This window comes from Carassius carassius, chromosome 35 (genome assembly GCF_963082965.1).
Source record: "Carassius carassius chromosome 35, fCarCar2.1, whole genome shotgun sequence".
NCBI lineage: Eukaryota > Metazoa > Chordata > Actinopteri > Cypriniformes > Cyprinidae > Carassius > Carassius carassius.
This window is the reverse complement of record NC_081789.1, coordinates 19,739,100-19,868,078: the sequence shown is the minus strand read 5'-3', so window position 1 is coordinate 19,868,078 and position 128,979 is coordinate 19,739,100. Positions and strand designations below refer to the sequence as shown.

At 36.6% G+C, this 128,979-nt stretch overlaps 4 protein-coding genes across 10 annotated transcripts; 1 reads left to right on the top strand and 3 right to left on the bottom strand.

The window, feature by feature from the left end:
* Positions 1 to 1,581: 1,581 nt before the first annotated feature.
* Positions 1,582 to 4,476, bottom strand: LOC132115740 (C-C motif chemokine 20-like). 2 transcript variants are annotated; one of them, XM_059524152.1, is made up of 4 exons: positions 4,306 to 4,476; positions 3,768 to 3,870; positions 2,146 to 2,233; positions 1,582 to 2,041 (listed from the first exon to the last, which is right to left on the bottom strand). In XM_059524152.1, exons 1-4 carry the CDS (start codon positions 4,370 to 4,372, stop codon positions 2,012 to 2,014), a joined length of 288 nt encoding a protein of 95 aa, XP_059380135.1. In that variant the 5' UTR covers positions 4,373 to 4,476; the 3' UTR covers positions 1,582 to 2,011. The 2 variants fall into 2 exon arrangements, with proteins under 2 accessions (XP_059380135.1, XP_059380136.1); XM_059524153.1 differs by having other exon boundaries at positions 1,583 to 2,048; positions 2,156 to 2,233; positions 4,306 to 4,471.
* Positions 4,477 to 7,987: 3,511 nt separating this feature from the next.
* Positions 7,988 to 37,113, bottom strand: LOC132116174 (mitogen-activated protein kinase kinase kinase 15-like). Of its 2 annotated transcripts, XM_059524834.1 has the most exons (30): positions 36,225 to 37,113; positions 34,688 to 34,827; positions 32,724 to 32,747; positions 31,073 to 31,150; positions 30,194 to 30,387; positions 29,329 to 29,497; positions 29,134 to 29,240; positions 28,839 to 29,009; positions 27,993 to 28,105; positions 27,745 to 27,904; positions 27,503 to 27,653; positions 27,299 to 27,406; positions 27,165 to 27,214; positions 25,601 to 25,696; positions 25,424 to 25,511; positions 25,206 to 25,339; positions 24,308 to 24,435; positions 24,084 to 24,214; positions 23,896 to 24,001; positions 19,924 to 20,081; positions 19,172 to 19,355; positions 16,647 to 16,824; positions 15,438 to 15,612; positions 15,167 to 15,352; positions 14,298 to 14,403; positions 13,983 to 14,214; positions 13,341 to 13,456; positions 12,857 to 12,966; positions 12,651 to 12,727; positions 7,988 to 9,624 (listed from the first exon to the last, which is right to left on the bottom strand). In XM_059524834.1, exons 1-30 carry the CDS (start codon positions 36,529 to 36,531, stop codon positions 9,528 to 9,530), a joined length of 4,074 nt encoding a protein of 1,357 aa, XP_059380817.1. In that variant the 5' UTR covers positions 36,532 to 37,113; the 3' UTR covers positions 7,988 to 9,527. The 2 variants fall into 2 exon arrangements, with proteins under 2 accessions (XP_059380817.1, XP_059380818.1); XM_059524835.1 differs by lacking the exon at positions 31,073 to 31,150 and having other exon boundaries at positions 36,225 to 37,112.
* A 7,158-nt stretch (positions 37,114 to 44,271) lies between these two features.
* On the bottom strand, positions 44,272 to 101,596 carry LOC132116172 (SH3 domain-containing kinase-binding protein 1-like). Of its 4 annotated transcripts, none has more exons than XM_059524828.1 (18): positions 101,298 to 101,596; positions 89,592 to 89,749; positions 60,273 to 60,396; positions 59,510 to 59,616; positions 59,268 to 59,397; positions 57,675 to 57,868; positions 54,081 to 54,156; positions 53,857 to 53,951; positions 53,510 to 53,611; positions 51,994 to 52,045; positions 50,149 to 50,220; positions 49,706 to 49,865; positions 48,740 to 48,813; positions 48,385 to 48,494; positions 46,678 to 46,827; positions 45,682 to 45,902; positions 45,471 to 45,534; positions 44,272 to 44,731 (listed from the first exon to the last, which is right to left on the bottom strand). In XM_059524828.1, exons 1-18 carry the CDS (start codon positions 101,299 to 101,301, stop codon positions 44,693 to 44,695), a joined length of 1,932 nt encoding a protein of 643 aa, XP_059380811.1. In that variant the 5' UTR covers positions 101,302 to 101,596; the 3' UTR covers positions 44,272 to 44,692. The 4 variants fall into 4 exon arrangements, with proteins under 4 accessions (XP_059380811.1, XP_059380813.1, XP_059380814.1 ...); XM_059524830.1 differs by having other exon boundaries at positions 48,385 to 48,488; XM_059524831.1 differs by having other exon boundaries at positions 48,385 to 48,458.
* A 123-nt stretch (positions 101,597 to 101,719) lies between these two features.
* On the top strand, positions 101,720 to 122,826 carry LOC132116173 (kelch-like protein 24). 2 transcript variants are annotated; one of them, XM_059524833.1, is made up of 7 exons: positions 101,720 to 101,741; positions 107,478 to 108,459; positions 110,148 to 110,332; positions 112,402 to 112,520; positions 115,882 to 116,070; positions 119,964 to 120,152; positions 121,040 to 122,826. In XM_059524833.1, the coding sequence occupies exons 2-7, from the start codon at positions 107,540 to 107,542 to the stop codon at positions 121,238 to 121,240; spliced, it is 1,803 nt and encodes a 600-aa protein (XP_059380816.1). In that variant the 5' UTR covers positions 101,720 to 101,741; positions 107,478 to 107,539; the 3' UTR covers positions 121,241 to 122,826. The 2 variants fall into 2 exon arrangements, with proteins under 2 accessions (XP_059380816.1, XP_059380815.1); XM_059524832.1 differs by lacking the exon at positions 101,720 to 101,741 and adding an exon at positions 105,339 to 105,531.
* The last annotated feature ends 6,153 nt before the right edge of the window (positions 122,827 to 128,979 follow it).

Below are 128,979 nucleotides of genomic sequence, written 5' to 3'. Positions count from 1 at the left end.
GAACGAAAATTTCCTAGCTGTATTCGTTCCTTTTTACCCTTGGAGTATTTGTGTTATACAAGCACTTGCAGGACCTGTTTTTGGTTCTTTTAGGATTCTCATAAACCCTGTCCACGCATTTATTTTCTTATGTGATATGTGGTAAGATTTGGAAAATTCTTCAAAATTCTATAACTGAAAAAATAGCAAATACAAAAATGAAAATGACTTTTAATTACTTCGCACTTGTGTTTATATCCTAAATCAGGGTTATTCAAATCTTGTCCTGGAGGGCCAGTGCGCTGCAGAGTTTAGCTCCAACCTTGATCAAACTCACCTACCTGTGATTTTCTAATGATCCTGAAGACACTGATTAGCATGCTCAGGTGTGTTTGATTAGGGTTGGAGCTAAGCTCTGCAGCGTATTGGCCCTCCAGGACAAGATTTGAATAACCCTGTCCTACATAAAGAGCACACATATTGTCTTAAGGTAAACAGGAGATCAGTTAAGTTTTGCTTTTATGAAATCCACTGAAATGAAAACTTTTGGCTTAGAGACAAAACCAGTGGAGAAGAAGGAAGTACTGAATAAAACCCCCTTTTATTCTTTCTCTGTTTTTACTCATGTGCCAGTTAGATTCAGTGCATTAGTGCATGTGTTAGATTCTTAAGTGCACATTAAAGAGTGCAGGTTTCGTCTGAATGAAATAGCAGATCAGAGAAGATTTGCTGTTGTGCAGGTCACTATAACAATCATGGCACTTCTTTGACAAGGATGTGCTACAGTATTACCAAATCAAAATAAGCAGCTGGATAATTGTAAGAGAAGTGACTAACAGTACACTTTCATTAGCTCATTGGTTTAAATAAGAGAAGATCTGTAGAAAATTAAGAGCAGCTCAGCAATTCAACACCATCAGTAGCAAAATGGCTTGAAAAGGTTACAATTCTGGACCGGACTAGAGCCCAGTCATCCTTTTTTTTTTATCAATATGTTATCTCTTGAAAATGTGCTGGTTTTATGTTTTCATGTATGCTCCTGCTTGTTGACACATTATGTTTTAGATTTCATGGAAAGCTATAGATTAAGAGTTTTTTTTTATTATTCAAAGACTGTTCTGATGGTTACACCAGCTTTGAATGTAAAGGAATAGTTCACCCAAAGCTTAAAAACCTCTAACAGATGTATTTATTTATTACAGACACATCTTTTTGCTTCTTAAGACATCAATTGATGGTCAGTTAACCAATATATATATATATGTGTGTGTGTGTGTGTGTGTGTATACACACACTCACATATATATTCACACTTTCAAAGTTAACCAATAATTTATCTCAATAAACAGAGTTCTGAAATGTTTTGCCTCATAAAAAAGTTAAAAACACCGCCCAGAGGCCAGAAAATCCATGGTTAGTTTGTGTTTTCATTTAATTTCAAATGTTATGGACCACAATTCAGAAACACAAAGGACAATGACATTGTAATGCTGAGTTGTAGTTCATCACAAAAAATGCAGAGTGAAATTAAGGACCTTTATTTAAAAAATAAATATAAGAGAACTGTAATATAAAACAAAAAACAATTTATCTACATAACAATAAAATGTTTATTACGTTTTTTAAAGATGGAAAAACATTTCCTACTTTATTATATTGGCATAGCTTTAACAGTAGAGGGCATCAATGACTAACCAAAGGGTTAGGCAAATCATTCCCCAAAATAAAGACAAAAATACATGCTCCCTTAAGACCATTTGTGAACAATATCACATATATAATTCCTGTGAATACATTACAATACAAGTAACATTTAAATAGTATTTGAATTAGTAAAATAATAATAATAATTGTGAACTGACTTAGTGAGTTAACAGCTCAATACAAAGAGTTACCAACACTCTGTACAAGAAAGTGCAATTAAGTGATGCCAATATATAGAATATAAGATCTCTTTAACAAAGAGGGACACAGTCCAACAAAACAAAAACCATCTCCAGAACAGCCTCTCCATTTATGCATTCTTAAAGCATTAAAAACCACCTGTCTTCACTTCTGCAGCCTTCATTCTAAAGGGCACAGAAACCATTTTTTTCCATCAGTTAATTTTCTTAAGGGTATAATATTTGGTAAGACTGCATTTTATGTTAGTGATTGATAAGAAACATTCTCATACCTTAGACACTCAACTCTGTCCTGCGTCCAATGTTGTTTCGGGTCAGCACAAACGAATTTTCCACTCTTTGTATGGAAGCTGCAATATCATAAAAGACGATTAACTCTTTAGCACCAGAGACAATATTATCTGCACATTAACATTGCTATGTATATTATCATGTTAAACTCTCCGAGACAGAACATGACAGAAATATAAATAATTGATCTATTTAAAATTCAGTTAATTATAAACATAACCGAATAATATATTATATAATAATATATGATCAATATTAATAAAGCTTGGCAATTGAAATAATTGAAATTTTAAATAAATCACATTTATTTAAATACATGCTTATAAACATTTAATGACATCTCTGATTATTTAAATGTGATTATTTGAAAGGGCACTGCCCCAGTTAAATCTTTTTTTTGTGTGTGCACACATGTATTCTTTATTTTTCTGTAATAATACAGATTTATTCGTTTTTAAAATAATATTTAAATCATTAAAATAACACTGATGTATAGGAATTTGGTAAAAAATTGTAAATTAATTAAATTAGTTAACAACAAAAATATTTAGATTTTTTAAATATATTTTCCTCACAATTTGACATACGTCAATTTTGCAAAATTAAAAAAAATTAGATAGATTTGTTAAAACTGTCATACAGGTTTAAATATATTTAAAAGTTCTAACTTATATAAAGTGTGTGCAAATTGTTTTTAAATTTATTATACTAAATTATCATTTATTTCTGTGATGCAAAGCTGAATTTTTAGGATCATTATCACATGATCCTTTAGAAATCATTCTAATATGATGATTCATTATCAAAGTTGGAAACAGTTCTGCTGCTTAATATTTTTTCAGAACGTGATACTTTTTTAGGATACTTTGATGAATAAAAAGTAAAAAAAAGAAAATGTTTATGTTTTTAAATATAAATATTTTGTAATAACAATATACACTACTGGTCAGTAATTTGGGGTCAGTAATTTTTTTTTCTTTATTTTTTTCTTTAAATCAATACTTTTATTCAGCAAGGATGTTTTAAATTTATAAAAAGTGATAGTAAAGAAAATATATTATTAGAATATATATTATTAGAAATTCTTTTTTTTTAATAAATGCAGTTCTTTTTAACCTTTTATTCATCAAATATATTAGACAGCAGAACTGTTTCCAACACTCATAATAAATCAGAATATTAGAATGATTTCTAATATATATATATATATATATATATATATATATATGGGTGTGTGTGTGTGTATACACACGCTCACATATATATTCACACTTTCAAAAACGCCATGTCTTTACAATTTTTACTTATATAAATAGATTTCAATCAAGGTATATATTTTTATATATGAAGAGCATAATATAAATATCTTTATTTTGGATAGGTAATTTAGAGGGTTTAATATAACGTTTTGCTTATTATTATGGCTCCATCGGCTCCTGATAGATAGATAGATAGATAGATAGATAGATAGATAGATAGATAGATAGATAGATAGATAGATAGATAGATAGATAGTTGCCATGTCTATATGTACACATGGATAGATGCCATGTCTACAGTTTCATCAAACATGTATGCAAAAATATGTCTTACATGATCGCTGGAAGATCACAGCTGCCAGTCATTTTCTGGATATCGAAGCCTTTCAGATGTCGACAGTCTAGATGCCGTCTACGGTATCTGAGGCAGCAACGCACTGTGAAACAGGAAGAAAAGAGATGATCACATATTTACAGGCAATGTCAGACTTTCCACTAATGTCTAAAATAAAAACAATAGTGAACTGTATTGTATCTGCTGTAACAGTAACTGGATCAGGACTTTTACATGCATTGGTTTATCTGACTGCTAATACAAAGCTTTCCAGTATCATTTCAGCTAGGAAAGGCCCAAAGAACGGGTAACGAGATCCATCTTTCATCATACTAAATTTGTGCCCTTGAGCACAAAACACAATGTTCAATTTTTTAATTGAAAGTACTGCTGCATGCAATCAATGTATTATATTATAGAAATTGCATTTTCAACAACACGTTTTAACCGAATGTCCAAATAACAGCATGCTGGTGAATCATTAACATATTCAGCAGAATGGTGTTTTAAACAATCTATTCAGTTCACATTCACTCACCTGCATCGGTCTCCATGACAAAGGCGATGAGTATGAGGACACTCAAGCAGGTTTTAAGGTGAGCCATCTCCAGTAGTCTACCTCAGAAAGTGTTTGTGTTGTTAAGTGATGGGTATCCACACAGAGAAACTTCTGAAGAGCTTTGGCTGGACTTCACTGATGAGCACTCGATTTAAACCCTTCATTTGGGATTTCCCCCACCTTAGGAATGTATGTTCACGCCCCATTGAAATTCTTCGCATGTGAACTTGATATCTACGCTCGGAGCAGGTGTGTAAAACAGTTGAACATTCATCTACTTCCTGCTTCCATAAAGACATGATTGATGTGTACGATGTTAAACCAGAGAAGGGTCAAATATTGTTCATGTGCTGGATAAAACTAATTTATCCAGAGAAGAAGAGAAAAGTAAAGGATTGAAGTGATGGTGCTGAAGAAGCAAACTCGATAGCTTTCTGTTACTAAATGGATGGATATCATCTTTCTCCAGTGTGGGTAAAATGTGTAGAAATTAATGAGAATTAGCCTGTGCTATTTATAACCCTCACTGTAGTAAGGGTTAAAAATAGCACTGGCTAATTTTGGATGTGACCTTTAGATATTTTGAATAAAGGTAAAATGTGAACAATGTTGCATCTGAATGGGCTCAAAATAGCTCCCCCTCCCAATAATTCTATGTATTTTGTTTATGCAGGAGTCTAAAATTAGCAAAGTGCTAAATCTAGATGTCATTCAGAGCTATAAATAGCATCCAGGAAAACATTTCAATAATGTTCTGCAAATGAAAACGATGATACGGTCAGGAGTTACGTAGACACCACAGGATGTTGACGTACTGTAGAAATAGAATGCAGTTCCACATTTACATTTAGAACAAGATGATATAACATTCAAAATATTTGTTTTCGTGCATAAGGTCATTTCAAGTTTGCCTGCTTTTTACTTGTGAAATATATTTATATTGTATATATTTATACTGCATTTATTTTAACATAATACATTTTAATATGCATAATATATAAAACATATTTTGTGCCATTAAATGTATTTTAACATTTAAAAAAAGCACAGACTGCATGATTCATGTAATCAGTTGAACACTTAAAATGAATAAATGTGTTATCTTGATGCGAGTCTTGAATAACCTTTTTTGTGGCTGAGCGGGAATGTTTTTAAACATTTGTTAAAAGCACACTCTTCGCAAAAAAAGGCTTTTCATCATCATCTGTGGTTTTCAGAAGCTTTCAACATTTGCCTCATCTTTATAGCAGAAAAGGCCTTTTCTTGAAAGGTTCTTTGAGGAACACAAATTAGTTCTTCAGTGCCATCTCTGTGAAAAGCCCCCTTTTTGGATGAACTATTTTATTGTAAGAGCAAGAAGCCAGCAACATTGTGATACAGGCATTTGCAGCACACTTCTTGCATGGTTAATGTTTATCTTTTGAGGAAATAGCTTGAATACCAACTATATTTCAATGACAGTTTTTTGAATGCCACACATTTTTGCAACATGGATATGACGAGTGGGGCGGGGCCGAGAGCCGTGGGACAGGAGCGAGGCCGGTGGAGTGATTGGAAATGAGCGACACCTGTTCGACCCACCGGTCTCGAGTCCCACGGAGGAGATGGAAGGATATAAAAGAGGAGTGACGACAGTGAAGGACGAGAGAGGACCAGGCCTGGGTTTTAGTTTGTGTTTGCTTTTTATTTGTGCGCGACAGTCGTCCGCGAGGGGCTGTTGCGCTGTTTTGTGTTTATTTTTTTATTAAAGTCTTTATTTGATTGTCCGCCGGTTCCCGCCTCCTTCTTCCCGATGATTATGGAGTTTAATTTGTTACAATGGATAACTCTTATGGATAACAACTTCTCATAAAATGGTTTGAGTCACACAGATGACTTGCACGGTCTTTTAACTTTAACTTGGGTATAACTGATGAATCTGATCAACAATTTGCTTGCATCCTTTTTAAAGTGACGTAGGAGGCCAGCACTATGCATTTAGTTAGCCTATCTATTATATATTTTGGTCATAATACGTATAGATACACAATGGCACCGTTCCAAGTTATAGTCAATTTGAATGCAACAGTCCACATAATTGGATGCTTGTGTATATTCTTTCATGAAATGACTTGCATGTTTTTCTGTCTGATGTAGGCACCCTGATGTTTTCATACAGATAGGCTATCATTTATTTGCTATGCATGAAATTCCACGCATGTTTGAACTGGGGCTGTATTATCTGTGCATAAATCAAAGTGTGAGTTAATTCTCTTTCAGTCCTTTATGTTGCAACTATGAGCCACTGCGATGATAGCTACACTTGCCCCCGCGCTTTGAGGAGGGTCTGTGCTCTCTTTGAATGGGCATGACGCCTCTGGCTGTCCATAATCAAACTTCTGTTCAAAGCGAGAGTAAAATTCCCTCCTACGTAAATTAAAAAAAAAACTCTCCGCTATAACCACTTAATTTGGATAGCTGAAAAACAAACATTACATCATGCACAAAAACAATAAGACGATTTCTTTTTTAAATTAGATTCGCTGAAAAGAAAGTATGCATTGGTTAACGTTGTTTTATATTGCAAACATAAATTTAGGCTAATGAGCGCACAATGAGACCTAACAACAGAACCAAACTTTGTGCATTTCTCACTCATTTTTAATTTGATCCGGAAAGACAAGAATTGAAACATACATTTAACCATTTACGTCAGTCAGTGTGTCTGTAGTTTATCCAAAGCATCACTTTCCAACTATGTTAAATATGTTACTTCAACACCATACTATTGAAATATCTGTTGCCTGGCACGTGCACTTTCTTCTGAGGCCCAAGCCCAAGCATTTTTTCCTGTCCATATCGCGTGTTGTTAAATCAAGAACCGCTGTGACCTGTCGGATGAGTGAAGCACATAGATTCATGACCGAATCGCTTAAAGGAGCTATGTGGAGGTTTTTACTTAAAAAAAATCTTTAAGATAGAGTTTTCATTTGTACATGTATGAGCCAACCATGATGTAAAAAAAGAATGACACCTCGACTGTCCACCACGGTTGCCTCTATCAGCCTGTAGGCTCAATTGTGTGTGGAGGAGTCGGGCCTGAATTGGCGCGAAAATTCACAAAATGTGAAGTCATGCGCGTTCTTGTCTACTTGGGCTTACAACCGTACGGCCCGCCAGCCATTATAGTAAGCAGTGGCAATAGTGTTTTCAAATGGACTCTGCGGATGGAAAGAAGCGACAAGCCTCCAGCACAATTCAGACACCCACAGACACTCCTCGTAAGTAAAAAAAAAAAAAAAAGAGTGTGCGCACTGAGAACGAGCATGAGACTGGCTGCAGTTCCTCTAACGGCCACTGGTGTCAGTAACGGTTAGAAATTTCAGAACCTACGCAATGCTCCTTTAATCGCAATGTTTTATTATTATCTAACATCTCACGGTTTTATCTCAGCTTTATCTAAAATCAACATCGTCATGTTTTGATTGAAAACTAAGATGTATTCCATAACATGACGTGTTTCCAGAGAACAGTTGAGGTTAAATGTATTTGCACAAATGTGCATATGTAACCTTGAAATCATATCACACTGTGTCACCAGCAGAAAGCATTATATTAATAAGCTACTGGATCTAAAACAGTAAACTCAGTCACACACCCACACACACACACACACACACACACACACACACACACACACACACAAAAACCTCATAGAGACACATTTGAAAATTTACAGAAAACGCCTTTACATGATACAGAACAGGAAATGTTACAGTAACAATATTTAAGTCCTTATAAAATATTACATTTCCATTTCATTCACAATCGTTACTGATTTCAAACGTAAGTTTTTTCATCTTGACAACGTTCCCAGCGATTGCAACATTTTCCATAGCTTAAACTATGTCAGATATTTTGGAGGCAGATGACTTGTTTTAATGAATAACTGCCATGTGAAGTTTTATGGGAAAACAAATTGTTTCAGCCATTACAGAAGCTCAGGAGTGAGAGTCTTTTGCATGTCTGAACTTCATTCACCTGAAGTGTTTTGCAATTCAGAGAAACAAGTTGGCAATTTGTCTAAAACGCAGCTTGAAAATCCAGTTTACAAATCATTTAAGTCAAAAGTCAGAGAAAGACATCTTTCATCGTCCCATCACTTTTGGTGCAGACAGCAGATAAATAATTTAAATGTCTCAGAGACGGATCATTGGTGCCTAGAATGCTATCTTTCCCATAATAGATCAACTCGTACAATGCATAAACATTCAAACAAGGGGTCTGAAATGTTAGACAAAAAACAACAAACATATATATACTGTAAGAATCTATGAACGTGGGACAAGCACTTCCGGTGCTTTGATCCATTCTATCTTCCACTCATAATGTAGATCTGTAACAGACTGTAGAAATGCAACATGAACCTGAATTTGAACTGCTTCTAACACAATAGGCCACTGCATTCTTAAGAAAGAGGATACATGTTTGTGGAATGTGGCTGGCAGTTTAAGAAAAACACATAGTTTGCTTTTAGCAAGACTAGTCTTGCACATCTTTATAAAAAAAATGATAGTCGAGCAACTCTTGAAGTACATGTATTCAGTGCTACTCAAGTAGCAACTGTTATGACTAGTTTATGTTTATTTATCTACATACTGGGGTAAATACATCTAAACTTATCAAAATACATCTAAAGAGGCTTCTTAGCCCTGGTCCAAAAGGTCTGAGGTCATTTCGTCCAGACTGTCCCTCAAAAAACGTAATATGAATAACACATTTTCAAGATTTGTTAAGATTAAACAAACAGAAACTTAGATACTGTAGACTTTCTATAATTTAAAATGGCATGATCTGAAGTCTACCTACAGTACATTAAGCAGGTAATACCATTTGCTCTGCCGTCTTAGGCCCATTCCCAAGGTACTACCATTGCTACCTGGCAATGCAAACAGTGGAAAGTGCAGAATTTCCCAAACAGAGCCGTTTACATCCTCATGGCTTTCCCTTTTGAAATCAAATGGAAATGAGATGTAAAACTTGGAGAGGTTGAAAACATACACTAAAATTAGCACAAAAACATTACATCATAGCAGAAGGACAAGTAAACATGTTCAACTGGGGCAGAGCGTGACATAATTACAAGGTTCGGGCCAGTAAGGGTCTCTCATTATAGGGATGTATTATGCTGGCTCAGGTGTCGGTCAACTTCCTGCTGCTTTTCATCCTTCTGAATTTCCCTCGTCATTTTTTTCCTTTCTAAGCCCTTTGTTACGGTGTCTCTGAATGGCTTTCCAGATGCGACATAGCGATCCTCCCCTATAGTGGGAAATAAATTAAATATTTTCATTAATTGCAGACTTTTTCCTAAGAGACAACGAGTAACTACAAGGGTTCAATCCTGGGAAAATGTGCCTAGCCCATAATGTCTGAACACTAAGCTTCTAATGGTCTTAACACAAAATACTTTTAAGGAAGTCAGCAAGAATTAATCAAATGCATTCCTTAAAAAGCCATTGCAGTCTATCAAAGATGGAACAAAGTTTTCATCAGAATACAGGAAGTTTGATTCAGAGTAGCTCGGTGGATTTAGGTTATGCAATGCAGCAGAGCGGTGTCTGAAGATCTGGTGAGAAATACAATAGTGAATTTATTTAGTGAAGCATGGAGGATGATGCTTTGGAGTATGAAAGAATATTGCAGAATGGTGTGCTTCCCACTAATGAAAAGTTGTCTAAAGTAGAGCTGTAACAACGAATCGATTTAATCGATAAAAATCGATTATTAAAATAGTTGTCAACTAATTTAGTCATCGATTCGTTGCTAAATAACTTTTATTTGCCGTAAGCGGCTCATTTCGTGCATATTTCAAATCTGCGGTGACCAAAGTGTGGCAGTAATGAGCCACCGGAGGTTTTACTCAGCCAGTAAAGCAGGAGAAGTAGCGAATAGCCAATAGCTGGCCTCGTTTTATGTCACGTGCTTCCCGAACAGCGTCTCTGCAGCATTTAGCGGGATGTGGGAGACTGGGAGTACTTTACTTTGAGCCTTCAAAACAGAAGAGTAACCTGTAAACTCTGCACTACTGAACTGTTTAAGGGGACGTTCACATATCGCGTCTTTTGCGCGCTCAAGTTCGTTATTTCCAACACCGCACCGCATCGAGTTAAAAACATCTCAACTTTTCAGAATGCTGCAAGCGCATCGCGGGTCATGTGACAAGAACTAACCAATCAGCTTCATCCTTTCCCGTAACAACGTTAAAAGCTCAGTCAAGATGAAAGGAACAGCTGATCATAGTTGTATATGGATTTCCATTTTGAAATAAATTTAGTAGCAGAGCTACTGCAAGCGATTTTTGAGCTGCAAATCCATTTATCCTTTGCTGAAATTTCCGCGTCTTCAAGGAGAGAGCACGTCATGGTTGCTTATCAAAGGCAGACGCCTCAGGGGCGCAACTGCACGAGCGCTTTGGAAAGAAGGAGAAAGCGGTGCACCTAGCGTTTTCCACGCGTTTTTAGGCGCGATATGTGAACGGCCCCTAAGACTTTTATTTGTGCAGATTCTCCACTACAATGTTGTTTGCAAATGTTTAGTCGTAAAAGCTGATAACATTGCTTTTTAACAGTTAACATTTAAAGCTTTACAAACATGTTCTGTGATCAGTTTGTCGTTTACCAGTTCAAAATTCAGTCGTGCAGCCTAATTATGACTGAATGAGAGAGGTAAATGTTTAAAGATATTTGAAATGCACTTTTTTTCTAAGTATTCACTCCTCTTTTTCACACAGCAGGTTTTTTTGTGTGTGACTGTCCAATTTTTTTTTCTGGACAACCTTCTGATGGATTTTACTTTAAATTGTGAGTTCCATTCAGGTTTCATGCCACTGGCACTTTATTCGAAGGATTGTTTACAATTTCACAGCAAAAGCTATAAAGGTGTTTCCCAGTAAATAATAAAATACAATACACTGCAATTTTATTCTGTTTTATCCTTATTCTTCGTGAAAATATGTTCTGAAAGATTCCTTAATAAGCTTTGTTCGGGATGTTAAACTACTTTAGGAGCTCTAAGGACTGCCATGGTGAAAACATTATTTTAAATCTCCTTGTGAAATTTGTGAGTATGGGTCAGTGTTCTGATTGCAGAAGAGTTCGACAAAGGATTACTAACACAATAAAACAACTCCAGGTATATTTTTGATTAGGATATGACAGTGCAAAATGGTTAAAATCTCTTAAAAATCTATGCTGAAGGATAAAGACCATTTATTAATAATTTACTTGGGGAAAAAATGAAAAAAAACTAAAATATAAGTACATAAACTGATTAATCGATTAATCGTAAAAATAATCGACAGATTAATCGAGTATCAAAATAATCGTTAGTTGCAGCCCTAGTCTAAAGATAAACGATCAGATGTTATTTTTCAAAAAGAAAATGCTCCTGTCTACACTGAGAAGACAACCATAAGTGGTTTGAGAAGGCCTTTGGGATCATGTTTTGGCTTGGCTGGAATCCAGATTTGGACCTTATAAAGAATATTTGGTCTCACATTAAACTCCAACTAACTGGGAGACAGTTTTCAACTACTCATTAACTAAAGCCATCAATTTTGAGTCTTAAATGTCTAAAAAGTAGAGGGCATGTTTACCCACACAGCGTAATCATTTAAAGAAAAACAAATGGAAAAGCTGCTTAGTAATATAATTCTTGCAAATTTCCCGACTAATGATTTGTGGTTAAAATCGTATAATGTGCACTAATAAACGTTTTAAATAAATAAAAATCAAAAAGTTTGGGGTCTGTAAGATTTTCTTTTTAAGGAAATTAAAACTTTTATTCAGCAAGGATGCATTAAACTGATTAAAAGTCCCAGTAAAGGATTGTATAATGTTAAGAAAGTTCGAATAAATGTTGTTTTTTAAACGTTCTATTCATTAAATAATCATGGTTTTCACAAAATTTAAAATTTATACATTTAGCAGATGCATTTATCCAAAGCGATTTATAGTGCATTCAGGCTATCAAATTTTTCCTATCATGTGTTCCCGGGGAATCGAACCCCCAACCTTGCGCTTAATAGCGCAATGCTCTACCAATTGAGCTACAGGAACACTAAAATATTAAGCAATATCACAGTTGTCAACGTATAAATAAATATTTCTGTGGGGCTTTCAAAAACACATCTTACTCATCCCAAACCTATGAGCTGTAATGTATAGTCATTTATTATATTTTAATATTATTATACTTATTACATTTTAAGTTTGGCTTAGGTGACTAAATAATTAGCTCTGCTTTATGCAAAGGATAAACATTTACAGTACAAATAAAATCCTCACCTTAGCCTAAGGCAGCGCAGGTCTTCTTGAGTAACATCGCAAAGAACATTGCTGAGCGTAAAATCTTCTTCAACAAACTGTCAAACACAGACAGAAACCACAAGAAGTTGGCATGAAGCCTCCATTTTTTATTTATGGAACTTTCAAATGGTGAGTCATCTTGTAAGACAATACGGGCAGTGTTTATGGGGATTGATATGTTTCACCTTATCTATGGTCTCAGAGTCGGCACCCTGCTCCTTCAGCCAGTCAGTCAGCTTCTTGTCAGGTTCTGGATGGGTGGCAATGTGAAATATAGAGGGGATTGATGTTGTCTCTGTTGAGTGCAAAGGGAAAGATGTATAAACATTAATGCACAGATGTCAAGATCTGCATTTTAAGACTCACATTCACATTTGAAATCAGTCACTTATTGGGTTCTGTATTATTTAGAAAGTTGCCTGTGTAGGCAGCAGACAGTACGGCGACTCACTAGTTTTCTTTTAACAGAACTTGTATTTGCTTTGTACTTTAAACTGGTTGTAAACAACTCTAGAGGTCAGAAAAGGATACTGGAAATCAGGTGAGTTGACACATTCCCTATTACCTTAGCACATGCATACTATGATTTCATTGTAAATAAAGAGAGAGTAAATGGCTTATAACCGAGTCTAAATCAATCCATGTGTGTGATTCAGTTGCACAACTAACCTGCAGCAGGCTGCTGTCTGATCTTGATAAGCTCAATGTCGTGTACCCGCTGTTGGAGAGTCTGTCTCAGTACCTGCTGATATTCTCTCTCCTTCTGTACCAGTTCTTCAAGCAGCCTGAAGTGGCAACATTAACACTGAGAGACTCTCCCTCAAACTATTCAAGCATTATGAACATATTCTAGTTATCTAAGATCACATTTCACTGTCTAAATCCAACAAGAAATGACAGAACACATTTAAAAAACATCATTAAACTCCATATTGAAACTAGTTCAAAATTCAGCTTTGCCATCACAGGAATAAAATAGAAAAAGGTTATAATAAATCCTAATAATATTTCAGAACAATACTAATGTTTTTCTTGCATTGTTGATTAAGTAAATGCAACCTTGGTGAGCTTTCCGAGACTTCGTTCGAAAACATAAAATTGAGCTGTTGTGTATATTAGTAGGAAATTATGTTAAGTACAGATCTACAATGGGAACAAATATTTACAAGTGTGTCAATATTTTGAGTACTTTTCCCCATTCACTCACCATTGGAGGGGGTGGCAGAAGCGTATGTTGTATACTGTTTATATTTAACTGTCTTAAACAGAATAACGTGAGTGTTTTTTTTTTTTTAAGGAATCAGTGTGTACCTGCTGGTTTCCTGTTTGAGGTGGCCAAGCTGGGCTCCCAGCGGGTGCTGTGGCCGCTGAGCCTCATGGGATATGACTGAACTGAGGGTGCTGACTCCAGACGTGAGGGCTTGATCTTCCTGCGTCGTACGCGCAACTGATCCAAAGTCCCCATCATCCTCTTCATCTACTTCATCTGCATCCTTATCTGCACCTTCACTTTCCGATGCAGGCCCGAAATGTGTCTGGAGCTCTAGAAGAGAGACAGGTGCAAAAGCATCAGAACAACAAGTTTTCTGTTTTCTCTATTTTTGTCCCACTTTCCCACATACAAACCTGGAATTAAAATGGTAACAGCTGCTTGTACAGCCCGTCGGATGATGTTGTCCATAGCAAACATCCAGTGTGGTTTAATGTGGTGGTTCCTCAACACTTTATTTACCTGCAAAAATCAGTGATGAAAGAAGAAAACTAATCTCATCACTCTCAAACTGAACCACAGGAGGAATACAATGAGACACTGAGACAGCACAAGAAAGAGGCACTAATAAAATGTACAATCATGTATCTTCTTGAATCAGATTTCTTCAATATTTGACTATAAAATAAACTGAAGATACAATATAATATAATAAATAAAAGCCAAATATGTCAGGATGCAGAAAAATAAATAGCTGTAAAATAAAAACTGAATAAATCAGATGTAAAAAAATGTAATAAGTTGAATAAATAATATAAAAGTTTTTCTTAATGGATCTGTGCACGGTTCATTAAAAATCATTCTATAAAAATCATTTAATTAATTAGATTAATTAAAAAGGGGGAAGTAACATAGATTTTAAAATGTTTTTAAAATACTTTTCTTACATTTACAAAGACATCTTTTTTTTTATCGAAATATAGTGAAAAATATCCTAATTTTGTAAAATAACATTTAAATGGGAAATAACAGTTTTCCATTGGAATATATTTTTAAATGAATATATTTAAAAATTCATGTGATAGCTGAATTTCACAAATCATACTGAACCCAAACTTTTGAAAGGTACTATATGTGTAACATTTGTCTTTAAGAATCTACAAATATATACTGCAGCCTAAATAGGATTTTATGAATAGTGTCTCATGCCTGGGTAGGAAAATGTCATGCTGTTCAAAGTGGCATTTGAAAACAATATATTTATACTGCACTGCACTCCACTCACAGAGTCCTGGAAACCAAACAGAACCAGCTGGATTTGGTTGATTGATGTGCTGTCGAAGTCTAGGTCCAGTTTGAGTTTGGAGATGGTTGTTGCCATGACACGTCGCTCAGGGCATCGTATAAAGTCCCGTAAGATGCAGATGATCTGTTTGATGTGGTCCACTGACAACTTCAGCTCCTCCTGACCCTAAAAGACAAGAACAGAGTCCTCATTGTGTTATTCAGACATACCATATACACACACACACAGTCAAACACACAGGGATACACACCTGGATGTGGTTCTCCATGAGGTTGGAGGTCACTTTATCCTGGTCCTCATTGAGGACCTTATAGAGTATGGCACGTCTTTCACTGTCTTTCTTCAGCAGGAAGAGTCCAGAGTCGCTGTTCTCAGAGGAGGCTGGAGAGCTGCGGTCTTCTGCTGTAGGACTCTCATCTGGAACACTGAATCGCACATTTTATATGAATCTAACAGCTGTAACATTATGCACAGTACAATACTGTTCAAAAGTTTAGATTCGGTAGGATTTTTAGGATAAGGCTGCATTTATTTAATCAATAATACAATAAATATAATTAATATATAATAACACTTCAATATAAAATGAAGAAAAAGAAATAAAACATATAATATATTAAGTAATAATATTACATTTTATTCCTGATGCCATTATTCCGGCACTATCGATAATAAAAAATAAATAAAATCACAATTAATCTCTCTCTGTCTACGAAAATGAATCTCAAGTAAAATAAAAGTAAAAAAAAAAAAAAAAATTGTTAAAACGTAAAGGTGGTTTTATTAACAGTGTGTTTCACTCAATGGTGATTTCTCTCAGCTTTAAATGTCAGTTTAGACAAATTAACGAACTGAATTTAACCATGTTAAACATTTAATTCATCTTAAATGTCAATGTTAACTTTAGAAGCCAAAGTATGAATACATCTGGAGTGGTGATTAAAAATCATGATTTCGTTAGAGGAAAGAGGAAACGTGGTTAATGTGTAACAGCTCTGTGATTTGTTGTGTGCGCATTGAAACCGAGGTGAAGAAGTGGTCCATAAAGTGTTCATGAGATTATTTTATGAGCAACCAGAGAGTACCTGCTGTAAAAGGCATTATCTCATTACATACACCTGCCCAGAAACCACGGCGCTGCACACCTGTCTCCTCATTCCAGTGCGTTAATTAAACAGTGTTTCCAAGGAGTCTGCTAGCTGTCAGGACAGACCTCAGCACTTCATTGCCAGGAAGTTGGTTTACTGTTGGTCTGAGAGCTGAAGCGGCCGCGGATACTCGAGTTCCGTAAACACAGTCACATCATTAACATTCCAGACGCTAATCCAACGCTCACATAGGCCCATACATATACACACTTACAGCTTTCGCTGACCAGCGCATAACCTAAACTCGTCTGGACCGGTTTAAGGACGCCTGTGGCTCTGTATTCACCTTGGTGCTCATCTTCTGAGCTCACCTGAGGAAGTTGGAGTTGGGTGGTTTGATGAAGTTCTCTGAACTACAGCGTTTTCTCTTCTCGAAGAACACGTCTTGTTTGGAGTCGCAGTCTGGAGACACGGATCCCGGTTCACTGCTGCTGCTCCCTGTGGCCTCCGTCTGCAGCTGTACTGGCAATGAAACACTGCGAATGTAGTCTAAAGGGAGGAAAACACAAACAATGCATGGTCACATGTGTTTAAACACATATGCACTCAAAGACATTCATTCAGACAGATTTTGGCTTTTATTTTCCCCTCATTAAGTTCGAGCCTATTAAAAAATAAGAATGAATACGATATAATAAAGGGTTAATTTTTTTTGAATGCAAGAGTCAAGTGTTATATTTTATTAATAATAAATAAATCATGCCCCCTACAGGCCAATGACTTGCGCTCAATGCTATGGAATTAAAACCAACAACATATTCACTTCTAAAGTCACATTGTGTGATGCTAAGAAAAAATAAATGCAACAATACATGTCTTTTAAATCAGATAATATTGATATATTTTTGATATGAGATTAACTGATTAAGTGGATTCGTTAAAAGAATAAAACCTTATAACTGACAGCTCCAATTACATTTAATACACTAGATGTTTCCATCGCAATATATACTAGCACAATAATATTAACACAATATGGTAACATTTTACAATAAGATTTGATTTGTTAATATTTGTCAACTACATTAGTAAATATGAAACAAACAATGAAAAAGACTTTTATAGCAGTTAATGTTAATATCAGCATTCTAATACATAAATATAATATATATATAATGCTAATACATCATTATAATCAAAAGCTGTATCTGTTAATATTTTGGACCTGAGCTAACAAGAACTAACAATGAACAGTTTTATTAACTAACAAAGATGAAAAGATATTGCAACTTCAGTTAATGGATTAACTATCATTATCTAATGGTACCTTAATGTAAAATGTTACCCACTAACAAAGTAATTACTTAGACTCTTGCAAAAAGCTTCCAAGATAAGTTAAAACACTGTAACTGAATTAATATTAAACCACAGAGAAGAGAAAGCAAAACAGAAGAGAAGAGAATAAATAAAAATATGACATGATGAACCAATCAGAGTGCACAAAGAGCATACAGTAAACTCAACACAATCACCAGTAACCAGCAAAACACCAATGATACATAAAAACACATAGACCTAAAATATAGATGAGGGATACAAACCTTGCCATACTGTTACACAGAGAATCCAAGCCAAAGCAGCCGATTGGGTGGCATTAAGGGAGAAGGAGATATTGAGTTATTAATATTTGGCCAAAACTGGAAAGACACCAGGCCTACAAAGTTCTTTCTTTGCTCCAAAGCCTCCTCCAAAGAGGAAACTTAACCAAATTTAAAAGCAGAATTACATGCATCCTTTGCAGAAATTCAATTTTCTGTGAAAGAAAGCATTGCAATAACCTGAAAAAAGAAATTCAAAATGAATGTTAATTATACACTACTGTTCAAAAGTTTAGGGTCAGTAATTATTATTATTACTTTTTTAAATAAATGTATACTTTTATTCAGCGAGGAGGCATTAAATCGGTCAAAAGTTACAGTAAACGCATTTAAAATGTTACCAAAGATTTATAATAAAAAAAATTCTGTTCTTTTGAAATTTCTATTCATCAAAGAATCCTGTAATATATATATATACATATATATATATATATATATATATATATATATATATACATATATCACAGCACAACTATTTGAGCAGCAAATCAGCAAGATTTCTGAAGGATCACGTGACACTGAAAACCGGAAGGCACTTTTGCCATCACATGGAAAAATTACAAGATTAAATATACAGAAATAAAATAAATATTAAATTCACAATATTAGGCCTTTTTAGCCTTGCTGAGCATAAGAGGGTTCTTTCAGAAACATAAAAAAAGTCTTACTATGACCATACGTTTAACTTGTATTTAATTTAAAACCAAAAAAGGTTTTTAAATCAGTCACTTATGAGGTTAAATGAGGGTTTGGATAGCAGTAGGCAGCTAACTAGCTCACTTCTGTGTCAGTGTCAAAGAGAAACACTGAGCATTTTCTGAGAAAGCAGAACACATGTTTGTGTGAAACACCACACCCTGAGAATGCTTTTCATGGGCAGCGGGATATAGCTGATATGTTCGGCTGGATGGAAACCATTTGTGAAGGTGGTGTGAGCCCATATTGTCCTTTGTCTCCTCCCCTTTCCCAAGTCCTGTTGTTCCTACCCATCTCTTGTGTAAATTCAATCTGGTCTGCGAGAGGCCGGCTGAGGGCAGTTCGGGCCTGTTATGAGTATCCCAGACAGCGGCGAGATGCAGGCATGCTGGACTATGGGGGGTTTGGCAGCTCTGCATGTTTGCCTGCGAAAAAATGTTCTATGTGCTCTTTCACAATGCCTTACACACCATGGATGTGACCAGAAGGGTCACCCCGGGTCGCAGTATTATCACAGCTGCAGAAAGCATGTTAGACATTACCTGAGGGTTTGAAAGCGATCTTGTTCTTTTTGCCTTTGATGTTTTGACGCAGGAATGGATCCTTGAGCAGGTCCCCGGCCATCGCTCGTTTACTTGGGTCAGGCTCAAAGCAGGAAAGGATGAAGGATTTGGCCTCTGACGAAAGAGACTCTGGGATCTCCGGATGGATCTTAAACATGCCCACCTGGTACAAAGAAAACAGAGACCAATGGAGGAGATGATTTTGATTAATAGTCTATCAAAAATATGAAAAATACAATATTTTACAATCAATCAAAAACCATTGAATCTGTATTTTAAAAACATACTGTGATGTTAATATTAATAATATGCAATTTTTATTAATATTGTTTTGTTATTCTCTTGGTTGATTATCTTCTGTATTTGCACAAAATATACATTTTCTGCAAAAAACTAGATTATAAAGCAAAATGATCTCCATGAGCTCATGAGTCAAATACATATACTTATGTAAAGACCTAAATAAAAAGATAACATTTATTAAGTTGATTATATCAATTTTTTGATTTGTTATTTTCCATATTTGAAACAAACCCAAATTTTTCTGTCTTATTTTCCTTTGTAAATATACATTTTAATTTACATAAAATTAATAAATAAATAAATTACACACACACACACACACACACATTTTTGTTCTAATTATTATTTACAAATCTTTTTTTATTTTTAATCAAATCAAAATCTATGTTAACAGACTACTTCATATTTTTAAGTACAAATATTTATACCTTAAACATGGCAGCCTGTGGTTCTCCCAGCTCATGGAAAGGAGGTTTGCCTGTTGCCATCTCTATAATAGTACAACCCAGGGACCAGATATCAGCAGGTGCCCCGTAACCTCGAGGCCCTTTATCGATGATCTCAGGGGCCATATACTGTAACGTGCCTGGACAGAGATTTACAGGGGAAAAGCAGAACTTCATGAGATAAGAATGTGCTGTGACAAGATGTTAAACAAAATAAAATAAAAAATGAAGGAGAGAAGTGCAGAAGTGATTATGATGACAGTGGAAGGCGAGGAGGAGGATAGATGAGCGCACCTGCTCTGACGCTCCAGCAGTCGCTAATGAAACACAAACACACTCCTGTCTCAGACGCTATGCTAATCTAATTACTCCCCCACAGAAGACATTATCATGTTACCAGTGACCAGGACCCATAATCGCTCACTGCACTGGAAGGAACGTGGTCTATTTTGTGTCAGGAAATAAGAGTTATCCAAGCCCTGGAGAGGTGAACCAGTTCACACTAATGTACGGCCAATTTTGTCATTTTGAAAAGGTTTTTAAAATTCTTCAAATATAAAGGCTGCTATATATATACACATATATATATATATATTTATATACTACGTCAAAAGTTTTTGATCAGTAAGATTTTTTTCCAACACAAAAAAATATGCATTTAATAGCTTCGTGGTTAGTGCGTTGATGTATAGCACAACCAAGCTTATGGTGTCATGAGTTCAAGGTCCGTATATCTTTTGGTCATTTGACTTTCTACTTAAAAAGAAATAAAGATAAATGAGAAACGGATAGATTTTCGTTTTTCTGTTTTGTTTAAAAAACGTAAAACGAAAATTTAGCTGGATTTTTCGTATTTTTGTTTATGGGTATGAAATGAGATTGTGCTTTAATATTTGTTTGAATGTGTGGGCGGCGCTGAAATGCCCCTTTCAACTCTTCTGTATTCTGCGAGCTCAGTTCATCTTCAACAGCAGAGAAGCGGCAGACAGCAGAGCTTATTAATCCTGCCTATTCTTTCCTAGTGGTGCTTGCAAGATAAAATAATAATAATAATAATAATAATCATAAAAATATTATATTTTCAGGCTGCTGCATGTTATTGACAAAGCAGACTTGACAACTTTATTCATAAAACGCCATTTGAATTTTACTTTAGCCTGTGATCTACAACGACATGGAATAAAATATACTACAATTTTTTTGCCTACTTAATTTATTCTAGGCCATTCAGAAAAAAAATAATGGGAAAAATCCAACCCACATTTTTATAATAAAATTTATAATAAAATAAGTTCAGTTTTCCCCATAATTAGTCTGCTTTAAATAGACTATAGCCTACTTAGAATTATGAACTGAATTCACTAATTCCATAGATGACAGTATGAATATAGTGATGGTGTGACATCATTACAGATAATGAGTTCAGACGGGAAACACTGCACCTCTCTTGGTTTCATATGAATTACATAGGCCTAAACATAACATTATTATTATTACTTTTCTATTTAAATGGCTTATTTTAAAAGTAGACATGTCCAGCTAGACATGGTTCGTCTGATGCATAAACATGGTTAATTTCTGACGTTTCAGAAAGAAGTTCATGTAGACTGAGATGGCAGAAAGCACATCGTATTGAGTTTTGTAAGGTTTTCATGTTATTTAGGGTGTCTTATGACCAAAACTGACGGAGCTGAAGCTCTTTCCTCTGTTATCGGGATGGAGAGTGTGGAGAAGTGCAGCAGACTACACTCTACAAGATAAAGCTTCAGTTGCTGTATGTAATAGTGAATGAAAACATGTTAGGCTACCTGTGAGGTTTTACTTAAATAGGCATAGAATAAAATTAGTAGGCTAAAAATCAGCATATTTCATGTCGTTGTAGATCATATAGGCCTACAGTAAAATTCAAATGTCATAGAATAAAGTAATTTCTGTTTTGTCAATAAAAAAAAAAAAAATAAAAAAAATATATATATATATATATATATATCTTGCAAGCACCACTAGCAAAGAATCTGCAGTCAATAACTTGCTGACGTGCAAGAAAAACAGCTATATGTATTGGACCTGAAAATCATGTCTCTCTCTCTATATATATTTATAATAATAATAATAATAATTATTATTATTATAATTATTATTATGTAAAGTATAATATTATAGACTATACCATACTAATATAATATAATATAATATAATATAATATAATATAATATAATATAATATAATATAATATAATATAATATAATATAATATAATATAATATAATATAATATAATATAATATAATATAATTGTTATTATATCCGAGTTATCTGGAACGCAAAATTATTAGGTAAACATTTCAATAAACAATTGTGTAGGCCTACAACAATTCCGAGCCATTGATGACATTTCATCACTAGGATTTTTTGAGAATGTAAAAGTCTGACCAGTTATACAGCAACAAGACAGACGAGTCTGAAGATCTGAGCTGAATTTGGTGAAACATTAAAGTTTTAGTCGGTTTCAGTTACTCTCATAATAAATAATAATAATGTTCAAATATATGTTGGTTTTCTCAAGCCCAACAGTGATGACTAAGAAGAGATCATCATTCAATTTAGTATGTAATAAAACTAATATTACAAATTTATTTCATAAATTTAACTTGATTAATTTTTACAATTAATTATTAATGTCACACACACCTAAGTAGTTGCTTTTGATTTAAAAGACAAGAGTTGTAAATGTTACAGACATGGAACTGTTCAGTCTATTATTAATTTTTATTTCCACTTCACTTTTATCCAAGGAGACAGAACTATTTGCACTGTTTTTATCAGTGGGACAATATTCACACAATACTATAAACTAGAAATAATTTAAAGGGGTCACTTGTGAGTCTCAGCAACATCTGATTCAAATATTATGCTAATTAACAGTGAGTGGTGGTTCCAGACATTACAGTGCTTCACTCGCACTGACTTTTATTCTGCCTGAAAGAATGAAAAGGACATGCTGAAGGCGGAGTGATTCGACCAATCAGATGAAAGCAGCGTTTCAGCGCCGCCCACAAGTGCGCAAGAAATATTGAAGCCATAAACCGATTTGTAAACCCCAAACAACAAAATGAGAAATCGAGCCAAAAACTAATTTTCCGTTTGTTAAACTAAACGGAAAAAACGAATGAACGAGCCATTTTTACATTTGTCGTTATTGAATTCTAAATAGGAAATTAAATGATCAAAACGTACATGGACCAACTGTCTTGTCCATGTTCTCTCACTTCGTTTTCAGTTTTTTTAATTGAAAACGGATTTGGAATGGACGGAAGATACCCTGATTGTGAACAATAAGAAACTTCTTTCAAAAATAGTTGTGTAATAAGAATGTTTCTTAAAAATTCAGCTTTGCTATCAAAGGAATGAATCACAATTTAAAATATATTAAAATAGCAAACAGCAATAGTTATTTTAAACTGTAATAATATTTGACAATATTACACTTCTTACTGTATTTTGAATAAATTCAGCCATGAGATTTCTTTCCAAAACATTAAAAGCTCTTGCCAACCCTAGACTTTTGAAAAGTAGTGTATAGATAATTAAATGAATTATTTTTAAATAACCGTTGAATTTTTTTTTTTTTAAGAAAACAATTGTAGTCATTATTATTTTACACAATTTTTCTCTGAACTTTTTTCCATTAACCTCTTTGTAAAGCCCTAATTTAGAGCATTACACACTTTATAAAGGAGGTGCCTTAGTAAACACTAAATAAAGAGGAATGAAGCTCCCTTAGATCCTGTTGGGGGGGCTAATGATAGATTGAACTTTAACTAAGCCTAAAACCCTGACCAAGCAAGAGCACCAGAATGTATGATGCATGACACACAGCACGGGTCAAATGGAAAAGAGGGCGCATTTTGCAATTAACAAATCACAACAAGAAAAACAAAAAGTGAAGCAAATACCAGTGAACGTCTCTGTGCAGGGATTGACTCCAGCCAGCCTCTTGGACGTGCCAAAGTCAGAGATTTTCAACACTCCACTGTAGGTGTTGACTAAGACGTTGTCTCCCTGTGAAAAGATGAGCGGTCAATGAACATCCACATTTTTTGAGGGTGCCCAAATATAGAAGCAAAGGATTTGTCATAGTTACCTTGATGTCCCGATGAACAATTTGGTTCTCATGCAAATAACGAAGTCCTTCTAAGATCTGCCGAGTATAGAATATTATTGTGGCTTCTTTCAGAGGACCCCACTTTGAACGTAACAATGCAGATAGACTCCCTGTAGAGGAAATACGATGAATATGAAGAACAAATCAAATTTATAGTAGAAAATTTGTACTTGATGTTCGTCTTTCAGAAACCACACATGTACCTCCAGGGACTTGTTCCATGAAGATCTTAATATATCCATCCTCAGACACCGAGCCCAGGTACTGAACAATGTTCCTGTGTTTCAGGTATTTGTGGAGGGCTATTTCCTCATGCAGTGGTTGGGAATACCTGAATAAATCAGAATTATTTGAGTATTTTTATAAATACTATTATAGTATTTTAGTCATATTTCGAATTAGCTTTAATTTTTATGCGATCATATTTTAGTTTACATTTTAGTAATTGGTCTAAGTAATTTGGAATAGTTTTAATAGTTCAATTAAGCTTTCATTTATTTAAATTTTTATAATACTTTCTCATTTAGTGTCAGTTATCTGGCAAGGCAACAGTTAAAATTTTCTTTTTCATCTCACATTTATATTTTATTTAAGCTCTTTCCCCCATATATATATATATATATATATAACATTAAGTCCCACACAATTTTTTTTTTAATTTATTTATTCATTTATTTAAATGGTCAAATATCCCATTTCAGATGGAATCAGCTTGCTCCAAAAAATGTCACAATCTAATATAATTGCAATATATATTTTAAAAAGATTAATTTAACTGTATACAGTTCACACAAAAACGAACATTCTCAGTCTCACTCAATCTCATGTTGCAAATAAAATAATTTTGACAAACAGCATTGTAGCACAATTATCTTCATTGTACGGACAAAAATAAAAAACAAGCATTTCTAAAAATATCTTTTATGTTTCACTGAAGAAAAACATTATACCGTTTAGGCACGACAGGAGGGTCAGTAAAAGAACTTTCAACTTTGTTTGAACTATCCCTTTATGAAGCCTTACAAATAAAAACACCTGCATCCAAATTACAACATATGCTGGTGAACATCCATGCCTGTCTGCTTTTCAGATGAATCTCACCTGCTGTCTCTCTCTGGGATCTCTTTGATTGCAATGCGCACCTGATTACTCAGGTCTCTCCCTGCATAGACCACTCCATAAGTTCCCCTACCCAGAACCACCCTGTCGCCATTCTCATTGTAGTCGTACTCGTACTGCAAAACAATTCAGGAATTAAGTACACCAAGCCTCACAAATCCAATGAAAACAAACTATAGGCGAGTTTCTAAAGCTCTTACCTCCAGGGTATCTCCTTCTCCCTCCCCCTCCAGCTCGACAGCATTTCCTGATCCGTCCGTGATCAACTCCTTCACCATGGAGCAGAACCTTCAGATAAGTGACAACCATCCAGACATCGGTTACCTACATGAGCACCACAGCTTGAAAGCTAACCGATTAACTTCAAGAAAACTAACCTGCCACACTGGTCCTCAGTGGAGAAGTAGATCTGGAAGTCGTCGGAGTTGTCATGGACATAAAGGAAGCAGCAGCGCTCATCGAATTTTGAGATGCTAGAGAGTATAAAAGATCTCTGAGATCATGAATCATTTACATTTAAATGGAAAGCACCAGAGTTTCAACTTGTATTTAAATCATGTAGGACAGTCAGAGATCTGCTAGTTTTCAGACACTATTTGAAGATGACTGGATAAACACTAAAGATGCACTAATAATAAAACTCATTTTCATTTTATGGGTGATTTTTTCTAGCCAATATAGAAAAAAAAACCACCACATACACTACAAATAAAACACACACACACACACACACACATACATACATATATATATGTATGTATGTTGCAAATATATATATATATATATATATATATATATATATATATATATATATATATAATGCTATTGTAAACTGAACCATCATCATATTATAATCAACAATATGAAAATTTAATAAATAATTAAAATAGTTAGTGCTTTTACAGATACACATTAAGAGGTCCTATGTTATTTTACTTTTATTAGTAAATTAAATGATTAAATTTTTGTATTTTTGTATATGCTTTTGTCTTTTTTTTATTAGTTCTGTAAATATTTGTATTTTTCCATTTTTCAGTGTTAGTGTTAGTTCATTTCAATAATTTCAGTACTTCAGCTTTATTTCACTTACAGTAGTTGCAAAGGCATGTTTTTTAAATAGATGTTTTTCATCCAGTATTCCTATTTTAATTCAGCTTTTTTTAATTAGAAAATGTAAAAAATATTGTTAAAAGATTAATTAACTGTAACGACACTACAGTGAGCATTAAATACAATTCTCCAAAACTGGTCGCCAAGCTTACGATTAAATCTCATATTTGAAATCACAAATGAAATCTGACAACAACTGTATTATAAATGTTGCATATTTTGCTCAAAAGCGTTATAAAAAGCTTATTTTTCAGGTGAGAAATAATTCTCAGTCCTAGACGTACATCTCAGATTTTTGACTGTTTCTATAGCAAACAAGACTTCCAACAGCAGTGGCAATGGCGTGCTGACTTTACTGATTAGCGATTGGCTCTTTTGCTTAGAAGGCGGGACTTCATACAATATAGAGGCCATATTGAGCGTTGCACTTTCCCCCATTCAAAACTATACGAGTAAAACTTCTTGGGTATTCTATAGTCTTTGGTATCGACCAATATGAAAAAAACAACCCCCCCCCCCCCCAAAAAAAAAACGGATAACCAGTGATACCAATATTGTGCATCTCTATTGTTTTTGCCAAGTAACTGCCAAGTAAAACAAGTAGAACTAGTTCCTACTTAAGCACTGTTTGTTTATCCTTGAGCAACATTCCTGTCTAACAGACAGAACTAACTCTCCAAAATCTTTAACATTTAATTACCCATAAATCAGTGAGAAAGCCCTTGACCTAACCCTAAAATAAGGATAATTTAAATATTGTTTCCGGACTATAAAAAAGAAAAGAAAAAGAAACTGAAAGGTAGAGACAGAGAGAATGAATCTCAATCTCACCTAATGCCTTTGATGGATGAGGCAGTGAAGTTCCACTCATGTATTCCCTTCTGCAACCATGTCAGTTAGGAAAATGATATTATCTACACAAAACAACATTTTACAGCAAACATGGCTTCAAATAAACCACTGACCGTCTCAGCAGGTGACACATGCCATATAGAAACATTCTTCTCCTCAGCTTCACTGTTAATGGACACATACGAGGGCTGGTACACTTTTGTTGGCTCCAGAATCAACACCTGTGTAGTGGAAGAAAGTAATAAGGTTCATGAAATGCTGTTCAGTCAATACAGGTGTGTTCCTAGATGAGATACTCATGTGAGGTGGTGAACTACCGGAAAACGCAGGCCGTTGGTGGTTCCTTGTGTAGCCTCCACAATAATGTCCATCCAGAAGTTGAGTCTCTCTCTTTGAGGAGAATGCTCAGTGTTCTGCTTCTTAAAATGCTGAATCAGCTGAAGGTTTTGGACGACTGATCGCAGGTACCTGAAAGATTAAATGAATGTGAGCTGCTACAACTCTATTTCTTATAGTTAACATGTACAGTATATCTGTAAATGATTTATTGTATATGTACCATATGGGGGGTTTGAGTTTGAAGAGTTTCTCTGCAGCCTGCACAGCTTTGGGGATGTCATTGGCCAGCATGCTGACAGTAAAGAACTGCCCCACGTCCCAGTAGTTATTCATCTTCTCCAGACTGCCTTTACGGCCAAGCAGACTGTTCAACCTCACACCTGAGAGAGAATGATAGCGTGAGAAGGTGGAACATGACGTTAATGAAGTGAATGTTCTGAGAGAAACAGGAAGTGTATTCCTCCTCACCGATCTTCCGGAGTTCTATGGAAGTCTCAAACTGCTGTCCGGCCACTATAAGCAGCACTGCCAGATTAATGCCTGAATAGAGAGTGGGCTGCAACTCAAAGCCTTTTCTATACCTACAACATACATGCATAAATACAAAATTACGTTTTTAATGTGATGCTAGTATGCTCTGGGTGTTATAACACATTTAAGTTGGTAAATAGTGTGTTTTAAGCACATGTAATGCATCTACTAGAGTGTTCTGGGTGACTTTAGTGCATTATTGCAACTGCTTGTTTGTTTTGGGTGTTTCAGCATAACACATTTAATGTTGTTGATAGGGTGTTCTGGGTGTTTTGTGCACATGTAATGTTGCTCCTACTCGGGTGTTCTGGGTTATTTTAGCACTTTTAATGCGGCAGTGTTGTTCTGGGTATTTTATCACATTAAATGTGGCTTCTAGAGTATTTGGTGTATTTTTTTTTAAGGAGATGCAAGGGTATTCTGGGTTCACCTACTTTGGTGTTCTTGTTACATTTTATACACTTACTTGATGAACACAAATTAAGATATTTTTGATGTGATATGGACTATTTTAATGATGTCCTTACTACCTTTCTGGGCCTTAAACATGTCAGTTGCGTAGCTGTCTATGCAGGGTCAGAAAGCTTTTGGATTCCATAAAAAATATCTTAATTTGTGTTCTGAAAATGAACAAAGGTCTTATGGGTTTGGAACGACATGAGGGTGAGTAATTAATGACAGAATTATCATTTTTGGGTGAACTATCCCTTTAATTGAAAAACAGATATCACCTTTAAACATATTGAAATCGTGAGCTTCAAGAAGCTCATTTAACTCACTCACCACTGGATGGCGTTGTCCCTATTCTTGGTGTCCTTGCAGTCAGAGTCGAGGAAGATGTCCTTATAGATGCGGCCACACAAGCAGAACATGTCAGGTGCAGGGTGCTCACATGACTGAAGAACCTGCAACATCACGCGCAACGCCTGCTCTCGATCTCCAGGGCTGTTTCGCCTGTGTTCACACATGCAAACAGAAAAGCATTTGTTCCTGAGATCAAAGGGCTGGAAAGGATGAATGTCTGTTTGCCAATCATATGAATAGGAAAATATACCACACAATGCAGATTTGTGGTCACCTATTGAGCGCAAAAGCATAGTGGAACTGAATCATGGGCTGGTCGGCCAAGTCACAGGTGGGCAACATCTCAATCGTCTGTACCAATTTAACCATAGCATCATAGTCCTGAAAACACACACCATAGATTATTAAAGCCAACAACAACAAAGTCTTTAATTTTTAGACACGCTCTGTTTCATACAGTAGTATGTACCTGTATATCTCTGTAGGAGAAGAGCAGGTTAATAACAATGTCCTGAGTCAGAACCTCAGTGTTGTCGATGCGGAGTTTGATACGCGAAAGCTCCTTGGCCAGCTCCTCACCCTGGTATTTATCTCGAGCTTTTCGGATGTCGTTCAGTAGAGTGTCTTTATATGAAGCACTGTCAGGGAAGATGGGATTTAGTGTTCGTGGATAAATTTGTAGGTAGTATCAACTTCAAACGGGATTCTCTTCAGACCTCTGAAATTCACTGACCATGTGATGCATCGAAACAGCATGCAACAACAAAACAAACTGTGGCTGGTCACTTTACATGTTCTTGGCCAGCGGCAAAGTGGGTCAGACTTCATACTAATAGTCAAAATCAGAAACTAGTTTGTACTGTTACAGGATGTGAAAATCTTGGCATTAGTTTCTAAAAGGATGTTCTAGACTTCTGATATCTGAGCTCCAGGTGAAAGGACACCCTGACACTTGTTAGAAGTTATTGAAGTTCCTAATAAATCTTACATGCACTTGTGCATGTTTGTCTTGATGATATAATATGAGCACTATATCCTATTTGGATTAAGTCACATTTCATTACTCCAGGGATGACGAGGATCATTGCACACCTATTTTAGATCTATGATGCAATGTTCTACAAAAGATACAGAATTCCACTGCATTATTGTTGTTATGTAAAAAAAGTAGTTTATATTAATCATTCATATAATATTGTTTATTAGTCAAAAACTGGAAGACGGTTGCTTGATATGTTAAGCTAAATATGGCGTGACACCGTTACGCAACTCTGTAAAGGATCGTCTGAGAATGGGCATCCTGTCAAAAGTTATCATAAAGCTAGCAGTCATACCAAGACGTGACATGAATGTCTTTGAGCAAGTTGACAAAGCGGTCCACCAATGGGACGCACAGAGGTCCTAGAAGGTTGTCCCAGTTGGGTTGCATGTACTCTGATGCTCTCCGCTGGGCCACGTTCTCACAGCACAAGTACTCGTTGCTGGGTGTCATCAAGTACGGGATGAAATAGTAATTCCCGCTGGAAGCCTATGAAAGATAAACAGATTCTTAGTCATGTCATATAATACATGACTGTCTGCAACACTGTGTAAAAGTACAGACTGTCTATGTGTTAGTGATCGTGTATTCAGCAGCTGGCGTCCAAGGAATTCAAAGTGCCAAGGAAATCTTGTTAACACCTTTGTGACCATGTACTATCCCAGAATTCCAGAGTGAAATTGAGGAGGTGGCCAAAGGACATCTTAGCACTATGCCACATCAACGCCTCAAATGTAAGGGGTCACCTAAAGCCTCTTTCAAGTCAAACGGTCATCATACACTATTTAAAATGCTAGGCACCTAGTCTAATCAGCTAAAGCAGGATGGTTTATATGTATAAAGTATATCTTATTTAATCTATTCTACTGTTATTTTACATAAACACATACAGAGGATATGCAAGATCCTCCAAAAAGAAAAAAAATAGATCATAACAAATCTGTGATTTAACTATGCAGGCACCTAAAGTCTTTGGATTCACGTATGGTAATGATTAATCATTTAAAATAACCACATTTCTTTGGTTCAAATCTTTTAATTCCTCAACATGTCAGCCAGACTGAAAGGAAGTGAGTCAGACAATAACAGACATCAGTGGTCAGTCACTCTCATTCCAGTACATGCATTTTGGATTTTCCCAGCATGCACTAGCATGCCTGCTATATCTACATACTTTGTTTCTTAGGCCGGAGCCCCTGTACTCGGGAGGCAACTGGACCCATGGGAACCCTATTTCAACTGGCCTTGCGGCCTACTCCAGGTAACAGACAAAATAAGAGAGAAAGAATGGAAAAGAGAAAAAGAGGACTATAGAAAAAGAATATACTATATACTATAGAATATACTAAAATTCTAAAACAAAAGCTAATTCAAAATATTAAACTAGTATATATATATATATATATATTTATATATATATATATATAAAGTACTGGTGCGTGGAACTGATATACACTACCAGTATGCAATATGCTGACTTGCTGTTCAAGAAACATTTTTTTAATTATTATTATTATTATCATTATTTAAAACAGTTGAGTATAAGAATAAAAGAGATGAAAAAGTCATTTATAATGTTATTATCTATTAACACATTAATAATTCTAAAAATGTTTCTTCAACAACAAATCAGAATATTATAATTATTTCTCAAGGATCTGGAGTAATGATGCTTTGGAATCGCAGGAATAAATTACATATTTAAATATATTCAAATAGTAAATCAAATATATTTAAATAGTACATATTTTTCAAAATATTACTGTTTTTGCTGTACTTTGTATCAAATAAATGCAGGCTTGGTGAGCGGAAGAGACTTCTTTAAAAACTTACTGTTCAAAAACTTTTGACTGGTACTGTATACTTAAGCAATAATGAATAATAATTTAATGAAAATTTTCCTAGCTTTCCTTGATGTTCATGTAATCCAGTTCATTTGTCTGAATGATTCACTCATGAACTGAAGTGGTCAACAGTTGAAAGTTAATATTATGACAGATACAGATTTCGATTTCACCCTGTTCCTCACACAAAGCTATCATATGACCCCAGAAGACTTTGAAAATAGCGCTCAATGGTTCTTTAACATGCTTTCTGAAGCTCTAAAAATATTCAGTACCCATTGTAACTGGATAGAAAACAGTGACCTGCAGAACAAAGAAAGTTGTATCAAGTTTGATATATGAGATTGAGTGAACAATGACAGAAGTTTTGGGTAACTATTCCTTAAGGCTGAGAAAAATGTAAAGAATTAGGAGAAAAGCCTGAATATTTCCAAAAGAATAAAGGCAAACATAGAATTTCCTTTCTGTTCATATAACCGATGATATAGAAGTTAACACAGATCCATCTTTTGCTTGTTTCTGGGCCATTTCAATGAATCACACAGTTATAAAATGCCATCAAGGTCAGCTTTTTCTCAGCAGCCGTTCAATTTAAGAGGTTTATTTAAAGACTAGCACTCAACGACCCCCTCCTTTATCAAGACAAATAACACCCACTAACTCAAAGTACCACGACACCTTGACAAACCCTTATGAGTTCATCAGAATCAGCAACACATATGGGACTGGGATACGGTGAGCCACCAGAACCTTGAGTCCACTCACAGGTTAGTGTATGTGCATGAAGGAGAGTTCAGGAAATGATCTGCTCACTATGTAAGTGTTGTATATATTTTAAGGCACAGAAGGGCATGTAAACATATATCATAAAAATTGTCAAAAATAGTCTCATATATACAGTTTTTGGCACACCAACAACAGATGCCAACCTGTCCTCAAACTTCATCTTGCAAGTCTTGCAAGTAGTGTTCTGATACTTACTGTGTTTTTCTGTGTCACCATGTCCTATGCAAGAAAAAAGAAAACAAATAATTATTCAACTCCCCCCAAAAAACAAATACACGCATATGACTTTATTACACAGTATTATAGAAGTACCAAACCACCTGGAAAAGTTTTGCCATCATGCCATTTATTACATTCATTCCATGATTGATGGCCATGAGATGCAGTGAATGAGACCTGACTAAATAAGTTGGACACAGCAACATCCCAGAACATTTACAAATACACAAGCAGATCGCGTGACACTCCTCCCAGTGCGTTATTGTCATCATCTCAGTATGCTAGAACACATGCCTTGCAATGTCTCTGTGGAAACGTGGCCATGTGCAGCTGTTCTGGGACTGACAGCATGCCTTAGCTCGAATTCAGACTGTGTTGTTCTGGCAGCTCTACTGTCCAGTGCCCAGAAAAGATAAACTCCCTACTAAACTGAGAATAGCAGATCAGGACCTGGCAGCGGGCGGCCTCTTTGTTCAGATGACAGAAATACCAAATGTGAGTGTAACAGCCTATAGGGAAAGTATAACCTTCCACCAACCCTTGCTAGCATTTGTGTGATGGCACTTACAAAAAGTTATGAGAAGAATATGCAATTCATAAGCTATATTTGATTAAGTCTCATTTTATGGACATCTTTATATATAAAAAAATGTAATGTTTTTATTATTATTATTTTATAAATTAATTAAAAGACTTCATAGATGTATTTAGACAGGAAAAGTAGTTAAGTAATTTTTATTTTAAATAATTAAAAAGATATTTGCCTAGAAATGAGTTAAATAAGACTAAAGCTGCATTCTAAAGCTGACTTTTGTTGCTGCATGTTGCCAGGGGCTGGCGATGAGGTCACTAGTGGGCATTCTCAAGTTAACAGTGAATCAGTTTTGTTGCTGCTAAATACAAACATTTTGGAGGCAAAAGACTAAATAATATAAATATTCTATACATAAAACCAGAAATTAATGATGATTGCAAGAATCAACCTCATTTCCGTCACTGCTGAGGAGAACAATAACAAGAGCTCTGTCTTCTTTTTCTATTGGCTGTCGCTCACAAAAGTCACTCTTCATTTGTCTAAAGTTAAAGGATTTAAATAGAAAAGACCTAATACTTTAACTTTAAAAAGACATTTGTTGTGTCGTTGGACACACACCATTTGTCGCCAATGGCCGCTGTCGCACATGTCGCCGGAAAAAGCCAGCTTTCCATTTAAATTAATGGAATTGTGTCGCTTTGTTGTTGCGTGCTACTTGTAGTGAGAATGTGGCTTAAGCCTCTTTTAGTTTGTCTTGTAGTAACTTTTTTTTTTAATTTTAAGTTTTGTAAGTTTTTTTTTTTTTAGCTAGAATTTATTTAAATTAGACAAAGCTTATTTTTGTAGTTGTCTTTAATGAAGGTACGTTTCGTGTTCCTGTGGCTCAGTGGTAAAGCATTTTGTTAGAAGCACAAAAGGTCATGGGTTCAGTTCCCAGGGAAAACACATACTGGTAAAAAAATGTGTAGTCTGAATGCACTGTAAGTCTTTTTGGATAAAAACATCTGCTAAATTCATAAATTAATTAAATTAATATATATTTTTTAATTCCTATTTATTTATTATATTTAAATGTACAGCACTACTTGTACTTTCATCAATGGCACTAAACAAAACTGCATGAATATTATTACCAAACAGGTTTCCCTTTCCCAAACACACTCTCAATCTTCCATTGTTTGATTAAATCAATATTATTTCTCATTATCACGCTCAAAAAAAAAAAAAGGGTGACAGAGCTATTTATTTTTGAGGGAAGTCAACCTACAAATGGCCTTCTCAAAACCACTGAACATCTGGAAAACTACACAAACCCTCTTTATAAACAAAAGAAGCCAATGATATGTCCTTCTTTAGATAGCTAGGTAAACAAATGTGTGTGTGTGTTTTAGACTGTAACTCTCACCTTAAGTGACTGTGCTGTGTCAGGGTCCATGTCGTGGTAGAGGATGACATTGTTGGCCATGTCAAAGCTTTCACGTACACCGAGGTGATAAAATAAGGAGGGCTGTCTAAACACATCGCTCATGTCCACAACTGCAATGTCTGCAATTAATCAGAGACATAGTAAGCATGAGAGACAACTATTGCAGTGCAGTGTGCACTGTAGTGTTGCACACTGCATCAGTCTCAGGGCCTGTTCTTTTAGAAATAACAATTCATTTTCTATTCTATACGTTTTTATTATTATTATGACTTTCCATTTAATCATATAATATAAAACCTTAATAGCCATTTGTCTGTTTAAAGTAGTCATAAGGCCATGTTTGTTCTACTGCATATGGCCATATTTGTTCTTTTCCAGTTAAACACAATCTTTGCTTATTCTATGGAAACTATGCAAACATCTGAAAATGGGTTAGAAAGCCATGCAAGAGTGTAAGCCGCAAAATACAAGACCAGACTTGATGCAATCATGAGCTGATGCATGACTCACAGTCCTATTAGGAAAAGGTGTGTGGGGGGTGTTAATGCAATAAGAAACTGATCTGTGTAATGCTACTGTAGAGGGGATATTTCAATGGTTTTGTTCACTTCTGCTTTGAAAAAGAGACTGCTCTAAAATGCACTTTTTCTGGTCCTCTAGAGTTCCTTCTCCAGCAAAAGTGCTGCACATGAACTACATTCTGCATGCACAAAAATGCACAGGATCAAACTTTTAAAAAGTTGCCCTTTTCACCCAAAGCTCAGATGTAAGAGTGTTTTGATCACTCAGAATAACATGTGCAGCCACACCCGTGAGAGAGAGAGAGATAGAGAATCTTCATACTAGACCTGGCAAATAAATTCCAGGAAAGGAATGTGCTGGAGGCAGAATATCCTTTTTTGCACTCCTAACATTCCTATACTGAGAGAGACTGTCGTAACCCTATGGAAACACCTTCCCATGGGAAAGCCCAATGACCCTAAGCCTGTCAAGATGTATCTTGCATAATAACTTTAGATAAACATTAGTTTTCTGATCTGCTATACTGTTTAATGTACGTATTAATTTACACACACATTACGCACACACACACACACACACACACACATTATTTAACAATATTATTTATAATGTTGCTTTTTGCATTGTTTTGTTTATTATGATTGTTTCATCCTCTATCTTTTTGCCCACTATCATTTACATTTCTTACATGTTTCTCTTTGGAAGCAAAGTATTTCAATTTTTTATTATTATTTCAATAACAGGCACAACTTCTAAATCTATAATGTCATGTCAGATTAGTTTCTATTCTTCTACATCCTGTACCATCCTTGGCCCATTAGTGGAAACCCCTCAAACTTTTCATTTTGGACGCTCCCTTAATCCAACACACCTGATTCAACTCATCAGTCAGTCCAGTCTGAAAACTAGAATAGGAGACATCCCGCATGCAGAATTGTGGGGCTGCAGGAATGATTCTCGCGCATCAAAGCCTTGCAGTGCCACGTGAACTCACCTGCATCATAAAATGTATCGAGCACTGTTGTCTCCCCAAAGTCTAATCGTCCGAAAGTCACTGTGGTTAATATGGCACTCTCCGCGTCGCAGGCGCGCTGGAGACACTGGAGCGCCCCGGATTCCGGGCTGTTCGCAGCCACTGCCTTCAGTCCATCATTCAGCACATAAACCGCTCTCAGGGACCTCTGTTTGGTCACCGGACTCGGGCTGGTCAGATCAGCCCTCTCTACGCCTGTAGACATGGAAGCCGCAGCGGTGTGGTCGCCACCAGTCTCTGCTGTCGGTTGATTGGACATGATCTCCATAGTGCGAGTAATTGTCCCTCTGCGCGGTCCTCCTTTTCTTTCCGCAGTTAATCAATAATGAATAACCAAAGTTTAGTGCGCACCTGTGGCACGGAGAGGCGCGAGGCTGTGACGTCCAGCGTCTTGCGATTCATTAAAGCAGCGCGCATCACTACATATTACAATGTGGTCCAGTTTTATCTCGATTGCGCCAGCGGTTATGCAATTATACAAAACGGTTTGTGAATTCAGTGCAGAAAGTCAGGAGACCTTGAGGCGCACTACGCGCGCTGTGTCTCCAGAGACACACATAACCATCCTATTTGAGGAAGTCGTTCCTCCTGCCTTTTCTACAAAATAAACGATCCGTTCATTTCCTGTGTCCTTCCGTTCAGGCGTGAGTATATTTCACAAGCGACGCAAAACTGCGCAAATCTAGAGCGCGAGGATCGGCTCGCTGCTGTAACTGCATGCACAGTCACTATTAAATCATCTGAAGCAGATGTCTAAATATAACACTTGTCCGTGTTGATACGATACGCGCATGACAAACAGAGCTATGGCAGGTCCAGGATTCCAGCTGGCCAAACTTGCTTAACTTTCAACTGTTATTTCCCTTTCGTTTCAGATCAGGGGCGTGTTTCATAAAACAAGTTTACCAAATAAGCCAGCCTTATTTCAGTTAGTCTGATTTATTTTGAACCAAATCTGCTGACAATAAATCAGACTAACTGAAACAAACCTGGCTTATTTGGAAAACTTGTTTTATGAAACAGGCCCCAGATAATAATCGTGAAACTGGATGAGCCTAGTACACAAAATACCTCGCGAGGCTTCGTGGAGGTCTTTTTTTAAACTTATCATTTCCACCACATTCTGTTTTTTATAGCATGTGATGGAAATTAATGTGTTTTTTGTTTTGGCATTTCATAGCTAGCGTTTTACATCCTTTGCTATAAACACACACTTAAAATGTTTTAATACTTTTGGGATTATTTTCGCGTAACTGAAAATTACGCACACTAAAATAGCCCATATTGACAAGTAATTTTTACCTTAATTTTCTTTGTTTTTACACATCGTATGACTGATTTTGATTTTAACCTAAAGTCTTCACTGACACTGTTGTCTTGGCAAACAAACACTATAATGTTCAAATTCTTTATATTCGCAAAATTGTGTGTTGTGGAGGACGTGACGTCATAACCGACGGGCAGTCGTAACTGCTGTAAACATTTCACTCAACAAATATCATGTTTCTTTTTGTTTATTTCACTATTCTAATTATAATTATAAACTTAATAATTATTTTGTTTTTAAATATTTAACATACGATATGAATTGCTGATTAATTATATTCTAAAGGCATTTTTTCTAAACACCAACCCAAATTCAAATATGCATTCATTTGAATGGGCTTGTTGTCTACCTTTTCTGTAAAAAAAGTAAAACATAATTAAATTTAAGTTGCTATGTTTCTTAAGGGTCTTAAAGGGGTCATATGATGTTGCTAAAAATAACATTATTTTGTGTATTTGGTTTAATGAAATGTGTTTATGCGGTTTAAGGTAAAAAAAAAAAAATCCACATACTGTACATTATCGTTTCTCGTCTAAAATGCCTTGTTTTTTTTTTCAAAGCTCATCTGTCTGAAAAGCGAGGTGTGCTCTGATTTGCCAGCTATCCAGTGTGCTGTGATTGGACGAATGCCTCAAGCATGTGACAGAAATGTTATGCTCCTCACCAAGACAAAAATAATAAAAGCCATTACAAACGAGGCAATTGTTGCATCCAGTGGGGACATAAATACGGATTATAATGACTTACAATGTCAAGTCAAGTCAAGTCACCTTTATTAATATAGCGCTTTAAACAAAATACATTGCGTCAGAGCAACTGAACAACATTCATTAGGAAAACAGTGTGTCAATAATACAAAATGATAGTTAAAGGCAGTTCATCATTGAATTCAGTGATGTCATCTCTGTTCAGTTAATAGTGTCTATGCATTTATTTGCAATCAAGTCAACAATATCGCTGTAGATGAAGTGACCCCAACTAAGCAAGCCAGAGGCGACAGCGGCAAGGAACGGAAACTCCATTGGTGACAGAATGGAGAAAAAAACCTTGGGAGAAACCAGGCTCAGTTGGGGGGCCAGACAAAACCAGTAGTTCAATTCTAGTCTGCAGCAAAGTCAGATTGTGCAGAAGAATCGCCTGTTTCCTGTGGTCTTGTCCTGGTGCTCCTCTGAGACAAGGTCTTTACAGGGGATCTGTATCTGGGGCTCTAGTTGTCCTGGACTCCGCTGTCTTTCAGGGCAGTAGAGGTCCTTTCTAGGTGCTGATCCACCATCTGGTCTGGATACGTACTGGATCCAGGTGACTGCAGTGACCCTCTGATCTGGACACAGACTGGATCTGGTGGCCACGGTGACCTCGGAATAAGAGAGAAATAGACAAATATTAGCATAGATGCCATTCTTCTTCTAATGATGTAGCAAGTACATCGGGTGTTATGGGAAGTGTTTCCGGTTCCGGTTTACCTAATTAATGCAGCCTAAAAATCCTTTAACGGATTTGGATATTAAAAGCATATTAGTATGTTATGTGTAAGCCAGGTTAAAGAGATGGGTTTTTAATCTAGATTTAAACTGCAAGAGTGTGTCTGCCTCCCGAACAATGTTAGGTAGGTTATTCCAGAGTTTAGGTGCCAAATAAAAAAAGGATCTGCCGCCCGCAGTTGATTTTGAAATTCTAGGTATTATCAAATTGCCTGAGTTTTGAGAACGTAGCGGACGTAGAGGATTATAATGTAAAAGGAGCTCATTCAAATACTGAGGTGCTAAACCATTCAGGGCTTTATAAGTAATAAGCAATATTTTAAAATCTATATGATATGTCTTATTATGTGCTTCGTTGCATATCACCCTGCGTAAACATAAAACCATGACTGCATTTGTAATCAGAGAAACGACAAACAACAACCTCTACTCTACACTGCTCAAAAATCACATTTGAATCAAAATATCTTACATTGTGTTCCAAAGATAAACAAAGCTTTTACGGGTTCGGAATGACATGGGGGTAAGTGAATAATGACAAAATCTTCATTTTGGGATGGATTATCCCTTCAAGTGTAAATTTTTCGAAATTGCGATTTATATACATCATAAATAAGCTTTCCATGGATGTATGGTATGTAAGGATTGGACAATATTTGGCCGAGATACAACTATTTGAAAATCTGCAATCTGAGAGTGCAAAAAACTCTAAATACTGTGAAAATCGCCTTTGAAGTTGTCCAAATGAATTCTTGGCAATGCATATTACAAATCATAAATTAAGTTTTAATATATTTACTGTAGGAAATCCACAAATCCTTTACATTTGTAAACATACTTGCAGATTGTGAGTCAGAAGCACCAGACTGTCCTTGCAAATATAGAACTGCCCCAATTTATAAAACAGGGTGAGGGCTCTGAGCTCAGCATGGCCCGAATGCTGGGCACTCCCCCCCGAAACGTGTCGATGATGAGGAGTCGGGGGTGGTGGAGGAATGCTGAAAGACTATAGAGAAGGCTGCTATGATTATTTATAGTGGTTCTCTCTCGTGGTGGTTGGATAGATGATGTGATTATTGATGGTGAATTGGTCACGTTTATTATATGTGCATGGTTCTCTCTCGAGGTGTTTGGATGGATGCGGCAGTTATTGATAGTGAATTGGCCGCATTGGTTATCTGCGCGTGCTCCTCCCAAAATTTGTTGTAGGCTACTCTCACAGGAAACAGTCCTTATCCTCTGTAAAATGTGTTGAACACATATATGGGTTAAACTGTTCCGGAACAGTGTTGTAAATACAACTTATCCACTGATTTCTAGTTGTGCATCTTTTGGAAGGACAAACTAAGTATTTTCGCTTTTAAAACGAAACACACAGCTTCTCCACATCATGGCAGTGGCGACTACAGCAAGAATAAAAATTAGGCCTTCTTTCTTGCGTGAACATTTGGGCGGCGTTAGTGCAAATTCTTCCCACATCATGATGTAGACATATGTGGGCGTGTTAGAACGAGCTGTTTTAGGAGGGCGTGGTTGACTCTTAACTTTTACAAAGAATATTTTTATTTGAGACTTTAGTCTTTGCAACTTTACAGATCTTATTTATGCCCCAAGAGTTTGTAACACTCCAAAGAGAAAGGAAAACTTGAAATCGCATCATATGACCGCTTGAATGAAATGTCTTTGGTTAAAATTTCTCAGTGGTAGTTTAAAAACTCTTTTTACCCTGTCAAAAACAGCTCTGTTCACTTATACCTTATACTCACTTCTTCTGTAGGTGAGGCTGGATCAAGAATGATTTAAAAACAAAGGTAATCCACTGCGTCTTTAGCAGCTCAGATGTCAGAAGTAAATGACCACTGCTATGTTCATCCAACAACAAAGCACCTCAGTCTCTTAGGAGCCTTTTTTATATTTACATTTCGTCATTTTGCAGACACTTATTGTCCAAAGGGACTTACAATTGGGGGATACATAAAGCGAGGCAAACAGACACAGCAAGTGCTCGTAATACCAAGTTGTTCAAATTGGAACAAGCTAGAAAGGGAAGGAATAAATAAAGAGAAAGACAAAGTTTTTTTTTTTTAGTTTAGGATGAAGTCAAGTAGCGTGGAAAGAGATGAGTTTTCAAATGTTACTTGCAAATTGAAAGGGATTCAGCATTCCAGATAGGGGTGGGAAGATCATTCCACCAGCCAGGAATGATGAACGAGAATGTTCTGGAAAGTGATTTTGAGCCTCTCTGTGATGGTACCACAAGGCGTCGCTCACTAGTGGATACCAGCCTTCTGGAGGGAATATAGATTTGTAATAGTGAGTGGAGGTAGCCGGGTGTTGAGTCTGTGGCTGTTCTATATGCAAGCATCAATTGCAAACCTGCAAGACTGAGCAGTCTTTGCAATGTGGTCTTTGAAGGCCAGCTGGTCATCAAAGATTACGCCAAGATTTCTGACCAGAGTTGATGGGGTAATTGTAGAAAAACCTAGCTGGATGGTGAAATCATACTGAGAGTTGGAGTTGCAGAGAAGACAAGAAGCTCAGTCTTAGCCAGGTTGAGCTGTAGGTGATGTTTTTTCATCCATGCTGAGATCTTCTCCAAGCAGCCTGAGATCTGGGCAGCTACTATCATCTGATTGAAATGAGAGATAGAGTTGTGTGTCATCAGCATAGAAATGGTAGGAGAAGCTATGTGCCTATATGATGGGACCCCTTGATGTAGTGTATACGGAGAAGAGGAGGGGTCCAATAACTGATCCCTGAGGAACCCCAGTGACCAGGTGATGTCCTTTGAATATCTCCCCTCTCCAGGCCACCCTGAAAGACCTACTAGTGAGACAGGACCATTTTTTGTCTACTCCTGCTCCGGCATCAAAACAATGACGGACTGGTGACAGCTCACTCAGGGCGGGTCTAAGGTAAAACACTAGTGTCAATCAATAATCGTGAGAGGGGCCTGGGTCTGTGTGACATCACATATCCAAGAAGCTGAGAATGGCTTGATTTGAGAAAGGGGGTATTATTTATAGAGATTAAAAAACACTAAGTGGATTTTTATCATTATAAGGTGGATGTGTACAAACATTGCCAACACGCATTTATGTGGAAACAACATTTAAAAGTGAATTTTGTATCCAATGACCACTTTTAAGTTTTAATTTACTTCACAAATGTCAAGTATCTCAAACACATACAGTGGATTAAAAAAAAAAATGTCAAGGGTCAAACCATTTGACCACTAACTTTGCCTGATACTACTACTACTACAAGATCCATTTACAATTTTTTCTAATTTGTCTTTAGTTTTTTTATTAAGATAAGGAATATGGTTTTAATTAGTTTTATCATTACTAATTCATCACAAATTTCAGTTGTTTATGGACAAGGCAGGTGACATATATGAGAATAATACATCCCGTAACTCACACAAATTACAAAAATACATATTAATTACAACACAGGATTTGTTTCTTCAGACATGCGGTCGACATACTGGCGTCACAGACTGAAATGACTTGATAAAACTGGTTTCTCAATGCTCAGCTCCTGTGTGGTTGTGGTGTAATGCTAACTATTACAAGCAGTACTTCCTTAACCTTAACTATTGCAGAGTTTAAAGGGTTTAGGATGATACAGCTTTTGTGTCTGATTAAAATATGCATGTTTCCAATTATTCTGTCCGCAAATGTCCCAATTTACACCCACATGTAAGGTTTTACCTTATCATACCACTCAGAGGCTATGATCTTTATTTCTGCATGGGCATCATTAGTGATGTGACCATACTTGGAGACCCAGACATCTGCAGGCCTCACTGGACAGCACCCAGGAGACCTGATCCTCAATTACCAAATCAAATACCATAAAGAGCAGCAGATGCCTATGGAATGATATCAGTGAATGTCCTAAATGTGTTTGAGAGAGAGAGAGAGAGAGATGGGTCTACATATGCACACTATTTGCTGACTCTGTGTACTTCTGAGGGTAGATTGAATGTTTGTGTGTATCTGAGCTGCTTGTGGTGTGTGATCTTACCCTCTCTAGAAGTTAAACTTAAAATGACCATCTCATAAAACATCTCACATGCACATGATCTTTAAAATGTTACATAACAGTAACCCCTATCCAAACAAATTTCTAGGAATTTAAAATCTGACCACAGATCAGGTGTTGATGATTGAATGGAGGCTTCTGATATGTTCTGGAAAGGGAAATGAGCTTCCTACTAATGTTATTCTCATTTCAGACAGTCAGTAAGGATGATCAGCATTATGAACTAGATGATACTAAGACAAGTAGGATAAATAAATAAATATCATTTAAATTATAATTTTTAAATGTGTGGTAATAATAATGTAATAATAATAATAATACCATTATAAAGATTGCTACTATTACAACATAATTTAAAGACATGTGAGTGTGCTTATTTTTTATATATATACATACATACCGGTACACACACACACACACACACATATATATATATATTTACACACACACATTATTTAATATTCATCTGTCTATATACTTCTGTCTATATATTTGTATTATATGTATGTAGCATGTTATTGTGTTAAGCAGCAGCTATACTGTGTGTCTAAAACAAATTTCCTTCGGGACAATAAAGTTTATCTTATCTTAAATTTTATATATATATATATATATATATATATATATATATATAATTTAATTAGGGTAATATTATTATTAATTCTATAAACTAAAGACACTGTTATTTTCTTACATAATTGCTTAAATGTATTCATTTCATTTATAAAAAATGCATTTTGAACAAGAAATAATAATAATTTAACACACTTTGTGTGTGTGTATTGTATATGAAAGACATCAAATAGGTTCATAACCATCTACAATAAAAAAAGAAACATTGCAACAATTTTTTAAATCTTTTTTAATAAAATCTGCACACATAATTGCATTTAGTACATTAAAATATAAAAGAATATATAGAAGATTTTAAAGAAATAACTGAGTCAAGAAAACAAAACGTGAGTTTTCTCATTGTCATCACCAATGTAAAAGAAATAGGAAAGACAGAAGAGTTTGGAAAGCTCCAAATAAACAAGGCCTCAATGTGGGGGTTGCTGTGGAGATCACAAGGGGTGTGAAATTAAATGCACCATTGCATATAATGAAAATAACTGAAGGCCTCCAAGTCAAAAGAAAAGAACTTAAGGTGAACAGTATTTAAGTAAAACACACTGGTTTTTCCTTCATTTGATGTGTTCTCTGACTAGCGTTCAGAGGCAGTACCAGAGAGGGTGATGACGGGGTAACTGTGTCACAGTTGTGCAGGAGACCAGACAATCCCCGTGTGGACCGCTATCACCTGTCTCCAGGTGTGGGTCATCACCACCCTTTAATCACATGACCCACAGTAAGGCCATACCCGGGCAACGGGTCTGCGAGTCAGTGGCCAGTCTGAGCATAACACGCAAAAAAAGCTACTTAAAAAACGAAAGCAGAAAGAGTACAAGTGAATGGGGGTAAACAGTTGTTTTCTTTAAGCAATTGTTCTGATACATTGTTGTTCTTTTTTTGGCACAATCTAATTGGCCTGTGGTGTGGAACCTCAGCCTGACCCTTCACCTCGCTTGAGTTCATTTGGACAGGGATTTCTTAATCTGCTCCACTTCCATCTAAAACAGAGCATAAAACAAAGAAATGGCCTGTTAAACATGGTCACGGGAAATAGAAACGAAATAAAAAATACTAAACATTACATATCAGCAGGATTGTTTAATGTTTCTAGAATCAAGAGAACAAGGGCCAGATTTACTTAAATAATATTTAAAATAACTGTTTTCTGTCATTTATTTCTGTGATAGCAAAGCTGAATTTTCAGCATCATTACGCCAGTCTTCAGTGTCACATGATCCTTTAGAAATCAGTTTAATATGCTGATTTGCTGCTCAAGAAACATTTAGTATTTTTATAAATGTTTACAAAATGCTGCATAATTTTTTTGTGAAAACCACATTACGTTTTTTTTTCAGGATTTCTGTAATGAAGACCAATCATTTATTGGAAAAATTCAGTAATTGCTCAATTTAAATTGATGGGAATATCTTAATGATATCAATATCCTAACATGAATGAATTACTCAAATTAAATAATAACATTTAAATAATAAATAAAAATAATAAGTGTCAAAATTAATAATATTAAATATTTAATAATAATAATAATAATAATATATTATTATTATTATTACTATTATATTATTATTAATAATTATATTTATAATAATACCTTTTTTAAATAAAAATAATAATAATAGCAACACATATTTGGCTGGTTAAGATTGTTTTAATTACTATAAAAAGGTGTTGCACCTGGTTAGAGCTATGTTGATGACTAGTATAATGCCTTCTTACCTGCAGTGATATGCGAATCCTCTTCTCCTCATCCAGTTCACTCACCAGCTGTTTGATTTCTTGTCTGAGAAAACAAATTTGAGAATTAACACACATTTCCCAGACATCAATAAATCAAATCGTTCTTCCAACATCTAAGTTCCTTCTAAACTTCCCTCCACTTCAACTTCACTATGTCTTTCATCTAACCCCCTGTCCCGTCAGTTCATACTTGTGCTGGCTCTTCATGAGCTCCACAGCTCCTTTCAGGTCTCGTAATTGTGCTCTGAGCTCTTCCAGTGTTGGGGAACCCTGTTCGTTCTTTACTCGGGCATCAACAGAAGGGGAATGGGGCCGCAGACCAGCGCTGCCCTGGTGGAGAGAAGCCCCTCCGGACCCAGATGATGATGGAAGGGCACTGGGCTTAGGGGGCAAAGACGATTTTTCAGGAGCCTGTGGAAAACACCCATGAGATATCAGAACAAGAGCATATCAAATCACATTTATTCTGTTTATCTTCCATTTCAGGCCGTTCCACGGGGCCTCAGTCTCTGTGTGTGTGTAAATATACAGTATACACCATAAAGTATTTGGACACTTAAAGGGATTGTTCACCCATAAATTTAAACTCATAAACATTATTACTCATTATCACTTCATTCCAAATCTGTTTGAAATTCTTTGTACTGTGAAATACAAAATAATATATTTTGAAGAACTGCTGTCCAATAGAAGTCAATGGGGTCCAAAACAACAAAGAGAGCTGCAGGGATTATGTATTTTAGTAAGCCAAAACCTGAGCACTTCTGGTTTTATCGGCCTGAAGTCAATTGGTTTTTGGATAAATGAGATTACAGATGTTGTTGGGAGACATTAAAGATCATCATGCCGAACAGGTAAATTCAACTGCTCAATAGTTGGCTTTTACAGCTTTGTTGTGTTTATAATCATACTCTCAACTATTGTAACTCGAGGTTTCAAAAGAAAGAATGTCATACAAGTTTGGAATGACATGAAGGTGAGTAAAACATGACATAATTTTTATTTTTAGGTGAATTATTCCTTTAAGACACATTTAAAATGTAATACTTTTTTTTGTAATACTTTTTTGTATCACTTTACATACAATGTTTGACTAGGGCGCTCCCTTGTGGTAGGACAGGGATGTGCATGCAAAAGGAGGGGAGGGTGCCAGGGGGTGGGGTGACTGGGAGGGGGTGGGGCTTACTGTTATGACTGGCACTGCCTTGGGCATCTTCTTGGAGTTGTCAAGACTTTTGGGAGTGAATGAGTCCTGCTCCTCCTTTCCCATCTCCTTGTCTCTCCTCTCCTCCTCTGGAGATGGGGAGTCCAGGAGGTCAGGACTAGAGAGAGAGGACTAAGAAGGAGAGAGATTTTTAAACGATCGTGACCAGATAACCCACAGACAGGCGAAGTGGTGCAAGCCCATGTGACATTCACACATAGCAAAAAGCACAATCATATCTGATGGATTTACGTTGAACACCTGAAGGGTCACAGATTTATGAGAAATTGTCGGCTGATTGCATCTGACAGGTGTGAAAACAACCAAATGTGATTGATTTGACACTTTAATTGGTTAAAAATAATAGCAAACAAGCATGTTTAAGTTGTGTGGTAGGGTTATTATACAGAAGTAAACATTTGAAGTGGATCAAAAAAGTTCAAAGTTGTCCTTTGTTGACAAGAACAGCAATTGTTTTGGTTTTAGGACAACTTCGATGAAAGGTTTTGATCCACTTCAAATGTTGACTATGTTTATTTTATTTATTTGAAATAAAAGAAAAAGAAAAAAACTGTTGCCAAAGAAATGCTTCTTATTTTCATTTAGTTTAACTTGATGTACTAAAATAAAATAAATAAATATTAATTCATATTTAAAAGAAATTAATAAATATATAATACATATGTCTATTTTTAGTAGGGCTACCCCTAATAGTTGACAAGAAGAGGCTTGGTTGACCAAAATTTTATTAGTCGCACAAAAGAATTTCCAGAGAATATGGCGAAGTTGCATGCATTCAGTGACGGACAGATCGTTTACGGTTGGTGTTTGTGTTAATGCAGTACATTGGTCAGGACATCCAAATGCTCACCTATCATTCATCAACCTCAAATATGGCTTTTCGTCTGAAAGATGCATTTAGTTCCAACTTTACATAGCTGCTCATTCTAATGTAAACCTAGAAAAATTTGCGCTATTCATTTGGCTGTGTGGAGTGTAGTAGCTTAAAAAGTTGTATACTTTACTTCATGACAGATGGCGGTGCCAGTGCACTTACTTGCTCTTAAAATATTCCCTCATTTTTGGTCATACAGATAAAAGTAATACATCCTTTAAATCTGTAAAGGCTTATTTACAACTTATTTTACGCTTATTTGTGTGCTTTTGTAAAATAAAGCAATCAGGATGCACTTTCAGCCGTCTCGGTCTAAATCTTTTTATAGTTGAACTTGAGTGTATCAAAAAATAATAAACCAAAACTCTGTATATAGGTTTCTTGCCTTATAGTCATTCAAATATTATGTAATATGTATTCCATATGAAACCTGCAGACAGGTGCATCCACTACTACGGAGACATCATTATATCTGCTGGTGCGCTGTGGTAAGCTTTATTTATCCGCTTGAGTGCTTATTAGGCTATGTAGGCAATAAAAGGCTAATTATTATGATTTATATGGTTTATTAATAAACGTCCAACTAATAGTCAACTAAATTCTAAAAATGAATGGCTACTAGTCAACCAGAAAAATCTTTAGTTGAGGGCAGCCCCAATTTTTTATATAGACATAAAAAAAAACGAATAAATATTGCAAAAATATAACAAAATTATAAAATTTTCAAAATAAAATTATATTAATTTTATAAAATAGTAATAGTAATTATATAAAATAGTATCTGGTTTACTCACAGAAGTGAAAACCTGCGATCGTGGCCTTCGGTCCGTTACACGGGGCCGTGACGCGGTCGGGTGGTTCAGCTTCTCTGTGGATGAGATGACGGAGTCGAAGTCTTCTACATCTTCAGCCAAGCGTCACACAATCACAATACACATAGACACACAGGACCACATATATATCACATGCATATGAATCACGAACACAGGAAAAAACGCCAGACTGTAATCACACATCTCCAGAATGGAAGTGAATGAAGTGAGATGGACAGACAGCTGTTGTAATCTGATTAGATATGGATAAATAGAAGCCTTATAAGTAATGACAGGGTTATTGTGGATTGAAATGCAGCACTGGACAGGGACTCACCGATATCTAAGGATTTGTCTGCAGAGCCTCGGTCAGCTGCCACACCACTGCCGTCACACTTTGGACTGTCACATCTGTACAAAAGAGATTTAAACCAGAATGAGCTTTATTAAAACATGAAAATTACTGAGAAATAATGTGATAAGAGATGGAGAGAATTTCTAATATGTAGAACTGGAAGTCTGATGGTTCTAAATAAATCAATTGAACAGTTAAACTATTAATTGTTTCACTGCACAGAAGTCATTTGGTTCATTTCGAAATGAATCCATTTGCTGCACAGATGCAGGTCGGATGATTCTTAAAGAATCCATTCAAAAAACAAAACGATTCACTAAATCATTGGGATTTACGGCACAGATGATGTTTGGATGGTTCTAAATGAATCCATTCCGAAATGAAATTGTTCTGAGATTCAGTCATGTAAAATAGGGTGTCATTTTTATTAATTATTTAGTGTACATTCATCTGTTAAAAGTCTGTTATCATCACACTAATTGAAATCAGCTTTCTTTGTGGCTGATAAAATCTGTTCTGTATTCATCTATCAAAAAAGAATGATATCATCTGATATTTTGATAAGATATCATGATGCATCATGGTTTATTTAATCATGACTTGTGTGTGATTATGTGATCATATTATGAGGTAATTGCCTTCTCTGCTATCTCAATTACCCTGCTATTATTAGACACTTTTAGCTTATGAATAAATTAATCATGGCTGGAAAATGCACTTTTGAAGAAAAACCACTATGGGTCAGTATAAAGTTTACAATCACTTGCATCAACCAGAAGTCTCCAAAAACACCTCACCAAACATTCAAAAAGAAGTAATTCACCGTTATTATAGATATTTATAGTTGTATACAATGGGCTAAGAATCTTGTTACTTTGCGAATGTGTGTGTTCTGTAATCTAGTATTGGTGATGCTGATATATGTGTTTGTTTGAATGTGAGACTGACGGTATATTGGGCACAGCTGGTCTCTCGGGTCTGTCTGGGCGTTTGGGTGGCAGGGATGACGGTCGATTCAATGAGTTGTTGTTTTTCGGAGGGAGAGGCTTCTTTGGGAGGACAACTGGGAAGGACGGCTTTGCAGTCTCACCCAGCTTCGACTCCTCTCCTACATGCAATCATCATCATCGTTATTAAAGGGCATAAAAAGTCATCCAAGTTTGTTTACAGGAAACTAAGAGAGGATTTGTTAAAGCAGAGAGGGAAAATGTAATTGCAGCATTTTTATTAGTCTACATCAGAGAAACAAGAAGTCTTTGAAAACACACAAGCAGTAACCATTTTAGAGAAGGGCAGCACAGAGCTATAGGTTTTGCTGTAGTAGAAGGTCAGAGTCACAGAATTAGAGTTGACCAAAGCAGTTTAAAACAGTTGAGAGAGACGTTACCTACCTTTCTCCTCAGCTCTGTGTGGGAGAGATTCAGGCCGCTCTGGTGGAACCTTTTTAGCCTCTGTCTTTTTGTCTGGGGATCAATACACATAATATGAGGGTTCAACGGGGCACAGCTGACTCATTACTTAAGCTTTGAGCTAAAAATGACACCGAAAACATGTTAAAATGCATAGGTATGCTACCACACTGAACATATATAAAACAAACATAATCTAAAATGAAGAAAAATATTCTGCACTGTTTATAGGGCACTAATGAACTTTTATTTATCATTTATAATTATTTATTTATTGATCAAGTGGCTCTTAGTACTGATAATCAGGTGTTCTTGCTGATATTTTTGGGATCATCCAAAATCATGCTGGAGAGTATAATCAGGTTTAAAAAAAAATGTTTTTGATACAGCTTGAGATATCCACTGTTTCCCACAATGCAATGCGGTTTAAAAGAGGTTTTAAAAAACTATTATATTATATTATACTTGAAACATGATTACATAACTGTTTTACATGGCTGAGATGGCGGTCAAATTGATTAATTGCAAGCAAATGCATCCAAAAGAAAAGTTTTTGTTTACATAATATATGCGTAGTGTGTATATTTATTATGTATAAATAAATACACACATACAGTATACATTTTGAAAATATTTACGTTTATACATTTATATATTCATATTTTCTATTATATATAAATATATTTAATATATGAACATAAAATCTTTCTTAAATATAAACATGCATGTGTTTGTTATTAGATATACATAATAAATATACACAGTACACACTCATATATTATATAAACATTATTCACAATTAATCGCTTGATAGCACTACAATATATATTTCTTAGATAAATACATGCACATACATGCATATATTTTTGAAATATATGCAATATATATTTATATAATAAAAAATAATATACAAATGAATATATAATGAAATTTATATATTCTTAAATTTATACACTCATGTGTGTGTATTTGTATATTTAAATATACAGATTACATATGCATATATTATGTGAACACAAACTTATTTTAGATGTTATTAATCGTGATTAATCAATGTGACAGCTCTAGTTAGTGTGCTACAATTCAACTTTTTACTCAAATTGTAATTCTGATAATTTAATTTGTGATGGAAACACAAGTATTTTCATTAGTTGGCTTAATTAAACAATTTAATTGTAAGCACATCACTGAAATTACATAAACATTCGATTTTAACAATATTAACTTAAAAAAACTGATAATGCAAAAAGAATCAAATATCTGTCTGTATGTCTACCACTTTTCAATATACCAGTGTTGGAAATAGAACTACTGACTGATCTCTGCGTTCCCTCTTTGTCTCTCAGTCTCATTTCATGGTACATCAGTACGAAGATTATGTGGGAGGAGTTTCAAAACCTCTGACGGGAAGCTTTGAAGAACTCTTGTCTATTTATATTTTAAGAGATTTTTGGGTTATCTGGTTACACCTACACATATTCACAGAGAACAGATTCCAATGATCATTAAACAGACAGCTGATAGATTTGCCCTCCACAAAGAGTAAACATTAATATATAATAAATTATAATATAATATTAATATAAACCATTATTTGAAATTGCAATAATATTTCACTATATTACCTTTTTTCTGTATATTTGATCAAATAAATGCAACTTTAATGAGCATAAGAGACTTCTTTAAAAACATTATAAATCAAGCTTTTGAACAGTAGTGTACATCACCATACAGTAGGTAAACAATCAGTCAGTCACAGATGGGCATGTAAGCTTACATACTGAGAGGATTTAAAGAAAAAACGCAGAAAGAAGAAGAATTTGTTACCTGTGATCTGTTTAGTGGTTGGTGCTGCAGGTGGAGGAGGTTTCTTAGGTCTCTGTAAGCACAGACACAGTTAAAACAAACAGTACACCTATTAAAACACCGCATGCATTTATTAAAACACAGTTCAACTCACACTAAAACACATACAGTTAACCATACACATTGTCCTATGAAAAACACAATCCCTTCAGGCCAAACTAGTACTATAACGTAGGCTGTCGCGGTTAAGAAATTTCCCCTGCGGTTGTCATGGGTTGCTCAATAGCACGATATGCGGTATTACCGCTGTTTTTTTTTTTTTACATACCTAATTTATCCTGATTTTGCTGCATACAAAGCTCTATCGTTGAGTTATGTAGCATATATTGTTGCTTTTTTAACTGACAGAGGGACAAGTTTTAAAACATTTTTGTTTATTGTTAAATGCCAAACAGCAACAAGAACATGCATTTTCCAATAATTTTTAAAGCCTTTTCCTCCCATAGAAAACCGTTATAAGAAAACGCTTATTGTGGCTTAATGTACTAAGACAGTGATTTTTAAAAACCAAACTCACTAAACATTATACTAATAAAGTATACGATGTACAAAAAAAACAAAAAAACAGATGATCCCTGAATATGAATTCAATGCGTGTAATAACACGTTAAGCCTTATGGTTTTCTATGAGAGGAAAAGGCTTAACGTGTTATTAAACGCGTTGAATTCATATTCAGGGATCATCAGATTTTTTGTAGATAATATACTTTATTAATATGATGTTTAGTGAGTTTGGTCTGTTAATATCACTGTATTAGTACATTAAACCACGTTAAGCGTTTTTCCCGTTAAGCGTTTTAGAATGTCCCGATGACCTCAAATTAGATGTATTGCCGCGTCACAGGAACCTTTTTGCAGCAAATTTTGCATATTGCCTCATCTATATTTGCTGGCTCGCACTTTTCATTGGCTTGAAAGCCAAAATGTTCCCATACTGGCGACATTAGGTTTTGGGACGAGATCGAGCGCCTCCCATCGTTTCAGCCGGCCTATTCAAAACAAACGAAGCACCATAAAGCTACAACGGCTCGCGAGAAAATTACAGTCGTAACCATAGTGTATCATTAATTAACATTGAATGCACAGTGACGAATTGAAAAAACAAGAAGGCCACAGCCTCATTAAAAAAAACAAAAAACAAAAAAAAACTGAACACTGCGGTTGCCGCGGTTTCTGCGGTTGCTATCTTTCCTCTGCGGTTTGCTTGTGAATAGCGTGGTATTACAATATTGCCGTTATCGCGACAGCCCTACTATAACGTCAAAGGACATGCAACTACATCAGGCAAAGGGTGAAGAGGGAGTCAAAGGTACAGGGCAGAGGGAAGCGTGTGTGTGCGCGTGTGTATGTGTGTGTGTGTTTGTTTCACCACAGCTCTGCCTTCACTCAGAGACTGAGGCCCGCTGTCATAAGGATGGGAGCTCCCCATTGGAAACAGCTGAAGTGTGTCAGCTAGAGAAAAACAAGAAGATCTCACCTCTTTTTCTACCTCAGGAATGAATAGCTTCACAAAGTTGTCTGGAAACACTCCCTGTTTGCCGTTTAGCTCTCCAAGCCACCAACCAGCGTCTGCACACTCCTACACACAGCGAAAACACATTTCATCAGTCTGTTTGTGTTCTAAAAAGCCCAGACGTGATGTGAATGTATAAATGGTCATTAGAATATATTTGATGTATAGTATACTGTAAAGTTATCTGAAGAGGATTTTTGGATCTCATATGAGATTTAATTATTTTCATTAAAAATGAATAAAATATAATTATTTAACAGTTGACTTTTTTTTTTTTAGTACAATCTTTGAGTTGTAATCACCAAACTCACCTTATTAATAATCGTAACAATGTCTCCCTCTTTGATTGACAGCTCATCTTGGTTCTGAGCTTCATACGGGAAAATGACTTTGCAAAACTCCTTTGCTGTAATATGAATTTTCACAGTCACAATGTCACATCAAGCACCAATTGTTGTATCTGCCTACTATTTGACTACATAAACAATTTAAGCATTTAAATAATCCACAGCTGAGTGTAATCTAATCCTGTTACCTTTGGCCTTACTCTCAGGCTCCGCCTTCATGGTTTCCTGGGGAACAGCTGAAGCGGCTTTCTTCACCATTTGATGCTAGGGAGAATAAAATAATATGTAAAATACTACAATGATAATTTATAAGCACTACTGTTCCAAAGTTTAGGGTCAGTGAAATAAAAAAAAAACATTAAAAATGTAAAAGGTAATATATAAAAAAAATAAAAGTAATATTCTGAAATGTTGTTGTAATTTAAAATAACTTTAAATAACTTTAGAATATAATTTATTCCTTAAATGCGAATCTGAATTTTCCGCATCGTTACTCAAGTCCTCAGTGTCACATGAATCATCAGGAATCATTGTAATATACTGATTTTCTACCTAAGAAACATTTCTTATTATTATCGATGCTGAAAACAGTTGTGCTCCTTCATATTTTTGTAAATACAATAGAGAAGCATTAATTTGAAACAGAAATATTGTGTAAACTTTTAAACAGTAATTTTAAAAATATAAATATATATTTATATTAGACATTTCAGACATAATATTCTACATAATATAAATATACATATATATATTACTTATAAAATTATAAATTTTATACACACACACACACACTAAATATATATATATATATAAATATATATATATATATATATATATATATTAGTGCTGAGCAATGATTACATTTTTTAATCACGATAAATCGCTTAATTTCTTGCAATTTATCGTGATTAATTGCATAGTTATGAAGAAAACTCAATGCATTCAAAAGTACTGTGTTTTGAACACTTTTCTCATTTAAAATTACTGCTGTAATTACTGTTGTACTCACACTAGGCAATCATAACCGTGCCCAAGCGCGTTTGACCCCCAAAGCCTGTTTCGTTTGACTAGTGTAATCACGCCGTGTCGCGCTCAGGTACGGTTCGTTTAGCCATACCTGACTCATTTGGAAGAGGTGAACCAGAGCGCCGTTCAGTTACATACAGATCACTGATAGTGAGCACTTACCATGCTGGAGCGCGGAACTTATATGTGCTGCATGATTGCATGAACATTTCTGAGTGGCAAAAGTGATAGATCTGTAGTGCAATATATAGGGCCATGTGTTACCGTGTCCCAAACTAAATAAAATAAACAATGCACTCCACTGTGATGAACGAGAGCGCTTCTCTGCTATCGGAAACTTCCTATTTCCCTTATGTAGTCGTGAGTGCTTCATGTGAGCACTGCTGCAGTCTTAGGCCCACCCCAAATGCTCTCATTGGTTGAGACGCATAATGAAAGCAATCCCAAGCCAGTACTGATCAACAACCCACCCCACCTGTGACCCGTGATTTGTCTGTATGTGTATTCAGAGCCAGTAAGCAACATACTTTTAAAATAATAATAGTAATAAAATGTAAAATAAAAATAAAAAACACTGCGTTAATGCACAATAAAATAATTCTAGTGTTGATCAATTAATGCATTAACACGATAACATGTTAACATTTTAAAAATGATAAACATGTAAATATACTAACTCATTTCATATCGAAAAATAATAATGATGTCTAATGATAAGTTAATGTCATCAATGAGGGCAACTACAAGTACTGACCCTGGGCCCAGTGAATTCAAACATTGAAAACGTGTGTGAATAGCGTTCTGTCCATTTGGCTCTGTTTATCTGGCCTCTTTCCGGCAGGGGAGCCACAGTCCTTCCACAAACATGGCAAGAAATCAATCCAACCCGACATACAACAAGCTCTTTAACATCCCACGCTCCCAATGTGGCTTTAACACACACACACACACACACACACACACACACACACATTTGCTGTGTTCGCTGAAGTAAAAACCTCACCCCTCTCTTCCTCCTTCTCCCTCTCTTCCTTTTCCTCTCATTTAAAGCAGTCATGATGGAGTCGGACTAACAAGCACCATGTGGCAGCCAAATGTTTAAACGCCATAATAAGAACATCATTACAACATCTGGCTGCACTGCTCTTCTCAAAGGCCTCATGACATCACTGTGAAGACCCTACGGTGACTTCCACCCTCAGAACACCCATAATGCTGTGTCTCAAAGCCCAAATTACAGCCACATGAAAGGAAACACATCTCGGTCGTCGTTTAACAGCTCACTTTTAGCCAGTTTTGCATCATTAGCATAGAAAGACGAATGGATAGAGAGGGCGATGCAGATAAAAATAGATCATTTAATATTTACCTTTTCGCAAAGCGACAAAACAATCCTTCAGAAATGGCTGGTGTTGATACCTACATCTGTGTGCGCAAATCCTGCCTGCAACAGGAACCTCCAACAAGCTTTCAGTTCACTCCCCCTGAGTCATGACAGTCTCTTACAGTCTTACAAGCCCTACTTCTGCTTTAAAACAGCCCTAAAGTCAGGAAACCACTCAGAGAGAGAGAGGAAGAGAGGAGGAGAGGGGTGGATATGGAAAGAGAGCCATGTCAGGGTGTGGTAAATTTGTATATGGGTAAACCTACAGCTTTTAAAGGACATTGGATTTCTATATTGCATTGATCACTTGCCTTGTAAAATAGAAAATTGTCTCTTACCTACTATTGTCTGTTACCTGTATGTAACAGGTAGAAGAGTTAAGCTAGAATATATTATAATAGATATTCAGAGATGATCTGGAGAGATTTCTTTCTCTTTCGGACTAAACAAAGAGACACAAAGTGCGGAAGATGTCCCATAAACACCTCTTTGATAAAAACTTCCTTTTTAAGTGACCGAGAGTGCCAGATCAGCTATTTGTGTGTCATCTTCCTACCAGTGTTGGGCAAGTTACTCTGAAAATGTAATTAAATGACCTTCACGTTCAAGAAATCAAGTTACTTTTCTGATTGTTTCTTGTTGCATTTGTGCAATATATATATAGCAATTTATTTGTTTTTAGGTATTTTATGTTTAGATATTTCTATTTTGCGGGAGTCTCGTGAATCATTTTATTCTCCTGCATCCTGCTCACACACACAAAGAAGATATTTTGAAGATTGTTGGTTGCTTTTAAAGACTCACAAAGATTGAGGAAATTAGCATGCATAATTAATTATCCCAAATCAAGCGATACAGATAAGTTTAAAGAAATCAATAACTGATAATATACCAATTTTGTGCATTCTTAAAGCAAATCACATGCATTTGGTACAAACTATATACTGCAGAAGCTACCTTGCTATTTCACACATAGCCACTGACTTCCTAACCACACTGATTTGCAACTCTGAGCAAGAACTCAAAAAAAGACAGACACGCACCAAATTTTGCACAATAACACAAACCCAAAACAATCAATAAAATGATGTTTGAAAAAGAAATGAAAGACATAAATTAAATGTGGACCTAATAATGAGAGCTAACAATGGATAGAGACAAGAGGAAATGAGCAAAGGGATGTGTGCCGCTCTCAGTGGGACAGGAAGACGGGAAGGTTTTAATGAACAAGTTACTGTGGGGCCCAAGGCAGAGTAAACGCAGGGGACCAAGATAGAGACGGCCTGACTGTAATTACAAAGTCGTAAAATCCAAGAAACGCACATACAATTTGCTTCATTAAAATACAGAGACTCCAGTAATACAAACTCACCTTTTCTCCCTCACTGTCCATGTCCATGGATCGTGGGCGGAGCTTGATGGGCTGGTCTTTGAAGATGTCCCCGAAGCCGAAGCCCCGAACCTTTTTAGGCTGAATCCCAGAGTTGGAGGACACACTGCCAGTATCAGAGCGTAAACTACTGGAGTCGCCGCCATCACTCTCTGAGCCCGTGCTGTCCTTTATACCTGCAGATACACAAACACGTTTCAAAGGAGGACTTGAGTATTTGCATGCAGCCTTTGCATGCAGCATAATTCACAGCTAAACAGTTAAGAGTCCATCTGTCCTTGCCAAGAGTGCTGTGTAGGGCTGTCGCAATAGTAAAAGCTCAGTAGGTCAGCGATAATTGATTGGGACCATTGGAAATTAATTTTAGCTGTGACACTGAAACTGACTTTGTGGAAAATTTCTGATATTGGTATTATGGGTTCAATGTTACAGCTTAAAAGAATATGGTAATAAACAGTAATTTATATGAAAAATAATCATATAAATAATAACTCTATATCAATATTCACTACTGTTCAAAATTCTGGGTACAGTAAAATTATTTTTAATGAAATAAACTTTTATTAAGCAAGGAAGCATTAAAATTATCAAAAGTAACAGTAAAGACATTAATATTGTTAAAAACATCTATACATTTTTTTTTGTTCTTTTTAATTCATTAATCATTGACAAAAAAAAATCCTGTATGAAAAACATTACTACAAATAATGATTTCTTCAGCATCAAATCAACATATTAGAATAATTTCTGGGTTTTGCCATAAGAGAAATATTTCAAAAACCTAAATTACCCATACTATTCAACAGCATTGCAAATAATATTAATTAAAATAAAAGTACAATTTTTTTTATTTATTAGGCTAGGGATTCTCCATTTTTTTGTCAGCGGAACCCATTTGACCTAAAATACTTAGTTAAGTGCCTCCTGAGAATTTAAGTTAATGTTTCAATCATTTAAAAAAACTAATTTGCACATTCACAGTTCTCTGTTGCCAGTTAATGGTCACATACCATGCAACTTAACAAGTAAAATAATTTCATATTTTTTTAGCAAGTGTTTTGAATTGAACTGAATTAAACACTTGTAATTGCTTAAAAGCATGCGAGGAAGTGAATGGTTAAAAATGATTGTGACATAATTAGTTAGACGTGGCTATTTATTTTGTACAGTTTATAAGTATCTGGATGCATTTGTTCCATGTATTAAAAGTGTTTCACGACGCATCCAAATGACTTCATCAGCCGTAGGGAGGAGGTGGAGATTCCTCCACACTTAACCTCATTTCACTCTGTAACATCACAACACTCGCAAATGACTGTGGGAGCCGCTTGCCTAATGGTGCGAATCACAATGTCATATTTGATAGGATGAAAAGTTCATGTTTCGCCATCTGCCAGCTTTCTGCTTTACCACTTTAACAAGACAATATGTCTTCAATAAAAAGAAAAATATGCTCCAAAACAAATCCCATCCTATTTTATCTTGGCCTGAATGTCTGGAAATCTTCTCAGGCATGTCGTTAGTAAGACTGGGAAGCAGTTTTAGTGGTCAAGTGAGTATGCAGTGCAGACTGACTGGTTCGTGTGCTGCGTGTGTCGTCCTGTGGGGTCAGATCTTCAGCCTCGGCCAACAGCTCCTTGGTGAAGTTTGAGGGGAACAACCCAGATTTGCCATTGAGAACGCCTTCCCACCATCCCTCCTCCACCTGAGCGAGCAAAAACACAAATAAGTGGTTTTAAGCACTACAAATAAATTAGAGGTTCTCTTTGCAAAAATTAATAATTATAACATGACTAGGATGGTCATGCAGTACTCACCTCTCCCAGAACCTCAATAACATCTCCGCTCTTCAGTTCTAGCTCATCTTCATTCTGTGGAGTGTAGCTAAAGGCAGCTTTGCAACGCCTTTTTCTGATTGCCTCACCTGTTTATGTGATATACATACACATAGATAAATAATGCTTGTAATCTTTCAAAAGCAAGATATCTATCTATCTATCTATCTATCTATCTATCTATCTATCTATCTATCTATCTATCTATCTATCTATCTATCTATCTATCTATCTATCTATCTATCTATCTATCTATCTATCTATCTATCTATACAACAGAGCAGCATGATCACGTTCCAGCACTAGATGTCGCTCTTCTCTTTAGTTTATGCTAACATTAGCTACACATTTTGGTCTAAGACTTCTCACTAAACACACAGACCTCTGTGGCTCATGAAAACAAATAGCCTTTGACAACAGACACCCAAAGTTTCAGTTCTCAAGAGAATGGAGAAACTGTCCAGCCCAGCTCTCACCTACCATTATTAATATCTTGATGCCGTAAAAGCAGTGAGAATGCAAATTTAAGAAGGCTTGAGTGTCTTTACAAGAGTCGTTTTTTGATTTAACTGTCACTCTTTTCATCTGCCAGAAGCAAACCTGAGCCAGATCTCAGTTTAATTGAATCTTCGATTGACGGGAACAGCCCCTGTGCTGTGAGACATGAGGGGATGTTTGTGTGTGTGTATTATGCTGAGTAAGCACTGGACTACTTTTCGGATCAGGAACAGATCAGATACTCTACCTTTCTTGGCGGGTCTGAGGCTGGGTTCTGATTTTGGGCTGGCGCTGCCATTGGACAAGTCTGATTTTGATCCGGCCAAGCTGGACTCCTTCCTCACCTCTTTTTTCAAGTCTTTCTTTATCTCCTAAAAATAGAAGAGGGGGATTTAATGCACAGATACTCTAGAGGGAGCTCAAGTCCATTCTCATCCACTGTGTGTGTGTGTAAAACAGAGACAGACAGACAGAGAGGCGTGATATAGGCCTCTGTGCAGCAAAGCAGAGAGGAGCTCATTTCCTGGATGGGCGTACAGTGACTCAGAATCAACCTCCAACACACACACACACACACACACACACACACACACACACACACACACACACACACACAGCTTTAAAACAGTTCTCCATCTGTTTGTCCGTCTGTTAGCAGAAGTAGCCGTCTGTACTGCACTTCTCTCTCCCTCCACTAGAGCTGTTAAGGTTGTTTAAATATGGCTGGTGATTAACTATAATACAAATAATTCTAATTAATAACTTAGTAGTCTATTTACGCATGTCTGTTTAATACACATGAAGAAGTCCACATTGAAACCTAAACGGCTTTTTTAAAAACCATAATTTTATTAATACTAAATACGAACAAAAATATATTAACATTTTAAATAATAATAGTAATAACATCAATAATGAAAATATTAAAATTTTTTAACGATATTTTAAATATAAGGTATATATTTTAAATAGAATGTTAATTCTATTTATATTACATGAATCATAAAATATTATATAATAAAATATTATAAAATGCCTCATTGTCATAATTTCCTTTGCATAATAGTAATTGTCAACAATATGTCTTAAATTCAGCACTTTTACAAAGCATTTTACAGTAAGGCAATCTGGTTAAACCCTTTAGAGGCGGTTGACCTAGTTGATTTTTTATATACTCCTCATACCAAATCTGCGATAATGCACTCATTTTTATCTTGACTTGGTAACCTGTAATGGTCAAAGGGGTAAGTAATTATGCAGAAGTGAATTACAAATTAATTACATTGTATTGTAATGAACAATATATATGCAAATCACACTGTGGACAGCAAACTGACCATGCATTGTCTGATATGGTCTGGGGTTGTTTGGAGAGCTCATGTAATATAATAAGCTATAATGATATTTTCAGTGTGCAATGGTCGCTTATTCTCTCGTTCTGTTCATAGCTTGAATTTAAGGTATCTGTCTTTAAGATGTGTGCAAAGGTTAAGAGAACTGCAGAGATCTCGAGCATCTCTTGGCTTACATAGAGCTGTCATCCTTTCTCAATTTCCTGCATGTTATCTTTCTCTGCTCTCGCTGCAAGTTCTTTCTGCATGCTTTACGCACTCACTCACTCTGAGATGGTTATTTATTTAGAGGAATAAGAACAGACTATCTGCTTTCTGGATGCTTCATACTTGCAGATCAAGTTGTCAGTCTGCAGGTGGACAATATTTAAAACCGCAACATACATCTAAGCTGCATTTTCAAGAGCACAGCTTAAATATTTTAAATCTGACTCATGTCTACATTCAGCTTTAGCCCTTATTAAAGACACTATATGATGGTTAAATATATGCAATTCTTTTCCTGTGATGACATGCTTCAGGACATGAAACGGGAAGTTGAGGCAGAACATATTCAAAGGCTTGTCTTTTATTTTAAATAGTTTCATTTGTCCAAAAATACATTAGAGAAAGGGCATTTTCAAGCCATTTGCAATTTTACAAAAGCGGACTTTTGATTTTTAAAATTAAAACAAGGTCTATGGTTAACATATGGTCCATTTCTTATTAATTTTAAATATTTAAAAGCTATACGTGAATTTATCAACATTTAGGAGTGCATAAAAACATAAATGGTTTTAAAGCTATTAGATATCGACAGCACACTATACAGTTCTAATTTTGGATTCACATGGTCTTTTATTACAAAACATCCAGTCTTCACGTATCCTTCAGAAAAGCCTCTCCCAAGCTTTCGAAATGAGTTCAAAACCTCATTAACATTCACCAAAACACAAAAAAAATGTGATTTTATTTTCTGTGCAGAAATATAACACTTAAAAGTTATAAGCCAGGGAGTGAAATAAGGTTACAGCAGTTAGCTTTCTTTTTGTCGACTGCTTGAGTGTGTAAGAGAGAGATAAACTGAAGGAGAGAGAGCGAGAGAGCAGTGAACAGTCTAGGCGTGAAACGAGAATGTAGCAGTGAAAATGTGTGCATTCAGAAAGGATATTCAAGCATAATAATTGTGTGATTCATCATGCATTTAACATCCGTTCAGCAGACCAATCACTTGCACAAGAACTTTAATACAGAGCACAGGATTCTCCTGACATTAGCAATTTGATGTCAATGTTTTGTATAGTGAAGAAGTCATTAACAGGGATACACATATGTTTTTCAGTCTGGTTCTAATGAAAGCATCTGGAGATTTGTTTTGGTGCTCACACGCCACAGTTTTATCTGAATTTTCATCATTTTTAAACCTAAAATCAACCTAAAATCAATTTTTTTTTATATTGGGTTTTTATATCGGGTTTCCGGCAAGTATGACATGCACTGCTGGTTTTAGCACTGCCAAGTGGAGCGTGTCAGTGAATGAAATGTCAAAGTTTTGCATTGAAACCAGCAGGGTATACCTTAGATATATGGCTTCAGTTCTAATAGAAATATTAGACAATATTACAGTTAGTCGATCTGAAAAAGGGATTGTGAAATCACACCAAAACCAGGTCAGTATATAAATTAGCAGTCTGACCTTATTTACACCATTAATTATTTTTTTTTGGTCATGAATGTGCACCCGTGCAGCACTTATGTGCATCCCTAGTTATTAAAGTATTTGCTCATCTACACCTAAATATGACACTTAAAATAAAAGACAATCAGCAATTTTGGCCAGGTTTCTTGGAAGAGAAACAACAAACATTGCAATGCATATACTGTGCTGCTAAAAGCTAATTTTGCTGACATTTAGAAATACACTGGTATATGGAATTAGGGTTAAAGTCAGAGCAAGATAAGAAAAAAAAATGCTAAACAAGCGCACGGTGTGACTTAAAGCCTAGCTTAACTCAGCTAAAAAGAAGCCGTTTTTGCCTGGAAATATAGGAAATATAAGTTAGAGAGAATGCTACTGAGAGGTAAAACCAATATATATACACTCAAGCACACACATTTGCTTGAAGCCGAGAGATAACCAGATAGACTAAAAAGGAAAGAGCCCTCAATAGCAAATAAGAGTTGACCTTGAGCAGAATATCCCACACTGGATCCCATCAATGTCTGTATTGTGCTGCTTGCTGTGTGTGTGTGTGTGTGTGTGAACACATTTGTGTGTATCCCAGACACATTCTTTCCAAGAAAAAACCCTGAAAACAAAATTCCATTCACTCTGCCATAACTGCCTTATCAAGTTATTTATGATGAAAACAGCACACAGCAACCGACCTGCTAAAAGATCAGAAGAACTTCATGCTAGCTCAAGCTGGTTTATGATGGTTCATGCTGATTTGGTGGACCAGAAAATAGATTTAAGTGAACATTTAATTGAATGTGTCCATGCATGTCAACATCAATCCCAATGAGCACAAAAAGCAGCTGAATGCAATCATTTCAGTCAAAACTCTGTCAAAAACAAAGTAAAGTTATTACAGAGAATTTTACTGTTTAGAGAAGGAAGTATGTGTGTGTGTGTGTGTGTGTGTATGTGTTGCAGAACTGTCTGTGTATAGTCTGTGTACTTTTGCATCCATTCCTTTTTCTCTTTTTAAATAAGAAATTAAATCGGGAAGATGTGGTTTCTTCTTTAATGGTTTTAACACTGATGAACAGAATAGACAAATACAAAAACACATTTTCAAAATAAAAAATTCTTAGTGTATTATTATTATTTTTAAAATGTTTATATTATTTATATATGTATAAATTCTAGTTTTATTTCTTTTTTCCTTAATGGTTCTAACACTTTATAAGCAGATACAAACTAATTTTCCTTATATAAAATTAAAAAATAAAATTATACCCAAATTAATTTTTTATATAAAGGTTTTTTTTTAACACTATAAATCACCCTCTGGTGTCTATTTATTGATGTTTCTGTCTGGTAACCCATTACTTTAAGAAACCTTTGGCATAGACTGATTTGGGAATCAAAGGAGTCACTGTTTAGCACACATTATTATATAATTGAATCTGACACTCTTTGAAGACCATTGGAAAATGATTTGATTATCAAAATAGTTGCAGGCCATTAACTATACTGTTTATTAGTGTGCTAAGTTCTCTGTCACTGTTAGCAGAGAGACAGTCCTATTGATTGATGTCATCTCCAGACTCCACATCTCACTAAGTCCTACTCTGTGCTTGGGATCGGCCCGTGCCAGCCATCAGCATGGAGCTGATGAACTCTGATAACATCTGAATACATCACAGTGTTTAGAAGCAAGCCTTATTGTAACTATTGTTCTCCGTGTAGAGTACTATCACTGATAAAAGCTCAGTAATCAGTCCTGAATAATGTTTTTGTAGTAGTTGTAGCTCCTCTCTAAAAGGATGAATGGACTTTAACCAATGATTCAAACCACACTTAGTTTCAGTTAGAGAGTGGTAAACAAGTTACAACAAGGTAGATGTAGCTCCATCATCACCAATCTAATTAAAGCATAGATGGTGTAGCATATGTGTAATGGTCTACCTGTATACCTTATGCTGTCACTGCCATGGAAATGTATTAGAGCCAGGCCCATAGGGGCCAAAGTACATCTGGAGATCACATAGTAGGTCCAGAGCTGGGTAGTAACGGATTACATGTAATCTGGATTAGGTAATCAGATTCCAAAACTCAAGTACTTGTAATTAGAGTAAACTACTTTTTAAAATACTCGTAATCAGACTACAGTTACTTTTTCATGGTGAGCCATTTATAAAAACGGTTACTTGCTTCGGTTGAATCGGTTGAATCACTGATTCACTCATTAAAACAGTGACTTGCCACCACCTACTGGTGGTTTAATGTCATATTTAAAAGTATTATTGCATTTTCTCAACTTCTCATATTTTGTATGTCAAAAAAGAAAAAAATTAATCTAATAACATTATTTATGCATTTGGACATATGGAGTTTGTTGATACTGATAATATTTCAATAATAACAACCATAATGTCTAATTATTCTAATTTAATGTATTGATAACATTTTAAGAATTCAACGTAAATGTAGACATCTACATTTAATCAGTTTAGGAAAATATTTTCCTTTATAAAGCTATAAAGTGTAACAGCAATCAATTTAAGACAAATATCAAAAATATAGTAATTAAAATAATACCTGATAGAGCACTGATTAGACTGCTTCAGAATAAATTACATTTGTGCCAAAAAACGTCTCAAGATTACGTATGTAACCCTAGTTCCTTGAAGGAACGAGACGCTGCGTCGAAACGCTTTTGGGGAACGTCCCTGACGAGACCAACTCTGAATATCGTGTGCAATCAGTCCATCGGAAAGGCGTGACGTCACGGGCGGGGTGACGTAGCGACCAGGAAGCTATAAAAGCACGTGCCGTGCAGCTGGCTTCAGCTTCGAGTAGGGAAGCAAGCGCCGGCAGGGGTGCCGGGAGTATGGCTCTGCGACGCAGCGTCTCGTTCCTTCAAGGAACTAGGGTTACATACGTAACCTTGAGACGTTCCTTTTCAGGAACTCGAGCTGCGTCGAAATGCTTTTGGGGAACGATGTGCCCACGCTGCCAGACTTCCAAATCCCTGCCTAGTGTGTAGTCAAAAGAGCACAGCTAAGACGAGAGAACAGAAGAGCCCGGCGTGGCTCGCATGTCAAGATCGTAAAATCGGACAAATGTGGAGGGCGTGGACCACCCCGCAGCGTTGCAGATGTCCAAGCGGGACACACCTGCTGAGAAGGCCTTGGCCCCCAAAGGAGGGGGAAGACCAGAGGACTCATAGGAGACGTTGATAGCCTCGACTATCCAACGACTAAGGGTCTGCTTGGTGGCAGGAGAACCCTTGTTAGAAGGACCGTAGCAAACAAGCAATTGGTCTGATTTTCTCCACAGGGCAGCTCTGTGGACGTATGCGTCCAGTGCTCGCACTGGACACATACAGTTTAGCTTCTCTTGGTCTGGCTCCCGAAAGGGAGGAGGACAGAAGGCCTGCAGTACGATAGGTTGTGGTGTAACAGAGGGAACCTTCGGAACGTAACCCGCTCGAGGGTATAAGAATGCTTTGGCCATACCAGGGGCAAAGTCTAAGTAGGTAGGGGCCACCGAAAGGGCCTGAAGATCTCCAACTCTCTTTAGTGAGGTGATTGCCAGTAACAGGGCAGTTTTAAGTGTCAGATGTCTATCTGAGATATCTTGTATTGGCTCGAATGGAGCTTTACAAAGAGCCTCTAGAACCACAACCAAATCCCAGGGGGGAACACGGGATCGTACTGGAGGTCTCAGCCTCAGCGCACCGCGGGGGAAACGTGTAACTAGGGGGTGTCTACCCACTGACTGACCATTGAAAGGGACGTGGAAAGCAGCTATGGCCGCCACGAAAACCTTTAAGGTGGAGTGGGATAACCCCGCAGAGAGCCTGGCTTGTAAAAACTCCAGAACTGTACCAACTGGGCAGTCTGCTGGGTCAAGCTGGCGGTCTCTGCACCATGAAGTGAAGAGCTTCCACTTCAGGGCGTACAGTTTCCTCGTAGAGGGAGCTCTGGATTGGAGTAGGGTCTCAACAACCTCGGTTGAGAGACCAGCTGCTAATAGCTGTGCCCCCTCAGGGGCCACACCCACAGCTTCCACAACTCCGGGCGAGGGTGAATTATCGTGCCCTGCGCCTGTGAGAGTAGGTCTGTCCTGATCGGTATCTCCCACGGAGAGCCGTCGAGGAGCGAGACTAGATCTGAGAACCATACTCGGCCCGGCCAGAACGGGGCTACTAGTAGTAGACGGACCCCGTCCCGGCGTACTCTCGCCAGAACTCCCGGGAGCAGAGCGATAGGGGGAAAAGCGTACAGACGAAGCCTCGGCCAGGTCTGTACCATAGCGTCCAGTCCCAGAGGAGCTGGATGAACTAGAGAGAACCAGAGGGGACATTGCGATGTCTCCTGAGTCGCAAAGAGGTCCACCTGGGCTGTACCAAATACTCTCCATATGTGCTTCACCACCTCGGGGTGAAGCATCCATTCCCCGGGCCTCGGCCCCTGTCTCGACAGTATGTCTGCTCCCACATTCAATCTCCCAGGAATATATGCTGCTCTGATCGAGAGGAGCTTGCCCTGGGACCACAGAAGGATCTGGTGTGCCAGCTTGTACAAGGGGCGCGAACGCAGACCCCCCTGGTGATTGATATAAGAGACCACTGATGTGTTGTCGGTGCGCACCAACACATGGTGACCTCTCAGGTCTGGGAGGAAATATTTCAATGCTCGATAGACCGCTAGTATCTCTAGGCAATTGATGTGCCATGTTAGATGGCGACCACTCCACAGACCGCGGGCAGGGTGGCCGCTCATGACCGCACCCCAACCGGTGAGGGACGCATCTGTCGCTAGCGTTACACGGCGACAAGGAACTCCCAGCACCGGGCCCTGATTCAAGAACCAAGGTTCCCTCCACATGTCTAAGGCACGAAGGCACCGCCGCGTGACCTCGATAACGCGACGTGGATTTCCCCTCGGGGAAAGCCCTTGGACTTGAGCCACCACTGTAGGGGTCTCATGTACAGCAGGCCAAAAGGTATCACGTTGGACGCAGCTGCCATCAGCCCTAACAATCTCTGGAATTGTTTGACAGTGAGTGACTGGCCTTCTTTGACTCTCTCGACTGATGTGAGGATCGACTCGATCCGAGCAGGAGACAAGCGTGCCTGCATCGTGGTCGAATTCCACACTACGCCTAGATAGGTGGTTCTCTGAACTGGAGAAAGTACACTCTTCTTGGCGTTTAGTCTCAAACCCAGCTCCCCCATGTGTGCGAGAACGACATCTCGATGTCGAGCCGCCATCTGCTCTGATTGAGCTAGGATCAACCAATCGTCGATATAATTTAAAATGCGGATGCCCTGCATACGGAGGGATACCAGAGCCGCATCCGCGCGGGCAGGGTGGCCACTCATGACCGCACCCCGACCGGTGAGGGACGCATCTGTCGCTAGCGTTACACGGCAACAAGGAACTCCCAGCACCGGGCCCTGATTCAAGAACCAAGGTTTCCTCCACATGTCTAAGGCACGAAGGCACCGCCGCGTGACCTTGATAACTCGAAGTGGATTTCCCCTCGGGGAAAAGCCCTTGGACTTGAGCCACCACTGTAGGGGTCTCATGTGCAGCAGGCCAAAAGGTATCACGTTGGACGCAGCTGCCATCAGCCCTAACAATCTCTGAAATTGTTTGACAGTGAGTGACTGGCCTTCTTTGACTCTCTCGACTGATGTGAGGATCGACTCGATCCGAGCAGGAGACAAGCGTGCCTGCATCGTGGTCGAATTCCACACTACGCCTAGATAGGTGGTTCTCTGAACTGGAGAAAGTACACTCTTCTTGGCGTTTAGTCTCAAACCCAGCTCCCCCAAGTGTGCGAGGACGACATCTCGATGTCGAACCGCCATCTGCTCTGATTGAGCTAGAATCAACCAATCGTCGATATAGTTCAGAATGCGGATGCCCTGCATACGGAGGGATACCAGAGCCGCATCTACACATTTCGTGAACGTGCGGGGTGAGAGTGCGAGGCCAAAGGGAAGTACTCAGTATTGGTAGGCTTTGCCCCCAAAAGCGAACCTCAGAAACTTCCTGTGTTGTGGAAGGATGGATATGGAAGTATGCGTCTTGAGATCTATTGTGACAAACCAGTCCTCGGATCTGATTTGAGCTACAATCTGTTTGACAGTGAGCATTTTGAACTTCAGTGACATTACTGAGAGGTTTAGATGACATAAGTCTAAGATCGAATGCAACTCCCCATCCTTCTTTGGAACTATGAAATACCGGCTATAAAACCCGGACTCCCTGACTAGAGGAGGGACCACCTCGATGGCCTCCTTCCTAAAAAGGGTATTCACTTTTTTGTTCCATAACCAGAGCCTGCAGGAGGCCGACTATTGTCTTTCCACTGTGCGCAGGACCCATTGAGATACATTGGCAGTAGTTTCCACACTGCTAGCTAATGTACTAAGGGAATCAGTCTCTCGAGACTGATCTCTGGAGTAAGAGGCCCCCGAAGGGGAGGCGAGCATCCCAGCTCCGCTACGCTCACGGGCGGAAATAACTGAGTAGTGCTCGCTGGAGGCCGCTGCACCCTGAAACTCCGGCAGGGTTGGCAGACCCACCTCCCGAGGGCACTGAGGTGAGACGGGCACCGTGTAATGAGGTGGACACCGCTCTACCCCAGTAGGGGCTGCCCTCTGTAGTCGTGACTGTTTGTACGCGGAGGGGGCTGCTCCCGCCCAGCAGTCCCTCCAGTACATCTAACTTCATGAGTCAAATAACTGTCATTATATTCCTCAGAATTTAATGAAATCAAGCAATCAGACAAGTAAATACGGTCTGGATTGTGATACAATACACATTGAAGTGATATATTGAACTTCTCGAAGTTAGATAACAGTCGTTAGATTCCTCAGAATCTAATGCAATCCAAATTCCTCAGAATTTAGTGAAATCAAACAATCAGACAAGTAAACACGGTCTAGATTGTGATAAAGTACACATATAGTGATACATTGACTTCTCAGAGTCATATTCCTCAGAATTTAAAAATAATCAAACAATCAGACAAGTAAACACGGTCTAGATTGTGATAAAGTACACATTGAAGTGCTAGAACCAACTCCTTGCTTATGCAACTTTGTTTGTGCAACTACAAGCTCGCCGACGCTCTCCGTGTCAATCTCCTCGGAGAAAGAAAGGCAGAGCGTCAAGCCCGACGCTCGGGGGGAAGAGCCGAAGCTCGGGCTTCCAAACCCCGGAATCAGGCAGATCTGGTGGGAACGTAGGAGATAAGGACGTGCCCGTCTCCATACCTTCCAGCAGATCGATCTGCGAACCCAACGAATGCCGGCGCGGCTTCGCCTCGGCGAAAGCGGAACCGGCATCGCGAGGAACGCTTGCGAAGGCTCACTTCTCGAAGAGAGCCCTGCGGGATCGAAGCGTCCGCATTGGCATTCGTTCACAATGCGGGCAGTCGGCCCCCTCGAGAGCCGACTCAGCGTGCTTCGATCCCAGGCAAGCCACGCACAAACTGTGTGTATCCCCACTCGCAGGGAGGAACACACAATCTATAACGTGGCTTGGAATCGCCCTTCATATGTTAGGTCCTTTGCTTTTGTTTTGGCATATTAAGCTGTTTTAGCGATCTTTTAATGGCTAAGGGACAGACAACAATAAATAGGACCAACAGGACAGACTTTGACATGCACACACAGAGCGCTTGCTGACAGATTCGAAGCTGAAGCCAGCTGCACGGCACGTGCTTTTATAGCTTCCTGGTCGCTACGTCACCCCGCCCGTGACGTCACGCCTTTCCGATGGACTGATTGCACACGATAATCAGAGTCGGTCTCGTCAGGGACGTTCCCCAAAAGCGTTTCGACGCAGCTCGAGTTCCTGAAAAGGAACTAACATTTTTTTTTTCCCGGACAAGTAACTTTTTTACTTGGACAAGTGAATGATTGATTTACTTGTCGGAAGGACTTTTCATGTAAAAGCTTAATGTCGAGCCCTGTATTAGCAATGTTATTGCTGTGAACTTTAATATTCATTTTTGTAATGTTGTTATTGTTTGACTTTTCCTCATAGTTACTTTGCACTTAAAATGGTTTGAGATGGATAGAAATGTCATCGCTGTGTGAGTTTAGTCTTTTTCAAAATTCATGTTCGCAATGTATCTACATTGTTTGATGTTTTTCATTGATACAGTCTTATTCACTTCTAGTGTTTTTTTTTTGGATTAAATATTTTACCATTTTCATGTTTTTCAATATTGGTTTTCTAAATTTACTTAAATAAATTAAAGTAAATATGCTTTAAAATCATAAGATGTGATATTGTTTTTATCAGTGTTACTAGCAAACTCTAACAGCAAGGTAAATTAGAATTAGTATTTTGTAATTGTTAACTGTCCATATATTGCACTTGAAAAAGAAGCTATAGTGGCTCTTTTTGGTGAATTAAATATATATATTTAAATATATTTCCAAAAAGGTACAAGATTAGGCTAACTGAATATATGTGATATCAAATAAAGGTTAGCACAAATGTAATCTAAAAGTAATCCAAAAGTAATCAGATTACGTTACCAAAAATGTGTAATCTAATAGATTATATTACTGATTACAATTTTTTTCATGTAATCTTTAATTAGTAACTGAACAATTCATAAGTAATCTACCCAGCTCTGGTCCAACATTGAAACTTGAGCAAGAACAATGGTGAGGATCATACAGACACAAAAACACATATATTGGATCAGTAAACAGTATATTGGATCAGTTGGATATTGGATGAGTAGATTGGAAGAATTTTTTGTAGGCTAATAAAAAAATAAATAATAATAATATTCATGTTAATCAAACAACAAAAGAGAGAAAATCTTTCACTGCTCTCGTCTAAATCACTTTTGTAGCTTTAATAAGAAATATAGATTAAATTTACAAAGTGAAGGATATGCATTGTTTTTACATTTGATTACTTTAAACAACGTATCTAGCATGTCTTATTTATTTGTTTCACTTTTTTTTTGTCCTATTGTCAAATCGCTGACTGTTTACTTGTCTTGTGACCTTTGAATTTTGGATAGTATTAGTGGTCGACTGATATATTGCCAATGACGACTGATATTTTTTTCAAATAACGGCATCAGCCTATACGTTTTTTTGCTTGGCCGATGTGTGGTCGAGGCGGGACTTTTATTTTGACGGTGCTGAGAGTGGCAGCTCCTGAGCACACACAGTGCTAACATATGATATGAGTGCTAACACTCTTCCACTGTTCGTCGACGTCATTAACAGTTCTTTCTAATACAGAGAGAAGTCTGTCTAATAATCAGACAGAACGATTAAACGAAGGAATGAATGTATATAGAAAGTATTATAATGATTGCTTTTATATTAGACCTCTTAGTAATAGAAAGGCAAACATTAAAATACTTTCTTATTTGCTGTCAACATTAAGCAAATTTATATAATTTAAACAAATCTTTGAATGACTAATGAACATTTAATTTCACAAACCTTGCAAACTTAGCCGAATCCAGCTGTGAGATCTTGTGAAGTGTGTATGTGAATCCAGAATGATCACGTGTTCTCTGTGTGATGGTCAGTCTGTGTGAATTGAATGCTTTAAACTCTAAACATGTGATTTCAAATATTGCTGTGCTTTATGCATTTGCCCACTGTAATATTCATATCATTATCATTTTGTTCTGTATGTAAAATGAGGGTTACCCTGGCTTTATTTGAAAAATATGATTTCCAGTGCACATAAACTTCCCAGAATACTGAGTCCCCTGTTGGTTACAGTGTTTACTTTCTTTTTAATTATATTTGAATTAAAAAATTTTTTTTTTTTGTGAAAAATACTGTCATCTAAATTATAAGCATGTTTCTTTTACACATTTAGTTTTCGATCATTTGTCAAATTATTTCAAATTTCTTAAATATCAATAATTTTTTAAAATCATATCGGCCCCCCAGCTTTCCTAGATCGGCATTGGCATCAGCTGTCAAAAAACACATATCGGTCGACTACTAGATAGTATTAGTTTTTTTATTAGTATTAGTGACAAGAAATATACAATTTCTATGGTATCAAACTTTTTTTTATATCATAAAGACCTTATTTAATCAGAAATCACTATATTGTGATATATATCGTTGCCGTGAAATAAAATTACTTCTATTACTTTCTATTTTTTTTTAAACCAGATCACAGTTGTTTATAAATCGATAATAATAAGAAATGTTTCTTAAATCAGCATATTAGAACGATTTCTGAAGGATGATGTGACACTGAAAACTGGAGTAATGACTGGAAAACTGAAAATGAATGATAACTGACCACATTAGTGATAACTGCACAGTTAACTAATGTTTCGCACAGAACCTAAACGTTTTCATAATTTTCCTTATATGTATACATATTTAGTTCTGATATTTTTAGCAGCATATAATCAAGCAACAACCTGTACATTAGCTGTTAGTCAGTTTGAAAAGGTTAGAAAATGTAAACAAGCCATCATTTAAGCAATTCATTAACTAGTTGATATTGGAAAATACATAGTTTCACTTATCACTGCCATATTATACACAAATATTCACACCTTTGGATAGCTATATTAAAACCCATTTAGTGTTCTCCGTAAAACATTTTATACACAACTAAAAAGTCATTTTTACAACCAAAATCATTTTAAGTAGGTAACTATGGTGTTTGTGGAGGGGACAATCACAACCTGCCATTTCTCACTCATCTAGTTTTATGGCATGCAGCTGTAAGGCTCACTTTTTTTTAATATACACTTCCTGCCAAAGCCATAGGCTTCAACAGAGCTCAAGTCAAGTCAAACCACAGTACATAGCTGCAAACTTCTGCAGTGCGCCCCTTCTAATGCTACTGTATGCACACACATACATTTGATCTATAAAAAAAACATGCCAGCAAAAACAGTGGTTCTGCAAAGCATTGTGGGAGCAGCCAAGGCCTAATCAGACTCACCTGACAGAAAGGGTCTGTTTATCAAAAGAACAGATCAGAAGGGGGTTTCACATACTTTAGACCACAAAGCAGTCAACCTTCATCTCAAACTGGCCAACTATGCATGCATGAATCACTAACACAGTTATCTGTTTAACACACTGACACACACACAGTCAGCTCCTACTCTGTCACGAGACTCCTATTCACTGACTTCCTGTTCACAAGAGCATTAACAGAGCTCTGAAAGTGTGTGTGTGTGATCTACATTCCTCTCCCCCACTCACTGGGCTGTTCCAGATGGTCAATAGTAGCTGGTTTTCACAGCGTCCCATCATTCCTCGGGTCTTCTACTACACAGGGAGGAGAAAAAAGTCATCATGTGCTTCGGGTAATGACAGGCCTTCTCATAAGCAACAGCGTAGATGACCTTGGTACGCTGGCGCTGCTCTTTGATCAATGCCACAGGCCTGCTCACGCTGAGAATCAGGCTGCACGGCGTACGAAAAAAAGTCTTGGAATAATTTTCTCTGGTACAAAGAGATTTCACATGAGAAGACAGTATGTAAAAAAAAAAAGAAAGAAAGAAAATGTCTGCACCACAAAAACATGACTTAATGGCTGTTTTTAACCATGTTTATTCCAGAAAGTCTCAGGTATTTGTGCAGGTTTGAATATAAAAGTAGCTTGAACAATGATAAGTTCACATGTTTTGACAGAATTACATTAGATTGAGGTTAAAGCTTGTATTTAGCATGTTAAGGTATATTTTTAAATGACTTGGTCCCTGGTTAGAAGCCATATTGAATTTTTTCATATTCAGCAGATGAAAACGAGGGACAGAGTTAGTCTTTATAATGGCTCACAAGGTCAAAGATCACAAAATTTTCGGCAACTCAAAAACTAAAAAACAACTTTTCAAATGTTTTAGAAATACAAAACGAAAATTTTTAAAGAAGAATTTCAGAGGATTTCGAATTAAAGCCAAGAGGAGGTTTTCCTTTGCTAAGGTAAGGAAACTTTGCTTCTTTTGCTCCTGTTAACAAACGTTGGTTTTCATGACACTCACGGCGCATGTGCAAAGCTGACCTCATATGTCATCCTCCCGGAGCTGCTTCAATTTACAACTATTGACACAAGCTAGATTTAAGTGATTATTATGTTTGGAATATGGATAATTTCTTACAAAAATGCATCGATTCACTACAGGGGGCCTTTGTTCACCCCTTGGACCCATATGGAGACACTTTTTTTATGGATTGATGCTTTTTATTTAAAATCTTTTGGACTGAAGCAATGCAACACCCGCTGACTTCAATGATAGAGCTTGAAAGGTCAAAGACAAATTTTAATATAACTCTGACTGGATTCGTCTGAAGTTTAAAGTCATATACACCTACGATGCCTCAGGGGTAGGGCTGGGTGGTATATATAAAAAAATTATATCTCAGTATTGTCAAAAATTAAACAATATTCAATAAATATCTTGATATGTTTGCATTTGCATTTAAATAATTAAAAAAACATGATTTTCTTCCCATTAAAAAAAAGCAAACAACAAAAACAATTTAGATTAAACAGCTAATTTAAGCAGTTACAAAAAATCTAGACCAAGTGATCACTTACTGCTTATATTATATCTAGGCCTATATGCAACTGAAGTAGTGTAAAATAAGTACAGAGTGCATTCTGTCAACTTTTTAGTGCATGCAGTTCACAATTTAAACTATGCAACTGTGATAAGTGTTTTTTTAAGCTAAGAACATAAGTCTGTCAACTGTCTGCGGTTTTAAGAGAAGCTCTGTGGCATAAAACTATGTTCCTATACTGACACTAAAAAACCCTCTTAGATGGGGAGCTAGTTGCTGAAGCACATAGCTATTTCTTATATATAAATGAATACCAAAGACTTTTGCACTCTCTCAGTCTATTTTATGAAAACTGGTAAATATAACAGTGAAATTCCCTAATAAATGGCCATAGTCTATGTTTCTCTATTCAAACATCAGCAGTCGAGTAAGTGCATTTATACAGCAATCACAAACACAATTAATACAGTCGAGATCTCATGACAGAACACAGACCGGCTGTACGACGCTTTCATTAGATCGCTAAACTCCAGTTTGTTAGTGTTTTCAGATCATCGTCGGCGGCACTTACGCTATGAGGAGTAAGCATGTGCGCATAGTTGCCAGATTGATTAAAATAAGTAAACACCGTGCAGAAAATGTATCCTTTGAAACAGTGAAGCTATGATTTGAGGATTTAAACTCGTGTTATCTGGCAACCATTTTCATGAAAGCTCTCATAGTAGAGGCGCATAGAGCAGTCCGCAGTTACATGTTCCTTTTTTGGACGTTCGGCGTGTTCTTTTGGGAAAGTATGCTTGAATTTGCAATATTCAATATTCACGAAATTTCCAAATTTTACATCGTCGTCAAAATTATTAGGATATTATCGCTAATATTCGATATAACGCCCAGCCCTACTAGGGGTGAGTGAAACACAGCCTAAATTTCATTTTTGGGTGAACTAACCCTTTAATGAATATATTTAAATGTAAATGTACTTTTAACTACCTTCAAAATTCAAACAAACTTTTTTTTGAGACCGCAGCGTTCTTTCACATTTGGTTGCACTTCAACTAGCTGATTGTAGAGTTTTAATTTCTCAAGATTTGGTCACATTTACTGTTGTTTACAGGCAAAATTCAGTTATTTTGATATGAATACAGATAAACAGGAATTCTGTGTAAAGATTTCACAATGGGTTGAACTGGTCATGCAAATTCGCTGTGCTTACCAACAGAAAGCTGCTTGGTTTGAAAACAACTTCTGTTTGAGCTGTGCTTCATGCATTGCTACACTATTGACAACAGAAAGGGACTTTTGTGTCTGCAAAATAATGTAACCTTACCTAAGTTCAACCCTTTAAAAAAACTGTCAAATTGAGTGCTTCTTTAAGTCGGCTAGGCTATTTATTGTTTAGACGACCTAATGTAGCTCTGCACATGCCATTTTATAACTTCAATTGGCTAATTTGATAAGTCCATCACAGATGTTCAAAAATTTCCAAGGCTTTGTGAAATCCCCCATAATGTCTTTATCAATGGTGGTGGTGGCTAGGAATACATCATGTCAAGATTGCAGTGAAGTGCAGTTTTAAGTAGAACAGAAGAATGGAACGAGAACAATAAATGATGTAAAACTCTAAGAATCCAGCACAGCACCAAAACCTCTCTTTCAGGTTAGGAGGTTAAATGCTCTACAACCCAGTTATATCATTAAGTGCTTCAGGTTGCTGGGTCCAGGATACAGAATTCCACATTTCAGGGTGAAATGCATCATTGCCTGTGACACAGTTTTGAGAGCTGCCGCCCCATGGATTATCAGTGCAGTGAAGCGACAACAGAGCCCCATGCTGAGACACACATTCCCACATACAAAAGTACAGATAGGTAGAAATGACAACCGCATGCAGAAAAACATACACATTTAGTTAGACATCTAAGTGGCATAAAAGGCTGAAAGTAAAATCTAAAGCCCCTTACAGACAGCATGTTTATGCTATGAAGACAAAAACAAGCAGTGGACAAAAATTTTTATTAACATTAATAAATATGTCATCTCTCTTTCTCTCTGTAATACATTCGTTAATGACAACAAATAATGGTAGAATTTAAGAATTAAATTAAGAATTAAAGATCTGATTAAGCTCATCACGAATATATTCCAAATATTCAATGCCATGAATGTAAACTTTGCCAATTCCAGTGATTAACTGTTCTGCATTTCAGACCATCTGACACAGGATCTGAGCAGATCGAGCCTGTGCTGTTGAATCATAAATACACTGGAGATGCTGGAGTCATGGTCGTTGCAATTTAATGCTAAATGTAGCAGGGATCGCACATATATTACACATTTCACTGTCGATTGTGGCGAAGTATGCAAGTTGTAAGTATGCAATAAGTATTTGATGGCATTAATTTGGTTATGGTGGAGATCACATTATGATGATGACATCATAATCTGATCTATGCTACACACACACGTAATACATGTAAAACATTCATCTCACCCTGCCTAAATTTTTTTTATAATATATTACTTTATTATAATGCTATTATATTGGTATAAAATACTAATACCACTATTTTTGAATAAATGCAACTAATAATAAAAAAAATATATTCAATAAGCACTCTTTATGGCATTTAAGTTTTCTGCTGAAATCCAAAATTTAAAATGAAATAAAAATAAAATTTTGAAACTATAATTACCCTGAAGGACAGAAAAAAAAATTAAGAGAGGAAAATTAAATGTTAAAGGTCATTTATGACAGAACATAATCTCCTTATTTGAATTCAGAGAATAGCAGATTATCAGAGTTTAATTTAAAAACATGATATTGAAACCATCCTTGCCAGCTGTGTCGACTTGAATCAGAGAATGAAATAGAGATCAAAAAAGAGAAGGAGAAAAGCAGGCAAACAGAGGGATGGCATGAGTCCAAATGAGCATGAGGCATGAGCACTTGTGAAGAACGGATGGCTGTCTATTCTAAATTACATCGCTCATTTAATCACAGAAGAGGCTAAATTATCGGTCCATTATCACATCACCAAAACAGAAAGCTGGAGTTCATGCATGACTGAACCAATCTGCCAGAAAGGACAAGAACTGACCGGCCCATTATAACACTAGCGACTGTGCATTTATCATCCTTCATTATCATAACCTCCCCTTTGCATGTGGCGGCTCAGCTGAACTACAAGAGATCTGATTGAGCCTTGTGAAAGCACAAGCATCCTGACAGATCACAAATTGACAGACAAACAGGATAAGGGTGAGATTTAGCTGTGGCAGACCTCAAACAGGAAACACCAGTAAATGCCAACATGTATTCTTATCTCTTTAACTTAAAGATAAATGTACATTATTCTCAAATCAATGAACTAATCAATTCTCTTTCCGGCTCAGACTGCATAGGTTCAAGCTTATGGGGCTGTCACATAATGAAAGAACAACTCAAACCCGAAGACTTGTCAGATAAGAGGTGAGATGAGCTAATCATAGACTGAAGACCCAGATAAACAATGAATTAATCTTTTCTGTTTCTTTACCTAGAATTTCAAAATCAATTGTGGGCAGCAGATCCTTTTCCTACAGTATTTGGCACCTAAACTCTGGAATAACCTACCTAACATTGTTCGGGAGGCAGACACGCTCTTGCAGTTTAAATCTAGATTAAAGACCCATCTCTTTAACCTGGCTTACACATAACATACTAATTAAGGGTGCTCCGATCACGATCGGCCGATCGTTAATGCGCATCTCATCAGTAAAGCCGGTTCGCTAATCAGCGGTAAATTCCCTCAGGTGCGTGGTTTCACATTGAGCAGCTGTTACTACACAGAGCCGTTGTTAAATGAGAAGATGCGCAAATAAACGCTGAAAATGAACGTGGATTTGCGCATCTTCTCAGTTAACAACGGCTCTGTGTAGTAACAGCTGCTCTATGTGAAATCACGCACCTGATGGAATTAACTGCTGAATAGAGAACCGGCTTTACTGACGAGATGCGCATTAACGATCGGCCGATCGTGATCGGAGCACCCCTAATACTAATATGCTTTTAATATCCAAATCCGTTAAAGGATTTTTAGGCTGCATTAATTAAGTAAACCGGAACCGGGAACACTTCCCATAACACCCGATGTACTTGCTACATCATTAGAAGAATGGCATCTACGCTAATATTAGTCTGCTTGCCTCTTATTCCGAGGTCACCGTGGCCACCAGATCCAGTCTGTGTCCAGATCAGAGGGTCACTGCAGTCACCTGGATCCAGTACGTATCCAGACCAGATGGTGGATCAGCACCTAGAAAGGACCTCTACTGCCCTGAAAGACAGCGGAGTCCAGGACAACTAGAGCCCCAGATACAGATCCCCTGTAAAGACCTTGATGACCACCAGGACAAGACCACAGGAAACAGATGATTCTTCTGCACAATCTGACTTTGCTGCAGCCTGGAATTGAACTACTGGTTTCGTCCACTGAGCCCCAACTGAGTCTGGTTTCTCCCAATGTTTTTTTCTCCATTCTGTCACTGATGGAGTTTCGGTTCCTTGCCACCGTTGCCTCTGGCTTGCTTAGTTGGGGTCACTTCATCTACAGCGATATCGTTGACTTGATTGCAAATAAATGCACAGACACTATTTAAACTGAACAAAGATAAAATCACTGAATTCAATGATGAACTGCCTTTAACTGTTATTTTGCATTATTGACACACTTTTCCTAATGAATGTTGTTCAGTTGCTTTAACGCAATGTATTTGTTTAAAGCGCTATATAAATAAAGGTGACTTGACTTATAGCCTTATAGTTTTGTATTGTTTAGTGTGATCAACGTTTGCATAAGTACTAGCAGACATGTTAAGGAAGTAACGTAATATTTTAATTATATTTTGATAAAAATGAACGAAATGACTCGAAAAAAGATTAGTTAATTTTGCTGAATGATCTGAACTTCCCATCACTAAACAGCCATAGACAGTAAAAGAAATGGACACAGCGACCCCATTGAAACTCAATTGAGACAACTAAAGCCCAGTTTTAGCTATTTTTAGCACTTCCGTTTCTGACGCGCAGACTCAAACTAAGCTTGATGACGTCAGCAACCTGTCTGACAGATGTACATCTTCTAGTAGTTGTGCGCGCAAACTGCCATCGTTAATCTTGCAGAGACGGCGAGCTTGAGCGGGGAGTTCTTTGGCATGAGTGAGCAGGAGTAAGTATTCTGATTAATTATTTTGTACAGTATTTTAAAATGTAACGCCAGTACGCCATATTAAGTTAATTGCCTGCGAGCTTCTCCTCCTGTCTGTACGGTAATGCGACAGAGAGTCGAGTGGTTATGACGCAATCGTTAGCCTATTTTTACAAAAACTGTTTCTACGGGGCCATAATTTAACATGCAATGGAGCCCTTTATACATTGTCGTGTATCTTTAGAAATAAATAATGGACAAATGGAGTCTTTAAACGCCTCAGATGTAAAGTTATTCGCTGTCAAAGTGACGCCAAAATGAATGGGAGGTCAATGGGATGCTAACGCAAGTGAAGTTCTGCTACAAGATGGCAGCACCCGGCCGACTTCAACTTCCGGTCGGCTTCCTTGCCGCCTGTAAACAGCAGGCGCGTGAGGAGTCTTCTCCTTCTTCTTGCCTTACTGTGGATCCAGACGTATAAGTGCATTACTGCCACCTATCTCTCAAGTGGATCATTGAAACTCCTAATTGAAATTGTAGATAGAGTGTCTGGTCCATTTGGGAGATAGATGGCAGTAATGCACTTATAAGTCTGGATCTGCTGTTAAGCAAGAAGAAGACATGTCAGGTGCCTGCTGTTGAGAAGAACACACTGAGGACGCACTCAGGACAGACAGTTCGGACACTGCTGTGAAAATCAGAGGTAAAATCAATATAAATACTGTTCAGTTTTTTGTACAGACCGATGGTTTTGTGTCCTTACATATCAATGTACAGTCACGAGCCTCAGAGTTTAATTTGGTTTTGTTTGTGTATGTTTTTGAACTCCCAAAGCCGTGATTCCCATCCACTTACATTATAAAACTGAAAGACTGCAATGGTTTTTTGAGTTCAAAATCTGTTTGTGGTCTACTGAAGAAACAAAGTCACCTACATCTTGGATGCCCCGGGGGTTAGCAGATAAACATCAGATTTTCATTTTTGGGTGAACTATTCCTTTAATTCGTTTTTTATCCCTTTGGGGAAAGTCGTGGCCTAGTGGTTAGAGGAGTTTAACTCCTAACCCTACAGTTGTGGGTTCGAATCTCAGGCTGGCAATATCACGACTTAGGTGCCCTTGAGCAAGGCATCGAACCCCCAACTGCTCGTCGGGTGCAGCAGCAAAAATAGCTGCCCACTGCTCCGGGTGTGTGTTCACGGTTTGTGTGTGTTCACTGCTGTGTGTGTGTGCACTTTGGATGGGTTAAATGCAGAGCAAGAATTTTGAGTATGGGTCACCATACTTGGTTTTATGTCATGTCACTTTCACTTTTTCACTTAATTCAAATGATTAATTATGATTAATTGCATCCAAAATAAAAGTTTTTGTTTGCATAATATATCTATGTGTACTGAGTATATTTATTATGTATACATAAATACACACACATGCATGTAAATGTTATTTCTATATATTATATTTATTTATTTATAATATAAAATATATTAATATAAATAGACATGTTGATATTTTCTAAATATACTGTATGTGTGTGTATTTATTAATATACACAGAACATATACATATATCATGCAAACAAAAATTGCGATTAATCATTTGACAGTACTATAAAACATAAATATAATATGAACTAAATATAACAATAATTATAATTAACAAAAATATACATATATAAACATTGTTAAGTCATGTACATGAGCAAAGAACTCCAATGAAACTAAGGCTGCACGATTAACTGAATTTCTAATCGCAATTACAATTACGCATGCCACAAGTACGTAATGATTCAAAGCGGCAATTAATCGTTTAAAGTCCACTCATGTTATTCTGTGTGCTTAAGATGCGTTTTTTCTTTCTATGTTGTTATCTTAAGCGTTTTTCCCATTATTTTAATTTAGTTTTATTTTACTTTTTGATAATTTAAAGAAACCAATCCAATGAATACTTGACATTTGAGGCTGAACACTTTAGAAAATAGAACATTTTCATATAAAAATACGGCATGCAGTTGTATCAAACAATGGTATAAACATCATTCAATATAAATTTTGATAATTGTAATTAATAATCGTGAATGGAATTTCAAGGGAATAACCGACAATTATGTTTTTTGTCATAATTGTGCAGCCCTAAATGAGACTTTGTTTACTAAACTCTGGTTTGTATTTAACCGTTTCCTTTATGCACTGTCACCCAAAGACTGTGAGATTACATAAGATTACATACTTCTCAAGTGAGCAGGGGGTCTGAGAATGAAGCTAGAAAAAATTTGACACATTTTTCAGATGCTTATTTCATGACACACTAATGTTCACGCTCTCTTTCTCACACACCCACAGGGAAGACAAGACAGTACAGAGATGCTCAACAGTTTCTCCTAAAATTACGATTAAATGGACAGAGAATGGAGACTTCTATTTCTCAGTTTCTGCAAAAAATATATACGCACGTGCTTCTTCAAGAGATTCAGAAAAGATTTACCAAAATGAAAAAAAGCACAAATCAGCATATTAGATTGATTTTTGAAGGATTAGAGATTAGAATGATTAACTGTGAACCAATTGAAAATTGATTCAAATATATGACAATTCAAATCGGTTGAGATGCTAAACAAATCGTGATTCATTTAGGGGTAGGAAATTATATGAATGTATGTCTGAGTTGAACTTACTGTCTTTAGAAAAGTTTAGATGGTATTTTTTCTTTTCATCTTGCCTCTGTATAATGCATATTAAAGTTCATGGGCCCATTTTAATGATCTAAATGCAAAGTGTAAAGCGCACGGCGCAGGTGAACTCAGGGCGTGTCCATATCCACTTTTGCTATTTTAACGACGAAAAAACGGTCCAAAAAACGCATTTTTGGAATGGGTTATCCCTGTTCTCATAATGAGTAATGGGCGTAACATTCAATAAACCAATCAGTGTCATCTCCCATTCTCTTTAAGAGCCAGAAGCCTTCCTGGCATTTACATGACGGGATTTGTTGGTGGAAAAGCTGTACGCTTCTCAAGCAAGGAAACCGATCTGCTCATGCGCGAAGTTAAAACGCATAATATATATGTTTGTGTATTGGCACGATTGTTCAATTAATTAGCCAATTTAATTCATCATTATAAGTAGTAATACGCTGAATTGCAAATAGGTAACCTAATTCTATTACATTCTAATTTAATTCTTCATTAAATTATCAAAAAGTAAAATAAAACTACAATTAAAATAATGGAAAAAACGCTTAAGATAACATAGAAAGAAAAAACGCATCTTAAGCACACAGAATAACATGAGTGGACTTTAAACGATTAATTGCCGCTTTGAATCATTACGTACTTGTGGCATGCGTAATTGTAATTGCGATTAGAAATTCAGTTAATCGTGCAGCCTTAGTTTCATTGGAGTTCTTCGCTCATGTACATGACTTAACAATGTTTATATATGTATATTTTTGTTAATTATAATTATTGTTATATTTAGTTCATCTTATATTTATGTTTTGTAGTACTGTCAAATGATTAATCGCAATTTTTGTTTGCATGATATATGTATATGTTCTGTGTATATTAATAAATGATGTCTATCCATCATTACATTTTTATATTTATGTAGCCTACACAATAATATTCTTTTACACTGTAATCCTTTTGTTTTTAATATTTGGCATGTTTGTGTGATGCATCCCTGTGTGTAATAAGCAAAGTCAACGCGCACTGTGGACCCACCCAGAGGCGCATTTTCTACCAATGCGCTCTTTAAATAACAAAAAAATATTGCGCCATTGACTAGGTTTGAGTTGGTCTATGGCGCAGTCTATTTTCAGCTCCTTAAAATAGCAATGCACCAGCAATGCGCCTGAACACTTCTTTTTTTTAGACCAGCATGCCCATGGGCGCACAAATGGGCGCAAATGCACTTGCTAATTGCCGGACTGAAACTAGCAAACACACTTGCGCTGCGCCTTGCGTCGCATTGTGCCGGGTGTATGATAGGGCCCTATAAGTTCAGCACTGCTTTGTTTACAGCGCGAACCAAGGAAACGCTCTAAGCGCCGCCTGCTGGCAGAGAGTGAATCTGCATCTCGTTCAGCTCGTCTGTTGTTTATGTTTCATGCAGATATTATGTATAGTTTCACAAAACTGAAGACAAACCACTCTGTTTTTACTTCAAAATTTTTAATTATAAAATCTAATTTAGATTAAAAACTGTTCATGTTGCATCTATGCAGCATCTTTGTTTGGATCATGATTAAAATGCAGTGGTTATATGAAGAGATTTATTTATTTATTTATTTAATTTGATTTTTAAAAATCTCAGTTTAATTTTATTATTTACATTATATAAAATTTTCTCATTTTATTTTGTCATGTGAATCGAATCGAATCGTGAAATCAAAATCAACTTTGCCTCACAGGAATAACATTTGACAAATTATTAAAATAGAAACATTTTACATTTTTATTTAAAAAAAAATGGTAAATTGTAAATAATTCACAATATTACTTTTTAACTGTATTTTCTGATCAAATAAATGCAACCTTTGTCTCATAACAGACACAGTTAAACACCAAAAAATTCAAACATTTAGCTGTTAGCCTATATGGGGTGAAGAGATTGTTTAACAGTGAATATCACTGCCTGGCATTAGCATCACAGTGTTTCCCACAGGATTGTGTGAGACTTGTGGCAAAACCCACAAAGTAGAAACCCCAATCAGATAACAACCATCAAAATAAACAGGTTTATTTACCCAAAGAGCATAAAACGTTTCTCTAGAAGTGACCTCAATACAAGCTAGCATGTTGGCTCACACTGTCTAAACTTTTAAAACCATCAAGTTGCTGAACCCTGTACATGGTACATAACTTATGATAGCATAAACACAAATAAGTGTGAATGTTCCGACCTCGCTTGGGTGCTCCAAGACCACTGTGAGCCGCACGATGAGCATGTGCTCTGAGTTGTTCAGGTGGAAATATGACTCACAGACCGTTTTACTGATACCCCAAACTCAGCACTATACAAACTCACAAAGAGAACATAACAAAACTGGCCCTGCTTCAGTACGCAGGCACCATCAACCACTTCTGATCACTTCAATGCAGCCAAAATCTACTGTTTACGTTAGCGTTATTGTTCTGAAAATGGGCCTGGATGTGTTAATACTCATGGGCAACCATTTCGAAGGTAGATTTGTGTTATTTTAAAAGACTATGCAAGATGTGTGGGTGTATGGTAACTATCCGAACCATTTTGAGAATGGAAATGTTGCTCTAGCTTGTTTAGAAGCTATTTATTTGGCAAGCTCAAATTCAGCATGCTAACAAAATACAATACGCATGGTAGCAGTAAACAAGCTATTATGATACAGTGTGATAACAGGCAGATTAATTGACAGTAATATTAATCTAACAGTTACATTAAAATGTTTTCTTATTATAAAAACAACAAAATTGCATGAAAAAGTTTTTGTTGTCTTGTCACATGCAAATTTACTTACATATTTGTTTTGGAACAATTTACAGTGCTTGATTTGTGCAGATTTTTCACCTGATTAAGACGACTTTCACAGAAGAAAGCAATATCATAATAAGAAGATTCGTATTTTATCCAGAAGCAAAAGTTAAAAATGACTTGATAGATTTGTTTTTCAATTACGTTAAATTCACTGGAATTGTGTGGATTATTTGAGGATTATTGTGTTTTTATCAGCTGTGTAGACTTTCATTCTGATGACAGATCTGTTCTGATGATAAAAACAAACTCATCCACATCTGGATGGCCTGAGGGTGAGTAAATCTTCAGCTAATTATAATTTTTGAATGAACTATTCCTATAAATCTGTATAACTGATTTTATTCTGTGAAACACAGCAGTAGACATTTCAAAAATAGTGTTTTAACTGTTTTTGTTCATATAACCAATGGGAAAGACAATGGAGCCCATTCACTTTCACTGCAAGAAAAGAAAAACTATACTATACGTTTTCAACTTTGGGTGAACTATACCACTACCTATTTTTAAAATAAAGTCAATACCAGCCTGTGAAGAAATAATCAGATTATTTAAAAAAATAACTTGACTATGATTACATGACGGCTGTTTAAGTGTCTTCAGAATGAGTTAATCGGTTGTGCTCAAGCTAGGAAAAGTGTGCTTAAATTGCACCCGTTGAATTTCACACCGTCTCGCTGTTAAGCATCTACCCTTCCTCAGTGCCATCAGAGGAAGTCTGCACTTCCCTCTACCATGAACCATAGAAAAGGAAGTGACCTCACGAACCTGCAGAGTCTCTCTGTATAAACTGCATTTTTTACAGGCCTACAGACGATCTGAAGGCTATGAAATCGAAATAAAAACCACATTTAAAGCTTTCTAAATCCATCAGAAAAGATCAAAAATAGTTTGAGAATTTAGACTTGATTCAGAGTTGAAAGATTCACGTTTTGAGTAAGCTTTTACAGAAAGAAACAACTTCCCTAAAGTAGATCAATGGTTTGTTTTTTAAAAGTACAGTTCCTTCCTTACCTACTTTGATTCAAGTAAAATTACACATGCTTTCATTTACACAAGCATCTCTTAACGAACAAACTAACGAACAAGACTAAAATAACAAGAAAATTAACCGTCTTGCAACAGGGTTATAGAACATGCAAAACATAAAGCTACAAAAAAAAAAAACACAAGGGCTTTTGAGACTTCACATTTCAGCCAACCACATGATTTTCACTAAAGTTCACACCAATATTACTGTTACAGTACTGTATAAACAAAAGGAATGTCCAATGAGAACTGTACTAATAAAGTACTAAAACCTATCCCAGTGTGATTAGAAAGAGTCTCACATATCACGCCTTCCTGGTGCTAAAAAGTATGTAGAGCTACAACACTAACAAGCTTTCGTGGACTCCTCAGACCTTCATGACTATCTGCTTGTGGAGTTCACATGTTTCTTTCTGCAATACGCCCTGATGTACTGGTGTCACTGGAGAGAGAGCGAGAGAGGGAGTGCACAAGTCATAGAAATACTCTCTCTCACTTTCTTTCCAAATCAACACTAGCATCCTGTTAGTCTGTGACCAATAGTCTTCCAGTCAGCACACACGCTGACACACACAACCTATCCATCCTCTGACAGTCAGCATTAGTGGCCTGCTGAGTTCAGCTCAACACAAACATACACACTTGTGATCACACACTCAACAATATAGCTCAACAATATAACAAGTGATGTAATGAAAATTCAATATATATCCGCAATGACTTGTTGGCATCAAAACATGTAGAATTCTTTTTTTAAAGCACTTTTTATTTGGAGATACAGCGCCAAATGTACTAAACAGGGCAAATTATTTTGAGAACGCGATCCCATAAAAGCACAGGTGGGAGTGGAACGTTTGCAGGTTATCTACTGACAAAGCACAAATTGTAAAACACAGACAAAGCCGGCTCATTTACATTGATAATGACCAATGCATTCAACAAAGATTATTAAGACATGCTCTTTTTGGACGTTAAATAATAGTGAAATACTACTCAAATCTTCACCTTGCATGATTTATTTAAATACTCTCCTCCCATAAATTGTCTGAAAGGTAAACTCCTCCAAATGCAAATGCATTTGGCAGTTGCAAGAATAACTGTCTATGCCTTTTCATTGTGCCTTAGTAAACAATTATTGAATTATTAAATTTTTACTGTAACTTAACTTGTTTCATTAAACATTTTGAATCTACACTACCATTCAGAAGTTTGGACTCAATAAGGTTTTACATTTTTTTTTTAAAGTCTTCTCCAATGCTCATCAATGATTTATGTGTCCAAAAATACAGTCAAATTTTTTAATATTGTGAAATACTACTATAATTCAAATAACTGTTTTCTATTTTAAAATATAATTTGTTCTTGTGATTAACAAAACAAAACAAAAATTCACGATCATTGCTCCAGTCATAAGTGCCACATGTACATATAAACCTTGTGTGTTTTGACAGTATTAGTGCAAAAGATAGCTTAGTTCAATAATCAGGTGCTGTTTGACAGGCTTTAGCGTGCACGCTTCAGGTGTATGTGGCGCTCAGAAAAAGCACGGGTCAGACCAGCGCGCGAATTAAACCTTTAAAAGCACAAGCAAATAATGAGAAAGGAACTCTACCACTGAGTTAACACTGCTGTAAACACATGTGGCACTGTACAGTGAATGACCGAGGTGCCAGAACTGCAGCTGCTTTTTTCTTCAAAAGCAGAATGTGGAGACATTTTTATCATCCACGATCAAAAATCGTCATATCACACACCTCTAATTATCAATGTTGAAAACAGTTGTGCTGCTTAATATTTTTGTGAAAACTTTGTACATTTTCTTTCAGGATTCTTCATTGAATAGAAAGTTCAAAAGAACACCATTTATTTGAAATAGCAATCTTTCGTGACACTGTAAATATTTTTACATTATATCAAACTGTTAATATCTTACTGTACTGAACCCAAAACTTTTGAACAGTAGTGTAATTGGGTGTATTCTGTGTTTGACATTTACAAAGAAAACATTTAAAAACAAACCTTTTCAAAGTACATACAGTATATACGAATTGAGATATGCATTAGATACTGTCAAAAGTGTGAAATTTCAAGATAGAAGTGTTTTTGCCATTTCGCTCAGCCCTAACACTCTTTGCCCACTTACTTACTCTCTGAAAAAAAAAGTGCTGATAGCTTGGCCATGCTAAATGAAGGCGAGGAACTGTTCACCTGTGGTGAGACTAGGCTGTGAATCCGTCCACTACCTCCTGCAGGGAAAGGTCAAAAAGGAAGTGCTGAGTTCAGCACTTACTCTGACAAAGTTGTCGGGGAAAAGCCCCCTCCGACCGTCCAGCTCTCCCTGCCACCAGCCGCCCTCATCCTTCCTGATGTTACTGATGATGTCACCGACAGCGATGGTCAACTCGTCATCGTGCTGGGCCTGGTAATCAAACTCCACAATGGCTTCCACTGAGAGAGAGAGGAAAACAAACAGAGTGGTTTAGAGGTCATGGTTACATGCAGGAAGCAGGATATACAGTATTACTGTACAAGACTCACACAGACACGTAGTTTTCACCACTAAATGAAAATGACGGCACGATCTACAAAACATCTGTTTATATCACTTATAAAAATCAAGATATAATTGTGATCATTACACTTAACCTTATAGAAAATGCAAACATTTTAAATATCGCTTTTGTGATTCAACATATGCAACCCACAGAGACACTGTTTTGGCTGTTATAAGTGGTTGCTAGGTTGTTGCTATGCATGTACTAAAATGATTAAAATGTATAAGTGTTTTGTTATGCTGCTGTGTGTTTCTTGGTTGTTTGATTGGATCTTGGTTGGTTGGTCATTCAAAGTAATCCGAATGGTTTCTACTGGGTTGCTTTGTAATTCCTGGGTGTTGTGGTTGGTTTCTAGGGTGTTGCTATGTGATTCTAAGACAAGGCTAGATACTTTTAGGGTGTTATGGGTGGTTGCCAGGGTGTTTTAATGTTTGGAATATGTTTAGCGTGTTGCTAGCTGATTCTAGGGTGTCATGGATGGATTCTAGAGTGTTGTTATGTAATAAAAGGGCAGTTTCTAGGTGGTTGCTAGGATGTTTCTATGTTGATACTAAGGTGTTTTTGAGTGTGCTAGTGCATTACAATGCTGCTATGTGTTCTGGTTTGTTAATAAGGTGTTTCCAGATTATTCTAATGTATTCTGGATGGCTTCTAGGGAATTGATATGTGATTTTAATGTATTCTGGATTGTTTCTAAGGCATTGCTAGGTGATTATAGGGAGAACAGGATGGTTGCCAGAGCATTGCTATGTGGGCACTAAAACGTTTGAAAGGTTTTTGTGAGTTGTTATGCTTCTATGTGTTGATTCTAGGGTGTTGCTAGATGACTTTAATGTGTTCTAAGTGGTTTATAGATGATACTAGGTGATTCTAGGGTGTTCTGGGTGGTTTATATGTGTTGCTAATTGATTCTAGAGAGTTCTGGATGGCTTCTAGGGTGTTGCTAAGTGATGTCCTGGGCGTTTTTATGGCATTTTGAGCAGCTGCTTATTATTTCAAGTCAAAAGAGCCCATGCTCAAATCACTATGATATTTTGGTCTCTAGATATGGCTTGGGACTTTTTCTTCTATATAGATCTAAGAGAGTTTTTCGGAAGTGTTCTTCGTAAGTGTAAACACTTTTAATCACAATGATTTATTTTTTATTGCAATTTAATTTGTTGCCACTATGGTGTAGAAATTACACATTGCACCCTTTAAGGTTTCTGCAAATCCCCAAATGAACAATAGAAATAATGATGCTTACCACAAAAAAAAAAAAAAAACTTAAATATCATGTCTGCTTTGACAACATCATAACTTATTTTAATCATATATTTACAGCAGTAAAACATTTACTGAGATAGCAATAGAATATGAGTCCTTCCATAGGGATAAGAGTTAATAGGCCCCTGGAGCATAAGCAGGCAACATGTTTTCACTGCAGATAGGAGGATCAAGGCAGGAGCAAAAGCAACGAAACAAGGATCCGAGAAATTAAAGTGACAAGATATTTTCACGTTACAGCTTATAATATTAAAAAGAAGCTTTTTGAACTCTAGTGAACTATACGTGCTATTTCTGGTAGGAAAGTGCAAGATGATAATGTCATCCTCTCAGATTTGGATTTAAACTGAATTGTGTTTGCATGAGGTCGTGACTCGTGACGGTGAGGAGGGGATACCGTGAGGATGGGAATGAGAGATGTAGATACAACATCACAATGATGCGTTTATGAGATATCAAGTCATGCCACACAAGACGATATCAGACCCATGCCTTGCTCCAATGCAATGCACCCTGCACACACACACAGCAGGGCACTGCAAACATCCTTTGTGACTTCTATATGACGTTTGATCTATATGGCAGCTCTGACTACAGGTTTCCAATTGGATATCATCCCACCCGAATTATCACTCCATGCACAAGGGTATCGATAACCTACCATTAGATACTTAAAAAATACATTAATGCATAGTCAATAGGATCCCTCAGATGACCCTGCAGAATATTCTGGAAATTGCTGAATTGTGCAGGGAGGAAAGCATGAGGTCGTATAACAGAAATCGGTCAGCCTACAGTTATAACAAACACAGAGGTAACAAATACTTCCAAACATCTGGTGGAACACGCCTACGCATATGCACAGCCATAAAAAAACCGACAGGCACAAACCCACACACATATAAATACAGAAATGCCACAGTCTGTATTGTTATATGGAGATTTATCATCTCTAATGGCTGATCAGGCCCAAGCAGACTCTCTGCAGACTTTTCTCTCCTTTCCTCCTCCATTGCTTTGTTGGAAAATGTGTAGAATTTGGTTCCAAAAAGCTTAAATTAATAAAAAAACATAAAATTAACTGGAATAGACAATATAACGGAACAGTACTGGTTAACAGGCAATATTATTGAAGATTTTTTTCATATCATATGATTTTGTATGCTTAGATTTTTTCATAATATGATATTTGTTATGTATTCTACTGGTCAATACTAAATATTCACTGTCCAGTATCTCAAAAGAATCGTTTTCTGTTTCATAATGTAAATTATAATGTTGGGATGCCTAAACTAACAAAGGTAATGGTTTTCCATTTTTCCATTTTGATATTTTTTATTTAATTTGGGGGTGGGGGGTGTATTATTATCAGTATTGATGTAAAAATTTTACAATTAAAGTGTTTAATTTATAAAGGAATTTATAATTTAAATGTAACATATACATTTAATATATAAAATGTAAAAAAAAAAAAATATATATATATAAAAAAAAAAAAAAAAAAAAAAAAATATATATATATATATATATATATATATATATATATATATATATAAAATACACATTTAATATCAATTGAATATATAAAATGAATATATAAACATATATTTATATAATAAAACAAACATACAGTGATTGGGAAATTCCTACAATTTTATAAATGATGGACGTTCTATTTTTACCGAAAATCAGCTGCGTTCTGTCTGTGGAATTTTGCAGGCATAGATACATTGGATCATGACCTAAATCACAACTATCCATCCTTGACTTTTCCACAGGGTAGGAAAACAATGTTGGGCCTTTGATTCTTTAAAGAGCTTTATGCTAGACCTTGATAACATTCTGAAAGATGACCATCCATCTGTGTTTTTTCTTTTGAGCCGTGTCTTCTCTCTCATTCTCTTTGTCGTCTTCCAGCTGTTTGAGTTTCAAAAGATGTGACATAAAGCACAGCTGGCATGTTTATGGAGAAACATAGTCCAAAAAAGCCTCCCACCCACACTTACACCCCCACATTGAGAATACTTTAGTTTGTCTTGACTCTCCGCCACACTCACAAATGTCAGCCTCTGTCTGACTTCTCAGCTCGACCTTTCTTCAACTGACCCACACAAACACATTTACACACAACAACACAAATACGTAAAATAACAAAACTGTTTCCTGTTGCTTCTTGTCTTTCTTCTGCTTTTTTATTGGTCACAAGAGAGACAGGAACAGTATTAGCCAGGATCCTGTTATGATATTACTGATACATCTGATACTGATACTTATATTATGATATATCCGGAGTAAGAAATTCAAAATATGGGGACTGCTTTCTGTTAATTGAATTTGAGAAACTATACTCTCAAAATAATTACTCAGAATTTGTGTTAATGAATTGATTATACTGAACTATATTTGAAATTATATAAACTACGTGCAAGAAATGTCTTGGTCAGTATATTTACCGAAAAGTTGTAAAATTAATTAAAACTGTGTGTGCATGTAATATATTTTATATGAGTAACATTTAAGAACGTGACTACAACTATAAGTTATTTTTTTAAAGTCTAATAAATGTTAAAATTGATAGCTCTCAGTTATACTGTAATGTTGAATGGCTACTCAACGGTTAAATATTAAGGGAAAAAACTATTTTATAAAGACATCAGTAGTATTGGTATCAGTGATACTGGCCTTTAGTCATAAAAAAAGTTACCATTAAAGAAATATTAAAATTACTCTATGTTGTTTGTACATTAATTTGAAGATTTAATGTGAAATTATTGCAATTTAAAAAAATATCTAAAAACTTTAATGTTAGGTGGGATTAATCGTGATTAATTTCAGAAAAAAATTGTTATTAATTATTTTATTTTTTATCAATTGACAGCAATATATATATATATATATATATATATATATAAACACACACACACATACATACTGTGTATATGTTAATTTGTTTTATTTGTGTAATTAATTATATGAAAGTATAAAGTAACTGATGTAACCGGACGTTTTCATAATTTTTTTATACATAAAATATATATTTCAAAATATAATACAATATATTAAATACATTTAACTACTATTTATATTTAATGAATTTAAATAAAATATTTTATCAAAAACGGTAAAAAATGAAGGTAAAATAGTGTGCATTAACTGAAAGCACTGCAGTTTATGCAATGCAAACACCACTCACTTTTTTTTTCCTCCAGAAAAATAATAATAATAATAATTACATAAATAAATCGAATAACTCCTACAACAATATTTGAGTTAAATAAGGACTATTGGTGTTTAACAGATCAACCACCTCATTCTGATGTCATGCAATTTTTCATTTCATGTTTAAAATGACCTACAGTATGCACCACGTGTGCGCTTTAAAGATTAGCGGTATTGTTTAGACCAGCGTCATTGCGTGCTGGTCATCTCCCCGAGCAGCTATAAATATTCCTCTTCTTAAATAGCTCCTTAAGTCTGTGTGCCTGGACTCAGCTGATTTGCACTGATGTGAGTCAAGTGTTTGTCTGCATTAAAGGACCTCAGTGAAACCATGTTATGTGCTTTCACGGCAGCATAACTCTCTGAGCTCATGCATTAAACATCAACAAACTCAATTATTATTACTGACTAAATTTATGTAGGCCTGATCCATTACCCCATCATATAAGCCTTATACCCATAATCCACTGCATAAGTTAAGACTTGCAAGCATTATTGTTAGATTTCATTGATTCAGAACAAGATCAATAATGTTCCAGCGTTGTACGAACAACCTTTTTGGCTAATGATGTGACTGAGCTGAACGAGAATCCCTCATTGTTCTCATCTATGAAGAGCTTGTGACTTACAGATGATTTTAATTGGTCATTCTCGCATACTGACTCAGACCGACTGCCTCTCCTACGAAAAGGTTAATCAAATTTGCAGTATTAGATTGCATTAAATGGAACAGACATGAATTCAATTAATTACATTGGCGAAAGTATTTTTATAGAGCAAAGAGCTCATGCTCAAGTCTGACTGGATGAGCAAGATGACTGCAAGATGAGTCAAAAAAGATAAAAAAAATTAAAAGAACACAGCTGATTTCGTTTGAAGCCAAACCATTTCATACCATCCTGACCTATTGCACACCTGAACTGTAGGCCAAATATAACTGCATAATCATATAACGACTGCAAAATGACCCAGGCGTAAACAAACGCTGCGAAATATAGCAGATTCCAACACAAGCATACTACATTCAGAGCAGTGCTGCGATCTCAGGCATAGTCCTGACCCATTTCACTAGCTACACTGCACTGTGGTCACACATCAATGTCCTTCCATATGAGTTGAAGTAAGATCTGTCGTCACTCGTCAGGGCAACATAGGAAGTAACACTGAGATGAATATACATTAATCAGCTGATGTGATGTGTGCAGCTCAACCACACTTGACCAGAGACATAACTATTAGAGCCCCGAGCCGCCTGTCAACATTTCCATGGGAACCCATGTGCTGAATGCAAATTCTATGCTATTTGTCTAAATAAAACATTAAAACTCAGTAGATAAATAAAGAGATTTAAATGCTACAACTAAATTTAAGCATCAAAACATTATAATGTGCAGTATGAAAATGAATGTTCATTTTGAAAATGCGTTTTTTCAAGATTAACTTTAAGTGTTAAATTATGGCTATGGTAATTAAGTTAAGTAAATACAAGCATGCACAATTAGTATCTAATATCGATACAATATTATACTGATAAAGGAAAAAAATCCTTTTTATTACAGATATGATACTAATACAATGTGGGTAAAAATGAAGTAATAATAAGTCTTTTATAATTAAAATTTGAGACAGGAAAATTAGGCTTCTGCACTGATTAAATAAACATAAAAAAAAAATCACAGCAATATTCTTAAAGGTTTTTATTTTTTATGTGCATTTATTTAGTATTTTGCCAAAAAAGCATGATAACGATTTCACAAATTCATGGTTTCACAATAAAAAAGCAACTATTGCTGTAAACTTTACAGAGAACCCTCTCATTTGGTACATTAATATAAGATTATAGCAATTATTGGATGGGAGAAGTGTCGACAAATATGTTTAGAGAAGCTTTATTCGCACATCAACTGAAAACAGAAGTAGACTAAAACACTGACACTGAGATTTAAAAATCGACATGAATGTAATTAATGTTAAAAGGAGCATCTGAGTGCTTTTGGGATATCTAAAGTTACCTCGCATCAGCCTCAGTTCTCTCAGACATTTTCTCTGCGTGGGGTGCAAGTTGAGACTCTAACTGGCAGTCAAGGGGAATATGCATTTGGAGATGTTAGTCTCTGTTCGGGTGCATTATAAATAAGCAAATGTTTAGGGATGGGCGATAAACCGTTCGACATGATTAACCCATACAGGTTTTGGACTATCGTCTCTATTGCAGTTACACGCTCATGTGAAGTTGCTGTGCTCCGTGGTCATGAAAACTTATCGTTTGCATATATTTTGAATTACTCATTCAAAATGCATCTTTGCAAGTACCCTTGTAAACACAGTAATTCAGGTCTTAAGTGAAAGCAAACAGCTGTGTAACAGTATATTGGATCCGGGCAGTTCTTAAAGTGATAGCAGTCTAATATTCTTGCTGTTTGTCAGTCATGCTAATCAAAAAGAAAATAGAGAAAATCTCTCACTGCTCTCGACTAAATCACTTTTGCAACTTTAGTATGAAGAAATATATATTTCATTTACACTGTGAAGGATATGCAGTGGTTTTATACATTTGATTACTTCATACAAAATATGTATCCTTTGTTTTTTATTTGTTCTACTGTAGTTTTTTCTCCTAATGCTTATTCTTATTTACTCACCTACTGTTTACTTGTCTTTAGTGAGCTTGAGGTTTATTTTTTTGGCTAGTATCGAATTTTGATATCATACATTTTTCTTTTTTGAAGCAAAAATAACTAGATTGTGATATATATCGTCACCATGAAATAAAATTACTCATATCGTGATATGGTCATATCACACACCCCTACGAGGTATCAACCATTAATTTTAATATAATGATATACCAATACTGCTACAATCCTAGTTTCTGGTGGACAAACCACAAATTTACAGGACATTTACAGAAGAAAAAGGGAAGATCCTCTTAAATGTATGAGCGCATGTGGCTCATTATGTGGGTTAGACTTGGGTCATGTGCAGAACTTCAGAGAAATTTCCAAACAAATGGTGCAAGATGCAAAATGATACACTTTTCCCAGAAGCATAAAACATGCAGTAAACATGCCATTAAATGTAGTATAGGACAGACACTCCTGCACTCAATTCCTGAGCACAAAGTCTAACACTACTTCCTTAAAGCCAACACTCACAACTCTCTCTAAAGTTAATGCTCCAAATTCAGACACGTTAATAAATCATGACAAAGCACTCGGTTCTTTGTATGTATTACTGCGGAGGGACGAGAACAAACTGCAGAGTTCAGATTTCTCGCAAAGTTTCATCACAGCATAAATGCATGATTTAAAAGCGAAATGTTCAGCGGGTGTAAAAAATTTTTAATTATTAATCTACAAAATGTTTTGTTTGACTGTATGATATGAATAAATCTGGAGCTACTCCCTAGCTGTGGTGGAACTTTTTATCAACACATGAGGTGACTCTTAAATGGAGCAATCGTCTGCAGACTTAAGAAATCAATTATTACTCATGCTCCAAAACACATAACTTTCTTTTTATTTTTTTACAATTAAAACTTTATTATTTTTCTTTCTGATACAAAACCTTTTGGTTTTTATGATTGCATATTGTGCATTTCCCTATATGCTGTTATGCACAGAAAATGATTATGTTGATTCCATCCAAAATAGCTCTCTTCAGGAATATTTTATAAGAATCTATCAATACTATTATCCAACATAGGGATGACCAGAAGGCATCTGCAGAAAATTTCTGTGCTGCATTCAGGGAAAAATCAGCAGTAAACAATGTTAACATGGCAAGATGTGTTAGGCCTAAATGGAGCAGAAAGTACTCTTATTGGAAGATGAAAGCATAATCAAATTAGCCAAAATATTTAATAACCATAAACAAAAGAAGCTGGAGATGTGTAGATCTTCCAAATCTTGTGGTAAGTACAACTACTACTGGTTCCCCTACACTGTTCCCACTGTTAATAAAAGAGCTGTAAAATGGAGGCACATAGGTAGATGTGTAAATGCTCCACTATATAACAGGAACTCATCACACACAGAAACATGCCTTTCTCAAAACTTCCCTGTTCTCTGCCAAAGGGCAATGAATGAGCATGACACAGCAGTCATGATAGTAAAGAGACCCGAGAACAGTGCAACACTTTCCAGAATCCAAAGCTCACCACATCACTTGGGAGGAAAAGCAAAGCTTGAGCTTGCAGTGAAAACAGTAACATCGGAAGCCAGGGCTTCATTAACTTGAGTGCTATATGAGGATTCACAAGGAGCCCTTGATCACTATGAATTCATTTACTGATAGCATGTTTAATTAAAAAAATAAGATCCAAAAGAATGCTGTCAGTTGGGATGTTCAATGCTGAACCAGAAATCACAGGTGGGTCATGTATACTAGTCTGAAAAATTATTGTTTTGAGGCTTGGCCTGTTAATAATGCTCATTAAATCACTACAAATATTTCATACATGCATGTCTTTGGGAGTGTCACATGAAATCGCTGATTTAAAATATTAATTAAGATGTTGCAAAATGTTTATCATATTAATGTTGCGAACCTTTGTACCTTTTCCCCTTAAGGGGTGCATATTATTACCTTAAAGGGATAGTTCATCATTAAAAGCCTGTTCACACCAAGAATGAAAACTAGAAAAATAACTACTGTGCATTAGCGTCTTCACCAATGCACAATAACACTCTGTTTATTATAAGCTTGCACTGCAGTTTTGTTGTCTGCCTCTTTATGCTTGAGCTCTTTAAAAGCAGGATGGATTCTGATTGGCTGTCAATGTTTTTATAGTTCATCGGCTGGAAAAAAACAATATTCTGAAAGTGATTCCAATGATATTGTTCCTCTGTGGTGTAATCATTAAATTTATGGTGTGAGCCCCGCTACTCTCTTAAATTTAGAATGCTTTTTAGAACTTTATAGTTATAGTAATTGATCTCGGTGGGAATAGGCATTTATGTTGTTCCAAACCTGTATAACTTTCTTTCTTCTGCAGAACACGCACACACACAAAACAAGTCTCATTGTATTTTTGTCTCTACAATAAAAGTTAATGGGCTCCAGTGTTGTTTTGAACCTCACTGACTTCCACTATATAGATGAAAAACATTGAAACATATTCTTCAAAATATCTTTCACATAATTCAACAGAAGAAAGAACGTTCTACAGGTCTGGAACAACTTGAAAGTGAGTAAACAAGAAGATGATTTTTATTTTTGTTTTTTTCTTTAAGGTACTAACATGCATTTTATAGGGGCGGATGATATACAAGTTGTTTGCGCATTTTTTTCAACAGTGAAATGATTTTTCCCCACTTTTTAATTTAGAGCAGAGCATGGATCATTTGTCAGATTGATTTTAGATCAGATCATTCCAGCGGTCCTGTTTGTGTCATTGATTTATGTTTTGAAATAGTTTGTACACACAGCTGGCCCTCATTCATTAATAACTGTTAGCATTTATATTTATGCAGAAACGAACAACCCTTTTCCTAATAATCAGTCTGGTGGGTTTGTACACGCATGGCTTTACTTCTCTAAAGAATGTAACCAAATGTGCCATGCAATGTGCTCAAAACCTGTTTAAATTTTCAACACGTATGTCTGTTGATCTAAAGGCTTTGATGAATCTTGCCAAAAGATTAGAGACACGTGTGCAACTGTCTCACGATCAGAGACGCTCGCTCCTCTTTTTGATGAGCTTATCACGGGAGAGCGCACAGAACAGAATGGATCATAAGAGGATTTTACATCTGTTAGTGCTTCAGTCAATAAGAAGTTGTTTTTAGTTTCTTTATGTAAATCATAAATGGTTGTAATCCAGTGTCAATGATAGGCTCTGATCTGCTTAGTGTGACACTACATTTGAGATTACAGTGATGAGTCTGCAGTTCTGACTATCTCTTACATAACAGTGTGACATTCTTCAAAAATGGCTGTCATTCTGTTTTATCATCAGTGCAATGTAAGAAAACACCACCAGCAACTATATTTTGGACTGAAATGCTAAGCTTGGCTGCAGATGTACGGTTATTGACCATAATAAGCTTGTGGGAGTCATGGGGAGGCCGTCTGTGTAAAACACAAACGTCCAAACCAATTCTACTTTTTTTTAAAGAACAGCACATAGTATGATGGATATAAAACACGCTTGGTTGAATTTTCACAATAACTACCATTAAAAAAATAGATAGGGTAAATTTTAGATTTTTAAAGATCGTTTAATTTAAAATATTTACTTGATATTTTCTTTAAGAAATCTGAAAATAGAAAATGTGAATTAAGACTTATTAACAGCCGGTTAAGTACAGTTAATGCTGATACTTACAATGTAAAAATATCAACTGAGTATATTACTATAGATCATTAAAACTATTTATTCATTTTGTAGTCTAATTGTATTTATTATCGTCTAGAAAACAGTTAGAGAGTTCTATCTATCTATCTATCTATCTATCTATCTATCTATCTATCTATCTATCTATCTATCTATCTATCTATCGATATGTATTTGGAGCTATGTCTAAGATATTCCAAACATACAAATAAATAAAACACGAGTAGTTATACTATAGAAGTTTATAATGCAAAATAGGCTATTAAAAAGAGCGTTCTTCCACATCCTTATTAAACAGAAGCAAAAGCCACATCTGTGAAGAGAAACATAACGGACAGCTGGAGGAGAGCAGGAAACCTCAGAGGGAAATGAAATTCAGCTTTTAACTCTTCATCACCTCCGAGCAGCGGAGAAGGAGACATGCAAACGTGTCCACATCTTGAGATCATCAGATCTTCTTTCAATGTAACGTTAGTTATAATAGTGCGAAGGATGCATGATGCAAACACTATCAATGATGTTCAGTTTCATTAATGTTTTATATTACACATCAATAGCACATGTCAATAGCCTATCTGGCTTAAAATAACCCGACTTTGCACAAATCTGTTGTACTCACCCATTTATGAACTTGTTTACGCGGCGTGTTTGTGTAGGATGTTTTTCAATGTAGAGAAAAAGACAGAAATCCGCTACTTTCGAGAGATGCAGCTCCTGGGTCGGAAATACTGCAAATAGTCACTTAAAAAGAAAGAGGAACGCGACTTCTGCGAATATTTCTTACAGATTATTGTGTCCTTCATTAAAAAGAGGGGGGGAAAGGCAGGGGCAACAACGCGGGGGGGAAGAGATGATATGGATGTTGCCCCAGCCGTGAGGCGCTTCACTACAGTTTCGCCTCCGTCGCTTTACGAACTCCAGCTTGCCGTCACTGCGCTCTGTGGCGCTCATGAACCGAAAGTTCTCGCGAGAACTGGAGGGATGCGCTGTTATGATCTCGAGGCCATCGAACGGGATTTTCCGCTGCTTTACAAAACAAATACCTGGGGCCTGTAAATTCCAGGTAATTGTTTCTAAAAAAAAAAAAAGATTATGTCCTTCTGAGGACATATGGACTGATTAAAGTTAACGCGACACTTATAAAGCTTAATCAATTAAGTGTCAAATATTTGGTTACTTTTTTAACTTCAAAGTGTTTGAAAGGAATGTAAACTTGTAGGGAGACTAGAAAGTGTTTTACTTAAACATGTGAAACTGTTTGCCAAACTTTGATGTTCCCAAATTTGTATGCAAAATCTACTACTTATTTCTAAATTTGGGATCTTGTTACAACCTGTAACATTTAGATATGAAGTTATAATTTCCTTAAATAATTGTATGTTACAACACACCCGAATATAAAATGTTTTTTATAAGAACATTCTGGTTGATTGGAACTTGGCCAGTTATTACAGGTATATTTTAAAGCATGGATTCACATCAATTTACAAATGAGCTCTAAATTACTATTCTTAAAACAAATAATCCCAAATCTACATTTTTTTAACCTGTGTGAGATTGCAAATTTCCTGTCATACTGTTTCCTTTAGTGTCTGCTGCCACCCTGTGGCTTGTTTAGATACAACTGCCATTTTGAATTAATTTTTGGCCGTGCCTCCTTAATGAATATTCAAATATAAAAGATTTTTTTTTTTTTTTTCAGTACTTGTGTTATTCTGCTTGTCAGTGAACTTGCACTGGGCTTTCCCCTGTTGTGCTTTAGTGTGGCTTAACTGACTGGATCCAAGCTCCATTATTGCACTATTAATGTTGGGATAACTACTGATCACATAAACACACAGAGACAGAGGAATGTGCTTTAGGGAGCAGAAAGTGCAGTCAGCTGCTGTAGACTAACGGTGTGGAATTCAAGAGGGAACAGAGACACACGCTCGCAAATGAACACAAACAGGATAGAGACAGACTGCAGGTGAAACCACTGAAAGAGGAAGAAAAAGTCTTCCAGAGAATGCTTTAGGTGTCAACGTGCCTTTATTTTCTTGGCTGTTTATCTTCACAGTCCAACAGTCTACTCTATATCAAATTAAGATTTCAGATTTGGAGTATTTTTTGGAGATCTTCTGCAGTGAATGGGTGCCATCAGAATGAGAGTTCAAACAGCTGATAAAAATATCACAATATTCAACAAGTAATCCACGTGGCTCCAGTCCATCAATTAATGTTGTGTGAAGTAAAAAGCTGCTTGTTTGTAATAAAAAAATCCATCATCAAGATGTTTTTATTTTCAAGTCCTCTTTCCATAACATTGCTGTCACGGCTTATGCTGCTGGAAGGAACACGGAGCCGAGGGATAAACGAAACAAGGATTTATTAAATAAAACATAAACAAGGTAAGTCGTAAATAACAGGTGGCAAGAGGCAAGTGGCAAGTAACAGGTGACACGTAGACAAGTTGACATTTAGACAAGTAGACCCGACAAAACAGAACTGAAAGGACAAGGCTTTTATAGAAGGGATAATTGGGGAAACACAGGTGGATGGCATGACTAAATTAACAGGGACATGGAACACATGGGGAAATGACTAGACACACCTGGGAACTAATCAAAACCACACACGGAAGACAGAAACTGGGTCACAGGGGAAAAAAACACACAAAATAAGTCCAGGTGTGTGACAGTACTCCCCCCTCCCGGTAGGTGAGTCCTCGCACCGTAGAAACAACAAAGGGAGGCGTGGGTGGGAACTTGGGAGGAGGTTCCGGTGGAGGACAGCCTCCCAGGAGGGGGCCAGCAGACAGGGACCACAGAGGAAGAAGCCAGGGAGGAGATGACGGAGGGAGGAGCCAGGGAGGAGACAGGAAGGATGTGAAGCAGGAGGTACCCAGCAGGACCCAGGCCACAGCCATAACGGCCCAAGGTGGGGCCGACGGTGGAAGGAGCCATGGAGGAGGAATGGTCACTGACTCCAGGGACTCGACCCACGGCAACGGAGCAAGTGGAGGAGGAGCCCGAGGCGGAGACGGAGAGCCGAAGAGCCAGGGTGACGGGGAGGAGCCGGAGGTCCTAGGCGGAACTGATGGCTCTGGTGACTGACGCGGCGATGTGGATCCGGAAGGCCGCGGTGAGGCCAGAGTGACCGAGGACTGAGGTGTAGCCGAGGGGATGAAGGAGCCTGACGGAGCCGGAGGGACGGAGGGATGAGGCGAAGCCGGAGGAGTGGAGTCCCGAGGCATAGGATGGACGACGCCAGACCAAGGCGGAGCCGGAGGGACGAGGGAGCCAGGCAGAGCCTGCGGACTGCCGGGCCACGGCGGAGAGGAAGGAGCTAGGAGCCATGGTGGAGCCGACGGGTCAACAGGCCGAGGCGGAGTCCAGGCCTCAGAGGCTGGAGGCGAGGGAGACGCCGACCAAGGCGTCGCTGGAGGATGGCGGTCCCGCTGAGCTCGCACCACAATGATGGTAGGCTGAGGGCGAGCAGAGGGGCAGCCAGACGACAGCGGAGGAGGAGGCAGGAGTGGGTGGGAGGGTGGGAATTTTGGAGGAGCAGGCATTGGAGTAAGCTCTGGGGCTGGAGCCCTTCCTGGGCTTAACGGAGGATCAGGAGCCCGTCCTGGGCTTAACGGAGGATCAGGAGCCCGTCCTGGGCTTAACGGGGGTTCAGGAGCCCGTCCTGGGCTTAACGGGGGTTCAGGAGCCCGTCCTGGGCTTAACGGGGGTTCAGGAGCTCGTCCTCGGCTTAACGGGGGATCAGGAGCCCGTCCTGGGCTTAACGGAAGATCAGGAGCCCTTCCTGGGCTTAACGGGGGTTCAGGAGCCCGTCCTGGGCTTAACGGGGGTTCAGGAGCCCGTCCTGGGCTTAACGGGGGTTCAGGAGCCCGTCCTGGGCTTAACGGGGGTTCAGGAGCCCGTCCTGGGCTTAATGGAGGATCAGGAGCCCGTCCTGGGCTTAAAGGAGGATCAGGAGCCCGTCCTGGGCTTAACGGGGGAACAGGAGCCCGTCCTGGGCTTAACGGGGAATCAGGAGCCCTTCCTGGGCTTAACAGAGGATCAGGAGCCCGTCCTGGGCTTACAGGAGGATCAGGAGCCCGTCCTGGGCTTAACGGAAGATCAGGAGCCCTTCCTGGGCTTAACAGAGGATCTGGCATAGGTGAATTGGAACCCCCCTCATTTTGACCCATTTGGCGCTCCATATTTTGCTCCCTCGTGGTGGGCAGTATCGCCGGCTCTCGCACCTGGTCTGACGGGATGCTCTCTGGCTCTCCGTCATCGGTGGGCTCGGGCTTATGCCTCGTACCGTGGGGAGATTGTAGGCTGGGCTCTGGGTCCAGAGTGTGTGGGTGATTATTAGAGATGATATTACATTTGTGATTGTTTCCTAAAATATGCATTTACTGTTTCATAGATTCAGGTGTGTTAATGTGTTTTGTAACATTTATAACCTTCTATAAAACTCTTAAGAGCAAAACAGAACCTCTTTCTGACACGAGATTCATCTCCGCCACTCTTAAGACTGTTGAAACGTTTACAAACAATCTTTGGCCATGTGGCGTTTTTAGAATTCTGGTACTTGTAGTCTCCTGTGCCTCTGCCGTCATTCCTTTAGCCTGCAGTGACGACTACATTTCCCATAACGTCTGCGTCATCAGCTGATTGCCGCTTGTGTTTTTCGGATGTGATGATGGCAATAAAGGACCCTGCGGACCGTTTTTTTTTGTACCAGACGATCTTTTGGGTGCACTGCTGGAATAGACATGACCTCTGACGGGTAGACGAGCACAGTTTTCCTCGACTGATTTTTACATTTTAGATATTGACGAGACTTCCATAACAAACTCTTCACATTTTAAATTGGTAAGTTTATGATTTATATTATGACGTCAATTCTATTCTATTCTATTCTATTCTATTCTATTCTATTCTATTCTATTAAGTAATAATGAATATGAAATATGAGTATGAAACACATCTTGCGACATTTCATTATAATGTATGTATTTACATATGAGTCCCGCGCAAATAATGCAAAATATATTATTTGTGTGCACTTTTATCTAAAATTCTTGATATCGAGGTATCTGTTGTTAACAGTGACGCATAACTGCGACACAAAAATTATAGTATGCCCTTTTCGGGATTTTTTTCTAAGTTTACAGTATGTTTTAAATATGTTTTTAATAACCGTTTATAAGTTAACGCCATTTGACTTGATAATTTCTTTATGTCTGACATTAGTCGCGATTTAGTGGTATAACAAATATATACAGTACAGACCAAATGTTTGGAAACATTACTATTTTTAATGTTTTTGAAAGAAGTTTCTTCTGCTCATCAAGCCTGCATTTATTTGATCAAAAATACAGAAAAAACAGTAACATTGTGAAATATTATTACAACTTAAAATAATAGTTTTCTACTTGAATATACTTAAACAAATAATAATTATTCCTGTGATGCAAAGCTGAATTTTCAGCATCATTACTCCAGCCTTCAGTGTCACATGTAACATCCAGTCTATCACATGATCATTTAGAAATCATTCTAATATTCTGATTTATTATGAGTGTTGGAAACAGTTCTGCTGTCTAATATATTTGATGAATAAAAGGTTAAAAAAGAACTGCATTTATTCAAAATAAAAAAAAAATTCTAATAATATTTATTCTAATAATATATTTTCTTTACTATCACTTTTTATCAATTTAACACATCCTTGCTGAATAAAAGTATTGGTTTTATTTAAAAAAAAAAGAAAGAAAAAAAAAATTACTGACCCCAAATTAATGACCAGTAGTGTATATTGTTATTACAAAATATTTATATTTTAAAAACATAGCTTCTTTTTTTTTTTTTTTTTTTACTTTTTATTCATCAAAGTATCCTAAAAAAGTATCACATGTTCTGAAAAAATATTAAGCAGCAGAACTGTTTTCAACTTTGATAATGAATCATCATATTAGAATGATTTCTAAAGGATCATGTGATAATGATCCTAAAAATTCAGCTTTGCATCACAGAAATAAATGATAATTTAAAGTATAATACATTTAAAAAAAATTATTTTAAATTGTAATAATATATCACAATATTACATTTTTTTCTGTATTTTTGATCAAATAAATGCAGGCTTGATGAGCAGAAGAAACTTCTTTCAAAAACATTAAAAATAGTAATGTTTCCAAACTTTTGGTCTGTACTGTATGTGATTAATTTGTCAGTCGACACGTGCTGCAGGTCCTGTTTTGAAGTAGATTTTGTTGACGTTCCCTAAATTCTTTGTTTTGATCCACTTGTTGAATAAGGAAGTGACTCCTAGAGGGCAGAAGGATCAGAAAAGCACCGTTTAGTGTAAAGGTGTATTTATCTGGGCTTTGAGAGTGCAATGTGAGACAAACAAAAGGTTGCCAGGTTGTCTTTACAAAGGGTTGGTAAAGTACATCAAATGTTAGAAAGTAAATTTTTGTACTTTTATGAAAAAAACAAAACAAAAAAAAAACAAAAACAACCTTTATTAAAAAATTGGTTTAATAGGTAATGTGTCACGTTTGGATGTGTCTGGATACCATTTGCTGGATACTGTGTGGTTGTCATTAGGTACTACTTCATGTTTTGTACATTTAGCCTGAAAATCTGCTTTAGTTGTTGTTTCAAGGATATTTTAATTTCATAAAGAATGTTTTTATATTTTATGTATACTATCACCACTTAAAGGTTACAAAAGCTATGACTCAGAAATGTGACTTTTTGTCATTATATATAATTATAACAAGTTAAAATAATGTTTCTCTTTTTAATTTCAGCTGAGGCACCTTTTTTGGCTGTAATTGTTTACAAGGCCTTGGGCCTCATTGGTCTAAAAGCAATGGTACTTATTCTGGGCAGAAGACTGAACCGGGAGGACTCTGGAGTCCGTGATTCCCCAGCAGTCAAGCGAAAGGTTCTGGAGATGGACAACAAGTCCCTCAGCAATCACGATGTGTTTGATTTCTCCTCCGGCCCGTGCCACTCTGAGAGCATTCTGCAGATGTTTAATGAGTTTCGTGATGGCCGACTCTTCACAGATGTGGTGATCAGCGTGGAGGGTCGTGAGTTCCCGTGTCACCGTGCCGTGTTGTCAGCTTGCAGTAGTTACTTCCGTGCAATGTTCTGCAATGACCACCGGGAGAGCCGTGAAATGTTAGTGGAGATCAACGGCATCCGTGCTGAAGCCATGGACACCTTCCTGCAGTACGTCTACACCGGACGTGCCCGCATCACTACAGATAATGTTCAGTTCCTCTTTGAGACCTCCAGCCTCTTCCAGATCGGCACTCTACGTGATGCCTGTGCCAAGTTCTTGGAAGATCAACTTGATCCCTGCAACTGCCTGGGCATCCAGCGTTTCGCCGACGCACACTCCCTCAAGCAACTGGCCAGCCGCTGCCGCTCTTACGCGCTGCAGAGCTTTACAGATGTGGCCCAGCATGAAGAATTCTTGGACTTGCGTAAAGAGGAACTGGAGGAGTACATTGCTAGTGACGAGCTAGTCATTGGAAAGGAGGAGACAGTGTTTGAAGCAGTGATGCGTTGGGTGTACAACGACATGGACCACCGCCGAATCATGCTTCGAGACCTTCTCACCCACGTCCGCCTGCCCCTGCTGCATCCGAATTATTTCGTGCAGACGGTAGAAGGTGACCAGTTGATCCAAAATGCACCAGAGTGCTACCAGCTTCTGCATGAGGCAAGACGCTATCATGTCTTGGGCAATGAGATGATGTCACCCAGAACACGTCCACGCAGGTATTACTGGCATCTTACCATGTTCCCTGACGGTGACGGTCTTTATTCAATTTACGAACTAGAAATGTTCACTAATGCAAGCAACAATCTAAGGCTTAGTCTTTACCAGTTTAAACTACAGAAAGAGGAGACAGAAGAGTCTTCCAAGCCTTGTCCTGAACTGTTTGTCCAATTCACTATCAAAGAGTTTGTTTACCATGACTTGACTTCAAATTATTCTGAACTTACAGAATCAAGCATGGTGGTTTACTAGTCATGGTTGTCTAGCTTAGTTGAAATGCATTCTTCCAAGTACTTAAAGATCCCAGATACTTCTGTAACCATTTCAAAAAAGGCTACAGTTCTAGATTCAGACATCCTCAAACCGCTAAGGCATGATTCAACAAGTGAAGTAAGCTTTGCACTCATTAGTTGAGAATTAAAAAAAAAAACTGTTGCTTAAATTTATGGAAATGGAAAAATCCAAGCCACATTGTAAGTACAGCGAGACGGAGCAAGAAGAGACAGCCCCTTCAGGCCAGCTGTATTGCAGTGCACTGAGGGAAAATAATGTCTCGGCGGGGCTTGCCCATACAAATTCTTCCTCCACAAACTTCATAACACACAAACACCTGAGTTTCGAAACATGTTCCTGTTGACCTGATCCTGCTTGTGGCGTGCACTCTTTGTTTTTATGTCTGGAGGAACATGTGAGAGAGTGAGAGAGAGCTGGGCTATTGAAAAACTGCACACTTGTGTTTTTCTCAGAGCCGAATGTATAGTGACCTGGAATCTGCCTGAGCGTGATTCGCTGAAGGATCTTTCAATGTTACAGGGCTTATTTATTAACAGCCTCATTATAGACTGCTTGCAGACAGGTGTAGCAAAGTCATTAGGATAACTGCTGCCCTAGTCACATGCAACCAGCTAAAAATGGACAAAAGCTTGCTACATATTCGTGCAAAACCTCAGAGGGTGCTTTGTTTACAACTCAACATACATTTTGTTTTTCTTTGGTTTGGTGAAAAAGGCACACTCTCAAAACACCTCCTCAGCTTCAGAGGGCTATGTAAGAGTTTTCAGACGGGTGTCGGTTTACAGTTGGCAGAAGTTCCACCTCTGTTACCAGGCAGATTTGGGATGGTTATTCAATTTGAATTATTTGATAGGGCCTGGCAGATATCCCCTAAGTATTTTCAGGGATTGTGTGGGTGCGGTGCATTTTGACTAATTACATCACACATGAAAGACTGATCTGAATTTTCCATGTTTGCATGAATTGACCGTGCGACTGGCTCAATAGATTCTTATCTCTTTCCCCCTGAGAGTGTATCCAAAGTTCAACTCTAACTTTAGCGTATGGGCTCTCCAACCCCCTGATCATTTACACAGAGCACAATCTTCTAGGCAGATGATTTCAGGGGAAAATCCGGGGGGAGTTAGTTCTGGATGAATTGTGTTTGCATGTGGATTGGTTCTTTGCACACAGAATACACATTGTGCTCCGGGCTCTATTAGACAGTGTTGTTCACTGCTATTCTTAGAAGGTGTTCTAAACTCTTCTCATTTCAGTGTCACTGCAGAGAAAAAAATAGGCCTAAAATGCAGTGCTAGATGTATGACTGAGTGTCCCTCTCAATGTTTCATGACAATTAATGATTTACATTTGTCCATGTGTCCAAGTTTGACACCCTGTCTTGTCCCTGTAGGTCTACTGGATTCTCAGAAGTCATTGTGGTAGTTGGAGGGTGCGAGAGGATGGGGGGTTTCAACCTGCCGTATACCGAATGCTATGATCCTGTAACCGGGGAATGGAAATCCTTGGCCAAACTCCCAGAGTTCACCAAGTCAGAATATGCTGTGTGTGCCCTCAGGAATGACATTCTGGTCTCAGGTAAACATGGATATTTGTAATAATGTTTCATGAATGCGAAATTGTTTCGCAGACAGTGGTGGAAAGATGTTTCTTGGTATTCGTCCTTGTGTTAATGCATTTCCTGTCGAGACATGAAGTTTAGGCATGAAATATCAAACACGAGTATCCTTTTGTTTGAATCTGAGTCAGGAAGATGATTTGCTTCTTGCTAATGCTAATATTAAGGGGAGGAACTTTCTCATTCTAGACAGCATTTGATTTGATCAAATGTTGAAAATCTTGTCAATGCAATATGAGCTATTAATATGTTTGGTCTGACATAGACTATATATTTTGAAGGTGTATATTTGCCAATTGTGTCAGTTTTTAAAGATGCATTAAGATCTAGATGACATTAAAGATAAAAGAAATATAAAGTATTTAATGTGAGGATTGCTTATTGTGAAATGAAAGGCTGATTGTGTGATATCTAAGGCTAGCTTTTGTATGCCCTTCATCATTTTTATCCTCTGTCATTAATTTCTCGATTATTGTAGATGACCTAGTTTGATGTTTACCTCTTAGCTGGTCAAGTCTGCAGGGATTTGTTAGCAGGGCACCACACTTTACAGAGCAGCTCACTTTGAACAGCAAGCAGATTCAGCAAAAAGACTGTGAGACATGATTAAAAGAGACCAGGAATACCAGTTCTCTCATGAGAAAAGACTGTTAGAGAGAGATAGAGAGCACAAGGGTGAGTGAGGGGGCTGGAATCCTGAGCGATCGGTTTGCATTCTGCATGTGCCAAGCGCTCACGTGTTTCCATGAGAACAGTTCTGCTAGTTAACACTTCTCCCTCTCACTGTGTCTCTCGTTTCAACCTCCTTTAAGTACATTCCTTTCCTCACACATCTAGTTTCTTCTCCTTCTTTGAAGTTTGTTCAGTAAGCCAGGGCAAGACAGGCTTTTTTAAGGCAGGAAGCATGTATATGTGTCAAACTGTATATATTGTATGCATCAAACTCAAGATGTGAGTCAGATATAAATAATAGAAATTGACACAATATAGAGATGAGTTTCAGGTTGAACAGCTTTGCTGAGTCCAGTGTGTCCTTTCCACACTGCTGGTACTTCCTGAAGAACTGGAACAGTTATGAAGATGATTAGCTTTTGTTAGCATTATCACAGAGATGTACATTTGTTAACTGATGCAATCCCAGTCAAATGTTTGCTCACATTTACCACTTACCCAGTCATTTTTTATTATTACTATTTTTTGCATTGTTTAGTTGTAGTTAGGACACTCAAACTATGAAATAATGGAAAAATGGAAGTATGGGAATTATTGACCAAATGAATGTTATACAAATCTTATAATTTTAATTATAATTGCCTCTTTTTTTTAATTATAATTTTAATTACAATTTTATAAAATTGAAATCATAATTTCAATTTTTAATTTAATTTATAATTTTAGTTTTTCAGAGTATCTTAGATCTGCTCAGTTTTTCAAACAAATTTGTGAGGTGCATCCTGGGATGCTTTCTCAACCGTAGAGTGGCAGACACTTGTTGGCTGATTTTTCTTTACTATCTGTTGTAAAAATAAATGTTAAGTTAAAATTAATTAATGTATTTTGGTAAAGAAATGTATATGTCATTTAAAATGTTGTATTAAACCTACTTTAAGCATTAAAGTATTAGCAAAGGATTTTAAGATGTTTCAAAGAAACAAATTCAAAGTATAAAATCAAACATAAAAATGCCATTGTTGTGAATAGTAATGTATATGTAAATAATGAATGTGGTTATTCATTGTTGCATAATTCTTTTAATAAGTTCTTAACAGCATATTTCTAGTTTAGAAATTATGTCTCTAATTATGTTGCTTCACCGGGAATCTTCTCAAAAACTGGTGCAAGATGTCTGCAACTATTGTTTTATTATTCAAATATTATTCATGTGTTTATGTGAGATAACAAAGAACAAGGAACATTCACCAAATGTGTCATGGGTCATTTACCTATTTACATTATTGCATAAGTATTATATTAAGTGCATACTGCGGCATTAAATATTGGTTGTGACCAATTGGTGATGCAATTTCAGGTGGTAGAATCAACAGCAGGGATGTCTGGATGTATAATTCCCAGCTCAACATCTGGATCAGGGTTGCCTCCTTGAACAAGGGCCGCTGGAGACACAAAATGGCAGTTTTGTTGGGAAAGGTGCGTCCAATCACTCAAATCTTTTGTTTTGGAAGCCCACACATCCAATGAAATGAGAGTATTCTGCATAAATTAATATGCCACTTTATAGATGCTAGCCAAATTTGGCTCATGCTAACATGGACCGGTTGTTGAACGTCCTCAACAATGGAGAAATCTACACAAGGTAGACTACACAGAATGTTTAATACCAGTTGACTGAAACCAATACACAATAAACATTTTAAGGGTGTTTTTGTTGGCTCAGTTAGTCATGCCACATTAAAGATGATGATTTCTTGTTTTGATGATGGCTATGGTTTACATAACTCTTCCTATGATTAATATTTCCTACATATAGGAATGGGAGTTGTTGGTTAATCCATATTTAACTTTCAAACATGTTCCCACCCTTATAATTGATTGCCTGTTTGTCATTTAATGCTCTTTGTGTTGTCCTCAATTTGTTTATCACTTTCAAAGCCTCCATTTTCCCTCTTGGAACCTGTTCCTTGTTTTTATTCAACAGTGACATCATTTTTAACCTCTCCCTGGGAGCTGGTTTTCTTACAGTGCAGTTTTTAATAATAAGTAACTGACGTTGAAGTGATCAGACATGTGTACAACCCGTACCATAAATGAAAGACTCTGCCAAAAGCATTTGGATCTGTATACACATATCAGGCTGTTTTCGAAGAAAAATTTTTTTTACATCCATAATCAGCTCCAGAGATCTGATTTAATTTAGCAGGGGGTAAAACAGTTCTGTTCTGTTTGCGAAAGATCTGCTGCATTTTATGTATTCAGTGAGGAACCAACTCAAAGGTTCAATAATTTCTTCTTAAAGTAAAGTCTTCTTCTGAATGGAATGAGCCAAGCCAACAAAAGCTACTTGTGCAATAACTAATTAACATGCACTGTGAGTTATAGCCAGCTGTCTGCATGAACGCCTCTTTCACTTGGTTTGTTTGTTTGATTCTTTGTATTGCGGATTATTCAAATATTTTCCCCTCAGATTCCTGTCTCTGGGTTTCTGCTATAGTCTCTCCAACTCTTTGTGTTTCTGTAAAAAAAAAACTTTATTTGACCCCAGAAGATAATTTGGGTTTGTTTTTGAGCAGCAGCCTTTCAGGCATATGGATTGTTTGACTGCGGTTAGATTTATCGCGTAAGAAGGATTCATGACTGATGGATGAAATCTAATCAACTCACAACACCAAGATAAAAAAAGTTACCACAGGGTTATGCTGCGATTTAATGTGATGTGAGCCGTGCTGGCACTGGTTAGATATACTGTATGTGATTATTGTGTTTGTGGGATACAACATTTAATTAACATTTCAATGAAAATGACTCACACTTATGCACACAGTGAACTGATAAAGCATGGTTTTTATAGCTATTTTGTTGATATACCATCTTATCAGTCCCAGGGGTGAAAGGACTGTCTCAATAACATCTGAGTCTGAACAAAGAGCTCATCAGAAAGCATATGGCTTTGTTTTTGTGTAAGTGGCGTGTGGCCCCTCTGTGTTTGAGCATGTTCTTGCACCACCACTGGTCAAACCGGTTTTCTTGGTTGTTCCATTAAGCGAAACATGTTTACCTTCTTCTTTATGGAGACATGAGGGAGGAGACTAACTCTACAGGGTTTTTGTGTTCCACGTGTTTTCATTTGAGAGTTAGTGAGAAATTTCTCGAAATCTCTTTGGGGATTTAGAAAAAACAAGAGTGATTGAGTATCAACACAGAACTGTTAACACGTTGCATTTAGAAAGGTCATGTTTTTGCAGCGGTTCTGTTTTGGTCACATCTATTGGATGCTGCCAATATTGACTGGTTAATAACCCAGGTCACAGAAATACCTTCAACTGTAGTTTTCAACTGTCTTAACTGATTTATGCAAAACCTGATTGCTCACATTGACATTCACATTCACTCTCACCCTGTTACCCCTATTTTGCTCTGCATGTAAACATCTTTACTGGCATCCGGCCAAGTCGTGATAGGGGCATATCTATTTATGTTTTGACATCAAAACCAGAGAATATCTGAATAGTGTAAACAAGATTTTCGGTCACATTTTATTTAAAAGTCCAATTTTTTTTTTTTTTTTTTTTTACTTTTGCCTCAATAAACTCCTTATTTGCTGCTTATTAATAGTAAGTAAGGTAGTTGTTAAGGTATTAGGTAGGATTAGGGATGTAGAATATTGTTATGCAGAATATGTGGTTTATAAGTACTAAAAACACTCAATATGATAATAATAATAGGCATGCTAATAAGCAACTAGTTAATAAGAATTACTCTCTATACAAAAGTTTTAACAGGTTTTCTTGCATTTTGGTTTTGTTTCTAATTAGTGCAACTCATGAAGGCTGTAATAAAAACACATTTCATTTTCATAATGATTTTTCATTACATAATATATATTTTTAATTTATTTAAAATATTTACACTGAAGCAGTACTTATATAAAATGTTATTAGAATTACAACTTGTTTCTCCCCCAAAAAAGTTTGTAGATGTCAAATGTTACAACCTCATATAATGGTATAATCCCAAGATTAGTTAAGTTTATTTTATTTTTATTTTTAAATGAAAAACAATATTTATTTTTATCTTAATGGTTATATATACTACATTGCCCATGTTGGGATCCTGGGAGATGGGATGCTTCGCTGGCATTCTAAACTTCTCTCTTTACACTGTTGAACACAATGAATTCATACATACTACTTATTCCACATTCTGCTGTACACATTCAGATGCACAGTATTTTGTTGGAAATAGACAAGGAAATTATGACTGTGTGTGTGTGATTTATTTATTTATTTCCTTATTTTAATCATAGACTTGCCACAAAGTTATTCAAAGTACTTGCCTCTGGTTACTCCAGAGTAAACCAGAAGAGTCTAACTGCTGACACAATCAGAAGTGATGTGTTCTCCTCATGACTATTTATAATGCAAACTCAGTTGGATGTAGAATTTCCTGTGAATTGCCATTTGTCTTCAAGGACAATTCTTGGATTGGGATAGTTTAGTCCACTTTACCCAATAAACAAAAACATGTATAAACATAGATTTGTTTTGTCACTAATGCAGTGCAAGCCTCAGGGTTTGTGCATGTGCATGTGTCTGTAGCAGTCCCTTTGTCATTACATCAATTTCAGAATTGCGATATCAAAGGGTAAACAGTAGTTCTTGTTTGGTTAAATCTACATGCCTCATTTTACCTCCAGATTGTGTCATCCTCAGAAATGTCACGTACAATTCAAAACAGACAAACAGTTTGAACGTAATTCCATTACACAACACTAATATGGTGTTTGAAATGTATTGTGTACGGGCTCCATAACTTAAATTGTGTTCATCTACAGGTGTATGCGGTTGGTGGATATGACGGTCAATCACGACTAAGCAGCGTCGAATGCTACGACTCTTTCTCAAACCGCTGGACCGAGGTGGCACCCATGAAGGAGGCTGTCAGCTCGCCAGCCGTCACCAGCTGTGTCAGCAAGCTGTTTGTGATTGGAGGAGGACCTGATGACAACACATGCTCAGATAAGGTTTGTTGAAGATTATGACCCATGGTGTTGAGGAGTAGGGCGTCTTTGAAAACCGCCCTGTTAGTTATCTCTCCATGTCATTGTGCATTTACTGCATGCAAACATTACATTTTGTTTTTGGGTCATGCTACTGGAGGGTGTGACACACTTTGTTTTCCAGTGTAGTCATCTTGAGATTTCTCTAAACAGTGCAGTGGACCACAAACCCAGCCACAGTAAATAAGAGCTCTGATTATACAGTTTAAATTAAGATATGGGTGATTATTTTGTATTGCTATGCTGTTACTTTAATAAATCTTTAATCCTATTAAAGTCTGTTAGCTATCACTAAGAATAGTTAAAAAGAGATCACTCAAAACAATGGGAGGGTTAACTAATTAGCGTTATTAAAATCACTGTTATTTTAGTATTCATGTACTACTATTATCGTATTTTTTATTACATTGAATTAGATTTTGTAAAATTTTAATTTTTGATTTTAGTTTAAATTTAAGTAATTTTATATATTGGTACTTTTATTATTTTTTATTAGTTTTGTAGTTCAAATATTTATATTTATTGTTATTTTAGTTTTATTTTTTGTTGTTTTACTATTTTGTTATTTGTATTTCAGTTTATTACCAAGGCAATATTTCTAAATTTCATTTCAGTATTTTTATTCTATTTTTATTCTATAACTTTATTTTATTTAACGAAAATTATTTTTGATAGTTTTAGTTAAAGGAGCATTGCGTAGGTTCTGAAATTTCTAACCGTTACTGACACCAGTGGCCGTTAGAGGAACTGCAGCCAGTCTCATGCTCGTTCTCAGTGCGCACGCTCTTTTCTTTTTTTTTTTTTTACTTACGAGGAGTGTTTGTGGGTGTCTGAATTGTGCTGGAGGCTGGTCGCTTCTTTCCATCCGCAGAGTCTATTTGAAAACACTATTGCCGCTGCTTACTATAATGGCTGGCGTGCCATACGGTTGTAAGCCCAAGTAGACGAGAACGCGCATGACTTCACATTTTGTGAATTTTTGCGCCAATTCGGGCCCGACTCCTCCACACACAATTAAGCCTACAGGCTGATAGAGGCAACCGTGGTGGACAGTCGAGGTGTCATTCTTTTTTTTACATCATGGTTGGCTCATACATGTACAAATGAAAACTCTATCTTAAAGATTTTTTAAAGTAAAAACCTCAACATAGCTCCTTTAAAGGGATAGTTCACCCAAAAATTTTGTCATTATTTACTCACCCTCATGTCCTTCAAACCTTGTTTGAACATTAAAGAAGTAGGGCTGTCAGTTTAACACAGGGATCAGCAACCTTTTCGGCATGACGTGCCATTTTTTATTTTTATGGTTAACCACTGTGCCAACACAGCCCCCCCCCACACACACCCCGATATAATTCTGTATTTAAACGGTACATACACAATTTTTTATTATACGATAAAAAAAACGTTTTTTTAACGTTTAATCAACGTTAATGCACTGCTTTAATTGATGAACGTGCACACACAGACACACACACAACACACACCACTCGCACACAGAGATCTGAGATCGTGCTGTGCAAAAAGTAGCATTCAGAGTGTTGTCACGCTACTTTTATTAATCGATACTGAATCGCTACATTATATTTCTCAACAACAAAGGGGCAAAATCGCTTCATTGTCTGCAGAGAAGGGGCAATTTACCCCCCCCCCCCCCACTTTCTTTCTCTCAAAATGGCCATATTTCAGAAAATTTTTCATCACTGGATATAGCTTTAGGTCATTTAACATTTCTATGGTAAAACGTATTATTAAAAGTTGACTAATGTTAATTGATTTGCAGCTTCATCTTACCTCACTCTCTTTAACGTTAAACTGACGCTTCGCGCTCTGCTTCTGTGAACAGTAAACCCCGCCTACTTTGATCTGATTGGCCATCTCAGTCATTTTGACATTGACGAGTGCTGTTAGACCGAGGCTTTGATCTGAAGCACCTAGTATGTGCAGTGTTTGCACGTGCATCCATGCAAGTTAATTCTCACACTTTAATAGTATTTGTAGCTCCTAACAGGCTGTGTGACTATGAGAAGTTATTACATCAAACTGTACGTCATTATACAGTTTTCCTTATTGCTTGCGTGCCAGCGATTATCCCTCTGCGTGCCACTGTTGGCACGCGTGCCGTAGGTTGCCAACCCCTGGTTTAACATGTTAACTTAATTAGTAATGAAAAAAATTACACGATTTAAAATATTTTAACAAAGTTAATGCACTGGCCCTGCCCCCAGACCTGTACATCTTCTTAAATTTAATACAGTTGACAAATATTGTTCCATACTTTATGTTAGGCCGTTGTAGCCTAGACATTTAACACGATAATAGCTTTAAATTATCTTTTGGGGGTATTTTTACAGCCAAATTTAGTTTGCCATTAATTAGATTAATTGCAGCACCCTGTAATTAATGAATTAAAAATTTGAATCGACTGACAGCCTTAAAAAGAAGATATTTTGAAGAATGCTGGTAATCAAATCGTCAATGGTCCCAATTGACTTCCTTAGTTTTGTTTGACTACTATGGATGTCCAACAACAACAATTGGGGACCAACAACTTATTGGTTCTTGAAAAATCTTCTAAATATCTTCTTTTGTGTTCAACACAAAGAAATGTTTACAGTTTTGGAATGACATTAGGGCGACTAAATGATGACAATATTTTCCATTTTGGGTGAACTATTCCTTAAACGGTAACAACAGTTTTATACTCAAACTTAATAACTTATCTATGTACAGTATAGTTGAGGTGAAAAAGAGGTCATTCTATGTTTAAATACATCAGTTGAGGAATGACAGGAAGCTTAAGTATACAAAGTCCCTACTATGGTAACTATGACATTGTGTGTGACCAAAAAGACATCAATTGCTTAAACTCTGAGTGTGCCAGCTGTTAGATTCTCCCCTTTGTTGCATGATAGGAGCTTGTTTACTTTTACACTGGTTGGACAAAGTTTTTCCCTTCATCATGGCCTAACTTTGACTTAACTGAACAATAGATTTGGAGAGAAGATGAAGGTGCTTTCCGCTGCCCCCTAATGGAGTTTAACAGTTACGACCATCTGACCTGGATCTGTCAGCCTGCTCTGATACATTCTCCAGGTGTCTCTTTGGAGAGAAACACTCAGCTGCAGATATTTCACTTGATTCCCTTAATGTATTTCGCTGTGCTTCAGTGTCATGGTTCTGGACTAGTTCACCTTTAATTGCCAAACAAACTTCTTTGGACCCATAATTCTACTGAGTACAGCTTGATGCCATTTTTTAAATATTTGTTGTGATGGTTGTTTAGGATATTTACGAAAACGGCTTCAGGGAATTCGAAACAGTTGGAGCATTTCCTGCTACCTTATAAGAAGTTCTTATGTTAGTTATGTCACCTGTCTTAACTCTGATTGGTTAAAGCATATGTTTTGTGTGTAATTTAACTATTACTGTCATGTAGTCAGACGGTTCTTTTGCACAAGTGTCTGCTATTTCCAAAATGTGTGAAGCCCCTGTAATACCACCCCCTCCCGTATCACATACTCCACACAGAGAGGGAGATAAAAATGCATTCAGGCTTTTCTCAGGAGATATCATGTCTCCGTATGATTTATGTTTCCTTTTTATCAGGACACATGATCGCTGATTTCAGTTTTTTTGTGAGTTCGCATTTCCTCAAGGCAGTTTCATATTTTTAAGACCACAAAAAGTCTGTGAAATTGTTATCAACACCCTTGTTTACTAAGACGGCAGAGGGATTGATAGATGTATGTGACTCCAGGAACTGTTTTGCAGCCTGAGGAGATATTACATTGTCCAAGTGGTTTTTATTTTTATTTTATTTTATTATTAACGTCAGCTTGTGTGTTTTCCCCCAGGTTCAGTGCTATGACCCAGAGTCTGACTCCTGGTTGCTAAGGGCCAACATCCCCATTGCTAAGCGCTGCATCACAGCGGTATCTTTGAACAATCTCATCTATGTTTCTGGAGGTCTGACCAAATCCATATACTGCTACGATCCTACTGAAGATTACTGGATGCATGTAGTCCACACATTCAGCAAGCAGGTACTGGCTGTCATAAAATGAATATTTAACATGCTTCAGAGTGCAAAGTGGATTTGCCTCTAGAAGTGTTTTTCTTATTCACTTTCTCAGTAGAGAATTAAAACAATTCTTCAATAAAGAGTTCTAGGAAACAGAAAAATCTTAACACAAACATTTAGATTTTTTTTATTTTACATGTTAATTATTGATATATTTGTAATCTTAAGTTTATGATTTTGCTAAATTTGGATATATATGGGATAAACATATATGATTTAACCATGTACTACTATGTCTTTGGAAGGCGTTTGTCTTTCAAACACATTCAAATCCACAATTTCTTTTGTACTTGTAATGCAGGGATTCTTAAACCTTTTTTTTCATGAACCACTTTCACCTAATATATTTACTTTCTTAGTATCCCTGAAATTTAAAAAAATATTTTAATAATTAAGTACCATGTTTGCATGTTCAGGGTTCTCTGTTGGTTAATGGTCACAAGACATCAAGGTAAAAAAATAAAATGTTTTTTTTTTTTAGTAAGTGTTTTATTTATGTTTATGTTTTATTGATTGATGTTATTTGAAATTTTTTATGGTTTAATTAAATATTAGCTTTACGTTGAACTCACACACACCCTGTACAGTATAGTACAAGATTATTCTTTTTAAATCAGTGTGATTAAACGAGTTAGGTCAACAGTAATCTAAAAGTAATCAAAAAGTATTCTGATTACATTTACTCAAAATGGATTACGTTACTAACTACAAATTTTGTTATGTAATTTAGAATAAGTAACGGATTATTCTACCCAGCTCACATAAACTTCCTGAACTCATGTGTTGCACTCGCTTGACACACCTGAGTAAACAGACCAGCATGTTTATGCTCTCGCTTTTGTTTTTCAGGAAAGTTGCGGTATGTCGGTATGTAACGGAAAGATCTTTATCCTGGGTGGCCGTGGTGAAAACGGAGAGGCTTCAGACACCATCCTGTGCTATGACCCGTCCACTGGTATCATCACAGGCGTGGCCGCCATGCCCCGCCCCATTTCTTACCACGGCTGCGTCACCATCCATCGCTACAATGAGAAGTTCTACCATTCATGACATTAAAATGCCCACTCACACAGGGACATGAACAAACTGAGCCTTACTAAAGATAGCGTAGCATTGCTATAGATAAGGTGAGTCCCAAACCCCTCAGTTCAAAAGCTTTGAGACCAGTCAGTTAAACTGACAGTTACACAATAACTAATTTCAGTGTACAGTATAAACATTCTATCATTCATTCACCCTCACATCATTACAAACCCATATGACTTTTCTTAAAAAAAAAAAAAAGATGATATTTTAGCCAAAACAAAATTAGACCCCAACTGACTTTCATTGTGACATTTGTTATCTATCTTCTACCAGCCTGATTGACAGATACAGACTGTGTATGGATTTGCATATTTCCAATCCGTTACCCAAATACTTCTAAACTGATTGACAGTGAATTATAGCTGGTCTCTGATCTCTCATCCTCACTTTGTTGTTCCCGTTGATTAAGCGTCTTTATTTGTGATTTGTTTCTTCCACTACATTACTATTATTGCATTGTATTCTAATGTATGGTGGTAGTGGTTGTTTTGAGTGGGTGGGTGAATGGTGTGATTATTTGTGTCTGGTGGATGGAGTGTTCGATTGTGATGGATCCATGTGTATACTGTATAAGTGTGTTTGAAAAGATTCAGCTGGATGTGTGTGCGTGATAGACTGAGAATATGCAGGAACCACTTTTTTGTTGAGCTCCCATTTCTAATGGTGAATAGTTCACAAAAAAGTCCATCAGGCACCGGAAATTGTTTCTTTTAATATTTCTTTACATATGTATGTATTTGGGTGACGTTAATTGTATTTAGAAGTAGAAATAGTGGCTATCATGACATTTAACAAAACGTGTTTGCTCTTTTAGTAATGAAATCTATATGGAGCATTACTATGTTGATTAACCTCTGCATTATTATTGCGTATCATTTAGCAACATGCTTTTTTGTATATCACATAGAATACAAGCAGTGATGTCTTAGTTTACAGATTACCTGTTTATAAGTGAATCATATTATGTTCTTTCACTTTTAAGTTATTTATTCTTTATAGAAATCCGAAAGCCCCAACCAGGCACTTAAGTCAGTATATTGCAGTGTCCCAGATGTATATATGAATTTGTTGATCTTTCTTCAGGTTTACTGTATCAGTAAGTGTTTGGAATGGTGAAGCATCAGGTCAAATGGCCAGTTCACTTTCTCCGCTCCCATAAAACTCTTCCTTTTTTGTTCTCACAATAATCTGAGCTCAGTATTTGTGTGTACAGTGCAGTGACGTAGCAGCAAAATGTTGTGTGCTTGTGCGCTGGGGATTCCAAGAGCAGTGATGTCAACTCTGTTTTCTGCTTTTGGTTAGCAAGATTCGTTTAGTGTAGCTGCAAGAACAGAACAATAGAGGACACACATTGTTCATTTTACCCTGAGAATTATACTGTGTAACTGCAAGACCCTGCACACATACAATATGCACATAACACCGCATGGCTTTTCTATAACCTTTTTGAGTGTAGCTTTTTGGTGTGTAGTTTTGTGACCGCACTGTATGTTTGTGTAAATAAATGGGGTGAGTTTGGTATCTATATAGGCTTGTTTTTTCTGATAACTTTCAGTCATAGACAGACTGTGTTTCTTTTTTATTTTACAAATGTTTCTTTATGAACAAGTCCTTATACACTTTAGGGTATTGAATTACGTATATGTGCATGCCACAAATGATTTAACTTGTATGTCATAAAAACTCATTATTATGGCAAGGATGCGCCTTTAGTGTTAATTAGTGATGGTTTGGCAGAGGAAAGTGCCAACTTAAGAAAATATTACTCAAGTGCATTAAAAGAAATGACTATTTTGTGCCTTGTGGGGGAATGATACACATTTGACAACTTGCCAAAGATGTGTGATTGGTTTTGTCTGTGTTAAAATCACTACAATATTGTTAAAAAAAAAGCCTGCAAGTCTGTTATGTCATAATTTTATATGTGTAAAACTGTCACTAAATTTTTCATGTTCTAAGCACCTGAAATGTATGAGAGCTTAATGTTTCTTCAATAAAGCTACTTTTAGTACGGGTTTGTACACTATTGTTATTTGTTTTCTTTCTCGAACCTCAAATTTATGTGGCCCCAATACACTGAAAAAAAAAAAATATATATATATTTTTTAACTGTGTAAGTATTGAACTCATCCTGCACTGATACAAACAAGTATAATACCTCTTATTGTGATGCATGCAATTATATTTCTAACTGATCAGATTTACAATTTTCGGCTCAAAGATGATTCCAATCCAATAAACTTATGCTAAACAAGGGAACCAGAATCATAAATAAAGACCACAGTATATTGAATAGTTTAGCAATCCCAAAGCAAAACCCTGGCATCACTGTGGTAAGTTTTTCTCAGGTAAACACTACTCATATTTTGTAAGTAACCTTAAGCTAAATAGTTAGTACTTTTAAGTTGTGAGGTCATGTTTTTCTGCTGTAGCATTGCCAAAATCCCCCAAGCCCTGGTTTCCATCCAGTGTACTGAGGCATTAATTTGTGTGCTAAGATACTTTGAATAAAAACCGTCTACTTACTGACAATAATGCTACGCTAGTCAAACAACAAGCAGATGACGGGTTGAATTACAGAGCCACCTGCAGATAGGTACTTCTGTACCTGTCACTGCACACAGAACCCCACCAAGAGAGGAACTGAATAACTGTCGCCACAGGCAATGTGGGAAAATTGATCAACTTGACCTACTGATTTTGAAAATGGTATAATATGTGCCTACATGGAATCTGGCTCTTGCTTAAGGCTTATGACTTTTTTTCTCTCATGAATGATGATTTGTTTTACTGGAAAAAACTAAAAGAATTCATAGAATTGTGACATGCAATTCTTTTGTCTCAACAGACATGCCTGCCATTCACAGGGTAAACAAAGGAATTATTTCTTTAAAGGGGTCATATGAGCTTTGTAAAAAAAACTAAGTTTCAGAAAGGCGGAGCATAGAGGAGAAACAATAATGTATATTATGTACATTATTTCTTTACACCAAATACACAAAATAATTTTCTTTTTAGCAGCATCATATGACCCCTTTCAAATAAAACTATCACTTCTGGCTACAGGCAAGACTGCTTGAGACGTTTAATGCAGTTCATGTACAATGAAAAAATTTGATATTTGATGTCAGAGATGCTGGAAAATAGGAGTCAAACAAGAATATTGTCATGTAATTCAAATACAGCATATAACCAGAAGGTGTCTGTATAAGACGGAAAATGTAGCTTTACTGTGAGCAGTCCAAATAAAACTGCTGTAAGCAATTCTCTTAAATTCCAAGCTAACTTCGAGAGCAGTAAATGGGAGAGTAGCCTACCACAAATATGTATGGGGCCGTGTCTATATATTATGAAAGAGGATGGTCAGAAAACCTGTTTAGCAATCATTAGTTGTTTTTTTTTTATCTTATTTTTTATTTTATTTTATATTATTTTTGCTACTAGTAGAGGAAAGATCACTTAAGGCACATTTAACTCAATGTGTTTTGCTATTTTAGAGAGAAAAGAGAGAGCATATATGACACACATAGTACACACATTATATGGGGAATATAATGGAAATATATGGTGCTATACCCTTATCAGCCCACAGGGGCCACTGTTGAGCTGCAGCACGCTGATGAACTGTCCAGTAGTTTATGTATGTACAACATCACCTGTGGGGTTTGGAAATCTGTGTTAGGGAATGACAGGAACTCTCCCCGCTCTAATGGACTGGCACAGCAGCAGCTACAGCTGCAGAATCCCTGACAGTCTCTTTACTTCTAATTGAATTCAGAGTTTCTGTCCTATGCGTGTTTAGTTTGGCAGCCCAGTTCAGCCACCCTCAAAGCTGTGTCATTTTTCATCCTTTATTCTGCACTGACACGCATGTAATGTGGTCTGAAATCCATGAAGAAGGTGGAGGGTGGAAGAGGAGGGAGATATACATGCGCAGCGAAAGAAACACGTGTCTTCATGCTTGTCCACACATGCGTGTTTAATGTTATGCCCTAACCAAGCTCCTGCACATCTAAACATGTTTCATGTTTTCCCACATTATATGGACTAGTAATACAGTGATTCTAAAGACCCATTGCATGCTTCCTGCTCAGTGCTTCTAAAATAAAACTGATGCATACTATTGTACCTCTTACTAAAGATTCACCCTGGTAACCATAGTTTCTGCCAAAGAGCTGCAAAAAGCATCTTTCTCCATTGATGACAAGTTTGCAGCTTAAAAGTAGCTTTGTGTTTTTACTAAATAAACATTTTGAATTTTGAAAAAAATCCATCCATTTGAATGACATGATTAAAAAAATACTGAAGTAAACTGAAGTAAATAAATATGAGTAAAATATATTTACTCAAGGGAAAAAGTATTTAAACATATGAAGAAAGGGAGGTGCAAAAAGACATGGAAAGCCAAGACACCAGCTGAAATCTATCAGTAATAAGAAAGGAGTCCTGCCCCTTGTCAGTGGAAATTAATATTAGTTGGTTCAGTCTCAACCGATGGCCTATAAAAATATGTTTTATTACCAACGTGTCACACAAGAAACATTTCATGATGGGTAAAAGCAAAGAGCTCTCTCAAGACCTTCACAACCTTATTGTTGCAAAACATACTGATGGCTTTGGTTAAAAAATGATTTCTATACTTCTGAATGTTCCAGTGAGCACCGTTGGGGCCATAATCCAGAAGTGGAAAGAACATTATTTCACCATAAACCAGCCACGACCAGGTGCTCCTCACAAGATTTCTGACAGAGGAGTGAAAAGAATTATCCAAGATTAACCCTAACCCTAATCTATCCAAGACATTCTTGATAAATATCTGCTGCCATCTACCAGGATGATGAAGATAAAGCAAGGGTGGATAATCCAGAGAGACAATGATCCCAAACACACAGCCAATCACCTGACTTGAATCCGATAGAAAATCTATGGAAAGAACTAAAGATTAGACTTCATAGAAGAGGCCCATGGAACCTTCAAGATTTGAAGAATGGGCCAAAATCACACCTGAGCAACGCATGCGACTAGTTTCTCCAAACAGGAGGCTTCTTAAAGCTGTCATTACCAACAAAGGCTTTTGTACAAAGTATTAAATAAATTTCAGTAAGCGTGTTCCATAGTTTTTCCCTGGGCCATTCTATTTTATTACACAGAACGTAATTTCTGAACTTATTTGTTTTGTTTTCTTTGTATATATGGATTACTTAGGTTGTTACTGACATCTGGTGAAGTTTTTGTCAACAGCACCTTTAGAAATATACTTTGTTTACTTTTTTCCCCCGCTGTAAATACACACACACATGCACGTATCTATTTAAAAACATTTTTATATTTGTATATTAAATATATTTATAGATAATATATATTATATAAATATTATTAAATACATGTAAATATTTTCAAAATATATACTGTATGAGTGTGTATTTATATATACATAATAAATATACATAGTACACACACATATATTATGTAAACAAAAACTTTTATTTTGTATGCGATTAATCACAATTAATCAGTTGACAGCACAAATATATATATATATATATATGCATGCTACTTTATAAAAAAAATAAAAAAATTATACTCTAAAAAATCTATTTACTCTAATACTCTAATAATCTAAAAATTTATAGGCCTAGATTTAAGATGTGTTTTTAGAATGGCATATACAGTTTCTATCCATTTGTATATATTATTATATTTTTTAAAGTATACACATATATATTCAGTTTCTTCACATTTCTGGTAAGGTGTAACAATGCTGATATTTCCAGATATGTTTTGGGTGATCTTTTGATTGTACCTGACAGGAAAATTGCTGTCAATTATGCCTTGCTACACAAGATATGCATCACAACAAGCTAGACCGCTTTAACTTGTGTCCAGCAATGCTTCCAACATTCATATACACCCTGCGGCTGGGAGTGAGAGAGAGAGAGAAAGAGAAACCAAAGAAGCGTCACCCTGCTGAAATATCCATAACTGCAGATATTAAACTCAATAGCTGTTATCCACTGCATTCTCTGTGTGTGTCTGTGTGTCTGAGCACCCTCGAAATGTTCTAAATATATATATCATCCAAATGCTTCCTCACTTATCTGTATGATGAGAGAGACTACATTATCTGTGCTTTCTCTTTCATCCCTTACTTACCATGCAGGTGCACGCTTGGGTTCAGTATGCTCTCTGCGCTCTCATTGATGTTTTGCTGGTGTTTTGCAGCAGAGAGCGAGCCGGGGCGATACCCTCGTCCCCTGTGTAGTTCTGCTTCTGTCAGTGGTGCTGCTTCTTATGAATGAGATTCAGAGTTGAATGGAAGGCAATGGGGCTCCACAGTATCCCCCTAAAGAATCCAATTGCATTCTGGTCACAGACGACTTGAGAAGAAAAAGGAAGCCTGGGCTTGCATGTGCACAGACAGCACAGCCACTGGGAGGCGTCCATCTGCAGCATCTAAAATCTCTGATTCCTGGGCAAAAGAGCCCAGGTGTGAGACAGGGTTGTGCACTGAAAGGAAAAAGAAAGAGGGAAAAAAAACAGTGTTGCAGTATAAAAGTTATTAATGGTATTTTACCTTACTAGGTTTAATTTGGCAATTTTTAACTTGCTGCAATACAACTTACTGCAATACAAAATTAAAAGCAAAATATGTGTTTCCTTACAATGTACTGTTAAAGACACTTGATTAGAAGAACATTTTTGGAAAGTCCTTACATGTTGCATCACGATTGTTTATATTTGAGTCCTTTTTGTAGTTACTACTGTATATATATTAAAAAATCTTTATATTAAAATATATAAATAAAAAAAGTCAAATATTGTGAGTTAAATAATTGTAATATTAAAATATATAAACAATTAAAATATAATAAAAAATACTTATTTTAATTCATCAGTAATTAATAACTTTAAAATATAATCATTAATGACAAATGTATAAAACTATAATGCATCTTATTTTTTTATTTTATTTCTGTGAATTTCTGGCATCCACACCAGCTAGTTTTTTCTAAAATCTTGATTTTAACAATTACAATATAAAAAAATACATAATAATATAATATAATATAATATATATATATATATATATATATATATATATAAAATATTTATAGAATATATAAATAATAATATATAATTGTTTTTCAAGCCATCTATAATGCTGACAGGTACTGTAAATATTTGGTGTCAATTTCTAGCATCATATATATATATATATATATATATATATATATATATACAGTATATAAATAATATAGTATTATATTTCTGTATATACTCTTTAAGGGCCATAGAAGTGAAAGGAGCCCCCTCAAGACCATTATGGTGTCAGCCTGATACCTGAGAAGCACAGGGAAGCACAGGTTAGTGGGACAGAGGTCTGTGGAATTGAGAAGACATTATGATGTCATCGAGGCATAAGCTCATCTTTAGATACAAAATTAATGACCATGATCTGTCTGTTCTGAACATTCATATGATAGATAGATAGATAGATAGATAGATAGATAGATAGATAGATAGATAGATAGATAGATAGATAGATAGATAGATAGATAGATAGATAGATAGATATACAGAAACTAATATAGTATGGATTGGATTAGAAAATGTATATCATTTTGTGTTGCATTCTATTAATCTGCAATCACTGTGTCTATATATCAACGTCTAGAACCACAACATTAAAAACATAGAAAAGC

Coding starts and splice junctions, on each gene's coding strand:
- LOC132116173 (XM_059524833.1), top strand. CDS start 107,540: ATGGTACTTATTCTGGGCAGAAGACTGAACCGGGAGGACTCTGGAGTC. Junction 110,333..112,401: donor GAATGACATTCTGGTCTCAG/GTAAACATGGAT, acceptor ATGCAATTTCAG/GTGGTAGAATCAACAGCAGG. Junction 116,071..119,963: donor ACAACACATGCTCAGATAAG/GTTTGTTGAAGA, acceptor GTTTTCCCCCAG/GTTCAGTGCTATGACCCAGA.
- LOC132116174 (XM_059524834.1), bottom strand. CDS start 36,531: ATGGAGATCATGTCCAATCAACCGACAGCAGAGACTGGTGGCGACCAC. Junction 29,241..29,328: donor TCTCCTACAGAGATATACAG/GTACATACTACT, acceptor GTGTGTTTTCAG/GACTATGATGCTATGGTTAA. Junction 27,215..27,298: donor ATGTGTCACCTGCTGAGACG/GTCAGTGGTTTA, acceptor ACATGGTTGCAG/AAGGGAATACATGAGTGGAA.
- LOC132116172 (XM_059524828.1), bottom strand. Junction 59,398..59,509: donor TTATTGAGGTTCTGGGAGAG/GTGAGTACTGCA, acceptor TTGCTCGCTCAG/GTGGAGGAGGGATGGTGGGA. Junction 53,952..54,080: donor GCCTGAGAGTAAGGCCAAAG/GTAACAGGATTA, acceptor TTCATATTACAG/CAAAGGAGTTTTGCAAAGTC.
- LOC132115740 (XM_059524152.1), bottom strand. CDS start 4,372: ATGGCTCACCTTAAAACCTGCTTGAGTGTCCTCATACTCATCGCCTTT. Junction 3,871..4,305: donor TGTCATGGAGACCGATGCAG/GTGAGTGAATGT, acceptor CCTGTTTCACAG/TGCGTTGCTGCCTCAGATAC. Junction 2,042..2,145: donor AGTGTCTAAGGTATGAGAAT/GTTTCTTATCAA, acceptor TTTAGAATGAAG/GCTGCAGAAGTGAAGACAGG.